At 45.1% G+C, this 106,567-nt stretch overlaps 5 protein-coding genes across 11 annotated transcripts; 4 read left to right on the top strand and 1 right to left on the bottom strand.

The window, feature by feature from the left end:
- The first annotated feature begins 9,207 nt into the window (after positions 1-9,207).
- Positions 9,208-28,169, top strand: zbtb4 (zinc finger and BTB domain containing 4). 5 transcript variants are annotated; one of them, XM_083992962.1, is made up of 3 exons: positions 13,343-13,427; positions 14,458-14,561; positions 20,534-28,169. In XM_083992962.1, the coding sequence occupies exon 3, from the start codon at positions 20,550-20,552 to the stop codon at positions 26,271-26,273; it is 5,724 nt and encodes a 1,907-aa protein (XP_083849088.1). In that variant the 5' UTR covers positions 13,343-13,427; positions 14,458-14,561; positions 20,534-20,549; the 3' UTR covers positions 26,274-28,169. The 5 variants fall into 5 exon arrangements, with proteins under 5 accessions (XP_083849090.1, XP_083849087.1, XP_083849088.1 ...); XM_083992963.1 differs by lacking the exon at positions 13,343-13,427 and adding an exon at positions 14,208-14,229; XM_083992964.1 differs by lacking the exons at positions 13,343-13,427; positions 14,458-14,561 and adding an exon at positions 9,208-9,290.
- A 3,528-nt stretch (positions 28,170-31,697) lies between these two features.
- On the top strand, positions 31,698-36,385 carry shbg (sex hormone-binding globulin). The gene is made up of 8 exons (XM_083992978.1): positions 31,698-31,939; positions 32,865-32,962; positions 33,821-34,010; positions 34,120-34,281; positions 34,945-35,101; positions 35,276-35,412; positions 35,586-35,778; positions 35,908-36,385. The coding sequence occupies exons 1-8, from the start codon at positions 31,838-31,840 to the stop codon at positions 36,039-36,041; spliced, it is 1,173 nt and encodes a 390-aa protein (XP_083849104.1). The 5' UTR covers positions 31,698-31,837; the 3' UTR covers positions 36,042-36,385.
- A 1,366-nt stretch (positions 36,386-37,751) lies between these two features.
- neurl4 (neuralized E3 ubiquitin protein ligase 4) lies at positions 37,752-63,812 on the top strand. 2 transcript variants are annotated; one of them, XM_083992967.1, is made up of 29 exons: positions 37,752-37,955; positions 43,050-43,572; positions 43,977-44,042; positions 44,821-45,341; positions 45,977-46,088; positions 46,253-46,341; positions 46,858-46,930; positions 47,150-47,423; positions 47,894-48,075; positions 48,203-48,288; positions 48,378-48,540; positions 50,022-50,232; positions 50,964-51,040; positions 51,148-51,226; positions 51,376-51,545; positions 51,650-51,778; positions 52,430-52,575; positions 52,739-52,957; positions 54,087-54,185; positions 54,321-54,473; positions 54,622-54,792; positions 55,534-55,692; positions 55,820-55,999; positions 56,415-56,508; positions 56,591-56,698; positions 57,406-57,550; positions 58,080-58,192; positions 58,382-58,541; positions 60,962-63,812. In XM_083992967.1, the coding sequence occupies exons 1-29, from the start codon at positions 37,791-37,793 to the stop codon at positions 61,164-61,166; spliced, it is 4,872 nt and encodes a 1,623-aa protein (XP_083849093.1). In that variant the 5' UTR covers positions 37,752-37,790; the 3' UTR covers positions 61,167-63,812. The 2 variants fall into 2 exon arrangements, with proteins under 2 accessions (XP_083849093.1, XP_083849092.1); XM_083992966.1 differs by having other exon boundaries at positions 37,780-37,955; positions 51,118-51,226.
- A 1,018-nt stretch (positions 63,813-64,830) lies between these two features.
- Positions 64,831-82,475, bottom strand: hdlbpb (high density lipoprotein binding protein b). Its single transcript, XM_083992968.1, has 28 exons — positions 82,422-82,475; positions 80,340-80,419; positions 79,012-79,113; positions 78,601-78,752; positions 78,080-78,295; positions 76,982-77,188; positions 76,640-76,855; positions 75,191-75,397; positions 74,986-75,093; positions 74,555-74,659; positions 73,516-73,594; positions 73,175-73,314; positions 72,978-73,082; positions 72,752-72,865; positions 72,577-72,663; positions 72,345-72,476; positions 71,642-71,860; positions 70,770-70,991; positions 70,463-70,681; positions 70,090-70,231; positions 69,522-69,649; positions 69,309-69,413; positions 69,042-69,176; positions 68,370-68,513; positions 68,080-68,259; positions 67,862-67,978; positions 67,608-67,766; positions 64,831-66,775 (listed from the first exon to the last, which is right to left on the bottom strand). The coding sequence occupies exons 3-28, from the start codon at positions 79,085-79,087 to the stop codon at positions 66,683-66,685; spliced, it is 3,807 nt and encodes a 1,268-aa protein (XP_083849094.1). The 5' UTR covers positions 79,088-79,113; positions 80,340-80,419; positions 82,422-82,475; the 3' UTR covers positions 64,831-66,682.
- Positions 82,476-84,467: 1,992 nt separating this feature from the next.
- On the top strand, positions 84,468-105,839 carry arhgef15b (Rho guanine nucleotide exchange factor 15b). 2 transcript variants are annotated; one of them, XM_083992970.1, is made up of 17 exons: positions 84,468-84,735; positions 86,376-86,459; positions 91,019-91,532; positions 93,895-94,911; positions 95,006-95,060; positions 95,622-95,677; positions 96,568-96,842; positions 98,037-98,197; positions 98,360-98,512; positions 99,286-99,415; positions 100,871-100,945; positions 101,718-101,810; positions 101,922-102,076; positions 102,921-103,091; positions 103,897-103,982; positions 104,086-104,190; positions 104,884-105,839. In XM_083992970.1, the coding sequence occupies exons 3-17, from the start codon at positions 91,115-91,117 to the stop codon at positions 105,051-105,053; spliced, it is 3,120 nt and encodes a 1,039-aa protein (XP_083849096.1). In that variant the 5' UTR covers positions 84,468-84,735; positions 86,376-86,459; positions 91,019-91,114; the 3' UTR covers positions 105,054-105,839. The 2 variants fall into 2 exon arrangements, with proteins under 2 accessions (XP_083849096.1, XP_083849095.1); XM_083992969.1 differs by lacking the exon at positions 86,376-86,459.
- The last annotated feature ends 728 nt before the right edge of the window (positions 105,840-106,567 follow it).

The raw sequence follows: 106,567 nt of genomic DNA, 5'->3' as shown, positions 1-106,567 counted from the left end.
TGCATCCAGAATATGAATATTCATTAGACTCTCTCTCGATTCGTCTGACTTCTCATTAATATAGAGTAGTAGAAAACAGAGCACCAATGGCAATGGAGAAATGGACCGTTTTAGAATAATTTTAACAAAATCCGCCCAGTTTCCGATATTTGCCGAGTGCGGCCGATGTGGATTTCTTCCCTCAGAGCAAAAATAAAAAAAATCTCTGTTGTCCCGTTCGTCTCGCTCTGGATCAGCCTGGGCTCTAAGAAAAGAGGCTCAGGGCTGAGGCCTACTGAGACCTATAATGAAACGGGGAAATTGTCGAAATACATGATATTTTCACCTCGAAACACTGTAGATTGGACTATTTTTCGAGCTATTTTAGATACACGTCGACGTTTCTGGTTTCCATCGTGTGAATTTTTGGATCTCTGGGACTTTGATGCAAGCCTCGGACTCGCCTGCGAACCATGGCCGGCCAGCGGACTGGATTTTCCGTGCAGCTCGTAGGAAAGTCCGGGGGAAGCCTTAAGTGTTCATTTGACGTTTGTTTATCACCTTTGTTCAACAATTTTTTGCATATACTTGTTATGTGTATGACCTGCTTCAGAATGTGTTGTTTCATTGTTGTTACGTTTTTAATATTTTTGTTAAAATCCGGAACTTTGTCGTAGGCCACTTTTCTGTAAGCAATCCGAAATGCCTTGGTTTTGGCGGTTAAGTAACGTTACCTAGATCACAATTTAACCGACTTCTGATATCATTTACTCAAAACTGTCGCTAATACACGTTGTATAAAAGCCAACTGAATGTATATTTACAGTTCAATCGGTCAAATTTTGATTTCTTAGCTATGCGGCTTGTGCTCTGGTTAGCTTAAAGTACGTTAAGACCACTTCGCCAACAACGACGGTAGGTTCCCTGCTGATTGTCTGCTCTTTATCATATCTTAAGAATTTATTGTGTAAGTAATGTGACTTTTAATATGGGAAAATGTAGTGGTTAAGCACTGCAATGCCCAGATTATGTCTTTTGTTAAATATGGTAACGTAGGATGATGGTTAAGGCTTTAGACACAGTGGGACAAAACGTTCCGTTAGCCGCTTACCACTTAATTACAAGCTGCGAGACATCGTTCAACGCATTGTTAGCGCTTTTGTTAACCGCGGTAATGTGGGTAGTTTTTTATTTATTTTTTATTTTTTACGTTATAACCCCCTAACGACAGGACAGGCCAGCACAGCACAGCACAGCACAGCTAGCATGCTAACGCTACCCCATTAGCGCTCAACATGGCGGTGTTTGACCATAGGCTTCTTCTTGTTGTGAACGAGAAAGATGGAGTCTGGAATATTCTTGTCGGTTAACTCCAACCAACGGCCAAGGAGCTACGCATTTTCAAAAAACCGTTGAGCTCCGTCGTCACTTTAAATGTGAAACGGCGTGTTTAATCTTAGGACGTGGCGGGGTTTAAAGTGACGAAGCCGCCTGTTCACAAGTTTCTCTGCCCAGCGTATCTTTAGTCTTGACTCTCCGCCGGTGTCGACAAAGTTGAAGCCATTTTGCTAGCTAACTACGTGCATATTGGGCAGATATTGGGAGAATAGGCTCGCTTTAGAGCGGTTGTAAACAACAGTGTAAGTAACAATAGTTTTTCATTGTCAATGTTGCTCTCCTGATCTTAGGGAAATGCCATCACCCTGTTACACAATGGATTTATCCGGTTAGCTCCTGCTAGTTTCTGCCCAGGGGGAAGGGAAGAAGTAAGTAACGTTTGGCTGACTGCTGTTGATGATGGCAAGTCCAGAAAACGAAACTGTACACTGTGTTAATGTTTGGTCATACGAGAGCCACAAATCTTCACTGTCCCATGCAGCAGGCAATGCTAAGTATGTGTTTATTCAAGCTGTTGAAATATGTATGTGTCGACCCTTTGTGTTTATTTTGTGCTCATACAGTAAAAAGGAAATGGAAGTTGGCGACAGAGGTTGGACCGCCTCTCAATATCTCAATATATTTCATAATCTCAATTTGATGTAGTGCCTATCACATGTATTGACTCTGTAATGATACCTAAGAACATTTTGTCAGGTTGTGTTTGCTTCTCACTGCCTTATTTTGTTTAAATAAAGACACTTAACCAACATGATGGACTGGGTTTATGTTATTCCTTCAGGGTTTCCTTCAAGGTAATGTTGACATCATCGCATTCACGTTGAAACGTTCATGTGATATCTGGTGAGTAGGATTGCTTCATGTTTCTGTGTTTCTGCCAGCATGAACATGCCTCTGCCATCATCTCTTTTTGGCAGGTCCAGCAGATGACAGTATCATTCAAGCCAGGGAGCCAGGGTAGAGCCAGTGTAGATCCAGCATCTGCAGTATCCTTGAAATCCATCCTCACCATATGTTCTGTTTTGACTTATTTTGATAAAGTGAAAGAAAAAGGTAGCATGCATGCCAGGTTTGAAATGCACAGTGGAATGTGACAGTAAATCACTTTGTTCACCATGTGCCATGCAATACCATGACTATACAAAGGATTCATTATTGACCAGTTGGCTCCCTCCTCTGGCTCATACTGAGAATGATCAGCATTGCAAAGATATTGCACAACCACGTTTTCAATGCGGAAGCGGCTCCCACCAGGCTGTCAAACGTGCTCCCTCTGCTGCTCCAAGGAGGTTAGTGCACACTGCATAGGCTTAAAGTTGTCAGGCATGGTATTTGTGAGGAATTTAACAAAATGTCTTTGATAGTTTTGAAATTGTATTATTATTACAGCACTGTGTACAAAGCATTAATTAACCCACTTTTGGCCTTTGAAGGATTACAGGTAAAACTGTTGCAGATAAGTTTGAGGAATGCTTGTAATAAGTGTTTATAACAAACTGCACAAATACAGAGGGGGAAAAACTTAAATCTCACAGGTGACTTGAAACTTGTGTCCATATAAATAGTAGCGTAAATGAACTGTAATCATGTACTGCTTTTTTACAAGTGTTTTCATACTTGTGCCACTTAATACTTTGGCATCACTATATTTCCGTGGAAAATAGAATTTATAGACGACAACATTTATAGCTACAACTTTGCAGAATTGTATATGACATGCAAAACAAGATAATCTTTTATGAAATGATTATCAATTGTCATACTCTATAAATAGCTTAAGAAATCCAGTTGTTTACAACTTCTATGTTTATTAAGATCCCCATTAGCATCTGCATAGCATCTGCTATTCTTCCTGGGGTCCAAAACATATACATGAAGACAATAAAAGAATACACATTCACACTAGACAATATAGACATAGACATAAAATGACACAAACAAATAAATACAGACAATATAGACCACATAGACAAATACAAAACAATATACAGTATACCCCAACAACATTACATAGATTCAATACATGACCAACACAACAACAAAATAACAAGACAAGACAGCTCCAACCAGGTTTCCATAATATAATGATACCCATCCACAAATAAAACGTATGCTTGCTTACATAAGATAACAATAATAATCATCTAATGATCTGCACTTCATTATAACTATAAAAAGGGTGTTTTCTCTAATAAGTCCTTGGACACATTATGGTTGGAGGATATATTTAGCTGATAAGACGTGTTCTTAGGTTTGAGTGAAAATCTAATTGCAATGTTTTTTGAATTGGCGAATATTATTTTAAGTCTAATTGATCTGAATGGCATTTTGAAAAAATTAAATCCAAGTTAATAAAATCTGCCACTTCTCGCTAATATTAGGTCTTACAAAATAGTGGCAAGAAGGTTTTGGAAGTTGGACATTTACTCCATCATCTGTGTGTGTTGCTCTTTAAGAGCAGCTGTTGCAGTCACAGTGGCGGTGTGTTGTAAAAAAGAAAGAAAGAAAGTCAGGTGTAACTTTTGATTACTACCTCGGCAGCTCATATGTGCTGCACATCCAGTGCACGTGTATGTTTTCTGGAGGCATGCATTCCTGGAAGGGGAGAGGATTCATGTATCTAGGGGGAGCTCTTGTCTGATGATGTCAGAGTCACACTGTGTGAGGGGTTGGAGGGGAGGTAGGGAACAGGGAGCTTTGTAACACAGTCAAGTAGGTGAACAAGAATGGAGGGAGAGACAGACAGGCAGATGCAAAACAGGGTGGGAGGAGCAGACTAATCATTTGTTCAAGCGCATTTACAAACAGAAACTATTATTGGACTCTCGTCGCTTTAAATAACAGCAGCCGTATGAATTGGACAAGTCAGCCGTTGCTCCTGGAGCACAAACAAAAATAAAAAAATAAAAACACTCTTTCTCTAAAACAATCCATGCACTGTTTGTGAGCATAGATAACTTTCTCCAAAAACAGAAATCAAAGCAACACGGCCTTAAGGCTTCGTCGCCTTAAGGGGGGAGGGGGTGAAACGTCCCTGCTGACTTAGAAAATGGAGATTTTGTAAATTGTAATGAAGTTTGTTTATCAGATTCTGGACATTTCATGGTGTACAAACAAACCAGTCTCAGTTTTCAGCGGCAGCCTCACCTCGAAAAACTCAAAAAACAAACTGACACATGGCGGTTTTGTCTCCAGTTCTCGTGCGCCAAAGTTAAAGCGAGTCGTCCATTATGATGCGAACAAGAAACAAATCTGTCTTAGGTTGTGTTTCCCCTTAAGTTATGCACCAGGATGTTGTTTTGTAATAAAAATGGGTGACGCAGTGTTGGAGGCATGCTCGCTCGCTTGCTCTCTTTCTCTCCGAGAGCCCATTGGAACAGGCCGGCCCATTTCTGTCCGCAAGAGAATGTCCTGTTCTTTGGGTGTTTGTTTTGGCTGATGTCGGCCTCTGCCAAGCGTCTTCATCTTTCTTTTATCCTTCCTTTTATCATTCGCGCACTCTTTCTTTCAAGCCCTCCAAGTTCTCATCTACTGTCTTTTACGCCAGAGTCCTTTTTTAAGGCGGCTCATTGGCAGAAAATAGCACGACAGACGCAGGAATGTTAAGTCACCTAGTATTTGACTCAGAGGACACAGCAGAGTTTTTTTGTTGTGTTTTTTTTTTTTTTGCAGGAGATCTGTGTTTTGTTAAGGTTCTTTCAGCCTCTTCCTGGAACTATCTGGGTGCTAAATTAATTGCTCTTGATCCCACCTCGCGTTGCAATCGGCTTAGTGCTAATCTGGGGTTCTCACAGTGCAGCCAAGTCTCGTCTGGGCAACGCTGCCGCACCGAGCTGTCCACTGCTCTCTTCTCCCAAGGTCTTGACCTCTGGCACCACCTCTCCCGCTCTCTCCTTTGCCACACATCCTATTTTTTTTTTCCACTATCACCCCCCACCCGGTCTCACTTATTGTTGAGCTCTCAGGAAGCTCCATTGATTTATTGTGAATCAACGCGGCCTTTTCCTCTTTTCTGTACAGTTCACCCCTTTACTCACAGGATTGCTTTTCCTCCCTCACAGAACCGTCTCCCTGGTTGATCCTCCCTCTTAAGCTCAAAACCTTTTTCATAATTTCTCTCACGCCCTCTTCTTCTATCTCTTGTTCTCTCCCTTCATCCCTCTCTCTTGCACACTAAGCCTCAGAGATGACCACATGCTGTCTGCTGTTGCTCTCTCCTGGCCGTACCACTCACTTTGCCTCTTTTTTTTTTTTTCCTTTTTTTCTCGCCTTTTTGTGTTAGTTTCTCTCTGCTCTGCTGCTGTTGTATTTCCCCTGGCATGATGCCATCGCCTCTGACCATCTGCCTCACTTTCTGTTTTCCTTGTTCCCTCTTTACTGCTTTCCTTTTCCTTGTCTTTTGATGTCAGCGCAGTTAGTGGTGATTTATTATTTTATTTTTGATCACAGGATAAGTTTACTTCACGTCGCCACCCGCTCCGAAACCCCTTTGTGTCGTTTTCTTTGTCCTTTTTTTTTTTGCGAGACTTTTCTCGGCTCCCCTGCGTTTCCGGGAGCTTCTGATTGAAGTGTCTGCGTGCTATTTAAAGAGCCGTGCAGAGGAGCTGGGTTGTTTACAGTGCCCTTTAAAATACAGGCTGTCTAGAAACAGGAAGTACCATCGCCCCGAAGCGCAGCAGCACACAGCGTCAGCCAACATGCAGCCACTTCCTCCTCCTCTTCATGGCTGAGCAGCAGCTCCAGCAAAACAAGCCTCACGCTTATCAGAGAATTATGCACCCCTCCCCTCCGCTGCCCGTCCTCCTGAATGGCGCACATACACAGCAGGCTTTTCACCCCTCCACCATGTCCTATCTCGCTTTTCCCATTCTCTTATGCCTACAGCCCCCTCCACCCCACCCTCCTCACCAACTCTCCCTCCGAATGTCTGTCTTCACCAGTACAGCATGCCTGAGTAGCTGCCTGGAGATGAAGGAGCTAATTAATTTGATTTAGCCGTTCTCTCTCTCTGGCAGTGGAAAAAACAGCCCCCCCCCCCCCCCCCCCCCCTCCGTCCCTCCCTCCCTCCCTCCCTCCTCCACACCGTATCAGGCACCCCTCCCAGATGATTTTCCACCTATCCTTTCCAGTCTCCTTTGGCAACGTCCACAATACAAACCCTCTCTTCCTCCTCTCCTCTCCTTTTGCTTTTTCGTTCCTGTTACACAACCATATTTTTTTGCCGGCGGTTTATCAGTATCAGACTGATTGTAAATTGCAATGCCAACTGTAACTCCTCTGGTGCGGCCTACACCCGTCTCAGTCCTTTTTTTAGCATTTTTATCTCTTGTGTGTTCCCGGGGACAGTTTGTGTGACTCAGCAGAGCTGAGCCGCTCACACAAACACGCTTGTTATAGCTCAGTGCCTTTGCTACAGGGACCTGAAGCAGGCCCGTCACACTTTGCATGATGAAACAACAAATCTGTCATATGATCCTCTGACGGATCCACCCATTCAGTTATATATTAAACTGGCCCACCACAACAATATAACTGACAGTATCACTTGTCAACATAACTATGAAACCCTCTGTGCTTTCATCTTGAGCATGAGGCATACCCTGAAATTTGCAGCGTGCAGGTTGTGCACATCTGCTCAGGATGGCCTACGAGTGGTTTCGTCTGTGTGTTTTAGCTCCTCGGTGTTGTCTTGCAGGCAAGGGGCGGTGCAGGGTTGAACTCAATGATTCCTGGACTGGAACTTGAAAAGTTTTAGGCAGCTTCAGCTTTTTTAAAGTTTCTCCACCGCTGAACCTTTAAACGCTCATTATCCCTGAACATTATATCAGATGACACACAGTCGCTGTTAAAACGCAGCAAAATGTAAGAGAGGACTTTTGTCAAAGTTTTTCTCTTCTACTTTCATGCTCTTACAGGAAAATTATTTAGTATTTTCCAGATTTCAACATAATGGACTTGTTTTCTTGAGGTTAAAGAAATATATATTTTTGTGATACAAGCAATTCTTTGTAATTTCATCTTTCCCAAACGTTATGGCTTGCGACACCACAAAAATCAAACCAATCTAAACCTTGTCACCGCGTGCATAAATCTATTAATTTGCTCAACCGAAAATGATCCACTAATTCACAAGAGGAAAATAATTGTGGTAATTGTAGAACATAACTTTATGTTTCAGGAACATTTTGTTTCCCACATTTCACATCCACTCAGATGTGTCTTTTCACCACAACGTTGGTCCACAAACCCCAGACGTCTCCTTTGAAAGTTATGTACAGTACATGCAAATGAAAGAGTTTTTTATTCCTTGAAAAATCCTTGCTAATAAACACAAACCTCAGCAGCCTGGCATTATGCTGGAACACATTTTTGCTTTACTTACTTACCAGCCCATCAAGCATTAAAGAGAAACTGCACTGTGACTCAAAGGCATCGTGGCAGCGACCTCTGGATTGAGTCGATTGCCTCGACTCTAACCATGTGTCCATTTTAGAGAGGATGTCGAGGCCGAGCTCTATTATTTAAATTTTTATTACGTTTTTATTGGCTCGGTTGAAATCCTCATCACCGGGGCCAAGTTCAAGCCTGGTCGCTTCAACATCTCTTATAACATTTTATTAGATTAGTTTTCTACACCCTGTGGTGTGTCAAGAAAAGATTTTTGAGACTCTGCAAAGAAAAACAAACAGAAATGAAATACTTGACATATATCTGGCACATAACAATACACCGACAAACCCAAGATAACAACAGAGAAAATATGTTGTACAATCTTCAAAGCCTACATACTTAACAAGTCACTTCATGATTCATGTGTAATAAATGAGAACATGTTATACAGTGGCAAGAAAAAGTAACATAACATAAAGTCTAATCTTCCTCTGAGTTATAGTCACAAATAAACACAATCTATCTTAGGTAATAACTCACACATAGTTGTACACTTCATGTCATCTGATGTGAACCGTGCCAAAAAGATCTCTGAAGATTTAACGACCAAGAACGAATTGAATTGCATAAAGTAGGAAATGGAAATTGTTATGAGGTCCTCTCAAAGAGTTTAAATATTCATCAGTCAAGCTGTGTGTAAACAGAGATGGTTCAGCACATTGTGTCTGCTTGTGATTGGGGCTTAGGTGACGACCAGATCACATTTTATTACCAATTAATGCAGAGAACCTGCTCCCTGCAAAGGCTTTTTTTCTAGGTATTATATCAAGATATAAATGACCTATATCAGTATTTTTGCAGCTCTTCCGTTGCTCTGAATAGCGATTTCCGTGAAATGTCTCATCTGCAGTGAATGTCCATCCCAAGGGAGCTGTTCATTGAGTGGAATTTTTCTTCCATGTTGTTGGGTCGCTGCCCTGAGATTTATTTTTGTGAAAACCAACGAAGTGTTAGCCAAGGACATGCTCCAGCACGCTCATCTCTCTTGTTTCTAGTTTTTTTTTTTCTTTATCAAGTTATTCATTGTACCGCCCCTGTGCCTGTAAGACAAAGCCGAGGGCTCACAGAACCATTCTTCTGTGTGCGTGTCTGGCGACAAATGTAAACATTCGTCATGCTTATCTGTACATGTGCTTGCAGGACATGTATGTGCTGTGGTCTCAGTCTACCTACTCTTGTCCTCACATTTCTCACGCAGGCCACAGAAACAGGAATCGCTCCGTCCTCCTAAAGCCTCCACTTCCCCTTTAAGAAACCACTGACATTTGAACTCGTGGAACGTCGTTTGACTTCCCACCTTGATCTGTGTCCAAGTCAGCTGGAGAGCAGGTTAGTCATCCTTCTCTAAGATAACTGAGGATGTTTACAGAGCATGCCGCAGGGCATACTCACACATGTATCAGAAGGAATTCAACATGAAGATAATAATAAGCATTTTATACTCATGCACTGTCATTAATTATGTAAGTATTGCCTTTATACCAACAATTTACCAAATTAAAATACTTGATAAATGATGTGCATGGCAGTCAAGGCTTGTATGATGACACATTTACTGGCCAGTTGAACTGAAACCAAGTGTGTGACTCTGCATATTGTGAACGGTGAACTTTCCCTTCTTATCATATGTAAGATGAGTGAGTGACTCACTCAGGAACCACTAAGCACAAGAAGTAGTTCAAAGTTCCCCTGTCTGGTTTTCATTGCATGTAAACATTGGGTTTGCGTTCAAAGTTTCTGACTTAAAAACACAGACCGTCGATAGTTCAACATTTTGGCAAATTGGCCCATTGCCATAATCCCTATAGTCATAGCAGTAGGTTTTTTACCTTTATTTGTCGGTGCAAGCTATTTTTAGAACGGCGGAGCAGAGCCGCAAGCTGCTCAGAGCTACGCTACAGAGGCTCATGGGATTTCTTGGTTTCCCTCATCAAACTCACAATCCAACAACTCCAAAATGCTCTTGTGGACAAGTTGTGACCTGCACATTCACCACGCTATGAGATAATAACGAAACATTACGAGACGGAGTTGTTTTCGAGGTAAATGCAGAGACTGCTTGCTGAAAAACTGCCCCTGACAGGAACACGCATCAGCGGTTTTGCATGAATTTACCTCGAAAACAACTCTGTCTCTGTGCAGGTCACAACTTGTCCACGAGAGCGTTTTGGAGTTGTTGGATTGTGTATTTGATGAGTTTGATGAGGGAAACCAAGAAATCCCATTAACCTCCATAGCGTACCATGCGTGAACGCATCCATGTGAAGCACAAAATAGGGGGACCTGCCCATCGTTATGTTATTTTACATCACCGTCGCTGGTCAAAAACTCCACAGGGCGCCTTTAACAGCAGCGTTTACTTAGTGGTGTGCGAATGTGTCTGAATTGTACCACAAAAGTTGTTCGTTTATCCGTTAAAAGATGGGTTTTTTTATGCTAACGCTCGCCAATTGTGATCTAGAATGGAAAAAATCTATTTATTGGACCCCCTCATATATATAAAATAAGGCGTATTTTTATAGACCAAAGAAATATTTGAATGCCACATTGTTGACCTCATGAAGGCCCTGTGTTGGGTTAAAGTTTTTTTTTCTTTCTTTCTTTTCTGTCTTTAAAAAAAAATCAAAGTCTTGATGAGCTAATGGTTTTGAATTTTCCACCAAGATGGCTTCCTTAGTTCTTCATCTTTGTGGGTTCAGATGTGTGTGTCGCTTGGCAGCACAGCGTGAAAAGCTATGATCACGTTTCGCCAAACATCCATGAATAGGGACGGCTGGACAACGGGGGTGTCTCTGAATACAGAGTTGGTGGCTGGCTGCGGCCACGGGACAATGCCAGCACACATGTGTGGACCAAGCGGCCGCACTCCTGGAACACACACACACACTATTGTCTTTGCCAACGGGCGATCTGCTTCACACACACATGCACACACAGCTCCCGCGTCCGTTTCTCCATCGTTTCACACGGACTTTATTCTACCTCGTGTTATAACTCTACTGTCCCGTCCAGAGAAGCCGCTCTCTGCTGCTGTCAGGCGTCCCGTCCACACACACCCCAGCATGCTTCAGAAACGTGCAGGAGTGCATGAGAGAGGACGAGGTGGGGGGTGAGGAGGGGGGGGGGGAGAAAAAAAGTTCGTCCAACTCCAAGAGCCAAAGAGGTCACAGGAACAACACCCAATCCCAGAGCGGTTCCCATGGAGACAAGTGTGGCAGCATACAATGAGGGGTGAGAGAGTGATGAAAGAGAGGGAGAGAGGGAAAGGGCAGGGGAAGAGTAGGAGGAGGGTGGGTTGTTGGCGTCAAGGTTCAGTTGGTGGGTACTGGGGGGTGGGAGGTGGTGGGGGGGGGGGGTCGGGGGTAAAGCAGCTCCACTCAAAAGGACAGTGGGAAGTATGATGGTGTTGTCGCACAACAGTACCAGAACATTCTTCCACCCCTACTCTCAAATGTTCTGCCGTCTTGTTCCAGCTGAGCGAGCGAGCGCCTCCTGATCTGAGGCCGGTCGAGCGGTTCATGGCCGACACCGGCGGGACAGAGATATGTGGAGTTTCCACTGACCGTGACGCGCGTGGGCCGGGAGGGCGACCGGAACGAAGAGAGTTGTCGTTGTTAGACATTTTGCATGGATACGGCACGGGTGAAAACCCCGAAGCGATGCCCAGCTGCGGGCCCTTGACGGAGGTGCCGTGGTGGCGCCATTGTTTTTCGGTGAGGGGAGGGGAGAGGAAAGGAGAGGTGGGCGATGTTTCAAAAGCAGAAGCTGGTCACTAGCCGGTTTAGTCGAGCCACATGTGCCAGACACAGAAACGCACGCTGACCTAAAAGCAGTTAATTGACATGTCCGGCATCATGGCTGATAGCACTTGAACCCTTTTAGCTGAGGGCGTGAACAATCGAAGAGTGTCCCTGCCCCAGTTTCTGTCCCCGTCTGTCCACCTTTAGCCCCCTTTTCTCTTTTAAGGAGGCACTCCACTGATTTTACACATGAAGATCACTTTACTTGTCATGTGGACGACTACTCAGCCTGTGGAAACAGTTGTATAATGAATGAAGGGTGCTTTTCTGAAGCCTGAGAAAGGAGGCTCACTGCGTTGGCGCAGGAGAGAAACAGTTCGGCAAAAAAGTAGATGCTAGAGCCCGTTTTAAACTAAACTTCTAAAATGTCTAAAACTTGTAAACTGCAATTTGTTCCGTGACATAATTTCCTCCTTTAATTTTTTGATACTTTGAATGCCGTAAAAGTAAAGCGACAAAGATCTGTGCGATGTGGTGAATACGTGTGCAAGCAAAAAACCCGGTCAAGATGGAGGATAGATTATCTGGACTTCATGGTCGTGTTTAATCGTTTCAGTGACCTCTTCTGTTCGTCTGTTGACGTTGGTTCACTCACTCCTCTAGTGGATGATGCCCTTCAGAGTTACAAACCAAGGACATGCAGTGTCAGAGACATGGACATTAGCTGGGCAGGGAGGCCCTAACGCAAGATGCTGTCAAGTTGCATCATGGGAAGTGTAGGCTCCGGTGTATTTTGGACTCGGGCCCACGCTAAGGACTTAGAGTCTGGATATCTCGGCCTGTGCCGCATCGATTTTGACGATTCTTTTTTTAACCAGGCTCTCGCAAGTCCCCAAACTTAATCAAAGTGCGGCGCTAAATCGCCGGAGTACCCCTTTAATGCCTCCATTTTTAACCTCAACTTCACTTGTTTCACAGAGTGCTCCCATCCGCCATTTGACTGCCGCCAGTTTGTCCTCCCTCTGTCTGACTTTCTCGCTGTCTCCCTCGCTCGCACTCCTCTCGCTCCCTCACTGTCTGTCTGTCTGTCCGTCGCCGTGCCCAGGTTTTTTGAGTTGGCGTGGTTCCTGTTTGTTTTCAGCCATTTTGGGGACTTGCAGTGCTCGTAACAAACTGCTTAAATGGCGTCCTCTTGCTTGCTTGCTCTCCCACTCTGTCTCCCTCTGCCTCTCCCTCCCTCTCCCTATCGCTGGGCTTTGTGTATATAAAGTAGTGTGTGCGTGTTTGTGAGTGCGTGCGTGTGTCTGTGTGTGTGTGTGTGTGTGTGTGTGCGTGGAGAGAGGGAGAGAGAGAGGGAACAACACTTCCAAATAAAAAGAAGATTGGATTCAGTGGGGAGGGAGGGGAGGGGGTTGTGTATGTGTGTGCGTGTCTGTGTGTGTGTGTGTGTAGTGGGGGGGTCACTTGCTGGAAAAAAAAAAGAGCAAAAACAGTAAGAATCGTGTGTCAGAGGCAAAAACTGGAGTGAGAGAAGAGAGCGAGAGCAAGGAAAGGGGGAGTGAGTGAGGGAGAGCAAGCAAGTTCGAGTGTGAGAATCGCTCCTGCCCTCTGTCTTCACACACTGCTGCCTGTATGTGTGTGTGTGCGCTGTTTGTGTGTGTGTGTGTGCACCGCCTCTCCCTGCGCTCACTCTCTCTCTCCCTCTCTCTCTCTCTCTCTCTCTCTCTCTCACACACACACACTCAGACGTGCGCATACACAGACCAAGGGGGAGAGAGAGAGAGAGAGAGAGGGAGAGAGAGAGGGAGTGTGAGGGGAGAGAACACATCGCAGCAGAGATGCAGCAGGAGGTTTTCCGAGGTACGTTTTCTTGTATGCTTGCCTTCCTGAGAGAGAGAGACAGAGGGAATTAGAGGAAGAGAGGCTGAAATCTGTTGTTTTCCTGCTTGTTTTTCTGCTTCACTCCGCTGCTGCTGCTGCTGCTGCTGCTGCTGCTGCCTCCTCTGCTGCTGCTGTGGCGGCGGCCGCTTCGCGCGTGAAGAGGAGGAAAAGGTTTTTAATTTACCGTGCGTGTGCTGGGGCGTGAGTGAGTGAGTGTTGGTGGGTGTGTGCGTGTGTTTATGCAGTGTGTGTTTGTGGAAGCGCATTTATGTGTGTGTTGTGTGAGTGAGTGCATGTGTGCGTGTGCTGGGTCTGTCTTGTGTATATGTGTGCGTGAGTGTGTGTGTGTGTGTGTGTGTGTGTGTGTGTGTGCCAGTAACAGGCCTTGTCTCCCTCATCCTCCCCTCTGTCGCTGGCGCACCACGCAGTTCTTTTTCAAGAGTGATGACTCGTTTGGAGATTGTGATGAAACTTTTAATTTATCGAAGCCTCTGTGATTCACCGCAGACAGGGTGGTGGGGGGCGGTGGAGGTGTTAGTGTTGGTGTTGGTGTTGGTGGAGGGGGGGTATGGAGGGGGGGGGGGGGTGTTGTGGGGGTAGGAGGGGGGGGCCTGCACACGTCAGAACAGGCATTAAACATGATGTGAGCTTTGTTGTTGAGGGGTCGTAGCACGGCGAGGCCAGGCTGCAGCCCTCTGTCCATCAAAACTCGCCAGCAACATTTTAGAGGAAGTGTTTTCGGTGGGGGAAAGGAAAAAACTTGGATGCAGGCGGACGGACGGTAAACAGTCTCTAGTTCCACCGGCTGGTTCTGTCTCTTATTTCAGTTTTTTGTGGGCCGCCCAGTTTGTCCTCCATTTTATACCAGCCTGTTGTTTTTGCTGGAGGTTGTCTCTCGTGGAGCAGCAGAGGGCATATTGATGTCACCAACCCCGTTGTTGCTGCCCTAAGCCTCACTTTTTCTTTTTTCTTTTCTTTTTTTCTTCTTTTCTTTTTTCCAAAACAACAGAGCATCTGCTGCCAACTACTCCACATTCCTGGTTTCCATGGATGCCAAGCCAAGCCCACCGCGCCGCTCAATGTATGGAAAATATGATCCACGCTGCCACGGGGGTAAGGGGTCATAGGTCAGACAATAGGAAGTGTAGTTTCATGCTGCGTTGTGCTGCTACGATGTTGTCACAGACAGACAAGTGGCGGCGTGCAGGTCTCTTTGCGGCTTTCAGGACACAGCTGGTTGGCTTTGTTTACATTATGCAGCTCTTTTTTTTTCTCTTCTAGATACCACAACTTTAAAAAGCTTGTCGATGAGCCACAGTGTAGTCGTGTTCAGGGAACTGCTGCGCCGCTTCGTTTTCTCTGAACTACCTACCTAGTTGCACTTGCAGTTTACGGTGACTCTTATAACTAATAACGCGAATGTTCCTCTGGGTTTTTTTTTTTTTTTTTTAGACCGAGAACTCCAACGTGGCTACGGCGTCCCCTTCAACCGGGACGGCATGTGAAATTGAAAATGATTTTGGGGAAATTACCTCAAAAAGGTCACTGGTATCGTGTTACTGCTCTCCAGGGGTACTTTTTTTTTTTTTGCGGCCTTCCAGCCTCCTAATGCCTCCTATGATTCTGTTGCAGCGAGCAGAATTATGGGAATTACGTGCTGGGTTGGGAGCTAACAGAGCGTGGAGGGGAATGGCGTTTTTAGACATGGGCAGGTTCGCTGGTGCGTGGAGCGGCATGCGAAAACACCACGATACGACAGTTTACATGTGGGGAGGGAGGGAGAGGAGAAGAGATGGAGAGATGTGGAGGTGTGTGTGTGTGTGTGTGTGGGGGGGGGCTACCTCCGTCATGCTGAGGGGGATCAGAAAGACAAGGAAGCCATGAAATGTGAACATGGAAGAGACGTGTTTGAAGTTACCCCTACCCCCCCTCCCCACCTACCCCTGCTCGCCACCACAACCACCACCACCTCCACTCAACCACTCCCCAGCCCGTACCAACTTCCTCCCCTACTCCCCTCCTCACCCCCCCCCCCCTCCCTTTATCCCATATGGCTGGCTCCACTACGCTCTCTTGGCCGGGGGGTTGTGGAGAGTTCAGTAGCTGCTCTTGCTAACGATGCCCCCCTCCTACCCACCCACACACACACCCTCACACACACACATACACCCTCCTCTTCGCAGACCAACTGCTGCTCTGATAGTTGGGCCCCTCTGGCTGCCCCTCCCTGGGGAGAAAGCCCAACCGACACCTTCCTCTTCCCACATGCTCCTTGCCGCTGGCTCACCGGCTGCAACACCGAGGCCTCCCACATTCCGCCTTGCAGGCACTCCCCTTAACCCCTCACACACACACACACACACACACACACACACACATGACGGCGTATCACTGCTTAAGATAATTTTGGTTCATTACAACTTGATTCTTATTTATTATCTATAAATGCAGTGACACTGCTAAAACTAAAACTAAAAAGAAGGGTGAGGAAGAAATACGCAAATTACAGGCCGACTTCCTGGTTCAGCTTTAACCTGCAGGTACTTCAGGCAGCGGCGGTGTGTACGCTCGCTCTGTGCACACACAGGTTTCCTGTGCAGCCAGTGGTAATTACCACCATCTCTGTAGTGTTCGCTGTCATTTTTACAAAGTGGTTTAGATCATCTTTAAACTCACTTACCACCTCTCTGACGGTCTATCGGCCCATACTCGTCGCTCCATCTAATTCTCTCATAGCAAAGATGCTTGTGAATGACTCTGGTGAGGACAGTGACAGGTAAAACTATGGAAACAATCCTCAAGTTGTAGCTGTGATGAGACACGACAGGAGCACTGGGACATGCAGAGATGACAGATGATAATTTTAGCCTCGCTATATTAAAGACATTTTAATGGGGTGGATATTTAGCAGATTATGTGGAAGTAAATTAATTGCACTTAAACAAAAAACAAAGTCTGTTTCTGATCATACCTGCAGTCATAAAAAGTATCAGAGTAAATACCCTGAAACATATTGATTTAGCTGCAAATTAAGTTTTAGGTTGAATTCACTTTTAGTACTTGTGGTGAGATTTTGGAGGAGTCTTCTTTGGGATGGAGGATGTCCAACAAAAAGCACGGTTATTGAATCTAACAGTTATTTGTCTGTTAGCACAAGTACCAGTTTGAGCGGGATAAACAGATTGCTCAACGGCTGGTTCAAGGCCCCCGAGCTGGCGCAGCAGCCAAACTCCTCTGCCGTCCCCGCCGTATGTTATGCAAAGCCACTTCAGAGCTGATGATGTCCCCTAGTTACGGATTGTCCGTTTAGAAAATTTTGCGGATTACACTCACTAATGGCGTCCAAGGTCATGACCGTATTTCACTTATTAATGGAAAAGTATGTCAAAGTTAGTGGTAAAAAAAAAAAAAAGTTATGCTATTTTGAGTTGGGCCTCAAAGATTCAAGCAGACAAACTGTTAGGATGATTAAGACATGCAGCTTTTCTAAATTCCCCCGGTGTTAATTAGTTTTAAAAGTTAAACTGAGCTCGCAGAGGGAGAATAATATGCCAGTTTCTAATAATTCAGCACAGAAAAAAAAGATAAATTCCCAGAATGTAAAAGCTGACAGTGTTTACTTTTGCCTCACATTTGTCATTTGATATGGAAAACAAATTGAATCAGTACATGGCTAAAAGTGTGTCACAGTTCCTCCAGGAGCCTCTGTCATATGAAAAGCCGACGTGTTTTGGTATAAATGTGTTTTATGTTTACGTGAGTCTAGTTAGTAATTTGTCCTGCACCAGCTGAGCACCTGTTCGCACTGTGTGGTTTTTTGTACTGCCACAAGCGTAAATAGATGAACACTTCATAGGCCGACCAGCGTGTTTGTTTGTGCAGAACATCCTGTTGCAGAGAGGTGTGGGAAAAAAAAGAGGGGGGTGGCTGTTTATTTTGATTTTGCTCTAAGGTCCTTGCCACATGTGTTTTTTTTTTTTGCCACATTCAGACAACTCACTTAATGGTATGAATTTTTTTTTTTTTTTTTTTTACAAAATAGTTTTAGAGATCGGAGGATTACCTTAATCAGACAATTTACTTTAGTATGTCCAATGTGCAGAAATTTGATAGAAAAAGGTTTTCTGCTTACCCTTCGTTTAGCCGGCTTGAAATTGTCTAAAAAAAAAAGTTTTCCTTCGTGTCCTCAATCGGACACGGTCTCAGAGTCAACCAATCCGGCTCACGACACCATTTGTTATCCCAATTCTTATATTGGAAGCCCAAGAACAAACCAGAGAAGTCTTTCATACAAAAGTAGTAGAATTTACTCAGGTCACAGATAAAGTACATCAGCGTAGGATCCCTGTCAGGGTGTGAGCCCCACAAGATCATGAGATCTCCTTCAGGAGCGAGCCCTGATTTCAGGAAATGGTTCATATTTATCTTCTAGGGCTGGGCCTACCCGTAAAGGGTTGGATCTCGCGCGACAGAATATAATTGGCTAGTTACCCGTGACGTGGACAGGCCAACCACTGTCCACGCATGTTCTCAGAATGTGATGAGCAATATTGTGTGTGTTGTTGAACTGACAGGTTAAGAGGACTCAGCAGTTACATCTTGTTCTTGTTTATCAGGCTACAGTCACATTATCTGGCTTCATGTTCACACACATCAGGTTATGTGCGTTCAAGTACTAAAATAGAATAGAATAGAATAGAATAGAATAAACTTTATTGTCCCACAGGGGAAATTTGTTGATGATGATGACATGATATCTCAAAACATACATCACGTCATTCAAGTATAAAAACAGAGTACACAATATCCCAGAACATATCCAGTTGTAACAACGGTCACATTTGTTTGTGTGCTAAAAGTGTTGAAGTTATCGACAAGGATGTGTGTGTATGTACGTATGTGTGTTTTGTGTACCCAAGTGAATGTCTGCATCTCCTTGTGCACAGATTTGTGTGCGCAAGTAAATCCAGATCATTTAAAGCGTGATAAAAGCTGCCTGTCACAGTCAGGCGGCGTGTCGTGCATGCTCTGCTTGTGCAGCGGCTGTGTGCGTCACTGGGAGATAAAGGGGAAAAAAAAAAAAAGAAGCGAGGGGGCGTCATACGCATTTTCCTGTCCTGGCCGCGCGAGCATCAAATGAGATGGTGAAATTTTTAGCCTTAGCGCCGTCTCCTCAGTGTGTGTCCGCCCACTTGTAGCAGGCTGGCGCTTGCCATGAGGGATTTCCTGCACAACATCTATCGCTCAGCAAATGTGAGCGACGACGACTAAAGGCCTGATTCGATTCAGAGCAGCAAAAAAATATGGAAAGGCCTTGGGGAGACAGCGGGGGTGTGTGTATGTGTGTGTGTGTGATTGTGTGTCCGTTTTCTTCACACAGATGATCACCCCTGAATAGGCTCAAACCGTCTCCACGCAAAAAAATAAAAAGTACAAACCACAGCTCGCACCAAGTGTGCACACACTTTTTTTTTTCTTTTTCCAACACTTCCACCTGTGCCCTCTCTCTCCGTCTCGGTGCTGCGTTTGCACTCGGATTCACCTTTTTGTTTTGTTTTTTGAATGTAATTTACAAGTGCGTGCCGCCCCATCCACCTTCAACTACTTTGTTTATACCTGCCTGTCACTGCGGGGCGTCCGTACGGCGCTCTGCGTGTGACGTGTGCGGTTGTGTTGTTGTGTGTCTGCGTGCTGGTCGCCTTTTTTGAGTGTGTTGGTGTTTGCCTGGGCTCCTGTCTGTCTGACAGTGCAGTGTGTCTGACTGTTCCTGTTTCAACCCCCCCCCACCCCCCAACACCACCACCACCACCATCACCCCTCCTTCCTCTCTCATTCTCTCTGTCTCTTGCTCTCTCACTAACCCTCACTCTTTCTCTCTCTCTTTCTCTCTCCCTTTTTCTATCACCCTTTCACTCTACCTCATCCTCTCCCTCTCTCTTTCTCTCTCTCTCTCTCTCTCTCTCTCGCTCTCTCTCTCTCTCTCCCTCCTCTTCCCTCTGCAATAACAGTGCTGACCTAGTTTCTGCCTGTTCAGGGCTGCCTGTGGAATTTTACAGCGGCCTGCCTTCCTGGCTGCTTTGCTGCTTGAAAACGCAGGCAGAAAAGCATGACTGAGGATTTTTTTTCTTCTTCCCGTCGCATCATTACGGCCTTATACCGTCTTACCGTTCCTTCTCTGTGATCTGCGAGGGCCTAAACAAATGGAACCGTTTTAAATAAGCAATAACTGCAAATTGCCGCCGTCGTATGTGAATCTGCGGCTATTTAAACGTATGAAGAAGTGGCGGGGCCTTGCTGCCTCTTCCTCCTCCACCACCACGACAGCGGCGGTGGCGGCAGCAGCAGCTGAATTAGAATGGAAATGAGAATAGCCTGTCGCTCATCTTCTCCAGCTTAGCTGAGATTGTACCGGATGCAGAGAGAGGAGGGAGGGAGGGAGGGGAGGCGAGAAAAAAAAAACACCCCGTCTCTGTGCACATGCATGCAATCTCCCTCCCCGCCACCCCTACACCCCCCTACACCCCCCCACCTTTGCCTTCACAAATAAATGGTTAGAGTCATGCCCGGCAAATACTAGCCACTGCCAGGAATGGCTAACAAGGCTCTTGCTCAAATAGCAAGAGAGTGGGACTATTTTTATGTGCGTTCGGGCCATGGATCTAAGTCAACACTCTATTCTGAGGGAATCTTGATTAAATCTGAGCGCCTTCCAATTAGGCATCGGGAATGTTGTGTCACAGCCGAGAGAGAGAGATGGATCTCTGGAATGCCTTTCTGAAGGCTTGGCTGTGGCACGCTGAAATCTAAACCAGCACTGCCGCAGATTCATTCCTTCCCCCTGCCCTCTCTCTCCCTCCTTTCACTCACCATTCCTGGCTGAGCTTGTTGGACTTCAGCATTGCTGGGGCATTTAGTTTTTCTTTTTGCCGTTTCTCTAAAGTGTTCCACGGGCGCCATGGCTGCTGCTGCTGAAAGCTCTGGGTGTAATGTCAAGTTTTAGCGGCTTCAATCAATCTGCGTTTGTGTGTGTTGTACATTTACTTTTACGGAGCTAACATGTTCTTTTTTTTCTGTGTCTCTTTCAGATTTCGGGGGCTGGTCATGGTGTCCGGTGAGAAGGTGTGGGACCCCCTCCATGCGGGCCTTCTTCAGTCACGTCTGAGTGAACAGCACCCGGCCACTGGACTAACTCCCCTCTGCGACCTCGCACGTACCGCAGCTAAGGACGCCGCGTGCCGCCAGAGTCGGCGGCCGCTGCCCTCGTCTTCCCGGCCACCTTCGCACCCGCCTGTCGATTTGCACGGCTCCAAAAAGATCGTAGGACTACCGCTACGCAAGCCTGTTCAGCCTCCCGGGGCGGCCTCCCAGCCTGAAGAAGAAGAAGAGGAGGAGGAAGGGGAAGCTGTGCAGTTGGAGATGAAGGGCAAACGGCACGGCAGCGGCGGCCGGGGGGAGGCCATGATTGAGGACAGGCTGGAGGACATGGCCGATGGACCTAAAAACGCAAAAATCACCTTAAGCTTCCCGCTCAGCGCCGCCCCGCTCCCAGCCTCCCTGACATCTCCGAACCACTGCCGTAGCTCCTCCTCATCCTCCCCCTCCCCCCACCGACGGCGGCCGTCCTCCAAGAGCTCGGACGAGGGATCGCTGTGGAAACTGGACGCGACCATGGATGTAAAGCACAGACCTTTCAAGCCCCCGCGGCACGACAGCTCTCCGTCCTCTTCGCCCTCCTCCTCCTCATCTCCCATGACTGTTCATGCACTTATCAGGAAGGACATAAAATCTCCGCCTCCTCTCAAGTGCTCCAAACTCAATCCAGAGACTCAGTTTCAGAGGTCGCCCCCGAGATCCTCCGGCGGGTCTTTGGGGGGCTGTTACGGGGGAGACGGATGGGACGAGAGGCACAGGGCGGCCAACGGCACGGCCTCGCCCTCTCAGACCGCCCAGATCCTCTTCAGCCTGGGCACCTCGGCCTATCAGAGGGGCGGGGACGCAGCAGAGAGGAGGGAGAAAATAACCGGGAGGCCAGCTGGTAAAGTGGGAAGCCCTCACGGACCGAGTCTGCACCCCCCCACCCTCCACCTCCCTCCCCCTCTGCCACCGCCTCCTCCTCCTCCATCCGAGGGACTCACCGCGCCCCCGCACTCGTCCTCCTACCCCCCCACCGACAGCCTGAAGCCCGAGCTGATCTGCGGGGTGTGCCACCGCCTCTTCAGCTCGGCCTCCTCCCTCACGGTCCACATGCGGCTGCACCGCGGCAGCCGCGCGCTCAGCTGCCGCTACTGTGGCAAAGTCTTCATCCACAGCAAGAGGCTGCAGTCCCACGAGGCATCCTGCAAGGTGCCGGGCCTTCCCGCCAACGGCCTGGGCCTCCCCTCCCTCACCGTGCAGCCCAAGGAGGAGCCGCTGGAGGAGGGCGAGGTGAGAGTGGAGGGGGGGGTGATTGTGGGACAGGCTGACATCGGCAAGGCGCGGCCGGGGAAGAAAGCACGGAGCCTCCTGGCACGCATCCAAGGTGATGATGCAGCAGCCGCAGAGCTACTGGCGGGCGACGAGCACCATTTTGTGAAGGTGGTAGACGGCAATGTCATCTACTTCTGCTCCGTGTGCGAGCGCTCCTACATGACCCTGTCCAGCCTGAAGCGCCACTCCAACGTGCACTCGTGGCGCCGCAAGTACCCGTGCCACTACTGCGACAAGGTCTTCGCCCTGGCCGAGTACCGCACCAAGCACGAGGTGTGGCACACGGGGGAGCGGCGCTACCAGTGCATCTTCTGCTGGGACGCCTTCGCCACCTACTACAACCTGAAAACGCACCAGAAGACCATCCACGGGATCAACCCCAGCCTCATCTCCAGCGAAAAGACCGCCAACGGAGGATATAAGCAGAAAGCGAACGCCCTCAAGCTCTACCGCCTCCTCCCCATGCGCGCCCAGAAGAGACCCTACAAGACCTACAGTGACAGTTTGCATAACGGCCTGCTCCTGCCGCCGGATGACACACCTCCCCTCTCCCTGCCCGGCCTGGGCTGCACTCTGGGGCCCGGGGACCTACAAAGCCTCATCAGCGGCGCCCACCCTCAGAGCGTTAAGCCTGACCCAGATGCCTTCCCCAATGACTTCCCCGTGTCTGTGGCTGCCGATCACAGGGACCTCTCCCCCCTCACAGCGCTCCCCTCCTCGACGGACATGCCCCAAGTTAAAAAACACGAGAGCGAGGGTCTGGAGTCGGAGCAGGGCAGAGGCGGCGGCGGCGGCAGCTTCAAAACGTCAAGTAGCAACAAAACCAAAACCGCCAAGGCCGGCAAAGGCGCAGAAGCAAGCATGCCGTCTGTGATAACATATGGACATACGAAACCCTCCGTCATAGTCCACGGGACGGCCATGTCGTCCTCCGTCATCGTGCACAGCAACCAGGTCACGTCTGGGAGTGAAAAAAGCCCAGTGAGCAGCCCGTCCCCCGAAGCCAGCAACAGCCAGAGTTCACACAAGGGCAGCCCCCGGCCAATTAAAAAGCAGAGGGAGAGCTCGGACAACCACAGGAAGAGAACAAGAGACAGTTCGGACGCCACGGAGGAGGGGTCGAGACCAGACGCGGCAGAGACGGGCAGGTCGTTTCACAAATCACGCAAGTCCCACGGCAAGAGCGACACGGCAAACACGGTGAAGCAGCTGTCGGCGTCCGCCGGTGGGGCGCAGGTCAAAGAGGCGGGGCCGCTGTGCCAGATTACTGTACGCATCGGCGAGGAAGCCATAGTGAAGCGCAGCATCTCCGAGACGGACCTGAGGAGAGACAAGAGCCTTTCTCCCCCCAAAACCAAACGCAGCGAAACATCGTCCGTGCGGGACGCCAAGGAACCACGCCACTCCCACTCCCACTCTCATTCTCACTCCCACCATCACCACCACAAACACCGCCTGCACCGCAGAGCAGAGGGCGATAAGGACAGAGACTATGAGGAGGAGGAGGAGGAGGAGGAAGAGGAGGAAGAAGAGGAGGAGGGGGAGGAAGAGGAGGAGGAGGGGATCAGAAAAAAGACTTCCAAATCTTCCGAGGACGTGCGGGAGTACTACTTCCGTCGGGAGGTGCGCGAGCAGGACAGCGACCACGACACGGAGGATAACTTATGGCGGCCTTACTACTCCTACAAGCCCAAGCGAAAGGCCCAAGCACATCTGCAGAGGGTGAAGAGCTGGCAGAGGAAGCTCAAGTACAAGCGCTCCATCCGGCTCAAGAGGAGGACAGAGAGGCTCAGGAGCCGCGTGAATAAAGAACCAGAGAAATCGCAGGACGAGGACGAGGAAGAGGAGGAGGAGGAGGAGGAGGACAGGAGGACGGAGGAGACGCCAAAACTGTCGAAAGCGAGCAGAGACAAGCGAGAGGGGAGGAAGAAAGATTATCTCTCTTCCCCTCTGAAGGAGAAAAACAAAGACGCAGAAGAACAGGTTAAGGAGGCCTCCTCCGCCCTTCCTCTGCACTCTCCAAAGCCTCCTCCTCTGTCTACCTCAACGGCTCCCACGGGAATAAAGAGGCGGCCTTGGACCAACGGCAACGCGGCGGAGTGCGGCACATGCGGCCGCTGGTTCTCCAGCCCCAGGAAGAGAGACAAACATGAGCTGAGCCACCTGCTGGAGTTTGTGTGCCTCTTCTGCCGGGCCACTTTCCCCTCCAGGGACAAATTGGAAGACCACCAGAGAGCCCAGCACCCCAAGCCGACCGAGGGGCCCTCCGCGCCCCCGAAAGCGCCGTCTCTCGGCGAGCAAGCGGAAGGCGTCGGGATCAAGTCTATGCCAGAAAGCATGGCAAAGTATGATGAAGAGAAAGGGGGGCAAGCGGGGAGCAACTCCAGTCCAAGTCGCCTCAGCAGGAGAGCGTTATCCCGACACACCTGTCCGCAGTGTCATAAAGTGTGCAAGACGTCTTCAGCGCTAACTCGCCACATCCGACGCCACGAGTTAAGCAGTTCCCCAGAAAGAGAAAAGGAGGATAAAGCCCCAGAGCCAAAAACAACAGAGACGGTTGTTAACGCTGTAAGCAGAGACCCAGAGACTGAACAGGGACCGGTTCCCAGCGCTCTCTCTGTTTCAGTTATTAGCTACTCAACTCCAGACCCGCCCACCGCCACCACCGCCGACTGTTTGGCATCGCCGCCGCTGCAGCAGCCGCAGCCACAGCATGACGACCATCTCAGCGAACCGACAGATGAACATCAGGCGCCACAATCCAGCGACAAGCCCGAACCGCCAGAGCTCACGCATCCGGCTCCAGAGAGAGAGCCCAGCCCTCCGCACATCGCAGACCCTCCGTTAGAAAGTCCAGTTAATCTCACGCCCCCCACCAAACATGAATTCATCACCCCCATCCCCGCCGCCGCCATCACCACCGCTACCACCGCCGCACCCTCTACTCTCCAGAGCGTGCTGGTCATGAACGGACCAGAGTGTCTGGACTACCGCACCCCCAGCAAAAAGAGCCTGGACGGCCCCATCCACAGAATACCCAGCCCGCCCGCGCACATCGTGGCAGCGACCGCCGCCGCCACCAACACCAACGCCAACGCCTCTCCCAGTGTGCCCATGATGACGTCACAGACCAGAATAACCACTGCTGCTCCTCCCGTTTCCATGACGACGGCCCCCACCTCAGACGGGGGGTTCATGAAACGGGACGGGGTCATTATGGACAGGGAGAGGCAGGGCGGCGGCGGTTGCGGGGGCGGAGGTGTGTTCCTACGCACAGGTTACGAGGAACGGCCTCTGGTCCATGATCTCCGAGTCCCGTCCCTGTCCAGGAGCCCCTCCCCCACCGAAGCACAAGACCTGACCATGTCGTCGATACTCGCCAGAGAGCGGGAGATGGAGCGGCAGCAGAGGGAGCGAGAGAGGGAGAGAGAGAGGGAGCGACAGAGAGAACGGGACAAAGAGAGGGAGCGAGAGCGAGAGAGGGAGCGAGAGCGAGTCCAGCAGATGAGCAGAGTCGCTCTCGCCCCCGAGGAGCAGGTCGCGCTCCTGGTCCCTAAAGAGGAGCCCCTGAGCCCCGTGCCGTCCCCCCAGCACATCCCCCCTCAAACCACTATGAACGGACCCTCCTCGCACCGGCACACCCCCAAGCCCCCCCCTCCCTGTCGCTCCCCCTCCACCATCGGACTCTTAGCCCACGCCACCAACCGCCACGTCCACTCCGGTTCGCAAGGACTCGACCGGCTCACGCTGCCGACCGGAGGAGCCGCAGCCGGCGCCGGCGACCGCCCCTCCGCCCACGCTCTGCTCCTCCCCCGCGCCCCCCAGCCACCTGAGCCGCCGGAGCATCACCGGGACGCCGTTTCTTCCAGAGACTCCCATCAGGGGGGGGGCGCCACCACGCCGGTGGGCTACTCCGCCCAGGATTACCCCCTGCCCCTCATCGTGCCGGACGGCTACCGCTCCGGTAAGAAGCAGGAGGAAAACCTGCTCATGTCCTCCTATCCCGCCGGAGCGCTTCCATTCGGCCCGCTGGGGAAAGTGATGGTCCCCAACGGCGGCGACCTCGCCAAGCTGCCGTTCTACCCGGACCCTTACCAGCTGCTGTACGGCCCCCAGCTGCTGGCCTACCCCTACAACTTAGCAGCTCTTCCTGTGGCTCTTAACATGATGGCGCCCGGGGGGGACAAGGTGGAGCCTCTGCCTTTCCTCCCGGCCATCTTCAACTACGCCGCCACCGCCGGGCCCTACATGGGGGCCGCGCCGCACCCCCTTGTGGCGAACCCCAGCCTGTACAGTGGCGGTGGCGGCGGTGGCGGCAGCGGCAAGAAGCAACGAGACAGCAGCGGCAGCAAACCGTAGGACAACGACGGGAGCACTATGAGGAATATATTTCAAAAGAGGGGAGGGGGGGACGGCCTGGCCTCTTTGGGACAAGCGGGAGGGGAGGGGAGGGAGGGGGAGGGGGGTTGCGGGCTCACCGGGTCACTGACTCCACGCGTACAGAACCCCTGCCTCTCCTTTATTCAGTAGAGATCAGAGCTAGGCATTAAATCAGGAGTAGGTGTGGAGGGAGAAGAAGGAGCAAAGAAGCGGGGAGGATGGGCTGACATTATAGTGACGTTATCATTACTCCCCCCCTCTCTCTTTACTCCCGCTCTTCCCCTTCCCCCGTTTCTCCTGTCTTGCTGTAGTGTGTCGTAGTTCTAGAGCTTGATTAATCTTCCTCTCTGACTCGTTATATTATCTATAATATAAGAATAAGAACTGCTAACAGGGTGTGTGTTGTGTGAAAAATTAGTTCAGTCTGCTTCCCTTTATAGTCACCGCATAACGAGGATAAACGCTCTTCAGGGAAGGCTTGTGTGGGCGCCGATAAGGGATGAGACAGAGAGGTCCTCGCTCAACGCAGTTGGAGGCGGAGCATTAAGCAACTCAATCCTTTTTTTGTTTGTTTGTCTGTTTGCGAGAGAGAGTGAGACCTGGCAGGTGAATCCTGCTGCGCTAAACTGTCCATGGAAGTTATATATGAGCATGTACATGCACACGTATGTAGGGATTTGTGCATGCAGAGGTGGGCTTAAGCAGGTATTACTGCGTATGTGTGGAAGTGTGTGTGTGTGTGTGTGAGTGAGTGTGTGTGTGAATGGCTAGATCATTCCGTGTCAGACGCACACAGCATTCCTACACTAGTCGGGATAGCTACTGTAGGTCGATGTATAGAAGTGCATTTAGAAGTGATTCCTCATATCCAAAATCATTAAGAAGTCGATTCTATGGCTGAACGCGAGTCTACGACAATGACAGATCATCTGAGCGTCTGACGTCTCAACTAAACCACGACGTGTGTGGGCCAGATGACACTGTAGGATCTGTATAGCATTCACCATAGTTTATACCTTATGTGCACAACACAGAAGAGTAGTGGTCACTTAAAGAGGGGTTGCGGGGAGGGGTGGGGTGGGGGGACACTTGTAGCTGCTTTGGATATGTAGCTGGCCACTGGGTGAGAATTGAAGGCTGGTATAAAAAAAAAAAAAACAACAAAAAAAAAAAATTGCACTTCCGTTTTTTCATCTCATTTCCTTCGCATTTTAAAAAAAGAAAATAAAAAGGAAAAGAATAAAAAAAAACAGTCAGCCTTCACCTTGCGTAGCTTTTACCTCTTTGATTGGAAGAGGGAAAGGCTCCATTTCCTAAGCCAGGAAGAAGAAAGCGACAGCAAGGAAGGAAAAAGTTTTGTTTTGTTTTGTTTTTTAAATAATGGATTCAGGGTATTGAGTTATTTCTGGATAGGAAAAGAAATATATGGGCACAAAACTTTTGGACTCTGCGTCAGAGGGCCCCACAGAAATGATTTTGGGGGAACCAAAAAAAAAAAAAGAAAAGTGTTCCTGCTTCCCAACTGAGGGGAGGTCGGACGTAGTCTGAACTATTTCCCCTCCTGCCCTGTGTCATTTACCGAGCGGTAGGAAAGAAGGCTGAGCTAAGCAGCCAAAGTGGTGGCCGAAACCCCCCCAGATGCCCTCCTGGGGGCCTTTTTTTTTTTTTTTTTTTTGTTACGTGTAATGTTATCTCTATATGTTTGTTCTGTTAAAAGTATGTTGTTGTTTATGTTGTTTAGCCCTCTTACCAGATGGAAGTGGCTTCAGTGAAAAGGGGGAGTAAACTTAAAAATATGAATGTAAATTTAGTCATGAGGTTAATGAAGTACAGCTGCATTAATGGTAGAGTTGGTTTCAGTTCCTTTTTTGTTTCTGTTTTGACACAAATAACCTGTTAAAGAACCGTATAACGTCTGGTATACATATATACAGTAGTCCTAGGAACATGTCAGTAAACTTGGGTTCTGTATCCACAAAGCATGAGCAACACTTGCTTCCTAACCGTTTATATCCTCAGCAAATCTGGCATTGTGTGCACAGCTTTTGTTTCTGTTTCCTTTTTTTTATATTTTCTGGCCTTTTTAATCTTCCATATCTCTGTTAATATTTTATTTTATTTTTATGATAGACCAATAATTATAGACCACAGTTTGGAGAAGTTCCTGCAAAACTAGCCGCCACATTTTACATCTCACAGTCACGATTTTTAGGAGCTGTTTAATTCTCCCTCTTCCCTCAAGCATACACTCGCGCACTGCACCTTTTGAATGACGTACATATGTTTTCAGCGTGTGTGTGCGTGTGAGTGTGTGTGAGCATGTGTGTGTGTGTGTGTGATGGTACTAGGGCGCCTTTTTGGATCAGGCAGGAGTGTTAAAACACAGCGTGACCAACTGAAAGGGCGCACAAGCATCCCTTTGGGTGTGGTTACAAGCCTTTTGCGTGCGTGTGTGTGTTTTTGCGCGTACGAGAGCGCGTGACTGCGTGAATAAGAAAACCAAAATAAATCTGCCTAAGCAGCATATCCCTCGGCAGTATATGGGCCACCTGTTATGTTTTTTTTTTGTTTTATTTTTTTTTTCGTTGTTGTCGTTGGACACTTTTCTGTGGGTTAGTTTCAGTGTAAAAAAGCCTTGCTGTCTCCAATACACTATCTCAAGCCATTCCTGTAGATGGACATGTTTGTGTTTTTGGACCATTTCTTATGCCATAGTTTGCCATCACGGTTTATCATACAGACCAAAAGCATGCAAAATCGACGTATTGTAGTGACTGGACTGGAATCTGGTGGTAATATACAACTATTTACTGTATGTTTTAGTTTAAATGAATGTGCCTCTGCTTTGATATTTAAATAATTATCTATAGTAAGATGTGGTTCTGCCAGATTTCAACTGTTAAGGTGCCTTGTTATGGCATAAGAAATTTGAATAGCAAACGAGGGTTTTCTTGGGAAACGACAGTCTGACTTGGAGATAGATTTCATGGCTTTGTTTGCTATGAAGCTGTTCATAGACGTAGGGGTGTGGCTAAACTGTTTTGGTATCGTGTACATGTCTAGGGTAATACTGTGCCATATAGAGCCCACAAAATATGTTAATGTTATTTTTAAAAGATGTTTTAATGTTGCCTGATGACTTTGTCTTTAGATTTGATACAAAGGCTTGTAGCCACAGCTCTCCCAAAGTCTGTAGTCTCCTTTTCCCCTCATTCTTCTTGTCCTCTCGCTCTCTCTCTCTTTCTCTCTCTCTCTGTCTCTCTTTCTCTGTCTCTCCTCTTGTTTCTGTCTCCCTTTCTTTCTCTTTGCTGCAATCAAACAAAAATAAAGTATTAACCTGATGACCCAATGAAATCAACTCTAGTTTGGTCTCATGTTTTTTTGTTATTGTCACTTCTAGTTAGCGGAGTCCTGGTTTGCACTTATTATTTAGCATCAAGTTTTAATTTTAATATCTTCTTTGTTTCTATTTTTACATATCCATGTTTTTTTTTTCTTTTTCTGTCAGCAGCACACATTCATGTCTCCTCCAGACTACACTGTGTCCTGTGAGTTGGCTGCAGAGGCGCTGGATAAACTTGGTTGATTACAGCTTCCTCTTGGCAGAGTCAGGAGCTGATTTCTTAGCACTTTCCCACTAGTGACACTCAGTGGTTTAAACAGGAACCGTGGGGCCTAGTGACTGGTTTCATCCTTTTTCATTCTCGTTCATCTTTGCACTTCCAATAATGTGACCTCAGGGATTCAGTTCTTGAAAAAAAAAACATAGCATATGAATTAAATTGAATTGATTTTTTTTTTTAACTTCCATGAAAGGTCAGTGGGTTCAATGTGGTTTAGAAATCATGCAGAGACAAATGCGCTGCAGATTCAGAAAAACATTCTTCATCAATTTGACAACATGAATGCTGCAAAATCATACAGTAGCCTATAATAATAAAGGTGTTTCCATGGGGACACTAAAGAGTGATGCACCTGTTTGAGACTTGTTATTTAATGCCAAACTGTGAGTTTTAAAGTTTAAAGTGCTGAATAACCAATGTGTCCATGCAGGTTCGTTACTTCTTTTTTCTTTTCCGGAAGTGTTTTGTCACCTTATTTTCTGATACCAAGAGAGAGGATGACTCAGACTCTGGGGCCGCTGTGGGTTGTGGAGGATTAGGCCTTCACGTCTCCCCTCCCCTCCCCCCTTCTACCAACGCTCGTGTCCTCAGGAAACACTTCTGTTTTGTTCTAGGACAAAGTTTGCAGTGGGTTTATTTGTTTGCATGTGTTGTGATTTTTTTTTTCTTTTTTCCCCCCATTTGCAGCACATGTCGTCAAATTGATGATTTTGTTTTCTGATCTGCAGTGCAGCTGTGTGCATGTTCTCTGACGTTGCTTGAGCCAATGCAGTTCAACGGGTTTTCATGGTTTGCGTCAGATGTGATTCAGATAATCATTTCAGCTGTTCAGCACAGCAAAACAACACATCAGTTTATCCCAATAACACTTTTTATTAATTTTTTTTTTTTTTTAGAAATAACAGATATTATTAAACTACAACTCTTTGTGTTAAAGTGTGTAAGTGAGCAATGGGCCGACCAGGGTGCACAACACCAGGATACCGAGACTGAACCAGCTGAATTAAAACATTAGTTTTTGCATTTTTCCAACTGTGACCCGTCAAATTGAGCACACGTGTGATTTGTTATTTTCAGACTGACTTCAAACGCTCGACGACAACATAACAGCTTGTTTACTGACTTGTCTCTCTCTCTCTTTCTTTCTCTCTCTGATGCATTTTTCCTTTTATTTTCCAGTTATCGCCGACTTCCTGGAAGCAGACTATCACAGGAATGCAGCCAGTATTAGAAGAAGAAGACAAAAAAAAAAGCAGCAGCTCTGTGACTTCCAGCACAGTTCCTCTCTCATCGCTCTCGCTCCCATTCACACTACAACAAATACACACTCTGAGTCATAGCCAGCAGAGGCAGTGGCGAATCAAGGTTCCTGTGTAATGGGTAAACACACATCAGTGGTCTGGCTCAGGTCACTGACCCAGTCTGCAATTATGTCCAGGCTCCATGAATCACCACCGTGGCAGGAGATTCACTCGGCGACAGAAATCCTCACTATAATTGGGTTTTTTCCCTCTGATTTTGGGATTTTTTTTTTTTAATATCACAACACAGCCCTTAACTGACACGTTTTTGTCCTTTTCTTTCTATTTATCTTCTTATCCCCTCCCCTGTTGACTCATAATTTGCTCACTGTGTTTTTCTCAGCCACCTACATCTCAGCAAACTTCCAGTCAGTCACAACAACACAGCCATGAAGCTCCGCCGCCGTCAGGGGATCAATAACTCCCACTGACCATGGCATATATGCCCTGTGGACCCCGTGGCAGTGTGTCAGCACACACACACGGTCCACTCTGCTCACTCCTCACACAGCCAGCCAGCCACACCTCGGTGTAGTTTGGAGTCCGTTTGACCACTTGAAAGGGTTTGGGAGGACTGTGCTGCGCGCTGGGAGGCCTGGGTGGGTGAATGCACTGAAGGATGGCCGTGTTTGGTAAAGCCATGGTGGACGGACTGCTCCTCGCTTTGAGCCTCGCTCTGCTGGTGTGGGCAGCTGAGGGGGAAGGAAACGGACGGGGTATGGTATGTTCAAATGCAAGGCAAGGAGTATAATGGAATTAATGAGGTATCAGTGTGTGTGTGTGCATGTGTTAAAATGTATTTCTCTGTCTCTATCTGAATCTTAAAGAGCTTGTCTGGCCACTGTTCATATACAAAAAAGGAACAAATAGACTTACAAATGTGTGCATATATAAATATAAATGGGTAACACTATATAATAAGCACACACTGTTAAGCTTAGTTAAGCATTAATAAATACTGAATTCTTCATTTATTGCGCATGAATAATAGTATGTAGTTAATAGTGTGTACTTATTATAAATTGTTACCTATAAATGGTGAATAATCAAGTCCTAAAATCTCTGTAGATGTCTGAATGGTTCCTGATTTTGTTTTCTGTAAAATCAGGAAACGGTCACAGTTCATCAGTGGCTGGAAATATGTTTTAAAAAGTTTGTAATGACAATTTAAAAATCCTATGTCAGTTCATATTGTATGACTATGAAATTTAAAAGCCAGTTGACATGTCGTATCCCAGCATGCACTGGTATTAATTTGTTTAATCTTAGGACTTTGATCTGTGAGTGGGAGTGCCATGACACCACTACCTCTTTCTACCGTTATTGTTCCCCCATTAGGTTTCATGATGACCACTGTAACTACTGCAGGAGTTTATATGTGCTTCTGAAATACAATTGATTTTGCACCTCATTACTGAGGCATTTGAACGACCGCGCGTTTCTTATCATGCTCTAATGAAGGCTTTTAGAACAAATCAATAGTTGAATAAAATTCATCACTCAGTTTGATTTCATTTAACCACTAATCAATGGGAGGAGCAACCAGAAATCAATCAAGAAAACACAAAAGCAGGGATTATTAATGAATGTGGACTCAAATTACGACTCTGTGTTAACTGGTGTTCTCTGGTGCTTGTGTCGTCCAGAGGGAAGTGTCGGGCAAGGCGACCGTCTACCTCGGCCAGGACAGAGACATCTGGAGGCCACTGATCCACACAACGGTCAACCTCAGTGAGATCAGCAGGTAGGACAGCAGCAGCAGCAGAAACACCACAGCAGGACGGCCTCATGTCCACTGACGTTCAGTGGGAGATCTGTGGTTCAGGAGGGAGGGAGGGTACGGTGAATAACTCCCACTGGAAGTTTGTTGATCCAGGCCGTCTCCTCATGTCCTCTCTCAGTAGCACCTGTCAGGGCCGTAGCGTAGCGTAGGGGAGAAAGGTTTCAGATTCAGATTCAGATTCAGATTCCTTTATTAGTCCCAGAAGGGCAATTCACATATACAGTCAACCTGTCCATAGCAACAGAAATGCAATATGGCAAAAGAGATAAACATCCACAGTCAAACATCATCACATCAGCAACAACCACAACCACAACCAGTGACAGCACAGCAGAGCAGGATGCAAAATTCCCACTGATGACAAATCAGGGCCCTCGAAAAATCTTCCTATGACCTAATTATTCTGCATAACCCTGACTAATACTCATACTAATGCTGCATCAGCATCAAAACAAGCCATAAAACATGCAAGATTCATGAAATATGTTTTATTTTCCAAGCAATAGCCCCCTGCCTTCTTATAAGAAAATGGTTATAATTATTGGGTGTATTGCTTCGGGCCCTGTCAGAAAAATAGAATAAGAGAAAAATAAATAATAAATGATAACAATGATGAATAGTCTAAGAAAAAAGTGGCGATTAAAAGTCAGGGGGCAGGTAGGGGGCCCTCTTCAGTTTTCTTTCAGGGGGCCGAGGATTCCTAGCAACGGCCCTGGCACCTTGTAAAACTATGATATCCTTAAATAAGGAGCCTCAGGGCAAGTTCTCTCCTCCCATTGAGTTTAACTCTGCTCTGCTCTGTTGTGTTTCTTCCCGCAGCATCAAGTCGACCTTTCAGCTGCGCACGTTTGACCCAGAAGGGGTCATCTTCTACGGGGACACCAAGAACGGAGAGGACTGGTTTGTTCTGTCCCTGGAAGACGGCGTCCCTCTGATGCAGATCCGTAAAGAGGACATGCTCGTCAGTGCAGCAGGCGGCCCCAAACTCAACGACGGGAAGTGGCACACTGTGAGTTTACATAGTTTAACTTGATGTAAAACAAGAAAACAAACAAGTACATAATGTGTTTGTGTATGAACTCTGGGTCTGAATTTCTTGTTCCTCTGGTGTCGCCAAGCTGGAGGTGAGCAACCAGGGGCAGTTTGTGATTCTTGAGGTGGACGGAGCCAACGGGCTGGTGGTGGGGATGCGGTCCGAGCAGACAGAGGAGGAGATCGCAGGTGAACTCCGGCTGGCTCTTGGCGGGATCATGATCGACAAGGAAAAGATGATTGTTCAGGTACAGGGATGTTTTGTTTTTTCACCTATTTCATCCACAGTTACAGAGCAATAGAGATAATAACAGAGTGATATGTTGTTCTCTCTTAGGAGGCTGCAGTTCATCCTGATGTACTGATATTATATTGTATCTGTGCCTCTTCTAGTTTGGATATTTGTTTGTATTATAGTTGAATGTTGTGAGTTGAAGAATAGGCTCTTGGATCTTTATTCTGAAGGATCAAACTCAAATTGTTCATGTGTCACAGTGTATTGGCCACTGTAATTTGAGCTTTATTCTGAAAATACTTCTCCTGTGTGATTTTATATCATATTTAGTCAACATACAATCATCCAGTTGGATGTTTATAGATTATAAATTGCTTTATTAATTGCCAGCAGGTATATCCTAACTGTGCAGGGGCATTTTCTTTTTGTCTAAACAGGCTGTAAATGGACTGTGACAATGTTTACATGACTATGTTTTCCCTTCTTTCCCCGTCTTTGTATTTTACTGTTGACTTGAACACACAGAAAACAGTATTTTGTTCTGTTTTGTTTGAGTGTGGTGAGGGATCATGAATGTTAAACAGCTCTGAATCCTCTACAGGTGTCCTCTCTTCCCCTTCCCTGTTTGCGCTTGCACTTCATTCTTCTAAATGCATTGTTGCGTCCTCTGCTGTAGTTCGAGCCGCAGATGGACGGCTGTGTGCGGGAAGGCAGCTGGCTAAACATGAGCGTCCCCTGGGAGACCGAGGCGGAGGAGCTCTGGCCCTGTTTTCAAAACATCCAGCCTGGCAGCTACTTCCCTGGCTCTGGATTCGCCGTCTTCAACACCTCAGGTAGAAACAAGAGATGGGAAAGTGCGATAATGCATTCTCACGTGATAAGGTGTCTGTGGTATCAATAATATTTCCTTTTTTTTTTATTTCTAATTGGATTTATTCAGATTTAAGGTGTTAATAGACGAATAACGATCTGTTATTTATGTGAATTATTTACTTGTTCTTTCACAGTTTTCCCCATTGACAGTGATAACGAGGTGAAGATTGAATTGTGGGCAGATTTCACTCAGTTGGATGGGACCGTTTTGAGCATCAAGGCTCCTGGGCAAAAGTCAGTGTTGTCTGTAGTGGCCAATAATAACACAAAGGTATGCATCCTCAGACGTGAGCCAAAGTGAATTCACAGATAAATCCTAGGGTGTGTTTAAAAAAATGCTTGTTGCGCTGTAAGAGCAGCTTCACATCTTACATGAAAGAGTTTCTTCATGTGGACTGGATACTTCTGAACTTATTGCCTCTCTCCTTTTTTTTTAATTTGCAGGAGGTGACAGTATCCTGGGAAAATAAGACTTTTAAAAACAATGTCGAAGGCCTGGTTTTAATCTTGAAGCCAGATGTCCTGCAAGTCATGTACAAAGAAGTTGAATCCACAGATTTTGTCGAATTTATACTCCAACACCCAGGTCATTGGGCAGCGTGGAAAGAAAGCCATGTAGCCATTGGAGGTCTCCTAGGTGAGATTAAGAAGGAGGGAAGAGTTCATAATATATAAACCAGCTACAATACAATACACATCCAATAAGTTCAATGGTGCACAGTCCAAGGTCATTTGTGTTTTCTTCTCCCTCTCGCTGACCTTTTAGGAGATGCTGAGGATAGTGATGGCTCTCAATTCCTGAAGGGCTGTGTGAAGAAAATCCAGGTCCAAGGGAAGGATTTGGATCTGGATTTAGCTGTCAAACACATGTCCATCTCCTCCCACAGCTGCCCTGCATAGACATGTACAATATGTGGAATAGGTTTATCCACTGGACGGCCTCTGCTTTTAAATGACGTTACAAATACAATGTATGTCAATTGTAAAATTCCCCACAAAGCACCCTGATATTTGTTGACGTTTGTTATCAGGCCGCTCATCCTGTAGTCAAATGATGTAATTATACCGATGCACAGCTAAAATGCAGAATCTACTGTTTAATATTCACATTTTTAAATCATTGTCGTTTCTTCAAGCTCCATTTCAACGTAATATACGGATTAATCTGAGAAATGTGACTCATATTGTGACCTTGGTACGTGCAACAGCATGTTTCTGAATAAAATATAATTATCCTTAATGTATCTCTCCATGAATATGAATTTTATTGCTGCGTTTAAGACAAATAAAGGCTAATGGTGCTTTGATGAGATTCAGAAACTGTGATTAAACAGTAATGAGAAATAAAGGCCAGGGTAGAGAAGAGAAAATGGGATTAAAGATGTGGATTTTGCTCCCTCTAGTGGAGTCTGGGAGATATTGTTGGATGCACCATCCACTCCTGTTTGTGATATGATGTAACCGCTAAAAAACATGTAGATTAGTGGCATGTTAGATTAAAAACACATTTTATCATATAATAAAACAGTTTACATTCAAATGAATAAGAAGAATACGAGTGTCAAAGTACTTCACAGTCATATAAACAAAAATATATGACTATTTTATACTGGGGAATGTTTTCTAATATTTTCTTGTGGATGCAAAACTCTTATTTTATTACCTGTTAATTTGTAATGAAGTCTTTTGAAAGTTGTGATAAGTATGATATTGTAACAGTGTAACATCCAAGCAGAAACTTTTATGGCAGTAGGCTATTTGAATAATGGTTTGCAAATTTACATAGATGCAGTAGCTCTACCAGGGGGAGTGGTCCAAACTTTCCCTGGCTGTTGTGCAGGTCTGATCAGAAATAAGGAGCCTCTTTAAAGCTGTTGCTGCCAAAGGAGGTTCAACCTGTTGTTACAGCCAGGGTCCACTGACATTTTTATTTGTTTATTATTATTTGACTGTGAGCTATTTAATGGCAGTGTTCCTTAACAATATGAGGAATCAGGCCATAAACATCTAGTTATTTATTAACACCATATAAAACAGGTTTGCATGAATGTAGCTGGACAAACTTCAAGGCAGCAAAATCAATGTCACTGGGCAAAACCCTGAATATTTCACATCTCACATTCAATGGGTGCACCAAGGGAGACCTGCTCCCCCAAAATAGTGTGTATAGTGTTGAAATATACATTAAAATTTGATTGGAAGATTAGATAGTCCTTTATTGTCATTCAATTATACACATTATACAGAGAACAAAATGTAATTGCACCAGCTCAGGCGAATAAAGCTGACCTAAAAACAACCAGAATAAATAGATTAATATAAACTATGCACTATAGAAAAAATGAAAAGATAAGTAAAGTGCTAAGTGTGGAATAAAAACATAGGTTAAGAATAATTAGTAAAATAAAGATGCTGCATTTTTTAAAATTAAATATATAAAGATAATTTAAACTATATGAAAAGTAGGCCTACTTCTATAATTTATTAAGATGGGTCATGTGGGATGGGTGATTTTATTAATGGGTCATTTGCTGTTTTTACTGTCAGGGTGCGGTGCGGCTCTATCGTATGGATTCCTGCGACCTGCCGTATACCGAAGCGTAACTGTCGCAAAGCCCCACTGTCGTGAACACTGGCCGCCCACTGAAGATGGCGGCGGAGCTGCACCCGCGGAGCGGAAAGCTGATCGGCCTGTCCAACTCCAACCGAACCGCCCGGCGCAACCAGCCGGTCCAGGAGTTCAACCACGGCCTGGTGCTGAGCAAGGAGCCGCTGAGGGACAGGGATGTCTTCACCGTCCGCATTGACAAGAAGGTAAACAACAACAGCCGCCACAGGCCGCCGCCGCCGCCGCTCCGCTGCGGGGGGAGAGCGGCGGTGGGCCGGGGGCCGGGGGCCGGGGTCCGGGCTGGCCGCAGTGGGGGCTCCGCTGCTCAGGGCGGCTCGCACGGCGGGACAGCGAGCAGGGCCGCCGGGGTGGTCCGGGTGAACCAGACCCGGTGTCGGGGGTTTACCGGGGACTCGGAGGCTCGGTGGACTCCTCGGTGAGTTACCGGAGGTTGAACGGACCGCGGGGCGGACGCAGCTCCGCCCGGTGCCGCCTCCTCGGAGCGGGCAGCGCCGAGCTAACGAGCCGTAGCAGCAGCAGCAGCAGCAGGCGGTGTGTGTGTGTGTCTGTGTGTGTGTAGCTCTGCTGGACGGTGCTGTGGGGGCTCCGTGCTGTGTTTACCGGGGCTCGGTGCTGTTTACCGAGCCGCAGCAGCTGAGTAACGCCGCTAACGAGGCTCTGGGAGTGGATAGCGGTCGGTGCCTGTCAGCCCCCCCGACCCCGGTCCGTCGGTCTGGTGGCTAATGCTGCTGCAGAGCCGCTGTCAGAGAGCCACTCTGGACACAAATATGAACAATTAGCCTCTGTTTTATAATGTTTAGTGCCACTAATGATAATATAGCTACAGTGCTGTGTCTGAAGGCCTGAGCTCTTCTCTCTAATACTCTCACACATCTTGAGCCAAGCACAAAGACACCAGCAGCTCTGAGCAGTGTGAACACTAACAGGAATAACTCAGTAATTACACTAATCTAATCATGAACCGTCACTGGTGGGACATTAACTGTCATAATTATTATTCTAACAGTGAATTTGTAATAATTTAAAGATTATAAATATGGCAATGGGCAAAGTCTCCCCCTCATTCCTCAGGGAAAACATCATCATATACTGTATACTATATTTCCTCATGCATTAGGACATTTGTTGTTCATAATGCTTTAACATTAGTGGTTTTCTGTTTGTCCTGTTCTTGTATCTCCACATTTGTCAGTGCCTGTGCACATTTGTTGTTGTTACAGTGTTTGGCTGTTTTCTAGTGGAGGATGGCTTCGTCCGTTGTAATGGCCTCTGCCTCTGCAGTCTGCCAACCTATGAGTTTATCAACGACACGGCAGATCTGGAACGTGTGCCAATGCCAACTGGGCCACACACACACACACACCCTGTAAATAACAGTGTGTGCAGCCAAGACCCCTGTCCGTGTCCGTAGACAGGTGAGGTTAGGTTATTCTAAAAAAACCAGCCATGCAAACAGAGGTCAAGCTGCATTGAGTGGAAGCAGAGCCAAGCATCCTGGGTAATAGCGCTATAGCAGCCTGATATCATATATAAAAGCTTCTCCATCCCCTATGGCGTTCTCAGTCTGATCATAAACGGCCTCATGCTCTGTCATGACATGCATTGCCCGTCTTAAAAAATCAATAACTTTCCATCACTGAGCACACACACACACACACACACACACACAGATTGTTATGAGTGACCGCCGGCCGGGCCGTCCCGTCAGCCGACATCCACCGAGCTGCTGTGGAAATTGGAAAACGAGTGCAGCAGAGAAGCAAATGAAGTGATTTAAATTATTACTTACTGCCAGTGGGGTTTGAGGGGTTTGGGTTTGTGTTTAAGACTGGAAGAAACAACTTCACTGTGGTTTGCAAAGTGATCCAAAGCTGAAATCAGCCACAGCCGCCGGCCCGGTGGGAGCTGAAACAGTCAGTTAGTTGACTTAATGGGATCTGTTTGGTTGAATGTCGTTTTGGGACTTTAGAAATTATGAAAAACAATTGTAATCATGAATAAATTAATAGTGTGAACCACAGGCTACAGTATTTAAAGCCTGAATTTAACTTTTGCAACATTTGATTTGTCTAATTTGTTGAATTCAAGCAAGTTTAGATGAGTTTCATGTTTTCCAAATCTTAATTAGAGGTTTTTTGCTTGTTATTGTGAGATTTTCTTTCCTTTCTGCACCGTTCAGAGTTGAGTTGATAGATAATTTGTTGAATTCAAGCAAGTTTAGATGAGTTTCATGTTTTCCAAATCTTACTTAGAGGTTTTTTGCTTGTTATTGTGAGATTTTCTTTCCTTAGTTTCTGCACCATTCAGAGTTGAGTTGATAGATTTTGTCCATGTGTGTGTGTGTGTGTGTGTGTGTGTGTGGACGGCCTGAGAGCTTTCCCCCTGCTCTGTCCCGTCCCAGCACAGCTTTTGAATTTAAATCGCACACAGTTTAATTTTTCATTCTTTTTCAAAAAGGCCGTCCAGTCCAGTCCAGTCCAGTCCGGTGGTCCTACTTGGCATGTGTGTGGCCGTATCCTGTAGTTACCGGGCTCCTGAACACAGAGAGAGAGAGAAAGAGAGAGGGAGAGAGAGAGAGAGAGACTGAAGGCAGACACCCACAGGCTGCTGTTACATAAGTGAGCGGGCGAGAGAGGGGAAGGAGATGTCTGTCTCTCCTCCGCACAGCGACCCGGTCAGGCCGAGTTACTACTAAATCTGTTAACCTAGATACCCGGGCTGTCGTAGCACACTGCCTTACATAGCACCTGCTCAGGAGGAGGAACACCAGATGAAGAAGAAGAAGGAGGAGGAGGAGGAGGAGGAAGAGGAGGAGGAGGCAGCAGACACGTCACAACGGGACAATGCTGTTTTTTTTTTTAAATGATATCGAGCAGTTTTGGGGGATTCAGCTGTGTTTTGTCTCTGGCACAGAGGTGAGCTGCAGGAAAACAAAATCACAGGAGGAGGAGGGAGGGAGGAGGTGGCAGAGCTTCAATGTTACGCCCAAGGTCACTTCATCGGGGTGGATTCCTGCCAACTTCAACTTAGAGTCCTGTGGAGAGACGAGGGAGCGGTTGGATATTGATCTCACGGTTAAGATTACCTTTGACTAAATTCTCCTCCTCCTGCCTCCAGGCGCAAACTGCACAGATTTTCTCTTGGATGTTTTTCCCTCCTCCTCCTCCTCTTCTTCCTCCTCCTCCTCCTCCTCCTCCTGAGGCCGGCAGGTGGAGGGCAGAGCGCCAGGAAGGAGATCACTCCTCTCCTCGGTGAGATGACGTGGGTTCGTGCCCCCGTGTCGGCGAAGCATCTGTCGGAGCGCATGAAGAGCGTGAATCTCCCAAGCAGCAGCAGCAGCAGCAACCGGCTCCCTCCTAGTAGCTGACTCTGCAACTCTGTCATCATCATCATCGCAGAAGCAAAACAAATCCCCCCCCACCCCCCACCCCCCCCCCGACCCGGAGGAATCAATGAAGTATCACATTATTGTCAAGCTTATGATGAGTTTTATGTTTCTGGGAAAAGAAACGGATACCTGAGGGGCCGCTACCGCCACCGCCGCCACTGCCGGGGGTTATGGGATACGAGGCCAAAGTCACACGCAAAGACACGGAGAGTGTTGCAGTGAAATGTTTGTGTGAGGGGAGAGAGGAGGAACAACGAAAAAGCAACAGAGGCCGGGTCGTCGGTGCTCTGGCCACGTCTGGATGTGCAGCGGTTTCTGTGAAGATCATGATGGCAGTGAGGCTTGTTTGTTGAAGTGTTGTTTGTTCTGTGTGCATCACAAGGCCGGCAGCTCATATTGCTCTTATTATTGGTTTTGGTCAAAGAGAGAAGAGAAGATTGGAAAAAGGGGAAACGATTCAAACCCGCTGTGTTTTTACCGTTAGTTCATGATCTGTCGATGTCATTTCCTCACCTTAGATGAGCAGTTGCAAGGTTTTTCTAGGTATCAGATTAAACAGTATGTGTATTATATGGTCAGGTTTGGTACACTGCTAAAATTGGATTTTGCGTCAGAGGTTCCTCTAGAAATGATGTATTTTGTTTAAAATATTTCTATTGTGAAGCAAACAGTGTATCAGTACTACATATAGACATTGCCTCATTGCTAATATCAAGTACAGCACAATATCTACACCCTACAAACACAGTATGAAACTTGTAACATACATAACAAAATTAAAGACAAGTACATAAATAAATGAAAAACAATAGATGGGGAGATGAACTGAAATAAAAAGCTAAATTAAACCTCTAACTCCCATCCAGGGCTACTCAGGGTTGTACTATAAGAGATGATTGGTTTCCACACCATTTTAAAAGTCTCCCAATCTGTCATGAGAATGTCGAATCAGTGCAGGCCTTAAAAGTTGGTAGAAATTATACATTTTGAATAAAACCAAACACAGTAGTGCAGGGAAGGCCTCGTATTTAACCAGCTCGGCTCACCTGTCTGCATCTAACAAAAGAAAAGCATAGTGTTAAAGCTTATAAAACGTTATTGCACTAAAAAGGAGATGTGGATCTGCATCGACACCAAACCGATCACATTCCTCTGATGTCACCGTCAGCTGATCAAACCAATAAATACATACCTGCAACCTGCAATCCGACCCCTGGGGGATTGTATTACAAGTCTCATACATATAAATCTGTCTATTATATTTGTTTGATCAGTGGGCTGTGATGTCAGCGGGATGTAACACTCTTCCTTCTCTCGGTCTTTGATCTGCTATCTAAATATAGGAGCGGGACGACGACGTGCACATGCACACAGCAGCTACCTCTCTGCATCGATACCGAGTCCGACCTCGCCTTCCACACTTTGGGACGGTGATGTGATGCTGCTGCTGCTGCTGTGGTGGACGACCGGGGATGTGACGACAAAGTGTTCACCCTGGGTTCATTTTGTTTTTCTTACTGTTTCTTTGTAAACCGCCGAAATGAAACTTCGATCATCTCTCTACAGTTGACAGCTGAGGTTTTGTTTGTGTGTTACAGTGTGGACACGACACGCTGTGCTGATTTTCTTTTCTTTTTTTTCTTTTACGAGGGACTAAAAATAACCAGATGGATCATACAACAAGGCACACTTCATCTTCCATAGAAATCTACCTGCAGTTTTTAGCTCAGTACCTTTCAGAGCTCTTTCAGCAGCAGCAGCTCCCACATCACGGCTTCAGTTTGTGTCGTTACTACGCTCTGAATCTGGTGTTAACATCAGCTCAGGATGATGAGTCTGTATTCTTCTCATAGTTGAACTTTCCCTCTCTCCTCCTCCTCCTCCTCCTCAGGTGAACTCGTGGAGCGGCTCCATTGAGATCGGCGTGACGGCCCTGGACCCCGCCGCGCTGGACTTCCCCAGCAGCGCCACGGGCCTCAAGGGCGGCTCCTGGATCGTGTCGGGCTGCTCGGTGCTGCGCGACGGCCGCTCGGTCCTGGAGGAGTACGGCCGGGACCTGGACCAGCTGGCCGAGGGCGACCGCGTGGGCATCCAGCGCAGCTCCCGCGGCGAGCTCCACCTCTGGGTGAACGGGCAGGACTGCGGCGCGGCGGCCAGCGGCCTGCCGCCCCGGCTCTGGGCCGTGGTGGACCTGTACGGCAAGTGCACCCAGGTGACGGTGGTGAGCTGCGAGCCGCCGCCGCCCTCCGCCGAGAGGGAGAGAGAGACAGTGGAGCGGGACGTGGAGGAGGATGAGGAGGACGAGGAAGAGGAGGAGGAGGAGGAGGTGGTGGTGCACGCGGTGCGGGACGACGCGGGAATGACGGCACTGATGAATGTGGCAGCGAGGAATGGGATGATGAATGGAGACGAAGGTAGGGAGCGAAGGTTGTGTTTGTTTCTCTCCCACTCTGCAGGTTGGACTGTGTGATTTATTTATTTAGATTGAGGACAGCCCATATTAATGAACATTGTACATATATGTGAATATGCCAGATTGTAGCCATGGATAATTTCCGTCCAGGCAGGTTGTTGTTGTTGTAATAGTAAAAAAGACACATGAGAAATACATAGAAGAACCATAGAAAACCAATATAAGGAATTACACTAAGAGGGACAGAATAATGACTCAACGAAGAACATACAAACACAAAAACAAAGAAAACAAAAGTACCTCTGGTGTAGTAGGCTACGTATCAAAATCAGCAGTGACCAGAACAAGAAAAGAAAAGAGAAAGAAAAAACGAATAATCTGTTGTGTCTCCTCCTGTCCTGTCAGTGCCTGAGCTGAGCTGCAGTCACAACAGACCAGACAAGTTTCCCAACAACCTGGAGCCCGACACTGGTAAGAAAACTGTCTTCAGATCAGCTCAGAGACTTTTAACCAACACCACGAGCAGAGCGAACTAAGCACCTGCTTAGTTCCCCACGACCACCAGGGGGCCCCTAAAAGCAGTTAACTAGTGTGTGACTTCTGTCAACCCCTGGAGAAATCCTGCTTAATTACAAAAACGCTTGGTGTTGCACATTGCTGTTGCAGTTTATTCTATGTTCACGCTATGAGATAATAACGGATCGTTACGAGACAGAGTTGTTTTCGAGGTAAATGCAGAGACTGCTTGCCGAAAAACTGTCCCCGATGGAAACGCACATCGTAACGTTCCGTTATGTGCAGGTCACAACTTGTCCACCAGAGCGTTTTGGAGTTGTTGGATTGTGTATTTGATGAGTTTGATACAGTTTGATGAGGGAAACCAAGAAATCCCATTAGCCTCCTTAGCGTAGCTCTGAGCAGCTTGCGGCTCTGCTCTGCCGTTCTAAAAATAGCTTGCACCGACTATTAAAGGTAACAAACTCCTAAAACTACAGGGATTATGGCAATGGGCCAATTTGCCAAAATGTTGAACTATCCCTTTAAGTGTAAATCAACCCCAGGCTGCACTTTTAGCTGAATTTGGTTCCATTTCAAATTAAAAAACGTGCCAGGCTAAGATGGTGATTAGAAACATGAAATAAGTTTGTAGTAGGCGTGTAAATGATCAATAATCAGTATCATTGGCAGTAATAGAGGTTTGACCACCAGCAACTGACAGCGTCTCTCTCGTCTTCCTCTCTGTCCTCAGTGCTGACGGAGCACCAGCTCTTCGACGTGTTCAACAACGCAATAGTATCTTTTTATCGCTCCGAGGACGAGGGCGGAGGAGGGGAGGATGGAGGAGGCGGAGGAGGAACAGGAGGAACAGGAGGAGGAGGAGAAGGAGGAGGAGGAGGAAACACAGCCCCTGATTCCTCCTCCAGGAACGACAGAGGGAGCAGCAGCAGCGGAGGAGGAGCGGTGAACAGCGACAGCGGCACAGGGACGACAGGAGGAGGAACAGGAAGTGGCAGCGCCGGAGACGCCGGAAACACCAACAACGGTTCCTCCAGCAACGGAGGAGGAGGAGGAGGGGGGGTGGGGCCGGCGCCGGGGGCCCTGACCCCCGGGATGACCACCAACGACGCGCTGCTCTTCCACGAGAAGTGCGGCACGCTGATCAAACTGAGCAACAACAACAAGACGGCGGAGCGGAGGAGACCGCTGGACGAGTTCAACAACGGCGTGGTGATGACCAACCGGCCGCTCCGACACAACGAGATGTTCGAGGTGATCGCTGATGTTTGCTCGCTCATGAATAGTAATGATAATGAAGTGGCGGAGGATGAGTTACGACTTGTTGACAGTTGTTATCAGTGCAGGTGTTTGTCTACGTCGGGAAGTGAGGCTGATATTTACCAAGTCAACAAAACGCCTGAACTCAGATAGAAAGATGAAGATCATGAGTCTACGTATAATTTAAGTCATTTTCTGATCTGGATTTGTATTTAACCAACAGTCCTAAACCTAAAGATGCTTAAATTACAATTATTTCAACCATATAAAAGCAAATATTCCACTTTTTTTGCTTTATGACTGGAATTAATGACTCATCAGTTTTCAGAATTGTTGCCACTTCTCTGTCGATGTGCTGTTTTTTAAGTTTTTTTTATTAATTGACTCATTGTTTCTCGTAGTTTTTAACACAGTGATGTATGTGAGAGAAATGATGGTGGCCCAGGAGGTAAAAACATGACTAATTGAGATTTGTAAAGACTGATTCATCCTTTTGGACCATCCAAGGGGTTTGTTATTTGTGTATCATGTTGTGTCACAGGAGGTTGTACAGGGAAAGTCACACTCTTCAGGTTGGAAGAATTTATCATAATCAATACGTAACATTTTTTTTTTTGTGTGTTTAATAGATCCGTATTGATAAGCTGGTGGACAAGTGGTCCGGTTCAATAGAGATCGGCGTGACCACACACAACCCCAACAACCTGGACTATCCTGCAACTATGACCAATCTGCGCTCAGGTAACGCGCACACACACACACACACACACACACACACACACACACACACACACACACACACACACACACACACACACACACACACACACACACACACACACACACACACACACCATGAGGCGCTTGATGAAGGTCACTGAGTAATGAACGACTTTCTGGCTCAGGTACAATCATGATGAGTGGCTGTGGGATACTAACCAACGGGAAAGGAACCCGCAGGGAATACTGTGAATTCAGCCTTGATGAGCTCCAGGTTGGTGACCACACACACACACACGCAGACACACACACACACACACACACACACGCACGCACACACGCAGACACAGGTGTATCTCAATAAATTAGAATATCATGGAAAAGTCTATTTCCAGTAGTTTAAGTCAAAAAGCCCCAACCAAGTACTGAGTGCATTTAAACTTTTCAGAAGGCCACCATTTTCATATGAAAAATGCTTTTTTTGAATTGGTCTTTTGTAATATTCAAATTTTTTGAAATACGAATCATTACAATTGAAATATATTAAATAAATAAAGACATTAAATGTTTAATTCTGTTTGTAATGGATCTATAAAATGCATTATTTCCCCTTTTTTGAATTGAATTACCGGTACTGACATATACATTTTCTATAATATTCTAATTTATTATTTTTATATATATATATATATATATATATATATATAAAAATAAATAAATATCTAAAGCTGCCACCTACTGTGCAAGTGAGTCTGTAAAATCTCTGCCTCCTCCTCCTGTCGTCTTTCAGGAGGGAGATCACATAGGGCTGATGCGTAAAGCCAGCGGCGCGCTCCATTTCTACATCAACGGCATCGACCAAGGTGAGACACATCAAGAGGCGAAGAAAACTCAGCGCTGATGTGTGGGAGGGGGTTTGTCATTGTGATGCCTTTAAGAAGAAAACCAACCAGTCGGTTCAGATCAGAGATACGTGACCAGGAGGAACATTTTGTTTTTGTTTCTCTGATCTCATGACGATGATTCTTGTAAAACAGATAAATCCTGCACCTCCCACTTCAAACCTCTCTATGTTTTTCCAGGTGTTGCGGCAGCGCAGACCCCCGGCGTGGTCTACGGCGTGGTGGACCTGTACGGCATGGCCGTCAAAGTCACCATCGTCCACAACCACAACCACAGCGACCGCCTCAGGCGCAACAACGCCATCATGAGGGCTCTGTCGCCGGACGTCGGTCGACCCCGGCCGTCCCTCTCCCTCACCCCGGACCCGGAGGGGCCCGACCGCCTGCTCTTCCACCCCAACTGTGGCCAGAAGGCCGCCATCATCAGCGACGGCAGGACGGCGCTGCGGCCACAGTGAGTCACCAATAATTTGACCAATAGATTTTGTAGAAGATGGAGCACAGAGATTAATACAGGGTTCCTACGCAAGTATGGAAAAGTATGGAATTTGATTTTATACATTTCCAGGTCTGTAAAAGTATGGGAAATGGAAACTATTGTACGGAAATTATTTTATTTATCTTATCTTGGTTTGGTCTTACCTATTTGGGTTAATTGTTTTGTATGTGCTATTGTACTTAGCTACAATCTCCTGGTAGTTATTTGGTTGCATAATGGCATACCCATTCAGAATAATGAAAACAAATGATAAATTGCATGCTTTTTTTATATTATGCACATCTATTTACTTAAATATCACAAATTATTAGATTTTTTTTACAGAGAAGTCTGGAAATTAGGGTCTGGAAAAAGTATGGAATTTGGAAATTTTAAATGTGTAGGAACCCTGTTAATAAACTGACGCATTTACACCCTCGTCACAGCGCCACCGATGACTTCAACCACGGCGTGGTCCTGAGCAGTCGGCCCCTGCGCTCCAACGAGGTGTTCCAAGTCCGCATCGACAAGATGGTGGACAAGTGGGCGGGTTCCATCGAAATCGGAGTCACGACGCACAACCCTGCGTACCTGCAGCTGCCGTCCACCATGACCAACCTGCGCTCAGGTAACAAAACAATAAAAAACAATAAAGTTTTCCCCCCCGAGGAAGCTGATGATGAGTCATCAGGAGTGTGAGCTGCAGTTCAAACGCGTCACAACAGAAACAAAAAACAAACACTCGTGTTTTCCAGGGACGTGGATGATGACGGGGAACGGCGTGATGCACAACGGGACGACAATACTGGACGAGTACGGACACAACCTGGACCGGCTCAAGGCGAGTCCCACCCGTCACTCTGAGCTCCTCCTCTACAGTCAAGTTTTTTGTATTTTTTTGTATTGACTCTTTCTCTCTGGCGTCTTCAGGCGGGCGACACGGTGGGCGTGGTGAGGAAAGAGGACGGCAGCCTCCACTTCTTCGTGAACGGCGTGGCTCAGGGCCCCGCCGCCTGGAACGTCCCCCCCAGCGTCTACGCCGTGGTGGACCTGTACGGGCAGGCGGCCCAGGCCACCATCATGGACGACATGGGTGAGAGAGAGAGACTGTTGGAGCAAAATGAAAATGGAAAAATTTCACCTCCAATGCTCAGGGCCGTTGTATAGGGGAGAAAGGTGACGATAACTCTAGGGGCCCAGCGCCCAGTGGGGCCCACAAAAAACCCCAGTAGTCTAATCTTGACTGACTGAATTATTCTGCATAAGACCCTGACTAATACTCATAGTAATGCTGCATTAGCATCAAAACAAAGTAGGCTAAATAAAAAATGATAATACATACGTAGTCTAAGAAAAAAAAGTGGAAAAGTTAGGGGGTAGGGGCCCACTTTAGTATTCTTTCAGGGGCCCAGAATTCCTAGCAACGGCCCTGCAACGCTGCAAAGAAAAGTAAGAACAAAGAGTCACTAGATGCAACAAAACAATATAAGTCACATTACACCAACACTAAGGGTCGTTAAAGTCATGAAATTTTAGTTGATGATTAATAGCCATACAAAGAATTGCGAATAATGTTTAAATTGTCTTTTTCTAATTATTTTAAGCCACTATTATAGTATAAGCCTAAACATAGTTCAATAATACACATACACCTTATAAAGAAGAAGATTTATTGGCATTAAATATGGGAACATATAAAAAAAACTGCATTTCTCTTTGACTTTAGGCTTTGCAACTAAATCCATGATGCTAATGTCAATAGCTATTCATCGTAATGCAGTCGTCGAATATTAGAAATTAAAGCGCCGGAGATGAACAGTTTGTGGTGCTCCACTCATGCGCAATTAAACCATAGAGAAACAGGTGGAAATCTGCCATGTCTGTTAGATTCATCCAGCTGTTTTTATACAGATGAATGGAAACGATTTTAATTATTTATGCAAATTATTAATTAATTATGCAAAAATAATTGCGATCATCTCAAATAATTGCTTAATCAGCAAATGATGTGATAATTGTGACTGGCCTGCCATCACTCAAATCAACTAAAATCTGACCTGAGACGTTCAACACACTCAGGCCACTTCTCTTTGGACTCTGAGGAAACATCACAGCTTTTCCATAATAAAGATTTCGTTTATTATTCCTCTCTCTTCCATTCATGAGCAGTGGGTGACATTTGTATCACTTTCTTATTACTCCACCCTTTAAGTTGTGATGTTTGTATAGAGCTTCATCACATCTAACAGGAATGTTCACACTGAATCCATTGATACATTATTAATGTGTTTTCCTGCCAATATGACACAATATTCTTGCATTTCCAAAACAAATGGGAGTGAAGCACAGTTTCCCTGCAGCAACACGTTTCCAGCTCAGTTGTCTCTGTAGTTGTGATCCAGTTGAAATCCTCACTGCTGTCGTCACCATATGTTCTCAGACTCGGGCTGCAGAGTTTCGCTCTACATCTTGGAGTTGATCTTCCTCCGTGTTGTGGATTTGAGTATTGATGTTCAATAGACTTTGAAGATGAAGATCTGACTGTTTCCCCTCCTCTTCCTCTCCCTCTCTCAGTGGACCTCCCCCCTCTCCCGGAGGACAGCTCCGAGGGCCCCACGGCCATGTCGCCCGGCAGCCCCTGCTCGGTGGCCGGCGCCACCACGACCAGCGACCTGCGCTTCCACCAGCTGCACGGCACCAACGCCGTCATCACCAACGGGGGGCGCACCGCCCTGCGTCAGAACTGCCGCAGCGAGTTCAACGACGCCATCGTCATTTCCAACAGGTGACGAGACGCCACGACGATTATGTCGTTGGTGTTTATGTTTTCATCCATCAGGAGCGGCGTCGGCGTAAAAACCCACAGGCTGCGGCTTTTTAAACAGCTGGAGCAGATTTCCTGTTTTTTGTTTTGAGCCGTTCAGATTCACCACATCAATTATCATCTGTGACAGTCAGCGGGCTAATTAAATCTCATTAGTGGAACAGACTGACAACAACACAGCAGAGGACCAAGTGTTTCACTGTTTGAAACCGTACGACGTTTCATCCCGAGTCATTTCTCAATAATTATGATGCACAATAGTTCTGTTTTTTATTATTATTAGTGCGGTTAAAAGGTCACAAGATACAGATGAGCAGTTTGAGGTTGTGTGTAAGATCAAGAGTGTATAGAAGATGCCTGACATCACATGACATGGCAAGGCATCTTTATTTATACAGTGCATTTCATACCAAGGCAACTCAATGTGCTTTAGATAAAGACAAAACGTTTAAAAAGAACAGCATAAAACAGCGTTAAAACAATGTTAAAAAAAAATTGTTAAAAAAAAGAGTTAAAAGCAAGAGCAAAGAAGGATAAAAAAGTAGAGAGAGAAAAGAAAATAGATAAAGTTTAAAGTTCTTAAAAAGAGCTCAGCTATAAGCACATGAAAAGAGAAACGTTTTTAACTTTGATTAAATGATAACAGTTTTTCCATGACTCAGCAGTATTACCTCGTCTCCTCCGTGTTGCAGGTGCCTTCGAGATGGAGAGCTGTTTGAGATCGTTATTCAGAAGATGGTGGACCGCTGGTCGGGTTCAATAGAAGCAGGTGAGGTCTCCATGACGCTTTCTGTCTTCACATCATCTCACATTTCACATATTTAAACCATAATTTTCGACGTTAAGTGCACGCGTGTGCTGCTGTTCTGCGTCCAGGTGTGACGGCCATCAGGCCAGAGGAGCTGGAGTTTCCAAACACGATGACCGACATCGACTATGACACCTGGATGCTCAGGTAGAGATGCACCATGGGAATTAGTTTTTTTTAACATTATAAAGTTGTAGACTTTCATATTTTTAGAATAATTCCCTTTTATTTATTTTATGACTGTCAGTTTTTCAAATTTTGGTTGTAAACTCTTTTGTGTCTGCCCTTGTTCACAGTGGTACGGCCATCATGCAGGACGGCAACACGATGCGAAACAACTACGGCTGCGATCTGGACTCTCTGACCACGGGCTCTCGCATCGGCATGATGCGCTCAGCCACCGGCGACCTCCACTATTACATCAACGGCGTGGACCAGGGCATGGCGTGCTCCGGCCTACCACCAGGTAGAGAGTTGGTGACGGCACTAGTGATGCTACTGGGCTTGAACTGGGAGTGTATTTAATACCTCACCCATCTCTCTCTCTGTCTCTCTCTCTCTCTCTCTCAGAGGTGTATGCGGTGATCGACCTGTACGGTCAGTGTGTCCAGGTGTCCATCACCAGCTCCTCAGGACCACTGGACAACAGCCTCTGTACCAGCAACATCACCGAGAAGAGCTTCCCCATTCACTCACCAGGTACCAGCAGGAAACACATGGATAAAACTAGATCTGATTATTGGTGTTGTATAGTAATAATTATAATAACTTTATTTATGTAGCACCTTTAAAAACACACGTTTACAAAGTGCTTGACAAAAACAACATATGGAGACCACAGAAGACAAGTCACATAGAGATGGACCACCCAAACAATACAGCAACACAGGCAAAACAAGTAGAACCCAACAACAAATTGAGACCAGGAGGAGTCGTATTAAGATGCAGGATGCAGTTCATTAGATAAAATAAATAAAAGGATTATATATGGTAAAAGAAGATGAGATAAGACACAATAAGATAAAAAAAAATGATAAGAAGAGAAGAAGAAGGCGTAAAAGTAAAACTAAAAGCCTCTGAGTAAAACTGTTAAGATAAAATAACCAGGAGAGTAAAGGTACATTAAGACGGGGAATAGAAATGATGGGAAACAAAAGGAAAACAATAACAAGATGATAAAAAAGATAAAATCTGTAAAAGTAGGTTTTAAGAAGTGATTTATATTTTGTATAAATCTGTAATTAAATAAACAATAAACCAGAGGAAGAAACAGGGAAAAAAAAAAGTCACTGATGCCTCATAACCATCTTTCTCCTTCTGTCGTGTGTGTGTGTGTGTGTGTGTGTGTAGTAGCAGGCGTGGCTCATCGGCTCCACAGTAAACACGGTAAGAACGTGGTGCTGCTGGGCGAAGGCTGTCAGGCCATCAGGGTCGGAGGTTACGCCCACGGCATCGTGTTCAGCGCCAAGGAGCTGAAAGCAGATGAGCTGTTTGAGGTGAGACGGTTCACAGAGAAAAAAAGAAAAAAAAACCCAAACCATCCAGACCTCCTCCTCCTCCTGTTCTGTGTGTAAAAAGGACTTTATTAATATTCTCTCGTTTCCTCCTCCTCCTCCTCCTCCTCCTCCTCCTTCTCCTCCTCCTCCTCCTCCTCTGCAGGTGAGGATTGATGAGGTGGACGAGCAGTGGTGCGGCTCGCTGCACATCGGCCTGACCACGCTGGCGCCTCCGGAGCTGCCGTCCTGCCCGCTGTCGGGCCTCTCCCCCTCCCTCCCCCACCTCCGCACCAAGGTCACCTGGCTGCTCTGCGGCTCCGAGGTCCGTCGCAACGGCGTGCTGCAGCGCCAGAACTACGGCAGCTCGCTGGACCGGCTGACGGTGAGTTCTGCAACCTGAACTGCACCGATATATAAAAGCTCCTGGCGGCCGGACGCCGGTCGGGGTCGTAATCCGTACAGACGACCGCAGCCGATTGTTAGATCTGGTTGCAGGTCGTGACGTTCCTCCCCCTCCGGCTGGTTCAAAGCCCCGGCTTAAGGAGATAAGGTGTTATCAGAGCTCGGAGGCTCCACAGAAGCACAGACAGAAATCGGCTTCATCTTAAAACACAAAACGCACGTCTTTTCATGTTAAGCTGCTTATTCTCCAACCAGATATTTCATTTTTCTCTCTTTTTATTCTCTGATCTGTTTGATTGCATCACTTTAAGCTGTTTATCACTGTAGTGTTTGATTTTTTTTTTGTCGAATCACTGTAAAGTATCGTTTTGAAAACAACAGGACCACTTCACTCACTGTTCAAGCTAAAGAGTTTTAACACTTGGTCATAATGTGAGAGAAATGTGCTCATTTAATATTGACTTTAAGGCAACAGCAGCCACAGACTCACATCAGGTGAATGTTAAGGAAGTGCATTATAATCACAGTCTTCAGTGTTTCTCATTTAAATTTAAATTTAAATTGTTTGTTGACTCATGTTCTGTGATGTATAGTTGTAGCATGATGCAGATCAAACCCCAGTTTAATTCAGTCCTTATGCTTTTTATCAGATAGATGTGGAAAAGTATTGACATGCTTCACAATCACTGTGTGGCTTCAGTACGGTGGCCCTGAAGGCTCAACACACTGCAGCTCAACCCTTACCCTGGCCAAATTGATTAAGCTGTTTTTGTAATTTGCAGTGTGTTTGTGTCTTTGCAGGTGTTTTCTTAAGTTGCAGCGCACTGAGCCCTCAGGGCCACCGTACTGCAGCATTCTTATTTTTACTTTTCATTCACATTTGAAGCGTATAAGTGAAAACACATTTAGAAACATCAGACTGTCCATTATCAGTTATCTCAGCACAACATCAGCGCTCTCTCTCTCTCGTGATAAAACCACTCTGTGTTCCCCTAGAAGACAAAATCTGTATTTTAATTAAATTTTCTGTCCAAATGAAGCTGTGGACATTCCTCTCTTTCCTCCCTGAGACGGTTAAGACATTAAAACTGAACACCGTGTGTTTCCAGGTTGGGAACCGTGTGGGCGTGAAGCGGTGCAGTGATGACACCATGCACATCTACATCGACGGAGAAGACATGGGACCTGCTGCTACTGCAGTGGCCAAGGTACACACACACACACACTCACTCTGTCACACACACACACACACACACACACACACACACACCTGCAGTAGATTGATTTCTCCTCGGCCCCACGCTGCCGTTCAGCTGCTCTCCTCCTCCTCCTGCCTCCTGCAGAATGTGTTTGCGGTGCTGGACCTGTACGGGCGGATCACGGCCGTGTCCATCGTCAGCTCCTCTCTGATGGAGGACATGGAGAGCGTCAAGGCGCCGTCGCTCTCCTCCGACAGCTGCAGCGAAGGAGAGGAGGACAGCACCCCGGTCAGAGAGGTAGGAGCCACGGGAGAGTCTGTCCGTCTGTCTGTCAGCAGCGTGTTCACAAGTTACCGAACATCTGGACAGGACAGCTCGGCCCAGGTGTTGTTGTTTTTTTAAAGCGATGATTCCCAAAATAATCATCACCGTATCCCGTCCTCAGGTGGAGGTGGCGGAGACGTGCGCGCTGGTGCCCACCGTCATGGCGTTCCTGGAGAACCACGGGAAGAACATCCAGCTGTCCAACCAGAACCTGACGGCGGCCCGCGTGTCCAGCTACAACCAGGGCCTGCTGGTCACCGCCCAGCCGCTGCCTCGCCAGCAGCTGTTCCAGGTACGGACACGGTGTGGTGGAGCATGGAGTTTAGGTTATTTAGCTCAGTGGTTTGAGCACACAGGTACCACCATATTAAAGAGGCAACACCGGTTCGATTCCCCCCGGTGTGGCCTTTGCTGCATGTCATTGCCCCCTCCCTTCGCCTCTCAATATCCTGTCTCTCTGAACTGTCCCATCAATTAAAGGCAAACATACTTTAAATAATGAAAAAATCATTTATGTATAAGAAATGTTTTTGCTTTAAATTTGATATATTATCTTTATTCTTTAACTATTTAGTTGCCTCACATCTCAGCATCATTGAGCAAACAAAACTTTTTTTTTTTAAATGTTTTTTATTTCAATATCCTTAAATAAAGAATATTGAATTTTTTTTTATTTTTTTTTTTACAATATATCAAATTTAAAACAAAAACATTTTATTATACATCAATGCTTTTTTTCATGATGTCTGATGCGTTTAATTTATTTAAACACTAATGAGATTATGTCACAACATTTCTTGTCCAGCCTCCAGGAGACCAGAGTGTGGTTTCTTTCAGTTCACTTGAATTTGATTTTTGATCAATTTGGTCAATTATTTTCATCAAACACCTTACGAACATTGTTGTGACGGAGCCTTGAGATTTAAGAGTGTAGGAAATACATTAATTAGCTGAATGAAAAAAGTAAATTATGATGTATGGTAGAGGTTGATGTGAATGTAAAGACATTTTTTTGTTGTTTTGTCGTTGCCAGTTCCAGATCGACCGTCTGAACCCCTCATGGACGTCGTCGCTGTCGTTAGGGGTCATAGGTCACTCCCCCGACCGGCTCAACTTCCCCTCCACGGCGTGCTGTCTGAAACGCTCGGCCTGGCTGCTGCAGAGAGACTCCGTCTTCCACAACTCACTAAAGGTGCATACCGACTAAATCTGTATCATATTGAGAATGTCTTGTTTGTCTCACATGAGAAAACAAATCATCTGTAACGGTCCAGCGCTGTCCAGTTTTTCATGTTCCTCTCCGTTCCGTTCGTGCTCAGATATGTGAGAACTACGGTCCTAACCTGGACACGTGTCCAGAGGGGACGGTGTTGGGTCTGCTGGTGGACGCCAACAGCTGTCTCCACCTCTACGTCAACGGCATGGACCAGGGTATGGCGGCGCAGGACATCCCATCACCCTGCTACCCCTTCATCGACCTCTACGGCCAGTGTGAACAGGTCTGAACACACACACACACACACACACACACACCTGCTCTGTGCACCTTGTTTACTACAAATATGATTTAGATATTTCAAATATAAATATAAATCGTTCAATCTCAATTTTGTCCCTTTTTCTAACTTGCATGGTTTTAATTTGAGCAAGAAAGTTTTTCAGAGCTTTGTCAGGTTGTTGTTAAACTATAAAATAATGTAGTAGATAATAAACAGAAATAATAACTGTCATATTTCCCTGTAGTCTTGGTGTTTCATTGTGGATGTAGATCTTTACATGGATCCACACTGAGTAATATCAACACCATTTTTTTTTAAATCAGATCTGGATTCACCAAAGTTTGTTTGTGACCCAGTGAAGCTGTTACATCCCTCGCGCTAAGGTACTGTACTAATTGTGTTGTCATCCCGGCAGGTTACCATAGTGACAAACAATGTGCCAGCAGTGGGTGGAGAGAGCGGCGAGACCCGTTGTCAGGGCGACATGGAGAAGGCCGACATGGTTGACGGTACGAAGCAGAAGATTTTTAAACTGTTTCTGTACATCCGCCCGTCTGGTCCGACTGTGAGTGAGTTTCTTCTTCTGTGCAGGAATCAAAGAGAGTGTGTGCTGGACGCCGCCTCCGGAGGTCAACCCCAACAAGACCTGCGAGTACCAGGCGCTGTGCTCACGCTTCAAGGACCTGCTCACGTTACCAGGTGAGTCTGACCCTCCCCCACCACCTCCTCCTCCCCCCAGCCTGTGTCTCTTTAAACTACTACTACTACTTAACTTCTACTTGCACTTTAGAACCATACTGCCCTACAAAGGCAAAGTGCAGTATCTGTAAAAATGCCATACTGAGAAAAACTGCTTTTTGTGTTTTTCATTGTCAGGTTTAAGCATCAAATTATGAATAACTACCAAGTCTATAATTGATTATTAGATAAAGGTGGACTGAATTAAATGTATTTTGTAGTTTGTCTTTCTGACCAATTTTGACCGTTTTATGGCAGATACTGCACTTTTGGCTTGGTTTTGGTGCAGATACGGCACTTTGCCTTGGTTTTACAGTGCTTTTTTGGATGGACAACAACTAAATAAAAAGCCCAATAACTCTGGAAATGTTAGCAGTACCAATATCAAATTCTACCAGATTGAAGAGAATATGCCACACTTTTGATTGGTCAAAAAAAGAATAAATGCAGATACTGCACTTTGCCTTTGTAGGGCAGCATAGATCTCAGATTATTTATTATATTTTATTAATTTATATTAGTAAATCTTGCCTTGTATCCTTTTTTTTCTCCCTTTTTTTAAGCGAAACATTATCTTGTTTTTATGTGTGCAAGTGCATGAAAATGACTATTAAACTGAATCTGAATCTGAATTAACGCCGCTCTCCTCCACCGCTGTTTCACCAAAGACGGCTACTTCAACGAGGATGCCAAGTACAACCTGTGTTACTGTGAGTCCTGCCACAAGCTGCGGGGAGACGAGGCGTATTACAAGAGAGGCGAGCCGCCCCGCGACTATGCCCTGCCCTTCGGATGGTGCCGCTTCGCCCTCAGGTGACACGCTGCTTCGACTTGCTGATGTCTGATTGTCTTGTATAACAGGGTTCTTCCCACGTGTCCTGGAAAACCTGGAAAATGGTTGACCAATTTTTCCAGTCAAATGTCCTGGAAAAGCTTGAGTTGTCCTGGAAAATTATTGATCACAATCGTGACAGATTTATTTTCCAAAGAAGTGCCTAGTAAGAAAACTAGAGACTTTGAGTTGATGAGTGTTTCCAGTATTGGACCAATTGTCTCCGCTGCTGAGTGACAGATAGAGGAGCAGTAGCAGAAAGCTGTCATGGGAGTGGTTTAAAAACAAAAACAACATGTTTTTGTGTTGTTCTATGATAAATTTGTCATAATTAATTAGTTAGAGCACATCTTAAATCAGACTTCTGGGAGAGAGAATGAGAGAGAGGAATAAACATAGAAACAAACTGGTTAAATGCACAAACATAAGGTGCAACTGTCAAATAGAAAACAGATTTCAAGATAAGAGTGTGAACCCTGTGTAATATGGATGTCCCCTCTGTGTGTGCAGGATCAAAACCCACTGTGAGGTATCTAATGCACTGAAGAAGTGGCACATTGCGTACCACGGCACAAGTGTGGGAGCCCTGCGACGCACGCTGGACCACAGCCAGCTGCTGCCTGGTAGGAAGTCGGCCGATTCGATTAGCTCTGACGTGCAGAGTCCTTCCAGAAACACATGAATATTTGATGCTGTTTGATTATATTGTTGTTGTGATGATGTTGATGATGGAAAATTGCATAGCAGCTTCTCTGGCTGTTGCACCGACCTGTTGGACAAGAGAATCACGTGTCACTGACATGTTGTTGCAGGGACGTCGTCCATCTTCTCGGTGTCTCCGGTGAAGGCGGAGGGGCCCAACGGCTACACGGAACCAGAGGAGAACAGCGCGCCGGGCAGGGAGGTTCCCAGAGTGCGGCTCTCACCGACCATGCGCTACTCCGGCTTGGAGATGTTTGCTCCCAAAGTGCAGTAAGTTCACCTGTTTTTTTTTCTTCCTTTTTTTAAACATTTTTTCCTTATTATTGTTATCATCATCACAGGTCACATAACACAGCTGACATCGATCTCTTAGTTCACAGTTATTATAAAGAAACAGCTTATGAAAGCAGCTGTTACAGTACTGTAAACGTGTAATGTTAAATAAAGTGCCGAAAACAAAACCTGATACAATGTTATTCCCATACTGCAGTGGCTGTGAGTCAGCACAGTGTGCAAAATATATATATATTTGTAAGAAAGAAACAAAACTAACTAAAGACAGAAACGAAAAGTGGTACAACAAAAGCACAATGATGAATGAAAGATGGGCTTAGTAACAACAGGTGCATTCACTTGTAGGGAGACAAGTCAAGTATATTGTCTAAATTTTGAAATATGTTAGTTCAGAGACCAGGCAATCCTTTTCAAACCATCAGAGAGATGAACAAAAAAGATAAGTGGACAGAGAGAAGTAATTTACCGGTAGTTTGCTAAGTCTCTGGGCTGTCACTGTGACATTCGTACATAAGAGACCCATTTTGACCATGACCATGAATTTATCCATTTGTTGACAAAGTGAAAAAGTTACGATGAGGTCCACATTGCGAAAAAAAAAAATTCACAGACTTCAAGAATAAATTCATAATTTTACTAGAAAAAGTCATATTTTAACCTGTTGTTTTGAGAGGAAAGTTGTTTTAACCCTTTGATGCACAACATGGGTCTAAAGTGACCCGAGTGAGTTTTTTTGTGCTATATCTTTGCGAAAAATGTATTTCATCATATAGAATTCCAGGTATTCCTCAATTAACTTGTTTTTGATCATAATACATCCTTATTTTATTTTTTACTTTTTCACTTTTTTAATAAAAACACATTTTGTATCACTACCCCTCTAATGCGCAACATGGGTCTAAAATGACCCACATTCATTTCCAATGTGATTTCATGCTGAGTGATAGTTTCTTTGCTGTAACTTTTGAAATCTATCTATTTTATGATTGAATGTTCCAAGTATTATTTAATATATTGTTTTTTATTAGTGGGGTCATTATTTCCATTTTTCATTTCTTACTTGTGAACAAAAATGAACAAAAATGTCTCAGTGAGTGGACCAGTTGAAAAAACAAGTATAGCAAGAATACTTTAATTTTAGCATTCCCTCACTATCTATACCAACAACAGACCATTGTTTCCTTGATTATCAATAATGACTAGTCATTACTTGTCCTTTTTCCCCATTAATAGCTCTGTTGACATATTCTACTGTGGTCAACAGCTAGCCATAGTTTATTCTATCTGAGTAGGCTATTTCAATGTTATATCTTTGAAATCACTGCACAGTATTTATCATTTTCTTCAGTAAATATTATTTTTTAAGCACATATAATCATATTTACTTGTTTTACAATTATTCCAATTTACCTAAAGAAACATTTGATGACTCATTAAAGATAACTGTGCATAATTGATAAGGTTTTAGTTACCTTGAATAAGTAGCTACATTACTTGTCATAAAGGGAAATACCTTAATATTAGCAAGTTAGCTAACTGTTAACATGATGACATGTTCTAGCTGGTGACAACAATAGAATAATATTCTATTGTAGACACCAGCTAGAACATGTCAACAGCTACCTAGCTAGCTAGCTGGTGACATGTTCTACTGTAGTTAACTAATACAGTAGAATGTAGAAATGTCAACTGCTAGCTAGCTAACTGGTCCACTCTCTGAGACTTTTTGTCTATTTGTTCATAAAATAAGAAAGTAAAAATGGAAATAACACCCTGTACTAATTAAAAACAAGATATTCAAATGATACTTGGAGGATTCAATCATAAAATATATTGATTTTAAAAGATACCACAAAGAAACACTCACCCAGCATGAATTCACATGGAAAATGAATGCGGGTCATTTTAGACCCATGTTGCGCATTAGAGGGGGTGTGCATATGTTGTGCATCAAAGGGTTAAAAGAATTATTGTAAAATTGACTTTGTTCTTGTAAAATTATGACTTTTTTTTCGTAAAATTGACTTTATTCTCGTAAAAGTATAACTTTTTTCCCGTAAAATTATGACATTTTTCTCATAAAATTGACTTAATTCTCTTAAAAGTATAACTTTTTTTCTGGTAAAGTTATGACATTTTTCTCATAAAATTGACTTTATTCTTGTAAAAGTATAACTTTTTTCCCGTAAAATTATGACTTTATTCTTGTAGAATTATGACTTTATTCTCGAAGTCTGTGAAAAATGTTTTTCTCGATGTGGCCCTAATACTCCGTTGTAAAAAGTAATCCTTTCCATTACATATATACTGTATCATCTCTTTGTTTTTTTCCTGCATGAAGAAGGAGACGGAGCAACAACACTCAGTCTAACTCTCCTCTCTCTCCCCCGGTGCAGATTTCGGGACCCCCGCTCTCACCGCTGCCACCAGGCCCAGGTGGGATTCCAGGTGTGCGTGCGTCCGGGCTCCTACAAGGTGGGACCCCAGACGCTGGGCCACAGCGAGCCCCTGGACCCCCGCTTCAGCAACTCAGAGATCGAGTGGATCACGAAGGAGCAGGGCGGCACGCTCCTCTACGGCCTGCTCGTCCGGATCGAGTGAACGGAGCGAAAACAAGGGAGGCAATCGGGTGGAAGTGGAGGGGAGGGGTCCGGCGGCACCTCCTCGTACTTTTAATAAACTGACAACCAAATCCAACCCCTGCCTTGAGCAAGAGACTCCTCTGGAATCCAGATGTTCCTACTCTGGGTTGTTGACAATTCAGCATTATTTTTGTTTTGTTTTTTTTGTTTTTTGTTTCTTTTGGTGTTGCTCTTGGAGTCTTTTCACAGCCGGGGGCTACGGCGGTTTCAAAGAAGAACAGACACTGCCTGCACTTTATGTTTTGGACACTCGTGGGCGATTTTTTTTTTTTAAACTAACTTCTCATCGACACGACATGTTTGTTCATTCACTGCAGTTAGTTATTATTTTTCCCCCGCGATCTAATTTTCTTCCTCACAAACAGCTACTTTTTTTTTTTTCTTTTTACCTTTCGGCACTTATTTTAACACTCACCCCCCCTGCTCTGGTCAGTGTTTTACTTTTGGAGGAGCTGTCCCCTGCCAACCTGCACGTAAACGGACTGTCACCTAAAAGAGACTGAAACGTGGGTCAAAATAAATAAAAAAAAGAGGGAAATAACAAACAAACTAAGACTTCACAAGAAGATGAAAACAAGGAAAACCCAAGAGTGTCTTGTGACTGTGACTTCTTTGAGGGGGGGGGATTTTAAAAACTGGAGGAAGAAAAAATGTTTACACATGTACCACTGTTTGTTGCTGTCCTCTTTGTGTCTCCACATTAGCTCTGGCTACTTTTCTTAGTCCTGTTTGCATTTTTGTCACGGCCCAGCCTCACCTCTCACTCCTCTAGACAAATGAAGAAAAAGAAAAAAAAATCACAAACTAAAAACTGTGGAGAAAACTGGAAAAGTTTGACAGAAAATTTGAACGACTGGCAAATGATTAGCGCTACATGTGAAAGGATACATCATGAAATATTTAAATATTATATATATATATTATATAGATTTACTTAGGTATTTGGTGGGTTGTGATGCACCCACTGCTGCTGGCACAAGCGCTAAAGATTTAGAGGAACTTTTATACGTTTTGGGAAATAAGCTTATCCGCTTTCTTGCCTAGAGTTAGATAAGACGATTTACACCACTGTCATGTCTGTGCAGTAAATACAAAGCTACAGCATGGAGCCAGCTGTCCTGGATGGATCCCATAGAGAAGCTGTGGGGAAAGTCAAAATATTTGATGAACCAATCACAGTCGAGATTGGTTTTAAAGTAATTTCCACCTGAGCTGAAAAACACAGTTTGAAAACAATTGACAAACTGTGTTGTTGGCTAACTTCAAACTTAGCTTTAGCCTTAGCTTACCTAGCTTTAGCTTAGCTTTTCTATGGGAAGCAACCATCCACTCAGTTAAGAGGAGGACATCCACCAACCAGCAGCCCTAAAACTCACCCATTAAGACGTTATCTTGTTTGTTTAATCCTTACAAAGAATTCATCAGTTATTATGGCAAATATTATTTTTTGTTGTTGTTGGAGCAGTTGGTCATTTCTTGGCCTGAAGGTTACTGGTTTCCAGGCAACCAATGGACACTCCACTGGTTGCCTGGAAACCGGTAACGGGCATTCCACTGGTTGCCTGGAAACCGGTAACTGTCAAGGCCAACACATAAAAAAAACCTCCAACTGTGAATTTTATTTTACCACTGAGTTTTGTACAGATTAAACAAAGGAGATCTAAAGTGTTGAGCAGTGAGGTTTACATGTGCTGGTAGGTCGGTTTGTCACCGATAAACAGAGGAAAAAAATGGCTCTAGCTTCATGTTAGTATTAGCATACATATGGAGGAGTACTGACAGTTCAAGAGCGAATAACTGCTATTCCCAAAATGTGACTTAAGTGTTTTTAAAGGTGGTTTATAATGGATTGAAGCCAAAGGGTTCAAGTGCTTTTCCACATCACTCCCACTCCGCCCCCCTTCCTTCCATCCATCCATCCCCTCCACCGTTTACATTATTAGACCCACACGCACACACACCCTCCTCCGCTCCTCCATCCATCCGTCATGTGTTGAGTGTTTACCGGGCAGGACCTCCAGAGCCGACCCCCGTCGTCTGCACACCACCACCTGTGCTGGTGTTTACATGTGAATGTTATCAATTAGGGCTCTGCGGTTCTATTATTACATCGACTAACATTGATTTACATTTGTCAACATGTTTGTACAAGGGTTTTATTATTTGATCCAGAACATCCACCTTAATGACTGATTGTATGTGAACAGCTTTCTGAAGCGTTTTCTTTTTTCTCTTTCCTTTTTCCACCACCCTCAGTCCTGTTGCCAATTTGATAAAAACCTGCTACAGAACAAGAAAACCCATAGTTTTTATTTTTTATTTTAAAAGGCACAGTTTTGATGAGTCAAACTCAAAAATAATAATAATTGAAGAAGCTCAGTCACCTTCTAAGAGCAGCTGTGATTTGACTGATGGAAGATCTAAAGGGAGGTTTTGGCAAAGGCTAAACTTCCAATCAAAAATGTGAAAAATATTATTATTATATGGGTTATTTACGGCCCAGTGCTGCTTTGTACAATTTGATTTGTATTTTTTGTTTTGTTTTAGTTTGTTTTTTCGTTTTTCTGTATGTTGCGTTGTACAGGCTGTTACATAACAAATCATATCTTCCTGATTTATAAAAAATGAAAATAAACTGACAGACAGTATGCACAGAAAGATGGTTTCAAATGTGTTTTGTCTTTTGGGGAGGTGGGGGAGGAGGTTGTAAAACAAAAAGATGCCATGAAGAAAAGACGAAACCTACTGGTGCTTTTGGTTCCTTTTTTTCCACAGTTTATTTAAGAGTAGGAAAGAAAAGTCCGGTCACTGACATGTTATTGCAGTGTTGCATACTTTCTCAATCACACCTTTTCCAAAATGCTGTAGACTAATTACTCATTAAGGCCAATAGTGGGTGTTTTCATAGCTTTTTTTTTTTTTTTTTTACAGAGAGATAGTGGCTGCTTCAGGTGCAGCTCTGTCCTGCCATGTAAGAACAGACACACACGAAAGTGATTTAAAAACGCAGAAGAGTTCAACAACTAAAAATAGACAAATTACTTGTCTACTGTCCCACAAACAGAAGTAATGATGCCGTACTTGTGGCGGAGTACAGTAGCGTACCACTAACAGACAGTGATCTGCTGGATGATCCTGTTGGGTTGCATAGTCGGTTTAAGTTTACTAATCTGTTGTCAGCTGTAAAGACACTCTTCTGAACCAGCTTCGCTTCGCCTTTTTTTTTTTTTTTTAAATTGGACCCTGAGTTTTTCTTTTTTTTGTTATTTTTATTTTAATGTCCACTGACTTTGAGCTGTTCACTCTGACCCTGAGCTCTTCCTGGCTCGTACGATTCATTTCAAACAAGAGTTCAACACTTTGGGAAACAGGGCTTATTTGCTTCTCTAAGAGTTACAATGATTACAGGAGAAGGCAGGGAAACAGCTAGCCTGGATAAAAATATCTATAAAGTCACGTATAACAAGAACAACAAAGGTATTCTGATTCTGGTTATATATATATATATACATATATATATATATATAAATAATAATTTAACTGTTAAATAATATTTTAACTGTTCAAAGAAAAACAGTTAACACACTGACACAAAGTGACACATTATTTCCTGTAGAACCAAAGATTGTGATTACTCCATTTCTGCTTTTGAACAAATAAAACAGCAGATAAAACAGGGAAGATGTGATAATCAGTGTGTTTTAGCATGAAATTGTGAGAGAGAGTGCAAAAAAGCAAATTTCCCAAAGTGTTCAACGACGTCTTTAAGACTCCAGAAGTGAAGCTTGGATTTATCGAATTGAAATCTGGGTTTAGCAACAGGACGCACTTAGCTTTAAGTCTCAGAACTGGACATGAGGAATAAGGAACAACAAAGGTGTTTGCTACAAAATATCACTGAATACATGTGAAGCACTTGTACGAGAGGAAACCAAATTGCAGCTGTTTGTTTTTCTGGGGGAGGAAGGGGAGGTCAGATCTGAAGCAGCATTGTGAGCACGTTGACGGGAACCATCAAAGTGTTGATGAGGAGCTGAGGGGGTTAAAAACCTCCACGCGAGCTCTGAGAAGCAGCTCCGAGAAGAGAGACAAACGGACAAAGACGATGTAAAAGTTTGGTTCAGCTTCATTCAAATATACATCTTAACTTCCACGCGCGCGCACACAAACATACATACATACATACATACAGTCTTCCAAATATGCCAGAAACCAACAACAACAAAAATCCCACAGTTTAAAAAAATAGCCAAAAGTTCTTTGTACACTTACACATAACAACTGGTAACATGAGATCCAAAACCCTGACGTACAACATTCACTCCCAAACTTAAGGTTGTAAGCATCAAGCTACAGTGAGTGCTTTTATAAAAAAAAAAAGAAAAACAAAAAAAAAGAAACACACATGGTCACAGTAGTTCAAATAAAATGGCTCCTTTTTGAATAAATAAACAAATTGTGACAAAACAACCTTCATTACAAACAATCGGCGCGATCAACGTCATCAGATTGGTCGAGACCTAAAAAGAAAGAGAAACCTCCAGAGAGTCGACTACAGCAGCTGTTCCTGCTCCCAGCTCTGACAGAAAGAAAGAGGGGAAGGGGGGGGTCTACAAACACTTTGTGGGTGAATAACCTCTCCTGAACCCACCAACACACGCACACACACACACAAGCTCTCACACGCACACACACACACATACAGCTCATTGCCTCACCTGCTGCACCACATTAAAGGTGAGCCAACAAGAAACCTCCTCGTAAAAAAGAAAAATATTAATAGTAAAACACAGGAAAAGAACCTTAAGAGATGCTGTTGTTTAAAAACTCTTCTTGCACAGTAAAACACAGACCGGCCGCCATCTTTTTTTCTTCTTTTTTTTAAGCTTAAAAATCCAAGTTGTGACTTGGATAAACCATCAACACCTGGTGGCTGAGGATATTTGTCCTCAGCGCCCTCTGACTCCACGTCTGAAGAGTTTTTCCGGTGACTGACGGTTTGTTTCTGTGGGGAGAGTTTGGCGGTCGGAGGTGAAAAAAGTGGAACTGTTGTTTTTTTGTTTTGTTAATGTTTCAGCGAGATCGGCAGGGGTGGTGCAACCCGAGAGGCAGAGCGGGACAGCGAACCTATGAAGGGAGCATTCAATGTTCTTTTTTTTTTTTCGTTTGTTTGTTTGTTTTTCACCTTCTCAAGGAGAAGGAGGAAGTGGAGGTACTAAGAAGAGAGACAGATAAGGACAAAAAGAAGGGATCGATCTCCCAGAATTCATTGTGGCTGGTTGTGGGAGGTCGGTACAAGGGGGATTTACAGAGAAAGAGACAAAGGGAGGTCACTAAGGAGGAGGAGGAGGAGGAGGAGGAGGAGGGAGGAAGGCGAGCAGCAATTTGATTAGAGATTTGTCTCTCATCATCTACTTTACAGAAGGTTTGTTTGTTTTTGTTTTTTTCTTGTTTTCCTCCACATGAGCGGCGGCTTCAGAACTTCTTGGGCCCCCAGGCCGACGCTTGTTTCGGGGCCACGCCTGTTCCAAACGTAGGGAAATCCTCCGCACTGCTCATGTCAGGAGCCTGGAATAAAGAAACAGACCAAAAGAGTTTGATACAGTTCACACAGTGACATAGACACAAGGAAAAACACTGATTTCACCCAATAATATTAAAGGGATAGTTCAACATTTTGGAAAATTGGACCATTTGTCATAATCCCTATAGTCATAGCAGTAGGTTCATTACCTTTAATTGTTGGTGCAAGCTGTTTTTAGAACGGCGGAGCAGAGCCGTGAGCTGCTCAGCGCTACACTACGGAGGCTAATGGGATTTCTTGGTTTCCCTCATCAAACTCATCAAATACACAATCCAACAACTCCAAAACGCTCTCGTGCACAAGTTATGACCTGCACATTCACCACGCTATGAGATAATAACGGAACGTTACGAGACAGAGTTGTTTTAGAGGTAAAGAGACTGCTTGCTGACAAACTGTCCCTGAACGCAACGCGCATCAGCGGTTTTGCATGAATTTACCTCTAAAACAACTCCGTCTCGTAACGTTCTGTTATTATCTCATAGCGTGGTGAATGTGCAGGTCACAACTTGTCCACCAGAGCGTTTTGGAGTTGTTAGATTGTGTATTTGATGAGTTTGATGAGGGAAACCAAGGAATCCCATTAGCCTCCGTAGCGTAGCTCTGAGCAGCTCGTGGCTCTACTCCACCGTTCTAAAAATAGCTTGCACCAACAATTAAAGGTAACGAACCTACTCCTAAAACTATAGGGATTATGGCAATGGGCCAATTTGCCAAAATGTTGAACTATCCCTTTAAATCTTATGGTGTCCCCTGGATTCACTGTCACAAAAAACAAATTCACCTGCATCGTATTTAAAACTAAAAAGGCCTCACCTTGTTCCCTGCTGCGTTCCAGGGGGCGTCCCGCACCACAAAGCCCTTAGCCGGACCCCCGCTGCTGTCGTCCACGCCTCCTGCTCCTCCTCCCCCTCCGTAGCGAGACGGAGGCTTCATGTACGCCGCCAAGGTCTCCGTCTCCGTCACGCTGAGCAACTGAGAGGTAGAGAAGAAAACGCCTCTTTAAAAAACAGCCTGGTTTTTATTCTTTGCCGTGTTACCGAGGTGTTTCTCTGTGTTTGAGCACTCACGTATTCCTCCTCTAAGTTGAGCAGGTGGTCGATGGCGTTGTCGACGGTCTCCGGAAGACCCGTCACAGTCACTTTGTCGGGCTCGTCAGAACCGGGCTGAGGGAACCGGATGTCCACCTGAGAACAGGCACGAGGAGGAGGAGGACGTGGTTATGACAAAGTGGAAAACAACAACAGGTGCAGAGAAGATGCCACCGTGTAACCGAGCGCCGTCTCACCTTGAACTCCTCCATCAGCTTTCGGATGGCTTTGCCGCGGGCTCCGATGATGCGGGCGTGGGTCCGGGGGTCCAGGTGGACGTCCTGACTCACCATCTCCTGCAGCTCGGCCACCAGCTGCTGGATGGCCTGACGCGCCTCCTCCACGTTGCGCTCGTACCCCGAGATCACGATCAGATCCTGGGAGGAGGTGGGAGGAAACACGAGTGATTCAGTGAGATGGAAAAAAAGAAAAAAAAAAGATAATCACGAGTGGATAGAGAGAAGGAAAGGAAGAGGTTTCCCCCGACCTGCTGCTCGTCTCCTTTGTCGGGGAACTGGATGCTGACGTCGTGGTCTTTTCTGATCTGAGAGATGACCGCTCCCTTGCGCCCGATGATCTTGGGGTGAAACTTTGGATCCACCGACAAAGTGACCTTGAAGCTGCGCAGGGCCTGGGAGGACGCAAAGCACAAAGGTTCATCTCTTTTTATTTATTCATTTTTTCATAATTTACATTTTTATTAAAGAAGAAAGAAAGTATGTTGTACCATTTGTAGCTCAAATGGTACAACATACAGAAAACACAAAGGATAAGGTCAGACACAATAACAGAAGTCACAAGAATTCCTGGAAAAATACGTTTGGGATACAGAAAAAAAAACAGTAAATAAAATGTAAAAAAAACATAGATAAATAATAAAGGCGACTACTTAGGCAGGGTGTGAAATTAACTTTTTACCTCATTGGCCATTGGCTAGTGACCTCCAAAAATTTACCGACCAAACATATTTTTCACCGGCCAAATGAAAAAATCATGCCTTGTTTGACTAATTGCCTTACGTTTTTAGTATAAAAATCCAACTTATATTGCTATTTATTAATCCAATTCTGAAAAGCCTGTTATAATGTTCATCTCTGACCCTTTGGACACTGGGACACTGTGGGAGACGGAGACGTAACGTGTAACAAGGTGCGTTTACCCTGTCCTCCTGCTCGGCCTGCAGTTCTTTGACCCTCTCTGCCAGACCCAGTTTGGCTCGGTCCACGTTGGCCACCAGACCCGTCACCTTGATCACATCCAGCTGCTTCTCAGGCTGCGGCACCCAGATGTTCACCTGCACACGGAAAGAAAAAAACACACACGCAGAACAGGAATTAGGACTTGGAAACGCAGTGGGTCCTTTTTTTAACCTGCAGATGTGAATTCTCTCTGTCGGCCAGAAGGTGGCGGCAGATCGTCTGCTGACCTCGTACTCCTCCATCATCTTCCTGATGCCGCTGCCCTTCTGGCCGATGATGTAGCGGTGCAGCTCGTACGACACCTCCACGTCCTCGGTTATGGGCACCAGCGCCTGAGGCGGGGAGGCACAGACGAGATGGTTGTTGGCAGGAAGAGGAAATAAATGACAAAACAAGAATCACATCTGTCACCGAAGGCGGGGGAGAAACATGACGCCTACCAGCAAGGCGGCTTTAGCTGGCTCGCACTTTTCTGCCCTTCCAGAGATAGTGATGATGTCACACTTGCGGGGGACAAACTCCGCCTCGGGACTGACCTCACCGTTCTCCTGCGGTGGAGGCTCCTGACCTGGAGATTTATAATGCAAAGACACACTTTGAATATTGTATTGTATTGTGTCCTAGAGCAAATTATTTACTTGATCAGACTTCAAAAAGATCTGGGGGAAAAACGAATGTGAGAATATTTATGATGTGTTGTGTTTGGTATTTTGTCTTCTGCATATACAGATCACCCCTGGACCTTGAATTGGAACTTTTCAATCTCTGCACTAAAATATGAAAATTATCTATAAATAAAATGTAAAAGAAAAAAAAGGCATTATTTGGTTTGTATGTTTCCTTTTTAAAAAACAACTGTGTTGTATCTGTTAGCAGGTGCTACTTTCTAATCTCTAGTTTACATCCTCTGGTGTCGGCTCTGTCTCTTTGTGCTGCCGTTTTAGTCGCACAGCTGCAGCGACGCTTTTTTTGTTGTGTGTGCATGTGTGTGTGTGTTGTGTTTCTGACCTGAGGCGCTGTCGTCTCTCTCGGGGAACTTGATTTGAACCTCGTGCTCCCTGGTGATGTGCTGGATGCGGCAGCCTTTGGGCCCCATGATGGCACGGTGGTATCGCTGAGGGATGGCCACCTCCACGCTCACCTGGGACTCCTGCTCGGTGAAGAGAGAGGAGACAGCTGGGTTACCATGGCACCGAGGGCACAGATCAACACAGATCGTGTGCAGGAGACTTTGCTCCATCACTTAGTTCTGGATGCAGAAAACCACTGAGCCGGTTGGTTACCGTCGCTACACTAAAACGCTGTGCAGTCAAAATGATACAAAGAGCAAAAACACATTTAAAAGCAGAGATTGTTATTTTTTCTATCTCGAGCGTCTCACCAGGTCCTCGATGATCTCCTGGATGCGTTTCTTGGCGGCCTCCACGCAGTCCTTGGCTCCCTTCAGAGTGACCCGCTGGCTGTTGGCCCCGGTGCGAGGGAAGCTCACCGCCACGCCGCCGTACTCCTCGGCCAGCTCCCGCAGCACCTGGCCTCTCCGGCACACAAAGTAGCGGTGGTGACGGACGTCCACGACCATGCTGTCCTCCACCACGTCGTCCTGGGAAACGGAGGGAACAGAGGAGGAATTAACAGCGGCCTTTAATTACTGGATGTCTTCGGAAAGCTGGCGCGGTCGGTGTGCTTACCAGGTTCTTGACCAGACTCTCCAGCTCCTTCTGAGCCAGACGAACCGCTTCCTCTTTCCCCACGATGGTGATCAGCTCCTGCTCCGTGTCGTCCGGCGACGGGAAGATGATCCGAGCCCCCGTCTTGTCCCGCACGCGGCGGATATTGGCCCCTCCGCGGCCAATCAAGAATTTATGGTATTCTGGTTTCGCCTGCAGCTCGGCTGTGAAGTTGTTGACTTGCTGCAAACAACAGAAAGGAAAGAGGACAGGATGAGGATGTGAGGATTTGCCATCTCCTTCATTTCTCTTCATAGCGGCTCACTTTATTATTAAGCCTTTATTATGAACATGTAAAGTAGTATAAAAGAAACTGACAGAAGACAAAGCAAACGACAAATTAACACAGAAAAAAACAAATAGTTATAGAACAAATAAAATGAATAAATGATATTCATCAACAGTCTTAACATACTCAAAGGGGAGTTGGAAGAAGTAAAAAACATATATACCATAATCCCCTTGTATATATATTAAAAATATAGATATATATAGAAATCTATTCAAAACCTACATTCACCCACGTACAGACCTATTTACATTCATATTCAGACATATACAGTCACATACACACACACATAGTACATGTAAATACACACCAGCCAGCACCTAAATATATATATGCACACAAATCCCAAATCACATACACACATTTACACACTCTCATTCTTCACCCGTCCATGTTCCTGTACCCGGTAGAGATTACCTCCTTATATAACGGGTTATGTTACGACTCTGCTTTAACACCACACTTAATTTATTGTATAATTTTTCACCATAAATTGAGACCTCACTCTCTTTGTATCCACACCTCTCTGCCCACCCCCACCCACCTTCTCCTCAGCCAGCTGCAGCAGCTGTTTCTTGGCCTTCTCCACTTCTCCAGCGGGGCCTCTGATGGTGACCTTGTCCGAGCCGGAGCCCTCTGAGGGGAAGTGGATGTGGACGCCGCCGCAGTCCTCCATGATGGAGCGCACCAGGCAGCCTTTGGAGCCGATCAGAGAGTTGTGCAGTTTGGCGGGGATGGCGACCTCTGCCTCCTTGATGTTGGCCTGGTGGGACGAAGACACGGGTCAGAAGATCAGGAGTTACTCTGACAGACAACAGGATTTGTCAGCAACATAAACTTTAATTTGTCCAGACAGAAAGAGTGAAGAAATGAAGAAGTAGTGAAAGAGAGAGCGATGAAAACGAAGCTGAATTAAAACCAGAGATATGTCCAGTGACTGGCTAATTATCCCTGAAGCCGAAGAGTGTCCCTTTCCAGAGCTTTTAACTACAATCTCATGGCCTTCCATAGCAGATCTAAGTAGTTCCTCTTGTCATCGGAGTTAGCTCACTTCCTATTGTGTTACCAACGTTTCAGATGGATGACAACAGAGTAATTTCCATTTTCCACCCAAAAAAGCTCGGGGAAAAAAATCAAAGTACTTAACATGTTAATTGGAAAACTGGGAACATGAAGGAAAGAAAACAAGTTAAAGTGTTCCTGAAAGAAGCTCAATTGACAAACAGCAGCCGTCGAACTCCTCTCACCAGTTCTCTCTGGATGGCGAGGATTCGTTCTCTTGCCGCCTCACAGTTGTTCTTCTTGCCCGTGATGACGATCATCTCTGAGTTACTGTTCTCTGTCGGGAGGTCGATCTTAGTGTTGGTCTCCTCACGGATCTGGTGGAATAAAAACAACAAGTGTCATCACCACCACACAGCTTTTTAATAATCCAAGTCATTAAAAGAGGATTTGATCAAATTCACTTCAAAGTCTCACCTTTTTTATGTTAGCGCCGCCCTTACCGATGATGTTTTTGTGAAACTGCTTGAAGATGGGAACCGAGAGCGAGAAGCTGTTCTCGATCTGCAAAGACAGACAGCTGTTGGAGTCAAGGGCAGAGACACGGGGACGGACAGAGACAGAGACAGAGACAGGAAGTGAAGGGTCGTACCAGGTCAGCGATGATCTTCTGGAGGAACTTGGCACATTTCTCCACCTCGTTCTTCGGCCCTCTGAGCTGGACGATGTCACTCTTCTGCGCCGGGTCAGGGAAGTTAATGATGACCTGGAGGAGGAGGAGGATGAGATGATGCTCGTCAAATTAAATTACAACTGTTTTATTACTTTTATTATGACTATAAGGTTGAATAAAGTACAGGAAGGAACAGAACATTCACCTCAGGGAACTTATCTCGAACTTCTTTAATCTTTTCTCCCTTCTGGCCGATGATTGTCCGATGAAACTTCTGCTCCACGATCAGGTCTTTGGTTCGCTCGTTCTCCTGGAAACAGGAGAAAAGTGAGAGAGTAATAAATTATAAATGTTTATCTGCTTTATGTCTGAACAGACCCTAAACTTTGAAACGATCCTCACCATCCTCTGGACCATTTCTATGAGTTCCCTTCGTGCCAGCTGGACTCCTTTAGGGTCTCCTTCGATCCGGACCAGACCGCTCCGCTCCGAGTCCTGAGGGATTCGTACTGACACTTTGTACTGCTCCTTGATCCGATTGACTGCAGGGAGGAGGAGGAGGAGGAGGAGGAGGAGGAGGAGGAGGAGGAGGAGGAGGAGGAGGAGAAGGGGGAGGAGGGAGACGTGAGCAGGAAGAGAAAGGCGCTGCGCTCCGATTGATCACATTTGATTAAAAACAAATCCTGTACTGGCCACTTTTTCCAGGTGGAAAAAAGAAGCAGCGGTGGAAGAAGTTCACTCACTGTTGGCGCCGTTCTTTCCGATGAGGTGTCTGTGGAAACGCTGGTCTATGATGACCTCAGTGTAGTCCATCCGCACCAGCTGAGAGACAGAGGAAGATTTAAGATTTGTAAATTAGTGAGTTGTAAGTTGTTTTGGACTGATGATGATGATGAGGTTGGGTTGGAGTGGTTACTCAGAGAAGAGGTCTTTACTATCGCTACTTTCATAAAAAGTAGCGATAGTAAAGACCTTTTGGAAATTCCTTGGAAATTAAGAAAGAATCAATTATTTGTGTGAACTCTACTTGAAATGTAACATCTGTGTGGTTTGGTTTGGTTTGGTTTGGTTTGTCCTCTGTGGAGTATGTTTGCTGGCTATGAGTATGAAATCTGTGTCTTATAGGCTGGGCACCTTAAAGAGGAGCTATGTAGGTCCGGTCGCTTTTCCGCTGTTTTGCTAACCCTCCTCCTGGCCACGTGCATTTGTTTACAACGGAACCGGCGAGAAATCAAACAATGCAGTGGTAGATAACATTATATATCATATATGATGTTACAATGTGTATATTTGTGTAGTTTAATCTGTCATAAACAATAGATTACGGGTTTATGGGGCACGTTTGTGTCGCGGTGCTGCAGAGACGAGAGCTGGAACACCGAGGCAGCGGCCCCGATTTTGCAAAGTTGGTTTTCAGCCAAGAGACGCAATAAGTGACACGCAAGTGGAAAGTTGTCCCTCGTAACAAGTTAAGCCATTTATTAAACCATCACAATTACTCCAAAGCTGTTTAATTCAGTTAAAAATGTAGCATAGTTAAGCTACAAATCCTGCATAGTTCCTCTGTAATTGGTGTATGGTGTATGATTGTAAGGGAGTTGAATCTGTCTTTAGAATAACACAAGTGAAAAACACTCTCAGCTTTAGCTCCACTCTCCAAGTCATCATTAATGAAGCTATCTATTTGTGTGTGTGTGTGTGTGTGTGTGTGTGTGTGTGTGTGTGTGTGTGTGTGTGTGTGTGTGTGTGTGTGTGTGTGTGTGTGCGTGCGCGCGCGCTGACCAGGTCTTTGATGATCTCCTGGATCTGGGCCTGAGCCTGCTCCACCTCCTCTGTCGGCCCCTCCAGGCTGATGCGCTCCTCGCCGTCTGTAAACTCGATGTGAACCTGCACACACACAGAAATGAAGACGCACCGATCAAAGACCCGTCTCTCTCTCTCTCCTTCCCCCCCACCGTTCTGTCGATCCTCCTCCTCAGTGTCACGGCGATCAAACACATCTCAGTCCACGTTACAACAAGCCTCCGCCGTGCTGCCGTCACTTTTTACCTCCTATGTGAGACCTTCTCATTGTTTTCTGTTTTACCTGGTCCCATTTTCTGAGATGCAGAAAAGATGCCACACACTGATATTCTGCTGACGTGGGATTTGTGTTTTATCTCTTTCCTCTCCCTCCTCCTCCTCCTCCTCCTCCTCCTCCACTCTCTCCTCACCCGGGGTAGCTGCTGTGTGATCCGCCCGATGTTCTGTCCCTTCTTGCCGATGATGAAGCGGTGCAGCCAGGCCGGCGCTGTCACCTCCACCACCATCACGCTCTTCGCCTGCACAGAGACCAAAAACCCGTTATTAAAGATTTATTCCATACGAGCGACATCAAGACTTTCCCCTTTTATTTTCCTCTCCTCTCCTCCTCCTCACCTTGGCGTAGACCTGTGTGAGCGCTGGTCCCAGCTTGTCGGGCTCGCCCCTGAGGATGATGGTCTCCGACCCGGAGTCCAGAGGGGGCATCTCCACCGACACCCCCGTGGTCTCCAGGATCTCCTGCAGGGTGTTGCCCTTTGGACCTATGATGTACTTGTGCTGAGACTTCTTCACCTCCACAGAGATGGTGGTGGTCTTCCTCTTCTGCAGGGTGGGCGAGGACAAGATCGTTAAGACACAAATAAACATCCATGGTGAGAGGACGTGCAGCTGGAGGAAACTGGGGGAGATTGAGGATGGATGAGAATATACAACGAGAGACAGAGAGAGAAGCGTGAGACAGGAAACAGGAAGGACAGAGCAGAGAGAGCAGAAAAAGAAGAAGGTGGATTTAAAAGCAGAAAGACAAGAGGAAATAAAGGATGAGAAGAGAGCGAGAGCAGAGAGACTGAGAGAGATTCAAAAGCAAGAAGACTGCAGAGAATTTGTTTTTTGCCTCTCATACATATGCACTAAATCACATTAGCATTCTCATCCTGTTGTTCTCTGGCAAAATCCAATTTTCTCTCCACATTATCTCCGGCTTGCCTATCACCAGCACTCATCTGCTACACACACACATACACACACAAGCACACAAACAGACACACAAACACACACTTCCTCTCCATGTTTCATCTGTCCATCTCTTGTAGTGGCCTGTGACAGAGATAACAGGTTGTCTGACTGCACCAAAGAGCTTTCGTTGCAGATGACGTTTTAAGATCTCGGCCGTCGTGGTAAAAAGTGAGACTGTGGTGAAACCGCAGACGTTTCTATCTGACGTGTGCGTTCTGCCGTTCAGACGCAAACCTGTTCGCTCACAGCAAGGCTTTCTGGGTAACAGCAGCACACATGGCCGAGTGCCTGACATGACGGCGTAAGTGTAGCACAATGAGAGTTGGCATGACTTACTGAGCAAAACACAAGACGGCTGAATGAAGCATGAGCAGGAGGGAATGTAAACAAACAAGCGAGACTTGTCTCACGTGTTCAACTCTTAACCGTTTTTTAATTTTTATATTTGATTTGGCTCCTTGTTTCATTCTTGTTTTTCTTTCTATGCTTTCATTAATATATTTGTACACACTTTACATTTATGCTTTAAAAAAATATCATTTTTATGTTTAGCACTTGTTCTAACAAATATATGGAGAAAAGACAGGAACAAAAAAGAAGCAGAAAGAAGAAGAAATCTGAAGATACAACATTACGTTTTTAAAGTTTAATTTGGCATTTCCAGACACTGGAGACAGTGAATGTGTAGAACAGTGAGACCAAAGCTCTGGATTCAAACTAAAGCTGATCAATTAAATAAAACAAATCAATTCTACTCTCAATAAAACACCAGGTTGAGTCGGATGTAACTGGGATTGTTTGATCTCTGTCCTCCCTGATCAAACGTACCTTGTCGTCGTAGATGGCTCGGATGCGGTTGACCGCCAGGGCGACGGCCTCCTTCTCCCCGGTGATGACGATCTCGTCCTTGGGCAGGCTGGGCGGAGGGATGCTGATGCGGGCGCCCGTCTCCTGGCTCAGCTCCTGCACCAGGCGGTTGTGGGCACCGGCGATGAAGGGGTGGAAAGCCTTCTCCAGAGACAGACGCTCCACCGCCCGCTTGTCCTGGAGAGACGAGGAAGAAGGGAGTCGGAAAACAAGAGTTGAACAAACAGCGGTGTTTTATACAGAAAGAGGCTTCATACTGTATCAACAAGTTTCTGCTTTTCTTCCACCGCCACTCCGACTCACCTGTTCAGCAGAGATGAGGAGGATCTCGTGGCGAGCCTTCTCGATTCCCTCCTTGGTGCCGGTGATGCGGATGTTGGCGCTCGTGTCGTCGGGACGTGGAATAGCGATCTTGGTGGCCGTCTTCAGCTCCAGCTCCTGCAGCTTCTCGCCGTTCTTACCGATGACAAAGCGATGGTGCTCCTTGGGGATGGCCACCGTCGCCGAGGCCTGGGGAGATGTCGGGGGAAACGAGAGCGTGATGTGATTTTATTAGCATCATATGAACCTCTGCTCATAAATTAAGGTTCAATATATCCATAAAACCTGCAACTGTTGATGCAGCAGCTTCAGATTCAGTGCATCTCTCGGTGTGTAAACAAAAACAGAGGTGTTCGACTTTGTGAAGAGGACAGAGTGGGTTTTTTTTCTGTGCTGTTGTATCAATAACTGCAGCTCAGCTAAAGAGTTGGACCTCAGTGCAGCAAATTGAAGTGGAAATCAGCATGTTTGCTGCTGAAGCCCGGAAAAGCCCCCCTTGGGAGCTGACGGTCAATTTTCCGCTCAACTTTTTGTCCTAAACTGACCCGACTGCACAGTGAGTAGTTATTATGTGCAGCTAATACCAACGATCATTGTGTAACTATGGATTGAGCTATCTCCAAAATCTTCAGCTCAGTGATTACGTTTTGTCAGGTTGGATTAAAAAAAATAAATAAATAAAATAAAAGAGCTGACGAGGTAAAAGAAGAATTTAACATCTCTGCAAATACGAAACTGTTCTGCACCTTTTACCAATACGGTGTCAGAAAGTGTACCGAGATACAAAATGCTGAACAAGGCTTTTACAAGTTGTTGCAGTACTTCCCCTCGTGGCGACAGCCTTATGTCTGCCTGTAAGTGTAAAACAAACTTGAAACCATCTGCTCTATTGAACTGAGTAAACTTTTCTAAGCGTAGAGCTGCTGCATTGATGCTAGTTTCACATTTCCTTTCTCATCTCATCAGATATATTGAGCTTATGTCAGCAGAAAGACTGATCCAGTCCAGAAAACAACCCCAGCCATGAACTCAGCACTACACAAATAAGGCTTTAGTTTTACATAAATCCAGTGAACGTACCTGTGTCTGCAGACGAGCCACGATCTCCTTGCGAGCCTTCATGACGGAGTCCAGTTTGCCGGTGACCATGATGGACAGGCCCTGGTCTTTAGCCAGGGACAGCTCGATGTGGGCCCCCGTCCGCTGCATGATGTCCAGGCACACTTTGGCCTCCTCGCCCTCCCCGAACTGGCTGTTGTCCTTGTAGCGACGCTCCTCCAGGGGCACGTGGAACACCTGGGGAGGGGAGAGGGGGGAGGGGGAGGAGAGACCAGGTTCAGATTTCAGACGAGCCTCATTTGATTATTTTCCCTGAGCAGGTGGAACTTATCGAGCTGCTTTACCGGCACTAAAATGGCTCGGGGCAGAAACATTATTGTTATATTGAGGAATAATTTCATTCTTTTTGCATAGACAGCCGACAGTTTGCATATCAGAAACCGTTCACAGGCGAGGCAAACTTCTCTTGCTTCAACATATGAATGCACTCATTTGTAATGTTTTTAACATGTGTGATTGTAATGAATGAGTGTCTGTTTGACCTGGGTGATGACAGAGGCTTTGATGGGCCTGATCTTGCTGCCCCACGCTGACGCCGGCTCCCCGGCCTTCTCCCCTGGTGCTCCCTTCTCCGGCAACGGAGGGAAGGCCTCCAGGTAGGTGGGGATGTAGGCCTCATCCTCCGGGACGCAGCCTGTACCCCCCCCCCACCACAAGAGAAACAAGGGTTAAAATACAGGTGAGGATGGAAAGAGAGAGAGAGAGGAGACAGTATGAATACAAGAAGATTAAACTGAAAAGAGTGAGGCCAGAGAAAATGTGCTGCACACGCATAAAAAAGGCAGGAGGAGAAAATCTAAATCTGTTTCTCTCCAGCTGATAGGTGGACAACCACAGTCTGAAAATAAATCCTCAGGAACTCGTTTAAAAACATACAAGCAGATGCAGGTTACCTGTAATCTCCTGGTCCTTGAGGCCGCTGCGATGCTCCGCAAAGCTCTCCGGGGTCAACACTGCCACTGAGCTCATGGTTCAAGACTTATTCCGCTATTCCACTGAGGGAGGGAGGGACAAAGTGCAAAAAATATGAATAAATCAAACCCTATAATCTCTGAGGAGGAGGTTTACCTGCTTTATGTGCCTGGAAATGTCTTATTCATTTAAATACTGACTGGCACAAAGTCACTGAAAACACTGACTGAACCTTTTTTTTTTTTTAAGTTGTCTCTCTCATGATCTTCTCCTCTCCTTTGGATACACTGTTTTATATTCTCCAGTCTTGCTTTTCCACAAACCCCAGTGGATCGGCGCTGCCTCTGTGGCATTGCTACAGTGCACCGATGCAGCACCCTTCACCTGAGCTGTGCTCCAATTAACACCTTACAAGCCTCAGACAAACACACAGCGGTACTAAGCCTCGGAGGACGGCCGGGGCTGGGGGGGGGTTATCACAAGTCACACTCCAGGAGCCGTCCTCCTCCTCCTCCTGGACCAAAAAAAAACCACAACAACTGCTGCTCACATTCCTCGTGGTGCAGCATCACAGGATCTCAGCTTCATGTTACTACGGCGGCACAAACAAGTCGTTCCTGATCATGTTGAGCAAAACAATCCCAAAAAAATAAATCTGCTGATCTTTGCACTGCTCCACTGACTGCGAGACCAATATCAGGAAAACAAAGACGGCCCTGTGATTTCTGGAGAACGGATACTGATAAAAAAAAAAAAGCTATTGAAAGTTTAAAAGCACATATTTATAAGACCCTCGTGAAAACTAGGCTCCAATTAACAGTAGATGAAGGAAATCAAACGTGATATCTTCCATCTCTCACTTGTTTTCCTGTTTCCTCCCATTAAACTGTAGTAATGTTTGAAAATGCTTCGTTTTTTTGGAATATATTTATAGCAAAGATGTTTTTCTCATTCATAAACAGCCATGCAAATTTATCTGTGGATCTGCTGTGGGATGTTTCTGGCTGAGCACACAAGTGACTTTGTCTTATTATCTAAAAATCTGTGAAAAGTCCCAGTAGGCCTGTTTCTCCTGAATCATTACTATTTGCTCCCAGTGTGTATTCAGATCATAAGCAGCACGTGAAATTTGTTCCTGCCTTTAAAGATGCTGCCTGACCCCTTCCTAAAATGTACTGCAGTACAAAAAAAAAAGAACAAGACACTTCTTAAAGGATAATAACAATAGATTGATAGATAGAAACACAGTGTATGAACTATGAGCTCAGGCAGAGTTAGCTTTAATCTACCTGCACTGCATAAACCTTACCTGCAAAAGGTCAATTGCCAGAGAGTCCGTCCAGTTAGCGGCTACCGTAGGCGCTTCAGTGTGAGTGTGTGTTTCAGCTCCTGGATGCACAGCAGGAAAGAAAAAAGAAAGAAATGACTAAAGAGTGAACACTGTAAATCATAAAAGCTCCACAGCTCCGAGCCTGGGTTAATACTGTAGACACCCACACTGCACTGCACCTTGTACTGTCTGGTCTGATTCACTCTCCTCCTGCTCCCTCCCCTCCCCTCTCCTCTTCCTCATCTCTCCGCCACTGGTCCCTCCTTTATAGTTTTACAAATTCAACTCATGACCACATGATTTGACTTTTCACTGCATTTTGGAGAGTTAAGAAAAAGTGCCACTCTTTTGCTATCTGTATAACAAATCTCTACAATGATTGAAATTTGGTTTGAATTGTAGTGTAGCGCTTCAAGCTCCATAGAGAGCAAATATTCCAGCTACAATTTGGAGAAAACACATATAAAAACAATCAGGAAGACAGATTCAAATCATAATATTCATATTTGATGCTCTGATTTGTCTCCTATTTGAAAACCTGCTATCTATTGCCTTTATTTATAATTTTCTTCAGTGAGGAGGTGGAACAAACTGATGTGTTACAGTGATAAACAGGCTGAAAAGGGCACATTAAAATAATCTTATAGCTGCTGCAGTGAAAACAAAAGAGTGAAAAGGTTCGACGGGAGCAGTGGTGGAATAAAATTAGCACATTAACCCAGGTATTATACACTTAGAGCTACTTTCGACTTCTACATCACTACATTTCAGGGGCAAATATACTGTAAGTGCTCTTTACTCCACATATGGCTGCTACTTACTATGCAGGAGAAGACTGTGCTGCAAACACAATCTCTTATGTACAGCAAAAAGACTAATATTAGCTCCACCTAATACATCAGTAAAAGCCTACGTCCACATAGTGAGTGTAACTACAAGGTAGTAGTCGTAGTTTATTTTGGTCTTATGCACATTTAGTTTAAAAAAAAAATCAACAATCAGTTATTAATCTTCCTTCCAGACTATATTCAATCAAACTTATAAGTCCATAACGATTGCATTATGCTGAAAAGGAGAAGCAGCTTCTGCATACAGCATCACCTGCTTTCATTTTCCTACTTTAAGTGTATTTTAGAGGATTTTTATGCATGTATTTGGTTGTTGTTTTAAGATATTCTCAGGCTGTCTGTGTTTTGCAATTTATACATATGATGGCTTTCAATTCCTCTTCCACCATTGAGGAACTAATAGTAAAAAAAAAAAAAAAAGAAAAGTCTGCAATCGTGAAACATCGCACCCCCCATCCGCCACACACCACAGTGTTAGATAGTTTGCCCGTAATTTGCACATGAATCCAAATAAAGGCGAGAAACTTGAGGCAAACAAAGAGACCACCACCACTGGCTGCTGGCTTCACTGCAGCTTGGCAGCGACTGAGCCCATCAATATCAATACCGCCGTGTTGCCCAGTTTGGCACCAAATAAACACGAATTATAGCCGGCGAGGTTAATCCAGCAGCCGTGCACGGTCGCAGGCTGTAAAGGAGCCCGATGAACGCTGCTGCTCTCTCCGGCCGAGCCGTGTGTTTCACAGCTAAGCTGGAGGAGGAGGAGGAGGAGGAGGCAGCGCTGCATGGCTGCTGCCGCTGCTGCCGCTGTTAGCTCGGAGGCTAACTCATCCTCCTGCTAACGATGGAAACAACACAAGCCACAAGGAGCTTTCTTTTTTCCCCCTTTTTTTTCAAACAATAGTGAGGAGCTGTGTTCGCTAAGCTAAGCTAGCACGCATCACTATAGGCTCCGACCTCAGCCGGAGATGATTAGGGCGCAAGGACTTTCTGATAATCGGCTAAAAAAACACACACACACACACAAGCCGGGCTCCAGCAGCTCGTTAGCTCCGGGGGCGCTAACCTTGCTAACCCCGGCGGCCGTTACTCGCTACACAGCCGAGCCGGCTTTCCTCCGCAGCCCGGCTTCCCCCCCACACAATGTTTACATTTAGATAAGATAAGAGCGAAGGTAAATATAAAAAACAAAAAACAAATAGAGCAGTCCTACCTTTCAGAGAGAAAATATAGCAGAGGGTGTGTGTGTGTGTTTGACAGGTGATGGTGTAAACACAGATGTGATTGGTCTACGAGCATTTCCTCTGCCGGCGCATTGATACGAGGATGCGCTGCGGCTCACAAGAGTATAAAGCAAATGCCGCAGTATCCTGCGCAACAGGAACATCCAAGTCAAATAGATCCACCTTGTGTTTACCTCCGTCCTGCTCGCGCTGCCGCTTCACTCGGCTGGAAAAGACCCAGATGTGGTTTACCGATCGGTAATCGATGGATTAAATAATGCGTGAAGATATCGGGCACCGTAACGTCTCACGTCCATCAAACTGACCGGGTCTACTTCTCATTCATGATGGCCTGCTCTGCTCTGCAGGAGTCACAGCATCACACTTTCTTCAAGGAATAAGAATAATAAATGCAATAAAATACTATGAGAGGCACAAACTATATACTTTCTTTTTAGATTTAGTCAGAATTAAATAAGTCGATTAATTATAACATAAGTGGCAATTATCTAATTAACTAAATGGCCAACTTCAATTTTGACTTTGTAATATCTAATAAATGTGACATAGTGTCAAAACTATTAGACAGCAGTATATCAGACAGATTACAGTTAGTCAATACTTCAAATTACATAGCTAGTAAAAGTTATCAGGTAGTAATTTAAGTTCTAAAATTATGATATCAGCTTCCATAAAATACAGATTGCACATCTCATACAGTAGTGAAAAGAATAAATAATCTAGAATAAATAGAAATACCTGGACATATAAAGTTCCTCTGACATACCCTACATGTCTGCTCCCAACTAAGGCACTAGGTGGAGGTAGGATACAAAGGTAGAATCCAGAGGTGAGGGGAGGGACACAGTAAAGTAACATACAGTAGCTAAGCACCTCCTTCTGTGCACCTGACAAATAATGTAATTTAATTGTAATTGATTTGGGCTTTTATAGCTACTATATCAAGTCATTTCCATGTGGCTTTGATCACTATATTACAGTAAAGTGTGCCACTGCTTCATACACAGCAGTTCACTGTTAAATACCAAAACAAATATACTGAAAGTAAACACCAAATAAAGTATGTTGCAATACTTCAAGATTTAATATTTGTTTCTGGCAGACCGTGAGGGCAAAAAAAGTTTTTGAAGTTTACAATAAAATTCCGGAAAGTGGTAAATTTGTGACATTTTGTCCTTCAAAATAAGAGCCTCTGAATACAAAGACTATGACCATGTCTTTGTATTCAGAGTCTTAGAGGAAAAATACGAGTAATGCAAGAGTAAAAAAAAAAGGGGGGGCCTTATTTAAATTTTAAACAAGAAAATGTATCATAATGATTTTAATCAGATTGAGAATCACAGGCAAAAATATGGAGACATAGTCCTGTACTAAACAGATATGTGTATTTTACAATCTGCGTCTTATATTTTTGCAATATGACTGTTTAAGTGCTCATTCATGTGTGACATTAATAGACTGAAATGCAGTTAAACACTCATGTATTCTCAATAAACAGACAAAATGAATATATTATATTTACTGAACAGTGTCAATAAGTAATAGGCCTATCATAATGATCTAATTGGCAACAGTTTGCAGTCTACGTTATACTGTATCATTCAAAACTCAGTCTTGCACCAAATGCAGAACACACACAAAAAACTGATGTAGTAAAATTAACAAAGAATTTAACAAAAGCAAGTAAGCCTATACCGTGTTATTATTGCTAAAATCCATTGCACAAATTAATTTAGAAAGAAAATGTGTCAATCATCAGGAGCATAAAGTAACTTGCTTGTGCGCATATTCAATATCTACTATTTTCAGTTGGCAATTATTATTAGAAGACATTGAGTTTTTCTTTTGTACCCTCTGCCACACACCAAGTCTGGGTTTTATTTTGAAATCCCTCACCGGAACCAGCCGGCTTCACTCCACGTGACTTGTCGGTCTCAGCTGGAGGGGGAGGTTGCTGGACTGCTGCCTCCTGTTCCTCCCCTCTCATACACGCTCCTGGTAACAAAGAGGAGACAACAACAGGGGGATGATGGGTGCTCAGACAACAACCCTGTCAGAGAAACAATAAGAAACTGAGCCTGTTTGTTTCTGTGCTGAATAACTTCACCTGAATATTTAAGTGCACAGCGAACTAACGCCGCTGCTCTGCGGACTGGTTTTAACCTAAAGCTTTTTTCTCTCTCGGGTGTAAAAAAAAAAACCAACAACAGTTTACCGGACTGCCAACCAACACTGGAGCCGAATGACTGAAGAGACACAACCAGACACGTCTGAACAGTATTGGTGAGTTTTCTCCTCTTTAATTCAGGTTTTCACTAAGATTGATAAATTATTCTCAGTTGACTAAAGTGCAGCTCTGTGAGTCCGGCGGTCGAGTCTGAAAGCACCTGTTCCCTACTGGGAAAAACCTCTGAAACAGCCTGAAAGGCTTTTATAAAGGCACAGTGACATTGTTTTACTGTAAAGTAATGTAATACCCCTTTAACGTGACTCAACTGTTTTATGTTGTGGTGCAATTTTTGCCTTATTTTCTCCATATTTCGCGGACTGAAACGTAATATGACGCTAATAAGCAATACAAATTAAGATTATAGGCTATTATCATAATAGGCAATTGGTGAGTTTGCACATTTTATAAACAGCCTATAAACACTTAATTTATCTTTAATTCGAATATTTATAATAGGAAAACGTTTGCAATCACTATAATCGATCATTATTGGCAGATTAAAGGTGTCTTAAAGTTGTGGTATTTCCATTTAGCACAGTCATATGAGACCTAAACATCATATTTACATCTGCATATTTATAGATAATCCCCTCTCCCACGCTATATCCGTGTTTTCCTGCATTCTCACCAGTGTGTGTGTGTGTGTGTGTGTGTGTGTGTGTGTGTGTTATGAATGTGTGTGTGTTTTCCTTTTCCGACACACCTTTTCCGTCCCTCTTCCTGGCCAACGTGGAGCTTACAGGCACAGCATCATCCTCACATGTATTACACTGGTTGATGCTGCTGCTGGCCAGGCAGGCAGTGAGTAGCTCTCTTAAAGCCCCCCACTCATTACACACACTGCATGACCCATTAGTCTCTATAGAGCAGATGGCATAGGCTACTGTACACACACAGACAGACACACACACACACATAGCATTGTGTTAATGGACTCCTCTTTAAGCACTTAAGGATTGTTCTCGAGCTGGTCTGATTTAAGGGATCGTACCATATATCTGATATGTATTGGCTTCACCAGGACAAACACACTCAGGGTGATGAATGACCGACCCACTGACCCAGTCCGGGCGCGTCAAGTCCAGCAGACTGGAGGACGCAGCTATTGAACTAACCAGGTCGGAGGAGCAGAAGTAGACAAAAGGCTTTGACGTCTGATTGGGAGGGGGTGACTGAAAGAAAGAAAGAAAGAAAGAAAGTCTTTGGGGGGGTCCGGGGGAATGTAACCTCGGGTGTACTCTGAGTGTGTTAGTATCAGAAATCAGAGTGTGTGATGATCTCCGGTGTCTTTGTGAGCGTACACACACACACACACCCTCCCATAGTCGGGGTTTATGTATCAGCCTGTGGACAATGATTATAACCAGAGGGCCAAATATGAAACCTTTAAGAAATTGCATTACACCCACACACACACATTCACACACACACACCCATTCACATAGTTTGCTGCAGTATGTCATGTTTCTGAAAAATGCCTCAAACAAAAAGCTAAAAGAAAGACAAGTGTGAGAAATTGAAAGTATGAACAGGTTAATGGTTTTATAATTGACCTCCTCGTGTCTTCATGCCATGCATTTTCTTATTCTCGCCTGGTTGCGTTCTCATTATTCTATACACGGCTACTTGTCGGCCCAGAAACGCGTTTCAGTCAGACATGAAACATGAAACCCCATCTGTCTCTTTATTATAGGCTCAGTGACTGACTGTGTAGCATGCACGTCTCCTCCAGACTGGTCCGACTGGCCCGTTCACTTTCCCAGTGACAAGGCAGTTGGTACGTAGCTGTGTGTCGACTCTAGGAAACCATGTGGAAGAGAAGCCGTCGGGTCGAGAACCTTTTATAGTAGATGAATATCTGTCATGCCTTTGTTTACCTGCTGCTGTTACGCAGGTAAACAGGGTGATTAATTCTTTAAAAAAATGCTACTAATGTTAGCAACAGACCACTTTGTGATTGTGGTATTAAAGCCCACTCTGTGGATTTCATTTTTCTTCTTCCATAAAGTTGAGGCGGACGAGGACAGATTAATAAAATATGAAGGTTAAAAATAAAAGCAGCAGAGGAAATTGGCAAAAACACCGGATACTGCATTCCCCATCTTTAACCCGGTAAAAGCCCACATCATGCGCATCTTTAGTTTGAAGTCTGATGATAGTTTATCCAAGCCCAAACTGAGGTAACCCCGGTGACATCATCATCCTTGGGGGGTTAGCAGATGACATCATCCAAATTGTTTTCTCATACTCTAGAAAAATCTGCAAAAACAACACATTTTATTCATAACATGCAAGAAAACTACATGTGTAATAACACTGGAACCACATGCACATCATAAAGGCTACTATATATAGAGTCCCATATAAATGCATAGTAACATAGCGTCTTGACAAACACTATTCACACCTTTGCACTCTACTTGTATATAGACATTGTGCTCTATGTTGTTGTTATACATTTATACAGGCATCCATTGTTTCACCTGCCTGTATGTACACAATAGGTAAATGTTGGTGTTTACTTATCACCCATTAGCTCTGCTATCCCTGTGTGTAGTGTGTGTGTGTGTGTGTGTGTGTGTGTGTGTGTGTGTGTCTTATCAAACTCGTTCTCTTGTTCTATGTATTTGTTCATCTAGGGCAGTGGTTCCCAACCCTCGTCATGACCCCATTTTGACATCACACGGTCACGGCCGTCGATCAAGATTCGCCAGCTCAGATATTTTTATGCTGCATTTTATTTGACTCGATTTATATTCAAGAAAGTGAAAGTATGTAATACAGTTGTTTAAAATTGTGTGTCGTGTTTTTAATCATCATTTTAAAAAGAATAATAATTAGTTTAAAAAATAAATTTGATCAATTACTAGACATTTCAGGCGACCCCATTTGAATTTCAGGCGACCCCACGCGGGGTCCCGACCCCAAGGTTGAAAAACACTGATCTAGAGCAACCGAGAAGTCAGGCTGCTTTTATGTGAGCACATGAATCAACTCATTGTTTCCACTTTTGTTCTGAGACAGTGAGTCAGTCTGTTAATCAGCAGCAGGTCCATAAAGTGTGCAGAGACCGTTCATTACATATAGTGGTTTGCGATAATGAATGGACGCCGACTTCCTCAAAGCCACACCACAGCATTTATACGATGCCGGCTGCGTGTAGATAACTAATCCATCAGTCAATCTATCAATCGACATTCTCACTATGTTAACCACAAGGCTGCAGTTTATTGCAGCCACGTATGTAATTCCCATGCACGTCCAAATTAATACATTTATCAGCAAGGTCATTTTCTGCAGCTCTGCTCTCTTTCTCTGTGACTCAGACGATGCGTAACCATCGCTCGTTGGGTCTGGTATTACATCAGCTGTTGCACATGCATCCAAAAAAACATATGGCGAGAAGAATCTGCAGCACAGAGGCCATGTGGTCACCCAGAATGGAAACTGAATTTCATGTTATCGTCATCGCGTTGCTTTTTATACACACTGGAAAAAAAGGAAAAAAACCAAAGCTTTGACTGTGGAAATCTGTCAAGGTTTGGATTTGGAGCAGAGCACGAGTGTCTGTGCTTATGCACTGTTGTGTGTATCTGTGTGACAACAATGTTCAGGTCACTGAATCCACAATTGTGATTTTTTTTGTGCATGATAAACAAGGAACAAAAAATTTGGAGATTAGAATAAAGATAAAGATTTGAAAGTCAAACACACCTGTGGAGTTGGAGCATGTCCACAGTGACTGAGAGGTCAAACTGCTGGAGCCAATCAGAGCAACAGTGGACAGGGCGGAGCGATTATTAATGTAGGGTTTTATATTACTGTGGTAAATGATTACCACATTAATACAGTGCCGCTGTAGATAATAATGACTAATTCAATTCAAAGTATGAAAGAGCAAACCAAAAGAGGAACCACCTTTTGTTTCTGCTCCTGTACTCAGAGGTTTGAGCTCTAACAATATCAGATTTTTTATTTTTCCAAAAACGGGCTCAGCTCTGTTTCCTGTCGACTTTTTCATTCGGTTTCAACTCCTGTTACTGGCAGCGCTTCCCTCCCAACATCCCTGTCCTCCTGATAGTGCTGACACAGTCGAGTCTCCGAGGCAGTAAAGTCATAAACAAAGCAGAGTCATGATTAGATAACAGTCTGAGACGTTGTACGCGGATACCAGGGAATATCACACTGGAAAAATCAATGGTTTGTAGCCGGAGCCGGATTCGCCCTCTCCGCTGCTTCACTTTACAGTAAATAGACTTAAACCTCAGCCACTCAGATGGTTTTATATTATCTCCTCTTTTATGTGTAGGAATGTATTTTTTTCACTAGTGTGCACACTTGAACGTGCAAAGGTCATTTTCCTGGGAGGCCTTACAGCGGGGGGACTCGCTGCACAGAGCTCAAAGTCTGATGTTAGGATTACAGTATACTGTAATGGAAATACTGCACCAGTGTAATGTGCATCGCTTTGCTGCAAATGTTTGTTCCAGCTACAGAAAATGACTGTAATCAGAGTGAATCAGGCCAAAAAGGTTGAAAACCACTAACCCTAGATTTTCAAGGCGTTCCCCATGTAATCGCTAAAACCTCCCGCTTACTGTACAGCAGGCACCTTTATTGTTTTCTTCCCCCTGTCGGCTCACTGTGTTCACCGTCTGAAGACATGCAACTCTAAAACTAAACCTAAAATAAAAGCTTTCGACCCATATCACTTACCTTATGAGGGTGCAGGAGGGCGTCAACCTATCCAGAATTTCACAAGAACAAGGAAGTACAAAAAAGGTGCAACAAGGATACACTGTAGTTCTTGTTAAGAGATATTTATAAATATATCTGATTTCTTTCATGTTCATCTGATGCTTCAGGTTTATTGTCTATCACTACCCTGCCTGTTTCATTCTTATTCTTATTATCTTATCAAGTTGTGCATATTACGGACATAGTCTGGGTTTTTCTATGTTTTGTTATTAAATACTTATTTTTATTCTAGTTTTATATTGTTGTATGCCCTAAGGGATGTTCCAGTGTAAGTTTAACCCGTGGTCTAACGCACCGTGAGACCGAGTAGACCAGCCCCTCAAGAGATCAAGTTTACCGGCTGCAAACTTCATAGCGACTTCAGTACAGACAGCCAGATACCAAAATACTGCTGTCCGTGTAGCCACGACCCAACCGCCATCAAATAAGACACTCATGGCCACAAATAACGCTCAGAACATCACCAGACTTTGTCAATAGTACAAATAAGAGTGGTTGAGGTCTGTGTTTGTGTCTTTTCAATAGAAACCAGACAGAGCTAGCAGGCGTTTGATGACTCGTATTATGTTTGTGCTGTTGACAAAGTATGGTGCAGCTGTCCTGAGTGTTATTTGTAGCCATGAGTGGCTTTTTTGATCATGGTTGGCAGCTATCTGGCTGTCTGTGCTGAAGCTGCTCTAACTAGAGAAGATTGTGGTCGGTCAACTTGAACTCTTGAGGGGCTGTTCTACTTGTCTTATGGTGCGATATTCTCTTTAAGTTAAGTTAAGTTAAGTTGACTTGACTTGAAGCTGGTTTGTGGTGTGATAGTCCCTCTAACTTAACTTAACTTAACTTAACTTAACTTAACTTAACTTAACTATTAACAATCAAGCTGGTTTGTGGTGTGATAGTCCCTCTAACTTAAAGCAGAAGTGAGTGATCCGGTCGTTTTCGCTAATGCTGCGTTCCAGGCAGGCTTTTGAAATCGTAAATTACAGCTTCAAGTCACAACTTACGACTTTGTAGCGTTCCAGGCAACCCACTCGTGTTTTTCCGACCTGTTTTACCGGTGAAAGTCACTATAACGGCCACTCGTAACTTCCGACCGGTGAACTCGTACCAGATCGAACTGGTACCACTTCACGGTCGGAAAAATACGAGTTTCCTTGAACGCACCATAACAGTCCTCGTCGCTACGTCACCACATTCACGGCGTTCCTTGGCTGCACACACAGCCCTGCATGCCGTTCTCTCTCCTCATTGGATAAAAACTGTAGGATACGATAAATGTTTTCTCCTCGACTCAGAGCAGAGCAGAGGGACTGAGAGACCCGTGTTTCAGTCCAAACACTCTATGTAAGTGATTGCTGTCGGAAGATATAACTATTTAAGACTTATATTAACACAAATATATCACTCACTTCTGCTTTAACTTAACACTTAACTTAACTTGACTTGACTTGACTTGACTTGACTATTAACAATCAAGCTGGTTTGTGGGCGACATAGGCCACTGGTTCTCTCCTAAATTGGTGATGCACTCTTAATAAATTAGACATTTAAAATTATATCAGACTTTTTCTTCTTTCTTTACAGATGATCATGGCGTGGTCACATTGACCTTTGCCCTCACAGCCTGACCTCTGACTGGTCAGGGCTTACAGCCAGAAGAGAAGACCACCTCCAGCGACCATGTCTGTCCAGGGAACTCCGCATCGGCCCGAATCACCGTTACACTTCAAACCGGAGCCCAAACCGAGACCGGAGATCCCCCCGAAGCCGTCGACCCAGGCCAGCTCCCCTCCTCCGGGAGAAAGAGGCAGCGGGAAAGTCAAAAGGATCGTGAGCAAGTTCAGCAACCAGGGGTCTGTGTCGAAAAGACCGGAGGCGAGACCCACCAATGGCACCACCACAGGACACAAATCGCGTTCGCAGTTCAAGAGGGCGCCCACCATCAAGCCCAAACCGGGCCGCAGCAGCCTGCAGCTGCAGATCGGGACGGAGAAGGCGCCGCCGCTGCCCATGAAGAGGAGCCGCCTGCTGCACAAGCAGAATGAGATCACAGGGGGAGACGAGGGGGACGGCGTCGCTGTGGAAGGAGGTCGATCAGGTACAGTGGGTCTGAAACTTTTTGCTTGTCTCATCATTTCTTCAGAACAATGTTTAAACATTTAAGGTTACTTATTGCAGCTTTAGACCCGCAGGTCAAAGTGTAAAGGAAGTTAGTAGAGGTGTGCCAAAAATCGATTCACATAATAATCGCAATTCTCATTTAATACGATTCAGAATCCATATAAAATGTCCCAAAAAAAAAAAAAATGAAAAAAATCTGCTGGCTGTTGGCCTCCATTTCCTTAGAATTTAAAAGGCAGTATGTTTAGCTGCACTATTTTTTTTAAATGAAGAGGCACTTTTCATTTTGTTTTGTTTTCAATATGTGATATTGCTTTTATGCAACAGTTTCAACAATTCCATCTAAGCATGGATTAATGTTTAAAACTCAATAAATGTGAAAAAGACACTGATAGCCTGAAGCAGAAATCATTAGGAATCAAATCGTTTTGAATCGAAAATCGATTTTGAATTGAATCGTAGCCCCAAAAATCAGAATTGAATCTAATCGTGAGATAGTAAAAGATTCCCACCCCTAGAAGTTAGTGTCAGTTTTTACAGGCAGCACACTGGATTCTTTTTTAGATAAAGAGCCTGAAGATAAAACTGACAGAAAATGCCCCAATGCATGTGAAGACATCTATATGCGAGCGGGTGTGTACACTGATTGTAAGCAAAGTCACATTTCCAGGACGGTGTGGGTGTTGTCAACAGACAGGTGTGGTGCTGGCGGCTGCTCGAGCCTTAAACAGGTTCAGTCAGTCAGTCAGTGTGTGTGTGTGTGTGTGTGTTTACTTCACAGTCATATAGTAAAGTACAGGAAACACTTGGAGGTCCTTTCAGTTTCGGTCTGTGGATCTTTGTCATGGGCTCCATGCTGCTGCTGCTGTGTCATACTGATCGACTCAAGAGGAATCACTGTATTGGTCACCTGATTAGATAGTTCCCTCCTCAGCTACAAATCCTTCTGCTTCCCTGTTTTGGTTCCCTATCAGAAACAGAGAGCATCTAAGTAGGCCACACAAACAGTTGTATTCATTATTGTTTAGACTGTAAAATATAATAAAATAGAGAAATTACTAATAACAGTCTCTGAGGGCCAATGGCGATTTTCTTCAAATTGTGTTTTGTGGCTGAACAACAGTTTAAAACTGTTCGATTGTTCAATTTACAATCATATAATGGAGAAAGGCAGCAAATTCTACTATCTGAGATCTAGAGATTGTTTTGCATTTGTGCCTGAAATGCTGTCTCTCTCGATTGTGCTTTCCATTAAAGGCGAAGGCAGAGACTGCTTGCCAAAAAACTGCCCCTGACAGGAACGCGCATCAGCTGTTTTGCATGAATTTACCTCTAAAACAACTCTGTCTCGTAACGTTCTGTTATTACCTCATAGCGTGGTGAATGTGCAGGTCACAACTTGTCCACGAGAGTGTTTTGGAGATGTTGGATTGTGTATTTGATGAGTTTGATGAGAGAAACCAAGAAATCCCATTAGTCTCCGTAGCGTAGCTCTGAGCAGCTCACGGCTCTGCTCCGCCGTTCTAAAAATAGCTTGCACCGACAATTAAAGGTAACGAACCTACCGTACTCCTAAAACTATAGGGATTATGGCAATGGGCCAATTTGCCAAAATGTTGAACTATCCCTTTAAAAAATAATAGAAAATCCAGTATCAGAATCAGCTGATCAATTAATGCGTTAAATCTGTGAATCAGAACTAAAGCAGCTGTTACAGGAGGAATAAAATCATTTATTTAACTTTATTTTGAAAAGCACTCAATCAAGGAGGTAATGGATTTTTACTAATGTGTGTAAAAGTGATTAAAACGAATCTAATTAGTTTAGATGAACCACAGATTTCCTCTTTTTTTCTTTCTTTTCCTTTTCATTTATAAAAACATGTCTGCACCGACAGATGCGACTTCTTATTCTGACTATTTAGTTTGACTCTGTGACCCGTTTAACCTCCAGCCTCCTCTCTCATTCCTCCACCTCCTCCATTTCCTTTTGTCAATATTGGATTTTTCTTCTTTTTTTTTTTCCCTTGCGATGATCCAAACTTTCCATGAATATTTGAAGACACCACTTAACGCTCTGCGTAGTGATGAACTGCTGACTCGACCGTCCAGCGTGTGCCAGGATGAAAGCAGATGGAGGAGGGGGTGGAATGGGGGTGGTGGTGGAGGAGGAGGAGGAGGAGGGGGCTCTCAATCTCTCAATCAGTGTCTGGGGATTCATGTAGGAAAGAAGCAGGAAACAGCTTGTTCACACCAACAGCAAAAAACCAGGACACAATAAAACATAAAAAAAAGTTTTCTTTTCCAGCTGCTGACATGTTTTGCTTCTGTTCGTTGCAGAGCCTGATGGGAAGGAGGTGGAGCTGCGGCTGCTCGGAGGAGACGAAGCGGAGGTGGAGCTCAGCCCCAGCACGCCGCTCAGCCCCGGCTGCGAGCCGGGCTGCGGCTGCGTGTGCCACCTGCAGCGGCCCGGCATGAAGCTGGTCTGGGTGCCGGTGGACGTGGGGGACGGCGGCGGAGACGAGGCGGACATGGAAGAGGAGAACGTGGAAGAGGAGAACGTGGAAGAGGAGTTGGAGGAGGAGGAGGAGGAAGAGGAAGAAGAGCAGGAGGAGGAGGAGGAGGAAGAGAGCAGCGAGAAAGAGGACGAGGTGGGCGAGCTGTCCGCGGCGGACGACGGCGAGGCGTCGAACCAGAGGGTGAAGTTCAGCCAGTCGCTGGGCGTCCTGATCGCCGAGGGCCACAGGCGGCGGTCCGACCCGGGGCCCCACAGCATCCTCGCCTCCGTCGCGCTGGCCCGCTCCCAGTCGCCCCCGGTGCCCCCCAAACGGACTAAGTCGCCCCAGGTCCAGGAGAGCGAGGAGGACAACATCTACGAGGCCACGCTGCCCGTGGTCGACCCCGCGCTCAGACAGATCGCCGCTCTGACCCGGGAGCTGGAAATCCCTCAGATCAAGGTGCGCAAACCGGAGCGCCGGTCCAAGCTGCCCTACAGCACCTCCGACCCCACCTCCGAGTTCCACACCAGCGACGTGGGGCCCACCGCGGCGACGAGCCCGCAGGACGAGCCCCCCGCCATCCCGCCCAGGATGCCTCTGATCCAGGAAAGCCGCAGCCTGACGCCGTCGCACCGGGCCGGCATCCCGCTCCCCCAGCCCACCCTGGAGGAGTGGCGCAGCCTGCGGCCCGCGTCGCCCGGCAGCTCCGTCGCCGCCGCCGCCGGGCTGAGCCCCCAGCGGGCCGTCACTCCTCCTCTGACCAGCCCCCTCGTGCCTCACAGAGCCCCGCCGCCGCCCCCGAAGGCAGACCCCCGCAGGCTGAGCAGCACCTCGCTCCAGTCCCTCACACAGATAAAAGGTTCGTAGCCCTACGGAACGAGACGAGATAAATTGTTCGTGATCCGTGGTGGGACTGAAGAGATGAAACATTTGTTTTGTTTTGTTTTTTCTAGAAGGAGAGGAGAACGGAGCGACAGACAGAGAGAAAGACGACACAGTGGATCCACTGTGAGTTACAGCTCCGGGCTCCTTCTACACTTCACCTCTATTTTTACAAAGGATAAGGTTCTTGGCGCTTTGTGTTGGTCTGTTTGTCACCAAAACACATGAAAAGACTAAAAGCCAGTGAAGACTTAATCTGACACAAAGCACTCGTCTGTAATGTCAATACACTGTAACAAACTCCTCTATAGTTTGTCCAGAAACAACTGAAAACAAAGGAACGGCCCAGTCTACTGCACTGGGGGGGCATTTAGTCTGAACATGTAAACGCCCTGCTGTGAGAAAATACTCAGCAACGTCTGTTTATTTTCTCCTCTTTGAATAACTTCCCCCTAAAAACTACAGTTCCCATCTATTTTCGGAAACTGTGAGCGTTTTGAAGAAGTGTGGAAGTTGAATAACACCATTGTTGCCATTTTTGGGGAATTTGTTGAAAATAAGGAGAAATAGAGAATATCAGCGGTCTTACCCTTTAAATAACTGCGTCAGGCACTGTTTTTGTTGTTGTTGTTGTTGTTGTTGTTGACGACTGCACCTTTTGTCCCATTTCCATACTTCCTGTTTCAGGAACAGCTCCCTGAGGAGAGAGACTTTGTTCAGCTGGGAGTCCCGCCTGCAGGATGGTGAGTCCCAGACCAGGAGCAAACACAACACAACAGCAGCATAAGTGAAAATGAAAATATCATTTGTGATCGGTGAATTTCACAACGATCGTCATAGTGTCCAGTTTCAGAATTAGATTATTGCCAAGAGCAGTAAAGGTCAGTTTACAGCACGAGGAACTTGTCTTGGTGTCAGGTGCAAACATAAAAGTACAAAAAAATAGAATATAATAAGAATTTAGAGAATTAAGAATATAAATAAAATAAAATAAAATAGAATGAATTAAAATATTCTAGTGCGAAAGATATACAGATAGATAGATAGATAGATAGATAGATAGATAGATAGATAGATAGATAGATAGATAGATAGATAGATAGATAGATAGATAGATAGATAGATAGATAGATAGATAGATCATTTTATTAGTACAGACTCTGGGTCCAGTTAAAAATACAACAATACTACAACAACAGACAACAACAACATACGGGGTAGCCTAGCAGCCCCTTATTAAAAGACACTTATACCAGTGTTTCCAGAGCAGTGACGTGTAACGCGTGGCACTAAATGCAACATTTGTCAGTTCCATCACAATCTGATTTTCTGAGTTGTTTAGACGACAAAGATATACAAATAGATATACATATACTATATACAAAAAGGAAATATGCATAAATACACATATACTATATAAAAGAATAGAATAAAGAATACGAATAAGAATAGAATAAAGATATATACAAAATACTACTAAAATATAAAAGAATAGAAAATATAAAAGAATAGAATAAAGATATATACAAAATAAGATATATACTAAATACCACTGATTGACCAACTACATGTTTTAAACCTGTATCATGTCCTGGTTACATACTCAGTTTTCATGTGTTTGTGTTTCCCTCAGAACCGATGTACCAGACGTACCGTGAATCCGTCATCACCAAGGAGATCCGGCGCCAGACCGTCAGCCGTAACATCAGCAAGACGAGCGCAGACTACCCCATGGACACGGCCTACCGGCGCTCCGGCACCGGCACCAGCACCATGTCTGGGAACGGAGCGCCGAGAGGCAGCCCCGTGCCCACGCCGGGCCAGAGCACGCTGTGGCAGGACCTGGCGGACGTACGGGCCAGCGGCGTGCTGGAGCAGCTGACCCCGGAGCAGTGCAAGTACCAGGAGGTGAGGGATGGAGGGATGGGAAAGAGGGGAGAGGAGAGGAGAGGAGGGGAGGAGGCTAATGTACAGAGGAGAGACACCATCAAGAAAAATCAATGAGGCGTGGAGGGGAGACACTGGAGATGCAGTATCACATTATAAATCTCATCTTAAAGTAATAATGTGATGTTTTTATATAAATGAAAGTCCATTCTCCGCTCGCTCGCTGTAACGTTGTATTGATTCACTGTGTCTGAAGTTCAGGAAAGCTTTTACAGTTACACGGTTCGAACTTTCCAACATCAACTCAACTTTCCAAAAAAAAGAAAAAAAGAAAAATCATTATAAGTTGGAGCGGTGATGTGTTTTTGTTTCCAGTAGCTACAGCGGTTTGTTTGGAAAAAGTGGGCAGATGCTGCGAACAATGGCAGCCAATAAACTTCAACAGACACATACTGGCCGTACTGTGATTGCAAACCAGATTAATCAAACAAATATCAATAAAATCAATCAAGAAGTGGTAATAAAAATGCATTGTTAGTCTATATAAAGACATCTGTGTGGCCTTGTAGTCAATTATATATGCAATATAGGAGATATACAACTAGGGCTGAAATGATACATCAAACTACATATTAAATAATTAAGCAGCTGATTTAAGAATGATTATTGGAAAAAGCCATGTGTGAATTAGTGATGGGAATTGTTTTTGCTTGTGTACTTCAGCAAAAACCAATCAATGTCAAGTTAATCAGTATTGAAAATGCATTGGCATTTTTTATTGCCAGTTAATATGAGGATTATTTTTACCACATCATGTGACAGCATCAGCCACAATTTGAGGCCGACTTCCTCCTAGAGTGTGACTTAGATGCACATTTTGATTCATTATTTGCTTTTGTATTGGATCATTTCACTTATTTGAATTATTGTTTGGGAGAAACCGTGGTTCCCTAATGCAGGACGGAAAGTCATTCCTCCAGTTTAGGACGAGTGGAGTCGCGTGGACACTGAATCTCTGAAAATCCTCCGGTGGGTGGAGTCGTTTCATCTGACAAAACCACCAACATTTCCATCCTCAGAAAGAAAAAAAAAACCCTGTAATTTTGCTGGTAGAGTGGGAAGTGTACAGGAAAATTGCAGCAGAGTGGGACTCACCACGGTATCTCTTCAAGGCTGAAGTTAATGTGTGTGTGTGTGTGTGTTTCACCCTGGCAGAGCATGTTCGAGGTGCTGACATCGGAGGCCTCTTACCTCCGATCCCTGCGAGTCCTGACCGAACATTTCCTGGAGAGCCGGGAGCTGGAGGACACCATGATCATCAGGGACAGGAAGACCCTCTTCTCCAACACCCTGAAGGTCGAGGAGGTCAGCGAGAGGTGAGAAACGGCAGGAGGAAGGATAGAGGGAGATAAAGGGAAGGGGGAAAGAAGGAAGAAGAAATAGGAAGGTGATTTATGAGTTGAACTGACACGGGGTCGTTCGGTGGCAGTGTCGCTGACGTCAGGATGCGTGGTGGTAACTCTGCTGCTGCTCCACAGGTTCCTGAAAGACTTGGAGGAGCGGATATTCGACGAGCTGGTTTTCTCCGACATCTGCGACATCATCCACTACCACGCCCAGCACAAGTTCCCCGTCTACATCGACTACGTCCGCAACCAGATCTACCAGGAGAAGACCTACACTACGCTCATGTAAGGAACGGCATATTTAGGAATATTTAGTTGCAGATGAGAAGCAGAGATAAAATCGGACTGCAGGGATCAGGAGGTCAAACTGGGACAATGAGTTTCAGATTTTTTAGTCCCAAAGGTGTAAGCAAAGTGCTGTAGATTGTTTTATTCTAGGGTTTGTTTGTTTTCAATAGGTATTTATTGCTTATTTAACATTTTTGAGTAGCACTTGAGCACTTTTTTGTTATCTTTTGGTGTTAAATCCTGTATGGTGTATATTATGTCTGAGAAAGATTAACTTTTTTTGCCTCCAACTACAAACTAAATCATGAAAAAGACAAACGGAAAAAGTCGGTTACACAGTGATCCAGGTCCAGGCACTCAGGGTGGTTTGGAAATGATAAAAGGCCTTTAATTCTTAGGGCTCGAGCAACATAAAAGTGTGTGTTAGTGTGTCTCTACACCCTGGAGAAAGAGCAAAGCCCTGTGAATTAAAGGCCTTTTATCATTTTCAAACCCCCACACATTCTTTTCATGATTTCTCTTCCATGAGCACCGGTGGTTTGGGGGAACCCTAAAGTGCTCCAGTTTTATTCTTTTTTTCTACAAACCAAATCAATCTGAGGGTACAAATAAAGTAACCTGACCTGATCTTAGCTCAGCGCTGAAGCAGAAGACAAAAAAAAAGAGACAAACATTGATATTTTTTGTACAAGTACAGCTGCATTAGGTGCCATTAATGTGTTTGCATATGTGTGCGGACCCTAACCATGTTCATTGGTGTCTGTTTGCAGGAAGAACAACTCGCAGTTTGCCGGGGTCATCACTCGTCTGCAGGAGTCGCCCCAGTGCCAGCGGCTGCCCTTCATGTCCTTCCTGCTGCTGCCCTTCCAGAGGATAACACGCATCAAGATGCTGATTGAGGTGAGACGGTCAGATAAGTAAGATACAGAGAAAACAAAACCAGGAGGCACAGGGAACACAGCTAGCTGGACTGTTGTTCACTGTTTGTTCAATATCCCAAATAAACTGTTAAAGGGATAGTTCAACATTTTGGCAAATCGGCCCATTACCATAATGCCTTTAGTCATAGCAGTAGGTTTGTTACCTTTAATTATCGGTGCAAGCTATTTTTAGAACGGCGGAGCAGAGCCGCTAGCTGCTCAGAGCTACACTACGGAGGCTCATGGGATTTCTTGGTTTTCCTCGTCAAACTCATCAAATACACAATCCAACAACTCCAAAATGCTCTCATGGACAAGTTGTGACCTGCGCATTCACCACGCAATGAGATAATAACGGAACATTACGAGACAATTCATGTGAAACCGCTGATGGGTGTTTTTCGGCAAGCAGTCTCTTGAAAACAACTCTGTCTCGTAACGTGGTGAATTTGCAGGTCACAACTTGTCCACGAGTTTTTTGATTGTGTATTTGATGAGTTTGATGAGGGAAACCAAGAAATCCCATGAGCCTCCGTAGTGTAGCTCTGAGCAGCTAGCGGCTCTGCTCCACTGTTCTAAAAATAGCTTGCACCGACAATTAAAGGTAACAAACCTACTCCTATCAGACTATAGGGATTATGGCAATGGGCCAATTTGCCAAAATGTTCAACTATCCCTTTAATTTGTGAGCTCCAGAAACTTTAATAGGAGTTTTCTTTTTTTTTCTTTACTTCAACCGGTGCCAGATCAGCTTGTTCTCCTTGTTCCAGTCCCTCTGCTAAGCTAAACTAATCACCTCCTGGCACCAGCGTCACGCATCATGTAAAGACATGAGAGCTGCATCAAACGTCTTGCAAATTGTCTCAGATTATTAAAAGCAGGAACATAATTATACACATCAGTTGCAAGGTCATCGCTATGTCTGGAAAACAGTTGAAGTCACTGTCTCCAAAACTACAGATTTAATCAAAACGACAATGTTTCAATATGTTTCATATTTAGAAATGACTAAACGATCCGATGGGGATGGAAAGTCAGTGTGCAGCAGCAGTTCCTCTTTGGAAAATCTCAGGAGCTCAGCGTGATTGAAATGCGACTGGAGCGTGACGAAGCGGTCGACCTGTGCAGCCTTTAAATATTTTTTCTTAAGTGTCTAAACAAAAGCGCCACGGTACATTTTTGTATACATGACCCTGAGCCGTTGAAAGGCGGGAGTCGGTCCTGATCACGGTGTGTGGCTGCGTGGTATGTCGTCCTCATTCCAGTGTCATCTCCTGCACTCTGACTCGCCGCCGCCTCTTGACCTGCGAGCAAACAAGACTTCAAGTCTCACGCCGCTGACCTTTGTTTGCTTCGAAGATGGAAAAAATGCGTCCTGTTGATGCTGTTTGTCCGGCGCCTCAGAGATGGAAAGTTGTTGCTTTGTCGTTTGCAGAACATCCTGAAAAGAACAAAGGAGGGGACGAAGGAGGAGGGGACGGCCTCCAAGGCTTTGGCTTCTGTCTCGAAGGTAAACGTCACACACCCCCCATGCACCCCCTCACCCCCTCACCCCTACACATCCACATAATCTGACTGTGTCCACGGGCCTCTGGAAATCTGATGTCAGCCATTGTCTCGGTGAAGGATTTCCTATTGAGTGAGCTCTGCAGTGACAGTGACTCATACGTGTCAGTGAGGACAAAGTCACTTCATTCAAACAGAGAGAGTCTGAGGTTGTTGTTTTCTTTTTCAAGGAACAAACCTGATCCTCCCAAACGAGACATGTCCAGTCACATATAATGACAACCGAACGGAACATGAGGTTTTAAAGGGGACATATTACGGAAAAAGCACTTTTTGATTTAACATATCTCGGTGTTTGACCTGCCTTCCGGCCCCAAAAATGTGAGAATTTACCAAAAAAATGTTTAACTTACAGGCTCCCCAGGTTGAAATCCATGTGGTTTTATGAGCTGTTCCCTCAGTTATCTGACAATGGTGTTATTTTCGAGGTAAAAAATAACAACTTGCACTGACAATTAAAGGTAACGAACCTACTCCTAAAACTATAGGGATTATGGCAATGGGCCAATTTACCAAAATGTTGAAATATCCCTTTAAAGGGACAGGCACTGAAACCAGCTGTTCTGAACAGGGCCATGTTGAGAGGATGAAAAGAGCTGTGATCTGGGAACTTTTTAATTTGTGGAAAAGGGGCATAACATGTCTCCTTTAAAATGTTACTGAACCTAATGATCAGGTGGAGTTGATCACTTTCTCTCATCTCACGATCATCACAGATCATTGACGAGTGCAACACCGAGGTGGGGAAGATGAGGCAGATGGAGGAGCTGATCCACGTCTCCAAAACGCTGGAGTTCGACCGGCTCAAGGTAAACGAAGGCCGTGTCGTCGGATGGATGGATGGATGGATGGATGGATGCATTTCACTGTGGGGGGTTTGTAGCCGGGCTTGTTGAAGTAAACATCTGCTTCTCTTTCAGGCCATTCCCATCATCTCCCAGAATCGATTCCTGGAGAAGAAAGGAGAGCTGCAGGAAATGTCTAAAGCAGGAACCCTGTTCAACATGAGGGCCAGGTTCACTCCCGTCCACCTGTTCCTCTTCAACGACCTGCTCATCATCGCCACTAAGAAGGGGTGAGGCGCTGACTCCTATTCGTTTTCAACAGGCGGAGATAATCCCCTACATGGCAGGGCATGTCAGAAAGGTCAACGCCTTGATTTCTTAATTCTTTCTAAATTGCTAAACAGGTTATTGTATAATTACATAAAACATGAGGAAATAGTTGTTGCTTTTGGTGGCATTTTAATAATTTTAATTATGAATATTTATAATACAATCCGGTCACATTGCTCTGCAGGAAAACCCCAATTACAAACATCAACATCGTGTAATAACTTAATTAAGGTGTCACTCTGCTCTGGTGCACAAAGCTCAGATTAAATATCTAATTTGCTTTTAATAATGCGGCTGAATTGTTGATTAAAAAGCGACGGTACGCTTTGCTCAAGCTGTTGCTAGGAAACAGCAGGAATGATGTCACCTTTCCCTGTGAGTTATTTCCTCTCTCTCACTCAGAGATGCACACATCAGAGATCATAAACTGTGCTCAGTCATTAACCGTGCCAACAATAACAGTGTTAACACATGACGGGAGGGGCAGAGGTCCGTCTGATGGGATGTTTAATATTTACATCTCCTTGGAAACGCTCCAGCTGTCTCCTCTGACGGGCCGCTGTCAGGCCAGTTTCAACAGTGACGGATGTGACTGACCACTCTCCGCAAATGAAATCACAACTCTTTAACAAGACGTGAAATGACTCCAAACTTCCTGGAACAAAGCAGGAAGTGGTGTTTGAGGTGAACTAACTAAGAGGAAGACTAGAGAGAGTAGCTTTGAAATGCGTCATCGTTGCCATGTGGACAGAAACAGTTGCGTAACAGGTAAACACAGCCAACTTACCTCTGTTTCTTCAACAGTGCGGAGCGTTTCGTGGTTCTCGACCATGCCCACCGCTCCCTGGTGCAGGTGCAGCCGCTGGACGAAGGCGGCGGCGGCGGCGGCGGCCCCTACGAGCACTGCTTCAACCTCACGCTGCTGGAGAACCACCAGGGACGCATGATAGAGCGGCTCATCAAAGCTCCGTCGCAGTGAGTGACGGAAAGGAGATGCAGCACGTTTTATAATACATAACACACACAGAGGGATGTCACGATTAGGCTACTTGTTTTTACAATTAATCGTGGTATTAAACGCTACAATTAATTAATCATAAAGATTCCTAAATACCGTCACTTACCAAAAAAGAGTAGCATAACACTGACTTAGTAGGAATTTAAATGTTGCCGTGTCTTTTGTAATTTAAAAAACTACTAAAATAAACTTAAACATTTGGTATAGATGACAATTAATGACTTGAATATTTCAAACATTTCCCCTGGGGGATTAATAATTGGTCCTTTATTAATAGATACTTAATATTTTGTGTAAATTATTAGTAATGTAATAATATTGTGACTATATTTGATTTTACACATTCATAGTGTTGTAAAATGTATTAATGCATAATAATCGTGATAATCGTAATACCCTGATTATTTCTCTGACAATAATCGTACCAAGAAAATCGGTAACACTTTATAATAAGTACACACTATTAAGCATTAGTTAAGCATTAATAAATACTGAATTCTTCATTTATAATGCATGAATACTCATTAGGCTAGTATGTAGTTTATAAACACAGTTAGTGCTTATCAGCGATGAGTAAAACATTTTAACTGTGTTTATAAACTACATACTAATGAGTATTCATGCGTTATAAATGAAGAATTCAGTATTTATTAATGCTTAACTAATGCTTAATAGTGTGGACTTATTATAAAGTGTTGCCAGAAAATCTATAATCGCGACATCCCTACACACACACAATCATCATTTCCTTCTCTTCAACAGGTCAGACATGCACAGGTGGACCGCCGCCTTCCCCAACCCCACCAACCCGGACGGAGAGGACGACGAAGTCATTTATGAAGACTGGGGTGAGGAAGCACGAGCATGCACGCAAAAATGTGAGGCATCTATAATCTGCTTCAAACAACAACAAGTGAGTTAATTATATGTTTGTGTGTCTGTGTGTGTCAGACTGTCCGCAGGTGCAGTGTGTGGAGCAGTACATCGCCCAGCAGGCCGACGAGCTCAGCCTGGAGCCCACCGACATCGTCAACGTCATCCGCAAAACCAACGAAGGTAAGAACGTTCAGGAAATCCGTATCCGAGTCGTTCATTTATCTATTGATCAGACACATATTGATCAGAGACGAGCTGGTCTCTTCAATTCAAACATGATCAGAGACGGTCAAACTTTTCCTTTTCCACAGAGCGCACGTCTGCAGCTAAAACTGCAACAAACTGATACTGATCTTTGTTTATGCTAAATGACAATCTTTCCATTTCACTGCTTTTGGTTTTTATCTGTGTCGGTGTCTCTGGAGCAGGCGTGGGCAGCTATTCCACTGCAGCAGCAGCACAGGACTTGACTCATTTTTAATCAGCTGATCTCAGTCTTCAGACAGTTGTTTGGTCAAACTGTGTGCTCTTGATTGAGTGGAACAAAAACCTGCAGCCACACCGCCAGCGCCAGCCCTTTGTGGAATAGTTTTGACAAAATGCAGCACAGACAGGGCTCCAATTAAGAAAGTTTAATGTAATTATATGATCTATCATTAACACATCTCCTCCCTTTTGACTCTGCCTGCTCGTACACCCTGATCCTCATAACTGTGTCGCCCCTCGTCCCTCCACCTTAGCAGTTTATTGATTGGTTTTGACTTTCTTGCATGAACAAAAACAGAAACCTCCGATCTTCCCCTACTTGTCCTCCTCCCTCTCCTCCCCCTTTTCCTCCCTTCCCCTCTCGTCTCCCACTTCTCCTTCTCCCAGGTTGGTACGAGGGGAGCCGCCTGTCCGACGGGCAGAAGGGCTGGTTCCCCGTCGTCAACGTCATCGAGATCACCAACGAGCACGTGAGGAGGCGAAACCTGCGAGAGCGCTACAGGGTCATCCAGGCGGCGAGCATCGTCTGCAACACCAATCCCCGCAGCAACCACTGAGAGACGACGACGGCTGGAGGATGTTTACAATGAATCACTTTGTTTTTTTTAAAAAAAAAGGGAAGACAAACGGAAACTGGCCGGAGATTATACGAGGACTTTATGAGTCATGTCACTTTCAAGCAGCGAGGGAATCGAAAGACAAAAAAGGAGAAAGTGGAGAATCACAACAGACCTGCAGTCATCACCTTATTTATACTACTGGACTGGACGACACGTGTGTGTGTGTTTGTACTAAAGTGAATCATATATTCCTGACACTCACAGAAACCTGTGTGTTATATGCATGTTTACATTCAATATCAGCAAAACCAGCGTCTTCCAGCGCTTCAAGCTGTGGAGTTAAAAAATCCTGTTGTGAGTGTTTGTTGTTTACACCTCCCTCCTCCTCCTCCTGCGCTGCTAAAAGAAAAACCTGACGTGCTGACATGCTAATCATTCTAGCCATAGCTGGACCGGATTGTGCAGAACATCAAACCTGAAAAAATGCCTCGTGTGTCACGCATACTCGACCTCTCATTCCTGCCTGAGTGTCGCCTATGAAAGCACATCAAAGAATGGTGATTGACTAATTGACTGAGTGACTGATGTGTTGTCAGCCGCGACCTGGAGACCAGCCAGTTGAATCCAGTCAGTCACCGAGACTACATCAAGCACAAGAGCTTTGTAAATGCATGTAAGTGTTGACCGGCTTGTGTCAATAATAGCCTGTGTGAAATAACACTGTAGCGCCCCCTGCAGGTCGCCGTCGCCCAAGAGTTTGTATTATTTGTGTATCATACGAGTGTAAATGTACAAAATGTTGTAAATAATGACCTCCTTCAAAACACTAGTAGTGCTTTTAATAAAAAAAAAAACATTTGTCTTTTTAGCCACTGTTTGTTGTTTCCAGGTAACAGGATCAACTGTGGATCATTTTTTATTGAACACTGATAGAAAGTTAACAAGGTGCATGTGCAGTACTCTGAGGTAGACTTTTAAAAAAAAATCCAGTTTTCATTTTTCGTGCAAGTGGGGGAATGGTTTTACTCCCTGGAAAAATAAAAGCTTTTGAGGTAAAGAACACCGAAGAGCGAAAAAAAATACCCAACTGGTAAGTTAGAGTGAAGTCCTTTGAGTCACTGTAGGACATCTAAAGGTCCCACGTCTCCAAGGCTCAGGAGAACATGCACAGCGTCCCCCTCCAAATCTGAGAGCGCCCGTTCCCTCACCTCTGGAAAATCTCCATAAGCAGAACCTTCGTCCTCCACGGACCAACGGTCCTCGTGGACTTGTCCTCCGTTCTCGCTTACACAAGAAAGTCTGATGTAGCCAGTGTCATTATCAGAGGGAGGAGCGTTTAATGAGGGTTCAGCTTCTGGTTCTTGTTGGTTTTCGGTACTTATCGGTAAATCCTGATCTCGTTGGTCTGGCGGAGGATCGGGAAGCATCTCTGCTGATTTCTGGCAGCACTGGTCCCAGATCCTGAAGCCACTCAGGAGGGTGTCAGCTGCTTCAAGCTCCACGTGAGACCA

This window comes from Trachurus trachurus (genome assembly GCF_905171665.1).
Source record: "Trachurus trachurus genome assembly, chromosome: 18".
Taxonomy (NCBI): Eukaryota; Metazoa; Chordata; class Actinopteri; order Carangiformes; family Carangidae; genus Trachurus; species Trachurus trachurus.
Note: the sequence above shows the minus strand (reverse complement) of the source record. Positions and strands in the feature narration are given on the sequence as shown.

What these genes read in the sequence shown, in the direction of transcription:
- zbtb4 (XM_083992964.1), top strand. Translation starts at nt 20,550, where the DNA reads ATGGTGTCCGGTGAGAAGGTGTGGGACCCCCTCCATGCGGGCCTTCTT.
- shbg (XM_083992978.1), top strand. Translation starts at nt 31,838, where the DNA reads ATGGCCGTGTTTGGTAAAGCCATGGTGGACGGACTGCTCCTCGCTTTG. An exon ending in AAGGAAACGGACGGGGTATG is followed by an intron (nt 31,940 to 32,864) that starts GTATGTTCAAAT and finishes TGTGTCGTCCAG; the next exon opens with AGGGAAGTGTCGGGCAAGGC. An exon ending in TGGCCAATAATAACACAAAG is followed by an intron (nt 35,413 to 35,585) that starts GTATGCATCCTC and finishes TTTAATTTGCAG; the next exon opens with GAGGTGACAGTATCCTGGGA.
- neurl4 (XM_083992966.1), top strand. Translation starts at nt 37,791, where the DNA reads ATGGCGGCGGAGCTGCACCCGCGGAGCGGAAAGCTGATCGGCCTGTCC. An exon ending in TGGTGCCGCTTCGCCCTCAG is followed by an intron (nt 57,551 to 58,079) that starts GTGACACGCTGC and finishes CTGTGTGTGCAG; the next exon opens with GATCAAAACCCACTGTGAGG. An exon ending in ATGTTTGCTCCCAAAGTGCA is followed by an intron (nt 58,542 to 60,961) that starts GTAAGTTCACCT and finishes CCCCCGGTGCAG; the next exon opens with ATTTCGGGACCCCCGCTCTC.
- hdlbpb (XM_083992968.1), bottom strand. Translation starts at nt 79,087, where the DNA reads ATGAGCTCAGTGGCAGTGTTGACCCCGGAGAGCTTTGCGGAGCATCGC. An exon ending in AGAAGATCATCGCTGACCTG is followed by an intron (nt 72,664 to 72,751) that starts GTACGACCCTTC and finishes CTGTCTTTGCAG; the next exon opens with ATCGAGAACAGCTTCTCGCT. An exon ending in GGAACGCAGCAGGGAACAAG is followed by an intron (nt 66,776 to 67,607) that starts GTGAGGCCTTTT and finishes TCTTTATTCCAG; the next exon opens with GCTCCTGACATGAGCAGTGC.
- arhgef15b (XM_083992969.1), top strand. Translation starts at nt 91,115, where the DNA reads ATGTCTGTCCAGGGAACTCCGCATCGGCCCGAATCACCGTTACACTTC. An exon ending in GTCGAGGAGGTCAGCGAGAG is followed by an intron (nt 98,198 to 98,359) that starts GTGAGAAACGGC and finishes GCTGCTCCACAG; the next exon opens with GTTCCTGAAAGACTTGGAGG. An exon ending in ATCATCGCCACTAAGAAGGG is followed by an intron (nt 102,077 to 102,920) that starts GTGAGGCGCTGA and finishes TTTCTTCAACAG; the next exon opens with TGCGGAGCGTTTCGTGGTTC.